The 136,283-nt window shown below is 40.3% G+C and overlaps 3 protein-coding genes across 18 annotated transcripts; 2 read left to right on the top strand and 1 right to left on the bottom strand.

Moving 5' to 3' along the window:
* The first annotated feature begins 17,953 nt into the window (after window positions 1-17,953).
* On the top strand, window positions 17,954-25,714 carry gtf2f1 (general transcription factor IIF, polypeptide 1). Of its 2 annotated transcripts, none has more exons than XM_063019103.1 (14): window positions 17,954-18,043; window positions 19,305-19,364; window positions 20,027-20,073; window positions 20,348-20,420; window positions 20,692-20,885; window positions 21,036-21,206; window positions 21,529-21,737; window positions 21,906-22,047; window positions 22,188-22,246; window positions 22,340-22,471; window positions 22,711-22,784; window positions 22,896-23,034; window positions 23,405-23,537; window positions 24,729-25,714. In XM_063019103.1, exons 2-14 carry the CDS (start codon window positions 19,353-19,355, stop codon window positions 24,931-24,933), a joined length of 1,590 nt encoding a protein of 529 aa, XP_062875173.1. In that variant the 5' UTR covers window positions 17,954-18,043; window positions 19,305-19,352; the 3' UTR covers window positions 24,934-25,714. The 2 variants fall into 2 exon arrangements, with proteins under 2 accessions (XP_062875173.1, XP_062875171.1); XM_063019101.1 differs by having other exon boundaries at window positions 17,955-18,043; window positions 22,893-23,034.
* A 1,609-nt stretch (window positions 25,715-27,323) lies between these two features.
* On the bottom strand, window positions 27,324-29,553 carry alkbh7 (alkB homolog 7). Its single transcript, XM_063018921.1, has 4 exons — window positions 29,159-29,553; window positions 28,077-28,250; window positions 27,852-27,976; window positions 27,324-27,513 (listed from the first exon to the last, which is right to left on the bottom strand). Exons 1-4 carry the CDS (start codon window positions 29,435-29,437, stop codon window positions 27,393-27,395), a joined length of 699 nt encoding a protein of 232 aa, XP_062874991.1. The 5' UTR covers window positions 29,438-29,553; the 3' UTR covers window positions 27,324-27,392.
* An 8,380-nt stretch (window positions 29,554-37,933) lies between these two features.
* Window positions 37,934-132,249, top strand: cacna1aa (calcium channel, voltage-dependent, P/Q type, alpha 1A subunit, a). Of its 15 annotated transcripts, none has more exons than XM_062984881.1 (50): window positions 37,934-39,279; window positions 53,877-53,982; window positions 54,242-54,381; window positions 62,631-62,722; window positions 64,151-64,303; window positions 64,514-64,701; window positions 68,926-69,029; window positions 69,671-69,786; window positions 70,185-70,241; window positions 70,571-70,651; window positions 71,688-71,894; window positions 72,131-72,243; window positions 72,404-72,516; window positions 73,351-73,482; window positions 74,344-74,416; window positions 74,502-74,619; window positions 75,297-75,364; window positions 78,183-78,289; window positions 79,377-79,427; window positions 80,656-80,788; window positions 81,088-81,584; window positions 81,698-82,041; window positions 82,536-82,674; window positions 83,543-83,672; window positions 84,712-84,771; window positions 84,851-84,957; window positions 86,757-86,780; window positions 91,620-91,713; window positions 91,973-92,133; window positions 92,222-92,362; window positions 93,051-93,252; window positions 93,380-93,544; window positions 93,670-93,780; window positions 94,435-94,518; window positions 98,729-98,845; window positions 99,348-99,413; window positions 99,577-99,680; window positions 100,016-100,178; window positions 100,869-100,996; window positions 102,258-102,354; window positions 106,150-106,255; window positions 108,502-108,609; window positions 112,418-112,518; window positions 115,372-115,481; window positions 116,064-116,199; window positions 117,005-117,118; window positions 119,902-119,946; window positions 123,210-123,408; window positions 123,572-123,810; window positions 125,153-132,249. In XM_062984881.1, the coding sequence occupies exons 1-50, from the start codon at window positions 38,975-38,977 to the stop codon at window positions 125,723-125,725; spliced, it is 7,122 nt and encodes a 2,373-aa protein (XP_062840951.1). In that variant the 5' UTR covers window positions 37,934-38,974; the 3' UTR covers window positions 125,726-132,249. The 15 variants fall into 15 exon arrangements, with proteins under 15 accessions (XP_062840951.1, XP_062840950.1, XP_062840949.1 ...); XM_062984880.1 differs by having other exon boundaries at window positions 112,415-112,518; XM_062984879.1 differs by having other exon boundaries at window positions 106,150-106,264.
* The last annotated feature ends 4,034 nt before the right edge of the window (window positions 132,250-136,283 follow it).

Below are 136,283 nucleotides of genomic sequence, written 5' to 3'. Positions count from 1 at the left end.
CCCTGGACGCCAATCAAAACCCCTCAGGCTGGTAGAACCGCTGGGGATTCGAACCCTAGATCCCAGCAGTAGTGGGTTAGCGTAATTTACCACTTCAGCAACCGAGCACTGTATATGTTACATATAAATTAATCAAGTTTTAGATGTTAGTGCTGCAAATATAAGCGACAGCATGTCCATACCATCCATACACCTTTTTGCACCTTATTTTATTAGAAATGAAGTCACATTAAGTACGTACATTTCATTAAACGAATGTGTTTTGGTTGACAGACATTTGCATAACTTGGAAAAACTGCTGAAGCTCTTGGTTCTTTCATCCCTGCAGAATAAATACGTGATTCTAATGAGGCGGATTGTGTAAATCCTGCTCCGTACATTTATTCACACTTCACAATTATAGGGGAATATTTTAAGATAAAAAATGCTGACTAACTTGTTTTTGCTTTTCGTGGACTTTAATGATCAAATGCTTTCGCCAAAATACAGTCATGTTAGTAGATTATTTCTACTTCAAAGATTTTTAGCTGCACATTTTCCCCAAGGAGTTATTAGGTGGAATTAGCTCTGATATATTCAGGTCTAAAAAGCAAGTATTTGTGAGTTAGAAGAACCCGAATACCTGGATTCTATCCTTACTTGTGCACACTGTCTGCTAGATGCTTCCTCTTCTATGTTCTTCTTATATCAGTTTGGGCTTCTTTTGGGTGTTGGCCTGCCATGAATGTGCACCCTGCCCTGCTCCTTATGTTTTTGTGGTGCTAGAAAATAGGGGCAGCACTGTCTGGGTCTTTTCTGTGGGGAGTTTGCATGTTCTCCCTGTGTCTAGGTGGGTTTCCTCCGGGAGCTCCGGTTTCCTCCCACAGTCCAAACACGTGCAAGTGAGGTTATTGTGAGGAATTGTCCCTGACTGTGTTTGATATTAAACTTGTGAACTGATTAATCTCGTGTAACCAGTAACTACCGTTTCTGTCATGTGGGGCAGTTAACTAGTGGTTAATGTACTGGACGAGTAATCAAAAGGTCACTGCCCCACTGCCAGGTTGCCACTGTTGGACCCTAAATACTAAAAATGTAAAATGTAAATGTAGAAAATGACCAGGATGAAGAGGCTAATGAAAGTATTTTTAAATAAAAATCAATGCAGCACATCAGCTGCTGAAGCTACCACGTTAACTGTAATTATTATGGTTTAGGTATGTGTAAATGTTCAGCTTGTTCGAAAGCAAAGGTTAACTCTACCGCTTCACCATTGTTATTCCCATCCACACATCCCAGGTCGAATGAAAAACAGGAAATAAAAACTAAAAGGCGTGTGAGAAATCACAAGTAGATTAAAAGGACAGAAGTGGTAATGAAAGGTGACGGCGTCCTCTTATTGACTTTCATTCTCACTCCTTCACATACATTATACACTCCTCTTTGCGGCTGTAATGCAGTGACGATGAAAAAGAGCAAAAGCATTTTAATAATCGTCATTAACATGAGAAGCTCTTTAGATAAAAGGTTTTGACTTTGTTACCACAGACCAATAAATATGCAGCATAATAACACAGGATTTTCTATTTTTAACTAGTCGATAATAATCATGAGTATTTTACTGCAATTCCCTTCAGGATCAATAAAGTGTTATCTTATCTTATCTTATTTTATCTTATCAGCTTTTACTGAAGTGGAAAATTAGGTTCACTTGAAGGAGAAGTCAAAATAATCTTACCTATATATATATATATATATATATATACTGTATATTGCACATAAACATATGAACACCTGACCATGAGCTTGTTAGACATCCCATTCCAAAACCATGGACACTGGCCATATAAAGTAACCCCCCAGGAGCCCTGAGATGAGAGTAATATCTGAAGTTTTAATTTGCATTTGCAAGTTATATACAGTAGACCCTTGACTTACGAAGTTAATTGGTTCTGAAGGGCTGTTCTTAAGTCAAAATGTTCGTTATTTAAACCTATTTTTCCCATAAGAAATCATGTAAATAGAATTAATCCATGCCAGACCTCCCAAACCCCCCTTACCTAACCTTTCTAATGCCTTAATGGTATTTTTTGTTATAAATACAAGTATATTTTCCCTTAAATCTTAAATTATAGAATAGACATTCCTGTAATAAAGAATAATACACAGTAGTACTGTACATAAAACACACATCACATTTCAGTACAGTACATGTGCTGTATCATACACCATAATAAATTTCCTTCTTTTTATATAAAATGTATCTACCAGAAACAACAATAACTCTCATATTTCTCTATTATTTCCTTCTTTATTTCAAGTGTTGTATTTTGTAGGTGTAATTGCACGAAAGAAATAATACTTTACTCAGCGAGTTCCTTCTTCTCTCTCACTCACTGTCCCCTCTGTCTGATACACAGTGACATCTACTGGCAGGAGTAATTATAGTAACAACAGATGTAATAGATTCTTTCATTTTCTCACCACTAAGCTTTCTCTGCAGCTTCTTTGGGGCCATTTTAATACAGAATTTTACAAAATATAAAGAAAACACCGGAAAAACGTCCGCTGTCCGAATGTTCGCTCACTGTATATATATATATATATACAGAGAAAGAGATGCTCGGAGTTAACTTGTTCGTGACGTCACGTGTTTCGTGAATTTCGGTTCATAATCTGAGTTGAAAAAGATCGCTCGTAACCCAAAATGTTTGTATGGTAAACCGTTCGTAACTCAAGTGTCTACTCTACTGAGATTTTCCACATTGATATTCCCACTGCAGACATTTCTGTAGACTTCTGCTGGTCCTGGAAGTGCCGGTCAGACATTTATGCATATCACTTATAGGAAAAAAGGTTTTTAAAACACAACTGAGCCTCCATTATTCAGTAATCAGACTTTAAATGTAGGATATTCATTTCCTAAGTGATATTCACATTAGCCACATGCAGTATTACGTCAAGCTCCAACGATCTGACATTTGATATTCTTTAATGTTTTTAAGCCTGGGTCGGTTCTCCTAAGTGGCACTTTGCTTTTCTTCTCGGTGTCAACCACCTCCTGTTTCAGCATTAAAGGTCCAAAATAGTTCTCTGGGTTTTAATTCTGTCGTGCATTTGTGGATCATATGGTGGGAGGGTTGATTTTGGACTCCAGTAACCGTCTTTGGGGAATGTACTGTATGTGTGTGTGTGTGTGTGTGTGTGTTTGTGTTTGTGTGTGTGTGTGTGTGTGTCCGTATTGGTTTCTTTCCACATTTATGAGTGGGTGGATAAGTGTTGTGAACTGAGACCCTGTCCAGGGTTTATTGTTTATTGAAAATTTTATCCTCAAAGTTGATGTTAGAAGCAGGAAAAATGGACGAGCGTGAGGATTTGAGCGAGTTTGACAAGGGCCACATTGTGATGGCTAGACGACCGGGTCAGAGCATCTCCAAAACTGCAGCTCTTGTGGGGTGTTCCCGGTCTGCAGTGGTCCAAGGAAGTGGTCCAAGGAAGGAACAGTGGTAAACCGGCGACAGGGTCATAGGCGGCCAGGGCTCATTGATGCACGTGGGGAGCGAAGACTGGTCCGTGTGGTCCGATCCAACAGACGAGTTGAAGAAGTTAATGCTGGTTCTGATAGAAAGGTGTCATAATACACAGAGCATCACAGTTGCAGCAAAAGGGGGACCAACACAATATTGATTAGGTGGTCATTATGATACATTATGTTTTGTTTAATGGTCTGAAGTCATTTAGTGGCAAATATGCAACAACAGAGGTACGTTAAAGGAGGGACTTTCTTTTATACCGCATGTAAAAGCAAGTATTAGTATAGTGCACATGCACTTCAAAACACATCACATCATCTAAGTAAGGCTTGATAATAATTACGGTAAATCAGATGTGATAGAGCTAAAAAACAAAAAAAAAAGCTCCCCAATGGAGAAGCAAAACAAATCCACTTCACACATGCTAAGTGACAAATTACAGATAATTCCATACGCCGTCGAGATGGCGCTCGCATGATCAGTGCGTCAGTGTGAATGGGGTGATAGTCAGACGTAGACAATATGTGGTAATTACAGCTTCGTCTATAAAGAACGGACTGATTACAGCTGCTGCCAGCCAGGCTCTGAATGGCTCATTAATCCGCACTCGGCGCGGATGAAGATGCTGCGTCGCGTGTACAGATTTCTACCTGTTCCAGTTGCTTTAATGTCACATGTTTAATTTATGCACATTGAAAAGCCTTTGTGAATATAAAAACAGGACGGAAGATGCCATTTCCTTCGTTTCAGCTTTTTTTTCTGTTGCTCTCGAGGGCCACTTCTGCCTCATTTAAGATGTTGAAGACGCAACCACAGAGGGGTCAAAGACACCCGGTAGAATAACATTTCCAACTGGCAGGAACTGTCCATCAAATGAAGTTTCAAGAATGCAGTCACCCTTTAGTGTCTCTGAATTATTAAAGTGTGTCTGAAAGTGCTTCTCGCTTTTGAGGCTGGATATAAATGTCGAATAAATGTTAGGAGCCCGACTCAGGACAAGCCCACATAAATAAGGTCTGCAACACCACACACACACACAACATAAAATGATTATATTTTTATGCATTTTACCCCCTTTTCTCCCAATTTCTAGCCAATCTGCTGTTGGGGACCCCAGCGACGTCCAAGGAGGGTGTATATTTATCCTACCAATCCCGTCTTATTCACCTATACGTCGGTGGATTTGTGCTCAAGGTCAGCTTCGTGTACAGAGAGCCACGCCCAGTCTCTGTGCTCCTCCACTTTCTGTACAGGCACCCTGGGCAATCAAGGTCCTCACACAGCATTGATAACTCCACCCCTTGGTCCAGTCTTTCCCACCCAGCAGACTGGGAATCCAATTTTGCCCACTAGGGGGCGCCCAGACAATTGGTAGCAGAGCTGAGATTCGAACCGGGTAGTTCAGTTCTCATTCTTAAACAAAGAAAGCATTTCCAATGTTTTTACTGACTGATTTGATTGTATTTTTTATGCATTTTCTCCCCATTTTCCTCCTGATTTAGCACACTCAATTTGTCTTCCGCTGCTGAGGGATACCCGATTGCATCCGAGTATCTGCTGCAGGCACTGCCAGTTGTGCCCGCCAGATGGCGCCCAGCCGGCCAGAGGCAACACAGAGTTTCGAATCAAGGAGTTCAGAGTTAATTGTATTCTGGTATTACAAACAATTTCTTTAATGTAATGCCTGCACCACACTTGGAAAAACTGGAGCATGGACAAAATAAGACTGAAAAATAAGACTGAGTCATGTAGGAGTCATTTTATACATCCAAAAAGCTCATAATCAGGTTTTAAAGTACATACTTTTGGCCGTATATATTATATGTTGTATTATATTTCTATTTGTGACAGTTCAGCCTGCATCATCTCAGATTTATGCTCATGTTATTGTATATGTAGGGCTCACTGCTGTCTTTTCCTTCCTCTATCTTATTCTGCAAAACAAAAATCTCTCACTAACATCATTTTACTCAGCCGGTGTTGTCCTGATTCACCCAGAAATCTTTATCATCCTGAAGAGAAAACCTGGCAGAGCGTGCATGGCGTGGATCCTCTGCTCCACATTCACGTCTATTCTGCTTCCTCTGCATTTTTCTGTAAAAATTGGTCAAATGTGAATTGCTTAACTTGATGTGCAGAAATCCTAATAGCCATTTTGATCTGATGCCACGTTTAGATTCTGATTTGCATCTAATGTGTTTGAAGGAAGCCGTATTTAGATAAACGATCTGCATTAGGATAAGAAAACTGCCAATCCTGATATCTGGCATAAATTACAGCTATTAAATTACATCACGGGCATCATCACGACATATTACAACCTATCACGTACTGGTAAACATGATCTATTACTGGTACCCTGTCATTGTAGCCGTCTTAATATTTGATGCTACAGCCTCTGATGTCACGTAATAGTTAATGTAGTAATAGTTCAATGTAGTTTAGCATTTTGTATGAAACATAAATGATTGCATTCAGGTGATGGACTGTTCACAGCACTGCAATGACTCCAGTATGGTAACAACATGGTTATTGTTGTGTGTTGTGCAAGCTGTGTTGTTGGGATTTTCAAACTGGGAAGAGAAAATATAATCCCAACAGCATCAAGTCTAAATTTACCTCTATAACCAGGGCCGACAGGGTATATGTGTGCATAATAAAGAGGCTGGTAAGTTTACAGTATTTAAAAATCTATATGATAGGTGCACCTTATAAAATAATACATGAATGTACTGTATGTACCAGATAGGAGAACTTAATAAAGTGACTGGTCAGTGTACATGCCAGTGAGTGTGTAAGGGCAGTTGTAGCCTACAAGGCCCTTAGCTCTCAATAGCTTGTGACACTACACTGCCTCCGTACTGTAAGTCGCTCTGGATAACAGCATCTGCTAAATGCTGAAAATAAAAATAAATAAATAAAATATGCTGAATCTAGAAGACGATTAAATAACCGCAGCTCTACAGTATGTGTGGCTTAATCAGGCACCTACAAAAAGCTCTTCGTATGAAACGTTTGGCTTGAATTGTGTTCGGAGTGAAGAAAAGAAAATGCATCTAATTTTATTACTACGCAGAGCAGTCAGTGCAAATGAAATGCTATTATTGTACATCGCTGGGAGGCAGAACAAATAGCGGCTATATTTAGAATCTGCCACTGTAGACAAAGGATTGCAAATAAAAAATCACATATTATTCTGATTTTATCTGCAGTTTTTCCTTTCTTTTCCTTTAAAGCTTTACTGAGTCTGCTTAAAAATGTGGCACAGTAGGTAGTGATGGTATTGCACAGATTAAGAGCCCTGGTTCAAACCTTGCTCATGCTTACTGTTTGGAGTTTGGCTGTTTTTCTTTGACCATGCAGGTAGCCTACTCTGGAGTATTCCTACTACCTTCCATAAACATGCTTTTAAACAACTTTACAGAATCCAGGACCAACAGACCAACAACACTGTTGAGCAAGCCGAAGGCGACAGTGGCAAAGAAAAACTCCCTTAAAAATACAGGAAGAAACCTTGAGAGGAACCAGACTTAACCTCAGGGGGGTAAAGAGGTTAGAACAGAAAATGTAGTTAAAATGTGAAGAGAGACTCCAGCACCACTAATTATTACAACTAAAAGGGAGAGAGAGCAGGTAACACAGTCATGAAGGCTTTCACCACCATCAAACCTAAGTGATCGGACAAGAGAGGCAGAACGACAGCAACCCAACATCCCTGACCACCACAAGTTTCTATGACCTAGAACCCACAAGCTCTGTGCTTTTGTCTATAGTCAAGGAGGGCAGCTCCGGTCCTAGGGGTCAGAAACCAGGCACAGCCAGAAGCCAACATGAGAGCACCAGGCGGCCCAGACCCCCAGGACCGGAGCCACACACTCCTAGTACGAAAAGACTAATCAAAAGCCTGAGTAAATAAATATGTTTTCAATCTAGACTTGAACTTTGAGACTGTGTCTGAATCCCGAACAGAGGCAGGGAGATTATTCCAAAGTTGTGGAGCCATGTAAGACTCCAAGTCATGACTGTGTTACCTGCTCGCTCTCCCTTTTAGTTATGCTGTAATAATTAGGGGTGCCGGAGTCTAAAGCTACTCTCTGCAGAACTGACATTTTACTCCTAATGAGTTCACATTTTAACTACATCTTCTGTTGTTTTACCCCGAGGTTAAAGACTGCACGTCGAGACTGCTGTGCAAACAATGCTGCTCCTGCTAGATGTGACGGGTACCTGGCGTGTTTGCACCAAAAATGTCAAACTCACTACGGACTTTATCACAAACAAATAATGAAGAACTCCAATTATTTTTTGCTAGTTATAACTTTTAGTTTAATTTAATTTTGTCAATGTATGATTTGTGTAAATCCTATTTATTTAAAGTTTCCTCCAGGCCACCCTGAGTCTGAGGCTGAGTCTGGTTCCTCTCAAGGTTTCTTGCTGTAATTTTAAGGGAGTTCTTCCTTGGCACTGTCGCCCTCGGCTTGCTCAACAGGGTTTTTTGGTCTGTAGGTCCTGGATTCTGTAAAGTTGCTTTGAGACAATGTTCATTGTAAAAAACGCTATATAAATACAATTGACTTGACTTAACATGTAAGAGCTGTGTAAGGTGCTTGGCAATGGACTGGCCCATGCACTGGAACCACCACAGTGAATCCAGGATAGGAGGGATCTAGTCTAGATTCAGATATACAGATCTGCAGATTCATAGCTATGCTACCTGATATGATTCACCTATTCTTTATCATGGTGTTCAAAATGTGTAAGTTAGTAATAAAATAAAAACTTTAGGGAACTAAGTTTGGCTGACTGAAGGAACTCTGTGACTGCTGATCTGTCTGACAGAGGCAGCCTATGCCTTACTATTCTGCTGGATCTCAAAAAACACAAACCAAATCCTAATTCTTTATGATTTTTGTTCCCTTGAGTTCCCTTGTGTGTTGAGGAAAAAACTACGAACTAAAAAACAAACATCCGAGCTCATACTGTATTCTGGAAGACGGATAATTCTGAACCCTCACCTTGATTTAATCTCCTCAGTGTCAGAGCATTTGCAGCATCAGTCACAAACCCTGTTTCATCATTCCATAGGGTCCTTTCTGTCCCAAAAAATAAAGAAATAAACATTAAAACAGAGTCTCTGGAGCTGACGGCCAAAAGAACCTGCTTTTTTGCTTGTTTGAAAGGAAGGATGAATCCTGTAAACAGGGTTTAAATTCTTCAATGTACATCAAGCGAGCAGTTTCTAAGGTCTTAGACAGCTATAACAAAAAGTGTGTGTGTGACAGTGTGACAGTCCCTATCTCAGTTTACCATGCTGCACTGGCCAGCAACACACAGATAAGTGGCCTAAAGCAAATGTCATTAATTTTTTTCTTACCTTCCTCAGTAGAAGTTAGAGTTTATTTATAGACTTTATCTACTGTAACCGACACCAGACCAAGTCTAATATTTCCAGCTATTTCAGAAGAGGAGTTTAAAGGTAGCCAAGGGAATTGGGAGGCCTTGTGGATTAAAAAAGCTTAGTTATTAAAACCACCTCCTTGTTTCTACACTCACTGTCCATTTTATCAGCTCCACTTACCATATAGAAGCACTTTGTAGTTCTACAATTACTGACTGTAGTCCATCTGTTTCTCTACATACTTTGGTAGCCCCCTTTCACCTTGTTCTTCAATGGTCAGGACTCTCCCAGGACCACCACAGAGCAGGTATTATTTAGGTGATGAATCATTCTCAGCACTGCACTGACACTGAATTGGTGGTGGTGTGTTAGTGTGTGTTGTGCTGGTATGAGTGGAGTTTTTAAATAACGTGTCCACTCACTGTCCACTCTATTAGACACTCCTACCTAGTTGGTCCACCTTGTAGATGTAAAGTCAGAGACGATCACTCATCTATTGCTGCTGTTTGAGTTGGTCATCTTCTAGACCTTCATCAGTGGGCACAGGACAGGGGGACAGGGCTGAATATTTTTGGTTGGTGGACTATTCTCAGTCCAGCAGTTATAGTGAAGTGTTTAAAAACTCCATCAGCATTTCTGTGTCTGATCCACTCATACCAGCACAACACACACTAACACACCACCACCATGTCAGTGTCACTGCAGTCTGAGAATGATCCACCACCTAAATAATACCTGCTCTGTGGTGGTCCTGTGGGGGTCCTGACCATTGAAGAACAGCATGAAAGGGGGCTAACAAAGCATGCAGAAAAACAGATGGACTACAGTCAGTAATTGTAGAACTACAAAGTGCTTCTATATGGTAAGTGGAGCTGATAAAATGGACAGTGTGTGTAGAAACATGGAGGTGGTTTTAATGTTATGGCTGATCAGTGTAAGTTCACCTACTTTTTTAAGGACACTTGAATAGTCGCGCACGGCTTCCTGTTTTACTCTGATATAAAATGAGGTGACACAGAGGCCGAATCCTCAAAGTCATTCATCAACCCTAAAAAGACGGAAGACAATGCAAATAAAATTGAAATGGGACAAAAGTGTGTTGACCTTTTTGAACGAGACAATGACATGTCTGAAAAGGCCAGCGTCCATCTCCAGTTAAATAATTAACAAGCTTAAAATAACCAGAGCAGCAATAAAGCTGCTTAAAACAGGACGCGAGTGTATTTAACGCAGCAAGAAGTGCTCCAGTGAATCACAGTTGCAGACGGTGATTAAACTCTAGTGTCTTTAAGCCTCTTTAATCCTCTCGTAAGCCTCCAAAACCAAATGTCGAGTCAATGCCAACAAATTATTGCAAGGTGTGCATGAAGAAAGCAGGTTCATTCATCTAAGCATAAACTCTGTGCACCCGGAGTTTGCTAAACGTTGTTATAAATTTAAGATGAAGAAATGTCCACATACTTTTGAGCATATTGTGTTTTATTGAATGTAAATCTTTTATATTGAAATCCAGTAGTATTGTATGTGAACTTTTATTATTGGACAGCGGTGGCCTAGTGGGTAGAGCTTTGGGCTATCAATTGAAAGATCAAAAGAGTTCGAATCCCAGCTCTGCCATGCAGCCACTGTTGGACTCCTGAGCAAGGCCCTTAATTCTCTCAGCTCCAGGAGCAGATATCCAATATACTGCCACTGTCAGACTTTATACAATTAAAATATGAATTTTGGCTTGGTGGGTAGCACAGTTGTGGGTAGCACAGTTGTGGGTAGCACTGTTGTGGGTAGCACAGTTGTGGGTAGCACTGTTGTGGGTAGCAAAGTTGTGGGTAGCACAGTTGTGGGTAGCACTGTTGTGGGTAGCACTGTTGTGGGTAGCACTGTTGTGGGTAGCACTGTTGTGGGTAGCACAGTTGTGGGTAGCACTGTTGCCTCACAGCATGAAGATGGAGCGGTCCAGGTCCTTACTTTGCAGTGTCAAAAGTGTTACGATGATTATAAAAAGGTTGTCAGACTTTCAGATCTGCATTTCTTGACTTTGTATCAGCGTGTGTGTGTGTGTGTGTGTGTGTGTGTGTGTAAGATGGCGCTCTATTCTGTCTCATTGTGCACATTGGCAGTGCCTATCTATCTATCTATCTATCTATCTATCTATCTATCTATCTATCTATCTATCTATCTATCTATCTATCTATATATATATATATATATATATATATATATATATATATATATATATATATATATATATACAGTATATAACTGTCTGTCTGTCTGTCTATCTACAGTCTGACCCCAGACACAAAGCTGTGTAATGCCTCTGTAATACACACACTGTAGATACACATGAAAAGCAGCTGAGACGGACTGTTTGTGTTCGTAATATCTGTGTGTTTTACAGAAGAGCATCGCTGCCACCTACAGAAACGATCCCATCTCCTGCGGTATGGAGAACCGCCCGCGTCCCTCTGGGCCTTATTAAAAACCGCCTGTTTTATTTCCATCTCTGAGAAAGCAGGTGAGTTGCTGTCTGGCTCATTAAGCTTTTGCTGATTTGTCCAAAATAGTAATAAAAGGAAGAAAGGAAGGAAGAAGGAAATGCAGGAAACCGCCTGTGAGTCTGTTGTAAGAGAGTTGTGAGATTTATTTTGCCTGGACGGCCGATATGTCGCCTGATATATCTCAGAAATAAAGAGTAAATTACAAAGAACTACATGTTGAGTGTGCACATGTGAAGTGCAGTGTATACGATTATCTAGAATACAGATACAGGTATGAGGTAGAGTTTATGTTGCTTTATAATTACTGATACAGGAAGCATCTCTTTTTTAAGGTAAACTTACACTGAAAGGAGCAGTGCTTCTGTCTTTTATTTGCTAATGTGCTGTATATCTCTTATTTTAGTGAATGAAGGAAATTATATAAAACCAAGAGCATCTACAAAAATCTGAGAAATAAAATGAAAAAAATCCTGAATACTTCACGTTACAGTGTGCTCAAAATCTTAGCAGCTTGGTAGCTAGACAGACAGACAGACAGACAGACAGACAGACAGACAGACAGATAGATAGACAGAGACAGATAGATTATAGCTTGAAAGATAGACAGACAGACAGACAGACAGACAGACAGACAGACAGACAGAAGGATATATATATATTTATATATAGCTAGACAGACAGATCAATAGATAGACAAATAGACAGACATACAGACAGATAGATAGACAAACTGACAGATAGACAGACAGACAGACAGACAGACAGAAGGATAAATAGATATATAAATAGATAGACAGACAGCTCGATAAATAGACAAATAGACAGATAAACTGACAGACAGATAGATAGATAGATAGATAGATAGATAGATAGATAGATAGATAGATAGATAGATAGATAGATAGACAGACAGACAGACAGACAGACAGACAGACAGACAGACAGAAAGTTAGATAGATAGACAGACAGATAGATAGACACACAGACAGACACACAGACAGATAGATATATAGATAGACAGACAGACTTTTTATGTTTGTTAGTGCAACCATACATTTAGGACATGTACAGTGTATCACAAAAGTGAGTACACCCCTCACATTTCTGCAGATATTTAAGTATATCTTTTCATGGGACAACACTGACAAATTGACACTTTGACACAATGAAAAGTAGTCTGTGTGCAGCTTATGTAACAGTGTAAATTTATTCTTCCCTCAAAATAACTCAATATACAGCCATTAATGTCTAAACCACCGGCAACAAAAGTGAGTACACCCCTAAGAGACTACACCCCTAAATGTCCAAATTGAGCACCGCTTGTCATTTTCCCTCCAAAATGTCATGTGACTCGTTAGTGTTACTAGGTCTCAGGTGTGCATAGGGAGCAGGTGTGTTCAATTTAGTAGTACAGCTCTCACACTCTCTCATACTGGTCACTGAAAGTTCCAACATGGCACCTCATGGCAAAGAACTCTCTGAGGATCTTAAAAGACGAATTGTTGCGCTACATGAAGATGGCCAAGGCTACAAGAAGATTGCCAACACCCTGAAACTGAGCTGCAGCACAGTGGCCAAGATCATCCAGCGTTTTAAAAGAGCAGGGTCCACTCAGAACAGACCTTGCGTTGGTCGTCCAAAGAAGCTGAGTGCACGTGCTCAGCGTCACATCCAACTGCTGTCTTTGAAAGATAGGCGCAGGAGTGCTGTCAGCATTGCTGCAGAGATTGAAAAGGTGGGGGGTCAGCCTGTCAGTGCTCAGACCATACGCCGCACACTACATCAAATTGGTCTGCATGGCTGTCACCCCAGAAGGAAGCCTCTTCTGAAGTCTCTACACAAGAAAGCCCGCAAACAGTTTGCTGAAGACATGTCAACAAAGGACATGGATTACTGGAACCATGTCCTATGGTCTGATGAGACCAAGATTAATTTGTTTGGTTCAGATGGTCTCAAGCATGTGTGGCGGCAATCAGGTGAGGAGTACAAAGATAAGTGTGTCATGCCTACAGTCAAGCATGGTGGTGGGAATGCCATGGTCTGGGGCTGCATGAGTGCAGCAGGTGTTGGGGAGTTACATTTCATTGAGGGACACATGAACTCCAATATGTACTGTGAAATACTGAAGCAGAGCATGATCCCCTCCCTCCGGAAACTGGGTCGCAGGGCAGTGTTCCAGCATGATAATGACCCCAAACACACCTCTAAGACGACCACTGCTTTATTGAAGAGGCTGAGGGTAAAGGTGATGGACTGGCCAAGCATGTCTCCAGACCTAAACCCAATAGAACATCTTTGGGGCATCCTCAAGCGGAAGGTGGAGGAGCGCAAAGTCTCGAATATCCGCCAGCTCCGTGATGTCGTCATGGAGGAGTGGAAAAGCATTCCAGTGGCAACCTGTGAAGCTCTGGTAAACTCCATGCCCAGGAGAGTTAAGGCAGTTCTGGGAAATAATGGTGGCCACACAAAATATTGACACTTCAGGAACTTTCACTAAGGGGTGTACTCACTTTTGTTGCCGGTGGTTTAGACATTAATGGCTGTATATTGAGTTATTTTGAGGGAAGAATAAATTTACACTGTTATATAAGCTGCACACAGACTACTTTTCATTGTGTCAAAGTGTCATTTTGTCAGTGTTGTCCCATGAAAAGATATACTTAAATATCTGAAGAAATGTGAGGGGTGTACTCACTTTTGTGATACACTGTATATATTTGCATATATTTGGAATAAGTTTAATTTCACATGTAGGTCACGGCAGTCTTGGGTTTTCTGCAGCAGTTTTGTGTAAATAATTGAAGCACTTCCTCATTCAATTCTTTATTTAGTTAAAATTGGATGATTTGGAGTTTTTTTCTAAGTTTATTGTGGATTTCCTAAAAATATATCAACTCAGCTCATCGATCATCATCGATCTGAACGCTCTGCATTCAGGTTAGAAAGCACACTGTCCAGTGGAAGTTATAAATACTGCAACAGCTTCAGTTTTCCTGAGGTTTTCTAACCTTTTTGTGATCCGTCTTCTGCTCGTGCTTGAAGAGGGTGAGTATAAATAAAAAAAGAAAGAGAAAGAAAGCATCAAGTGAACAGCTCTGAAGGCTGCATCCATAATTCAGGTCAGATAAAGAAGAGGAGGAATCCTAAGTGTCGATGTTGTGCAAGAGCTTGTATTTTTATGTAATTCACACAGACACATGCGATAATTGAGCTGTGTGTTTGGTCTCTATTGGCACAGTGAGGACCCGCTTTGCAGTTTGATGAATGATTTAGACAGATTTGGTAATAAATCCCCTCAGTGCGGCGCAGGTCCAGCTGAGCCGGGCTGCATCACATTAGTCTTTACTGTTTTTCCACCATGTTTAAACTCTGAAAGGTTTTATTTATAGACTCAACAAGAAGCTGGCATGTGTTACATGTACAGTTCATAATTTCTGTAACTGGGTTATTTCTGTATTTAGTGATTGTGAAAGATATATGTACATACAGCAAAAATATTATTTATTATTTATTATAATATTTATTTATTATATATTATTTGGTTACATTCATGACAGGACAGGATTACACAAGATTCATCAGTTCAAGTTCAATATCAAACACAGTCATGGACAATTTTGTGTCTGCAATTCACCTCAATTGCACGTCTTTGGACTGTGGGAGGAAACCGGAGCTCCCGGAGGAAACCCACGCAGACCCGGGGAGAACATGCAAACTCCACACAGAAAGGACTCGGGCCTCTTCACCTGGGAATTAAACCCAGGACCTTCTTGATGTGGGGCGACAGTGCTACCCACCAAGCTACCGTGGCGCCCCCTACAATGGACAGATAATCCCTATTGCTAGTAGTAAATGTAACATATGGTGGTAAAGTATAGCGTTTACATAGTTTATTCATATATAATGTTCATACGGGCGGCACGGTGGCTTAGTGGGTAGCACTGTCGCCTCACAACAAGAAGGTCCTGGGTTCAATCCCCAGGTGGGGTGGTCCGGGTCCTTTCTGTGCGGAGTTTGCATGTTCTCCCCGTGTCCGCGTGGGTTTCCTCCGGGTACTCCGGTTTCCTCCCACAGTCCAAAAAACATGCCACCAGGTTAATTGGAAACACTGAATTGTCCTATAGATACCTAGCCGCTAGATGCACTAGTGCATTGTAGTGCCGGTCCCAAGCCCGGATAAATTAGGGAGGGTTGTGTCAGGAAGGGCATCCGGCGTAAAAATTGTGCCAAATCAATGAGCGATCATGAGGATGACTCGCTGTGACGACCCCTGAAAAAGGGAAAAAGCCAAATGAAGAAGAAGAAGATTCATATATAATGTTCATACATTAATTTATTCATTGATTAATGGTTTTACCACCACTTTATCCTAATCAGAGTCACAATGGGTCTGATTCATTGGGTGAAAGGTAGGAAACACATCTGACAGGTCTTTATTCCATCACAGGGTCACCACATACACACACACACACACACACACACACACTTATGACAATTCCTAGTTGCTCCAATTAGTCTGTCTTTAGACTTGTGGGAAAGTCGGAAAAGGGGGATGACACAGGACACACACACAAGAACATGCCTCTGGGGTATCAAACCCAGGCCCTTCGTGCTGTGAGGTTTAAAGCAAGTTCAAGCACAAACATCATGATGAATTTGTGCACGTTAGGGTAACAATGCTGCCCCTCAGTGGCACATTTCAGTACTGCAGTGCAAAACTAAGAACAGCCTTTGTCTTAAATCTCAAATGTGCTTTGTAGCTTCTGTACAGGTTTGTGTGATACACCTTAAAACACTAATGACTCACTGCTAAATATATTAATAATAATAATTAATAAAAATAATTAATAATAATTAATAATTAATAATAATTATTAACACAGGCACATGCAAACCTCTGATACTATTGACGGATGAAATTGGTAGTAGTACTGGCTAGTGTTCAGGCAGTGGTGGCTCAGTGGTTTGGTACAGTATTATTAATCAGAAGGTCGCTAATTCAAGCCCCAGCACCACCACCACTGTTGTTGCTACTGTTGGGCCCTTGAGCAGAGCCCTTAACCTACAATAGCTTGCATTGTATTTGGTCACAATTGTAAGCTGCGATGGATAAAAGCATCTGCCACATGCTGTAAATAGATTTCCAAATACAATGGTTTTACATATGCGATTTAAGATAATGCAGGATTGTTTACTTGTTTCTTTATTTTTATTTCAACCTCCAATGTCAGAATTTGGAATTTATGACCTACAACGAGAAAAAACCCACAAATAAATGCCTCTTAATTCACCATTGCAACGGAAAATCCTAGCACAGTCTTCTCAACCTCAAGTTAAAGTTGAGTTAAATGTTGATCACAACTTATTCCTGTGTCCACTTTTTATGAACCTGTGGAGAAAAGTTGCAATTCTGTGTTTAGTGGGTTGTGGGAGCATAACTAACTGTGTGTATGTGACCACGTAGTTGTTTGCTGAGTTGGTGCTTGTACTGACCAAATTTAAAACACACTTCACTGAATGCATCTATGGTTTCCAAATTTATACATCGAAAAAACATTGATGAGTTTCCTAGTTGGAATTTCCAGTTGATACTAGCACCGTCTGTTCAATAAATACAGGTATTAGTTTAAAGCTTTTAATGTACAGATGTACAAAAATTATGGAAAGGGAATGAGGAATATAATATTATATTTTGGAATAATTATTACAAAGTCCAGAATGTATAGGCATTGTATATTATATTATATTATATTATATTAATTATATTATATTAATTATATTATATTATATTATATTATATTATATTATATTATATTATATTAATTATATTATATTAATTATATTATATTATATTATATTGTATTGTATTGTATTGTATTGTATTGTATTATATTATATTATATTATATTATATTATATTATATTATATTATATTATATTATATTTATTATATTACATTACATTACATTACATTACATTACATTACATTACATTACATTATATTATATTATATTATATTATATTATATTATATTATATTATATTATATCATATCATATCATATCATATCATATTAGAGTATGTATGCAGTAATAGCCCAGTGGTTAAGGTACTGGACTAGTAATCAGAAGGTTGCCGGTGTGGTGGATATAGTAGTTCAACTTATTAAAGTAAGTAAAGTAAATAAAGTTCTGACCTTAAGTCGAATTTATATGCAATTTGTTTTGATGGGAACTCCATCCCAGCTTTACCCGAACAGAATACACAAATCCATCAGTCCAGTTCTGCAGAAATGGGTATGAGCAAGCATCCTAAAACCCAATCTGATATGTCCCATACACCAGTAATACAGTTTTCTTGATCTCAAAAACTAATATAAATATATCTGAATATTCGACTTTATTCCGACTTTAAACCTCCCAATTGAAAATCAAACACATCATTACCGTGAACAACTCGCTCATCCAGCCCAGTAAGAGGCGCTAATGTGCCAACATGCGGTTTTACCTTCCATCAGAAAACAATGACGTGGAAGAGCTACACGCTGTGTTCTGTAACATTGTTGTAATTTAATCTTTATTTTCATTCCTTGTAGATTCAGCTTGTGTATCGGTGTTGCCTTTGCCTCCTAAATAAAGTAAGTTTTTACTGTTAAACAGTTTAATTTAGCTGATTATCAACATTGTTTATCGCAAAGCTAATTGCTAGTTTACTTCATTGTGCTAGAGGAGCGTCACTGTGTTCCGCACACCACCCTGTTTAATTTAGTATTAAATACTCATATTAAATTCTTCAGATAAACTGTTTAATTAAATTAATAAAAGTGTTAATCTTTGTGTTCACCTGTCCCATGTTGAGATATGCTTTGAAATTGTATTGCTTTCCTTATTTCATCTAAAACTAACGTTTAACGGTGTTCCGGACACGTTCTGTGTTCAGTACAGTTAACTTTAACATTAAATGTTGGCAGAATTTAATTTAAAGCATTTAACAACCTTAATAACAATAAAAAGCACTGCAAAACTGTATTTCTCTTGTTTGGGGTCAGTAAATGAAAGTCCACGTCTTTTGTATTCTGTGTAGTACCAGTTGACTATGGTCACAGTGTTCCGTACATGTTTGTACAGAATTAGAACACAGCATTTTTTGGAAGCACATGTTAGGTCCTAAACACAGGGTTAGGTCTTAACTCCTTTCAGGACCTGATTCAATTTACAGCCGTTTTGTACAGGTCAGAGTAGCAGTGGTTCCTTGGACGATCCATCTCAGGGCTTCACACATTCACACCTAGTGGCAATTTAGACCAGCCTGTCTATTTTCTGCAGGTTTTTGGAGGTGGAAGAGAAGCCAAGTACCCAGAGAAAACCACTGTCTACTCATCTGCACTCATTCTCCACAACCTAGATTTTTTTTTCTATAATGGTTGATGTGGAGCTGATTCTTCTTTCACCATTCCACAAGGTAGTTTGGCCTTGTGGAATGGTGAAGGAAGATGAGGTGGATAAAGGCCAAGAAATCAGCATAAGTTAATCCTTCTTCCACATGAGCATTTTGTTTCTCCCCTACTGCTGTTAATAAGTTCTGCTGCCAGTTCTGTGCAAGTTCTATGTGTATCTAGATGGAATCTGTTTAAAACTGAAATTAACCAACTGTATGGAACCAACTTGATTGATCGTTGATGTACTGAACACCGTGTCTATTCCTGTAGCTTTGTGGAACTTTTCAAGCAGTCCACCACTTTGTAAATAGGCAGTAATGTTGGATATAAAGCTTAAGTCTTCAATCGCATGATACATTTTGTGAGATGTATGTCCAAACAGTAGGAGCCGAGGCTTTCAGTCTACTTCAACTTAACATTTTCCTTGCTATGTATTAATGATTTAAACTTTACTCCTCAGGTTGGAAACATACTCTGCTATTGAGGAAAGGATCAAGGGGAGGCAGCCATGGCATCACTGGTAATGTGCATAAAAATTATATGGCTGTGAAGCATTACAACATTTACAAACTTAGTACTGAATGCTCGCTCCCTAATTAATTTTGTACTGATATTAAAGCTACCAAATCTTGTAGTAATTTTTGATACTAATCCAATACTGACTGAGTAACTCCAGTTACAGTGTTATAGATAGATAGATAGATAGATAGATAGATAGATAGATAGATAGATAGATAGATAGATAGATAGATACTTTATTGATCCTTTGCAGGAAATTTCTTTGTTACAGCAGCTCACGTCAGACAACAACTTCTTGCATACATACAACATTCATTAACAGTATAAAAACAAGCAATAAAAATAAAAACACTTTTATGGTGCATGTATATCATACACAATGTAGGTATTTATTAGGTATGTAAACATTGGTCTTATGGTGCATACCTAATAAATACCTACATTTTGTATAAATACCTACATTATGAAATGATGTTGATAACAGGCATGGTTGATTATGGTTTATTCAGGCTCATTATTTGCCACAGGAGCATGCTAACAAACAAAAGAAGACAGCGAGATAATCTTGATCTGAAAATAATCTATTTTGTAGTACTTGTGTCAATTCTTCTATTCGGAGTTGAATAAGTACATCACTGATTTGTGTCTGTGTTTGTGATCCAGGCGAACAGCAGCTCCCCTTCAACAGAGTACGTTGTCAGAGTGCCCAAGTAAGTTGAGTTGTAAATGTGTACAGTGATCTTTACCAAATCACCTTATTCAAGTAGCCATGTTTTGGTTTGGATGTAGAAATACGGTGATTATTTTAATGACAGTAAATTTAATTACTGCAGTTTTTCCACTGACGGGTAAAAAGAAGAGTCTGATGGCTTCAAATTGAACATGTCCATATTATAAAAACACACACACATGCAAAACAGGTTGATTAAAACTGCCATCGCAGTTTAATTCATTTAATTTCTCCCTCTTTTCCTTGTCTGACAGAAACACCAATAAGAGGTACAGCATTATGGCTTTCAATGCTGGAGACAAAGTCAACTGTTCCTCGTGGACTCAGGTAGGAAACCTTAACTCTTTCTGCAGGGACATGTAGTGATTCATCTTATACTTAACCTTTATTATTTATATTGACTGATGAATGATCCCTTTTGGGTGCTCCCATTAGGGGTCGCCACAGCTGATCTAGCAGTCCGTATTCTTATAGGCAGATATGTACTTGACACATCCAGTGTTGGCCTTGCTCCATGTCACTGATGCTTTTTGTTTCTAATCACATCTTTTCTGGGGGTTTTTTCTCTCTCTGTCCTTTATGTCCGTGACTTATTTAGGCACGCATGGAGCGAGACCTTAGTAACAAGCGGATGTACGGCGAGGAGGAGACACCAGAGGGAGCAGCCGGTAGTGAGTTCGGCAAAAAACAAAGAGAAGAGGCACGCAGGAAGAAGTTCGGAATAGTCAGCAGGGAGTTCAAAGTGGAAGATCAGCCGTGGATCCTTAAAGTTAATGGCAAAGCTGGAAAACGGTAAACAGGAGGGTAGAGAATGTGTCAATTTAACACCTTAATGGTTCCTGCTAGCTTCATAAGTAAACAATGAGCAAGAGCGTACAGTAGATTTTCCTTTAATAGACTATACAGAGAGTTGTTTAAACTTCGATCCTGGTTTGTGTTCAGGTTTAAGGGGCAGAAGAAAGGAGGAGTGACCGAGAACGCATCCTACTACATCTTTACTCAGTGTGCTGATGGGGCCTTCGAGGCCTTTCCTGTGCACGCCTGGTACAACTTCATGCCAGTGGCCAAACATCGAACCCTCACAGCAGAGGAGGCCGAGGAGGAGTGGGGCAGGTGTGATTTCTAGGATTTAGGATTTCTTAATCTTGACTATTGTTTTTTTAATGTATTTTTTTGTGCATGGAATATTTATATACAATTTCTATAACTGAAATGATCATATGACATTTTAATATTACATATGGATATATAGTTCAGATAAAACATTGACTTACAGTTTTGGCACCTTTTGTTAAATTTAAGTTTTTATTTATTTAGTGTTTGAACTTTAACTCTTTGCATGCAGCTGTTTTTATATATATTAGGTGATTTACAGGCTTTACACACGATCGTTATCCACTGCAGGCTAATGTTACTGTCTCTGTCACACACGCAGGAGAAACAAGGTGGTGAACCACTTCAGCATCATGCTTCAGCGCCGCCTGAAGGAGCAGGAGCACGGCGAGGTCGACGAGGACGAGGGTGAGAAAGGTGGGAAGAAGAAAAAGAAGAAGAAAGGTGGAAAGGGAGGCGACCTGCGCATTCATGACCTGGAGGACGATCTGGATCTGAGCAGCGACGACAGCGATAGCAGCGGAGGGGAGGGTAAGGGGCGCGGCATAGAGGAAACTTTACTGTTTAATGAATTGTAGAAAATCTTTGCATGTAAACACAGACATTTTAACGTTGATTATATGGTCAACTTTGTGCTCTTATATTTCTGATTCTATTATATCTAAATCAGTTTGATGAACAAACACGTTACTTGTGCAGATGGAGAATGCAAACCAAAGGCTAAAAAGGAGACCAACGCGAAGAAGAAGAAGAAGAAAGGCAGTGACCTGGAGGGTCGGGAGGACAGTGATGACGGTGACTTTGAGGGCCTTGAGGTGGACTACATGTCAGATGAGAGCAGGTACCAGACTGATTCTGAACATTGTGAGATCAGATGGCAGCCCATTCCGTTTTCGGAGGGAGTTGCAGTTTGTTTTATTAGCTGTTTTGATTTCATTAAGATAAGACTTTATTAATACGCTTGGGGAAATTAACCTGCAGTTCCGAGGAAGAAGAAATAGAAAAGACGAAGCCCAATAAAGCGGAAGATGGTCCTAAAGGTCAGAAATCAACTATAAGATTGACATTTAGATTCAAATAAAGTGTATACACATATTTATGTAGAATTTTGTTGAATCCTGGCACTATTGTAGGGATCGATGAGGCATCAGAGAGCGAGGAGGAAAGTGAGGAAGAGACCAAGAACGAGGACGAGCCCAAAGAAGAAGAGGAAGAGGACGACGGCAAGAAGACGCCCGTACAGGCGGAGAAAAAGAAGAAAAAAGGTGCCAGATTGTTCCTTTCCTTCACTTGTATTAAACATGGAATTGTAACTGACTGAGTCATAGAACTACACTATACAGCCAAAAGTATTTGGACACCTGATCATATTTCAAAATTGCTGCCACATAACTCACAATAAAAGTGTGTCTGGCTGTTTTAAATGTAAAAAATTGAGAAAATATCACAGTGCTTTGTTGATTTGGGCTGCACAGAGCTCACAGAGCTTGTTGCTGTATTACAGATAGCAGCGGAGAGTCGGACACCTCTGAGGAGAGCGACATCGAGGGAGAGACGGCCTCGGCACTGTTCATGGCGGTAACGAGACTTGAAATCATTTTTAATTTTAGTTTTTCAGGCCAACAGTGCAGTGGTATGTATGTAGGTTTGTCATGCCTTGCTTTTTTTTTTTTTTTTTTTTTAAAGCAGAAGAAGCGCACTCCGCCAAAACGAGGAGGTCGGGGGTCAACCGGAAGTTCCAGAGCAGGCAGTCGCCCCAGCACGCCTTCCATCGACAACGGCGCAACCTCCAGCACCCTGCGTGCTGCCGCCAACAAACTGGAGCAAGGTGTGTTTACACGTCCAGCATCATTATTTTTCCTGTTTATTATTACCAGTATAAAGAACTGGATACAAAATCCTGCCATGAAAGGGTGCAGAAATAAGCCTGAGAGAGATAGAGAGATAGATACTGTATTAATCCCGAAGGAAATTAAGGCCTCAGTAGCAAGTTACATAAATCAAAAGGTAAAAGTAATAGTACACACTACAGAGATTCACATTATACACACAAGTATCTATATAATCACAACAACACTCAGACAACACACAACAACAGGACCTGAGGGTTAATATGGAGGTGTTATTTCGGTTTACATCGTAAGGCTGGTATAGATTGTAAGTAACAGCTGTGGAAATCTGCCTGTTTTTACTCGTAGGTAAACGCCAGGCTGCAACGACCAGTTCGGACACTCCTGCTGCTAAGAGGCTGAAGATGGAACCGAGTTCTCAGAGCCCTTCAGGAAAGAGCACTCCACAGCCAGCATCAGGAAAATCCACACCTTGTTCCAGGTACTGCATTCCGATCACTGGACATTCATTTACATCCAAATGTCTGATCCTGTGTACATTTGTACAGTTCCCCTCACCAAGATAATACAGAAGTAGTTCTTTAATATAATATAACAGAAAAGATCCACAGTGGAACCTCGATTTAACAGCCTGAAAGAGGGGACCACTGGTCTGTACAGTGTGACTGTCCGAAACAGCGAGGTTTATTTCTGAAGGGGGTGTGAAAATATATGAAAACACAGCACTAAGGTCCACAAAAGTGCTAAACATGCACATAAACAAGTAAAATAAACAATGTAAATACAGTAGAGATGTAAATATGTCATGTAATACCTGTAAATAAATATTAAAATTGGTGTACTGCACTTCTGGGGAGAAATTTCATTTACCTTCTGCTGTGATCGTATAGTGCGGACTATTATTCTGAGTCTGAAGCTCTGCTGGTGGCCACTGGAGCAGTACTGGTGCAGGACTAAGTACTAGAAATTTAAAATTAAGCATAAAACACAGAAAAGGCGAGAACAAAGTGAGCCCCCCATGAAAATAAAGGCTCTCACTCATGTAAACAGAGAGACGTGCGCCAGCTAGTGGCAGTTACTGAACTACCGTTTCTTTTTAATAATCAGACCGGACATTCGGCTTCCAGATTTTGTCCATTAAATCCTAAAACCATTAAATCGAGGTTCCACTGTGTGTATATATAACACAAGACCTATAAAACTACCAGTGCAGTGAATATCACAAATGTCATAACCATGGCATTATAAAAACAAACCAATAATGTACAGTTTTCATTTTGACATCTGCTGACCATGTATAGCATCTTACAACTAATTAGGGATAAAATGTAACAAAAAATACCACTGGGCACAAACACTGAGTGTAAGGCGTAGCTGTGCAACACACAACAAACTAGGGGGCAATTTAGAATAGCCAGTTCCCTTTATGTTTGAGATACAGGGAACAAACCAGTACCTTGAGGAAACGTGGTTCTTTCTTACTATGCCCTTGTGCCACCTTATTCCAGTATAATGCACTTTTAACACACACCTTACACTAAATGTGTAGTTCTGGTACTCATCAGTACACACCTCAGTACTCTTATAGAACTCTCTTAGTACTATATTCAATCTAATTAATTTATTATTTTTATTTATTTATTTATGTATTTATTTAACTTTTCACTCCCAGTGACGTGCAGCTGACCGAGGAGGCCGTGCGCCGCTATCTCATCAGGAAGCCGATGACCACCAAGGACCTGCTGAAGAAGTTCCAGACCAAGCGCACGGGTCTGAGCAGCGAGCAGACGGTCAACGTGCTCGCACAGATCCTCAAGAAACTCAACCCAGAGAGGAAGAACATCAACGACAAGATGCACTTCTACCTCACCGAGTGAAGAGGAGGGAGAGTAACCAGGTCCTCAGATTTGTGGCTGGATGAGTGATGTGAATGTTCTTTCTGATCGATCTCGGGGATTTTCGAGAGCCGAATATGTGAAAACAAAAAAAGCAAAGTAATAAGTCGAGTTCTTTATGATCCCACTTTCTCTCTGGGCTCTCATACACTGGATGTTTAGGTCTCAGCCTCTCTTATACATCCTGATCTCATTAAAAGGAGGGGGAGGGGGGGGGGGAGTACATTAGCAGATGAGCTGGGTGAGTAGTGGAAGAGCATGAGCAGACTAGATGTGTATAAATCTGTTTACACCTGCTGTTTCATCTATTTTGTGTCCTGCTAAGATTTTATTCATATATTTCATTTTGTTTGGTCAGAATAAGATCTGATTGCTGCTGACCACATTTTTGCGTGTATTTAGGTGTAGGTAGACCAGATGTGAACAGATTTATTGTAGAATACTACAGCTCAAACACAGAGTAACGGTGATCTCTGAGCTGGAGTGTGAACAGGGACTGAACACAGTGGCTGAACTGATTTTTATAGGATGTATTTTTATTACATTTTGGGTTTGTTTTATTTTTTTTGCAGTTGAAATAATGGCCTCAACATGCTGTTATGAGACCGTAATAAAAGATGATTCATACTCAGTAAAATATCAGCTGAGCTTCTGTCGTATATGATGTTGAATAGCAGTTTGACAGTATTTTGTTTGTAATTGTCATCTTCCAGTAATTTGTGAACTATGTGAAATTTGCTCTGAATTAAAAGCATCTAATTTTTTTGGAAGTTACTCCAGTATTCGCCTGTCACACCTACACCTGTGCATGGTTTCTCACCATTTACAGCAGACATTTTTACTGACACATGATGGCTGTAAATGCTATATAAGATACTAGACACTATCACAAACTTGAGAATAATAAAATTGACCTTTTTAGCTGAATGAATCTGAATGCAAAAAACTAATAAATGAACACTTCACTTATTTGCTTTCTTTTATAGCCACACCCCAACAGTCATGTAGTCAGTTATGACGGACAAGTAGAACCCTTCATTGTGCTGATAGTTCAAACACTGTCATGCATGTGGTTCTTCCAAAACTGCAGCTTAATTCCAGGTCACAGCCACGAGTGGCTTACAGCAGGGTATTTCAAAGTTTTTTTCAAGCAAGCCACATTTTGTCCATGATTTTTTATGCAGGAAGGTCCTGGGTTCGATTCCCAGGTTGAGTGGTCTGGGTCCTTTCTGTGTGGAGTTTGCATGTTCTCTCTGTGTCTGCAAATGAGGTGAATTGGAGATACAAAATTGTCCACTGCCGAATATTGTGTAACAAGTAACTACCTGTCCTGTCATGAATGTAACCAAAGTGTGTAAAACATGACATTAAAATCCTAATAAATAGATTAGGGCTGTCAAACGATTAAAATTTTTAATCGCGATTAATCTCAGAATTTCATATAGTTAATCGCGATTAATCGCACAAAAAAAAATCTGTGTAAATGTTATAGAAAACAAGGATTTTTAAGTGAAATGTTACAATTAAAATGGTGAACACATTTTATGCTAAATGTACTTATGTTAAAAACTGCTGGGACAAGAGAAAACTGTAAGGGAGTTTATTCACTCACATACTAGGCAGTAAATGTCAGATTGTAGGTTAGAATTTCTCCATCAGCAAACATTGTAGATCAGCGGTGCTTTAGGTGGGATAAGGCGTAGTTATTGTATCGGACTTGTCTGTGGTTGTATCGTGACGATGGTTTGATGGACGTTTCTACACGAAGTGAGTGTGTTTTGACCCTTTGGGGCTTCCATAGTTCATGAACTAACGTGCTCGACTCAGCTTTCCGGTATTCGGTACAGAAGAAGAAGTTAATTAAGTGTAATAAAGTGTTCTGCTCCCGACAACTTGTGAATATAGCGTGTATTTATTTCTTTATTATGCAAGTGCATCACTACCACGATCGGTTACATTATGTTAACAAACCACAAATGAAAAACGGTGGCAAGTCCGACATTAAAATGTTTGTTCTACCAGTCAAGTGTCAACATGAACTAGAATTTGCGTTAATGGCACTAATTGTTTTAATCGCGTTAAATTGAGGTCGCGTTAATGCGTTATTATCGCGTTAACTTCGACAGCCCTAAAATAAATAAATAAATACTCTCTATACAAGATGAAATATAAAGCCTCCAGAAGGGGGCGTTCGTGTACAAGTTTATTAAATTATTATTCTTTTTCTCTGAAACCATGGCTTATAGCATCACCATGGCTCGAACCAAACAAGACAAATGCATTTTTCTGGCTTCACTTAGAATCCTGAAGAACCTTGTGTCCCACCTGTTTTACTATGTTGAAATAACATGAAAAGAACATTTACAGTGTAATTATGTTCTTCTACAGGCTTTATTGTTCATTAGCATAAACAAGCTTTACAAAAGCATGAACTCCTTTATCTAAGGGGGAAGGTTTCGGCAGATCACAGAAATGCGTCTATGCCGAGGCACCCTCTGTCCTGAAAAAAAGGAGTCCTCATCCTTTAGGATCTCATGGGTAAATCTGAACCGGGCGTCATCCCTGCAACAATAAACACAATCGGTGCTAAAATTAACGTTTCAGTGTGTTTAGTGACTAGTTTATCTTAATTAGGGTCAGGGTGAGTCTGGAGCCTTTCCGAAATTGCCCTGGATGGGTGGTATTTCATTGCAGAGCATTACATGCATTCACTTATAACTGGGGGAAATTGTCTCCAAGTATGTGGTATTTTCCCAGCTTTCAAAACATACAAACAAAGCATGCTGGTCTATATGGATTGGTGCTCCATCCAAGGTGTGTTTCTGATTAGCTCCAGACCTCACCCTGTGAATGGAAATGAAGCAATTACTAAAGATAAATGATTTGCTGGTCATTCATACCTTACTATGTACAGGGAACGTCGACTTAGCAGCAAGTCCACCCAATTTGCAGAGTTGTCTACCTGGACCAGGCGCATAACACTTCCAGATAACAGGCTGAGGCCAGCAATAGTGCTGCCACAAAACTGAAACGACAGATAAAAGAACACAGATCATGTCTTAACTGTCTCTTTCAAACAGAAGAGCTTCTGTAAATGATCAATAGCCGTGGCAATGAAAACAGACCTTTTCACTATCAACATGAGGTTTGATGTAGCCAGCCTTGTCCAGGTCCAGAACGTGGACCGGCCCAAGAAGTTCACTGCCTCTCGCAAAAGCAACTGCTCTGACCCGATCCAACACTTCTGTGCAGGTGCTTTCCCAGCGCAGTCGCTCGGTCTCTCTGTAGCCATGAATGGCCTGGAAGGAAATTTAATTATGTAATGATGTAAAACTGTAATAACACGTGTAATCTCTGTTTTCATGCTGGGTGCATTATTATCAAATCTTAGCTGATAATTTCCTATTGATTAACAAATGTATCATTTTCTACTAATATTATTTTCATATAGTATAGTCGCAAATACATATACATTTCATAAATAACAGCTATTAATCAATATAACTAATTTGTAAGTAGCATTATTGAAAACTCTTTTCTTACAAATGCTGCTGCCAACTGTGGGTATACAATTCCTTACACTGATTAGTGGTGGAATTTGACATTTATATACAAACACACACAAAGGAACATGCTATAAGTCTTAATTAGACACGGTGATTTGCATTTACTGTGTCAGTTGAGCACCCAACCAGGCTGGTGTGGTGGTGCTGCTGAGATTCAAACTTGGGTCTCCGAGGTTGTGAGTATTTAAAACTTTAAATAAGTTTTTATCATAATTTACATTTTCATTTACATTTAGCAGACGCCCTTATCCAGAGCGACTTACAGTAGTGTGACAGTATACAGTCTGAGCAACTAAGGATTAAGGGCCTCGATTAGGGGCCCAACAGCAGCAACCTAGCAGGGGTTGGGCTTGAACCAGTGACCTCTTGGTCACTTTTTTGTCTTTTTTATATGTAATACATTTACTTTTGATAAGTGTAAAGTCACATTGATGTATTTTACTGATTCTGCACGTTCTTTGCAACTATGCATTTCATGTTTTCAGATTTTAGCCTGGTTTCTAGGTTTCTTGCATTATTGCTTTCCAAAGTGATGTATTTCAGCAATCTTCCTCTCAATCTAACTCTTCCAAGAAGAATAAAATCCACAAATAAACTGGCATGCATTAAAAATAAACCAGTAAAGGTCTGGTCCATCATACATCGTCCCAGTGGTCGAATTCATATCTCTTTTTCTTCAGTGCTGGTTCCAGTTCTGTGAGTAGAGCTTGCTCCTCTTCCTCAGTGATGAAGTCGTGCTGAACCTCGACATGTCCATGTACAGCTTCTAACACTGCTGCAGAGGAGCTACATATCCACGTCCCATTCCCACTAACTACACTGCGCACACAAGATCTGTCCGATACACTGACTGAAGTACTGACACTGGCCAGTCGTGTTTTACCCAACAGTTTACTTAACACTCCCACAGGTAATCTCATTATTCTATTAACATTCAGATGAACCTGGTGTAATTTAGTTAAATTAGTTCTAAATAAAGTCCGAGTGCATTCTCTGTGCTGTCACGTAGGTTATTACAGGACCTGTTTTGAATCGCCATCTTTGAATCGCTAGGAATTGTGGGAAGTGTAGTTCGAGCGACTACAACTCGCCATCACGTTTGTAGTTCCGTCATTTTTAAGTCTTTCTAATTTATTTACAGTTTGATTATGTTGCAAACACGCTCAATTAATGCTCTAATTCTAATTCTGATGCTCTAAATCTCCGCGTCAGTCTTTCTTTTGATTGATTAATTGGCACTTGTTTATGTTCACGGTCGCTGTGTGTCCAGTGCCACGTTCAGAGGTAGAGAGAGTCTCGGTGCATTTGCCTTCATTCACATCAGCACAAAAGGATGGGTCGCCCATATTCAAGTTTATAGTAGTGGCAACAAGTTTGACATTTAGTACACTGCTCCACAACCAGATTCACAGAACGTCAATGTTTTTGTAGCCCATATCCTAAATCAATTGAAGTAAGTGCTAGTTGACTTTTTTATTAAAATATATTGTGGAACAACTTGCTTTTTTTCAGTTCTGGTGCTGACAATATCTATTCATTCATCCACCTGTGTGCCCACTCGCCCACCTCTGTATGCTTAAAGCCCTGACTGTTATCACATTTTGTTGGGTGTGTTCACCTGAGCTACTTTGCAAAATAGATGTACTGCAGCATAAAATAAAGAAGTTAAAGAGAGAGAACACCTGTCTGAGGCAGTGCATTAGTGCAGGTGAAGGTAAGTCATGTTTTTCAGCAATAAATATTTTGTGCACCAAAAAAATTAATGCTGAGATCACAAAAGTTTATATATCTCTTGCAATATACTGACCACCCAAACAACAGATTATCTTTTAAAAAATAACATTATCTTTGAAAATAACGATACTCTGTCCCTTTAACTCCGGCTTAGGCTCAATCAATGTGACCATAAAAGTATTTCTTTTCTTTTTAAAGATCTTTTTTCAGTTGCTGCTTTTATTATAAAAAAAAAAACATTCATAGAGTTCAATACCATATTGCAGCCAAGAGAGTTGTACCAAGAGACTGTAAGAAAAGTGCTCTTCCCAAGTGAAAGATTTAATCTCACCAGTCAAACCAGCTGCTGACTCACAATCAGAGCCATAACAGGTAAGTTTATAGCCTCACATTAGAATGTTTAAGCAATATGGCACAAGTGAGAGTGGTGATACATTTTTAATAATATGGGTGAGCAAGAACAACATCTGGTTATATGGACTGTACTGTACTGTGCTAGATGTGAACATTTAAATGGAACAGTACTGGGGCTGCGAATGATGACGTTTCTCAAGTCCATAAGAATGCAAGTACAGAGAAGAGCACAGACTGAGGAAGCAACCAATAGCTGATCTGTTGCTGCACAGTTTGTTAGTCATCGTCTAGTCTTTCATCAGTGCAAAAACAGATTTTTATTCATAACTTCAATAGCATTTAAAGTTTTCAGCATATTAATAACTTCAATAGCTTTTAAAATATTCATCAAATTGCTCCAAAACAAGTTGTATTTTATCAAGTGTAACCCACATTACATACTACAACTCTTATACTGACACTTTTACCCTTCATTACATTATAAAAGGCAGATTTTTAAAGGGTAAAGATGGCATTCAAAACTCATCTTAAGGTAGTAAAAGTAAAAATTCACACTTTTACTACTTTTAAAAGTGTCTAGACATTTAATTGGAGTAGCTCATTAAGCTTAACAAAACAAATACGTTTGAAAACAGCAAACGTTTTAGTCATGACCCACTGCGACCTTGACCGGGATAAATGAATGAATGTTTGGAGGGCGTCTTTAATTAAGTAGCTGCAGTTACACAACCGTCCAGTAGGTGGCGGGATGCAACAACTGTGCTTGTATTTATTAAAGTACGGTATTAGGAGGCAGCCATGTCTTCCAGAAATCTTGCCCTAATTAAAAGGTCACTGGTTCAAGCCCCACCACTGCCAGATTTCCACTGTTGGGTCCTTGGGCAAGGCCCTTAACCTTCAAATGCTTAGACAGTATACTGTCACAGTACTGTAAGACCCTTCGGATAGAAGCATCTGCTTAAATGCCGAAAATGTAAATGTAATGATGACATTAAAACACTATTAATAACACAGAATCTATGATTGCACATAGCAGGTTGTTCAAAACAGCCTTGTAGCATTGTTGTTGTGGTACAGTATCACTGCAGTACACTCAGACATACACTTTAAGTGCTTCACTTGAATTGTTAGTGAACACACAGACTGATTCACTAACACCATCCACACTGGCAGCTTTTTCTCATCAATTAAGCTGATTGGCTGTGATGACTGTAATTGTTGTTAATTGTAACAGTCGAACAGGGCTGTTCATAGCCGTACGAGGGCATTAGGTAGCGTGTAAGTCCGGAAGATTTACAGGCAGTGCCAGGGTGAATGCTGACGCGGTGCAAGGCGCTAACAGAGAGTGCTATATATTTAGCCTGCACTGTAAGGATTTATGGATTACTAGGTAGGCAAAGCAAGTAGGTACCGATACATTTCCAAGTAGGAACAATAACTTCATCAACTCATTATTTATGTATAGTAGATATTCTTTAATTAAATGTACACAGTTCTGTATGTATCAGATTTGGGTTTTATTTATATCAACAGTAAAACCAGACCAGCTGGTCTATAGGATACAGAAAATCGTTGGAGTCTCCAAGACTGAGTGTGCTTGTCAGGTGATTATGTACTACTCTATTGATTGCTATATAAATATAGAGCTTAGCCACACTGGGCTATTAAAGCCCTTATGCTATTTATAGGGCATAATAACCTGTATTAAACTAGTAATAAATATTAGATCAGTGCAAATAACACAGAACCTTATACGCTTGACAATAATTTAAGTAATATTAAAATCTAAATGTGTCATTGCTAGATGAGTGGGTGAGAACTGGTAGTAACTAAAACATGAGGAAATGGTGAAAGCTTGGTGCCTGCCTGACTGTTTGTTTTTTTCTGCTCAGTGCTTGTATAGTATTTCGCCTTACTTGTCATTTGTTTTGGACAGAAGCATCTGCCAGATGAATGGATGCAGAAGATTGTGTATTTGACAGGGCTTATTGAGAAAACAAGGCAAATAAAGGCAGATAAAATGAGGCTGAGGGGGTTTGAATGGGTTTTCTAGGAAACATTAGCCTGCGCTTGGGCTTCGACCATTCTGTGCTTTAAAAAGCATTGTGCTCTGTGGCTGTGTGCAAACTAATCTCTTCTCCAAATAACGTGCACGAAACGAGAGACGTTCCGGTCGAATTATTACCAGACTGTACTGCCATGATGATTAATCTACCTTCCGACATGTCAATACTATTATTCAGCACATTTTACATCTGCATTTTTAAATCATATTTAATGTAAAGTTAAATATATGATTATAATGCTTTTATGTAAGTACAACGTTGTAATGGACACTGCTGTAAATTGCACTGACCAGCTACCACTGGGTTCTTGAGTTTGAATCCCCAGCTGTGCTGTTGGAATTGTTGTTGGGATTTTTAAACACCTTACTGTTTATGTTGGCTGGAGTATAGTGCTCTAACCAGAAATATAAAGCCAGAAAGTATACAATAAATACACACATACACAGATCAGGCATAACATTATGACCACCTTCCTAATGTTGGTCCCCCTTTTGCTGCCAAAACAGCCCTGCAACTGTGATGCTCTGTGTATTCTGACACCTTTCTATCAGAACCAGCGTTAACTTCTTCAGCAATTGAGCTACAGTAGCTTGTCTGTTGGATCGGACCACACGGGCCAGCCTTCGCTCCCCACGTGCATCAGTGAGCCATGACCCTGTCGCCGGTTTACCACTGTTCCTTCCTTGAACCACTTTTCATAGATACTGACCACTGCAGACCGGGAACACCCCACAAGAGCTGCAATTTTGGAGATGCTCTGACCCAGTCGTCTAGCCATCACAATGTGGCCCTCGTCAAACTCGCTCAGATCCTCATGCTCGCCCATTTTTTCTGCTTCTAACATCAACTTTGAGGATAAAATGTTCACTTGCTGCCTAATATACCCCCCCACTAACAGGTGCCGTGATGAAGAGATAATCAGTGTTGTTCACTTCACCTGTCAGTGGTCATAATGTTATGCCTAGTTGGTGTACATCCATAGTGCATGTTAACAACATTACTGCACTTGCTATACACAATACAATGCACAGTGCTACATCACTACCATGTCAGTGTCACTGCAGTGTTTATTTCATCTGCAGGCATGACAAGTAGTGCTGCCATAAATATGAACACATACTTATTTTGTGCATCTTTTTAGACTATTTCCTAATAAAAATAAACACATATAATATAAAATTAAACGATAACAGAATGTTCAGGTTAATAAATTGTCTCTTCTTTAAAAGCGTGTGATATTCACTTAAATCCTATAGAGTGGGTTAATGCAGTATTTAGTGTGTTTGTTGACTATAAATTATTTATCTTCACGATTCATTGAGTTTAGCTGCTGCAGAACAACAGGGCAGTGAAATGCTATGTGTATGTTCTTCAACAAAAGTACTTTGTATGTTTGTATGTTATTGCTTTTGTGCAGCTTTATTAATAGAGTTAATTAATTTCATAGCGATGTGATCATTAAGAGTGAAAGATCAGGTCCTTCTCACTGTAAAGTGCATGCTGTGTGCTTCTGGTGTTAGATTAGTGTGGCTGGCTTTAATGATGTGCTGATGGAGGGGGGGTTGAGATCTGCAGCAACAGAGAGGATCTGGCATCCTGGAGTGACTGCCTGCTGGGATCCAGTTGTGTGACAAGGTTCAACACACAACAGAACAGAGAGCTTGAGTGTGCTACCTACTTTAGATGATGCACCCTGTGCTTCTGGGACAGAAATTGTGACCTTAGTTCTATTAAACATTTATATACGGACATAATTGGTAGCACCATTTTTGTATGCCTGTAACTCACATAACAATTCAAATAATTAGCTATTAAACTCACTTTATTGCCTAATACAAGTATAAGGATGGCACGGTGGCTCAGTGGGTAGCACTGTCGCCTCACAGCAAGAAGGTCCTGAGTTCCATTCCCAGGTGGGGCGGTCCCTTCTTTGTGGAGTTTGCATGTTCTCCCCATGTCCGGGTTTCCTCCGGGAGCTCCGGTTTCCTCCCACAGTCCATTTTTTTTCCTCCCACCATACCAGATTGCATCCGAGGAGAGCACACCACTGTACACGCCTCTTCTGACATGTGCACAGCCCTCCTCTTCTCGGCCCTGCATTCTGCACAGGCATCTCAAATCCTCCAAAAGTAGAAACACCTTGGAACATCTTGGTGGTACAATGATTGTACTCATTGTTGTTTCCTTCAATTAGCACGACTGGTCCAGTGTTATTTGTCAATCTGTAAACAACTTGTTATATTAACGATTGTTCGGCTTTTGTACAGGCCGCCTAAAGCCACGTTCCTTAATTAAAATATCTGACTTTGGAGGAGTCATTAGTCTGAAGGTTCACATTTTTTAGCCTGTAGTGTTCATGTTCAATCATCGTGTTCCATGGCAAGAAGATTAAAATAGTTGGAATGTTATTATATCAGGGCAGAAGGGTTGGCAGAGTGTGGATGCAGAGTGTCATAGTGCCGGGCGGGTATCTTTGCAATCTGGATTTGAACATCAGCTCCAGTAAATGTGTGTCTGGAATTTTTCACATGTGCAGCATGTGTGTGTGTGTGTGTGTGTGTTTACACTTGTTACTGTGGTTTGCAGAAGGTGAATTAGCTGCTATAAACTGCCCACAGTCGTGATACAGGAGGTGTAGCTTATAAAGTAATTATAATTAATAAATAAATGTACAGTCCAGATAGATGTACCTAATAAAGTGCTTTTACAGTGAAAATCTGAGTGTGTACGTGTGTTTTCGTTGCGTGACTCGTCCCTCGTCCACAGGGGTTTGATTAATGAATTTAGGCCACTGTATGGAACTCCAGTCCGCTCCTGCTCAAGCTTTTTCATTTGCAAGGGCAGGAGATAATTTCACAGATCATCACACTTCAGCATGCCTGCACACCACACCCTTCCAAACTCTCTCTCACACACACACACATGCACTTACATGCACATATTCAGACACACCCTACCCCAATATAGCCCTTATACTCAGACAGTTAGAAAATCTAATACTGATTAAAATATAGAAATGAAATCCAGCACTAGATTTGATTATCATTCCTACGACTTACAGTACTGTGACAGTGTGCTGTCTGAGCAATCGATGGTTAAGGGCCATGCTCAAGGGCCCAACAGTGACAACCTGGCAGTAGTGGGGCTTGAACCAGCGACCTTTCGATTACTAGTCCAGTACCTTAACCACTAGGCCACAACTGTCCCCTGCAAATGTGCTCTTTACATCTCTCCCATAGACAAGAAGAATTTAAATACACTCCTAACAAGGAAATGTAGAAAGTGTTTATTTATAAATGTTTATTTATTTAGTGAGAGAGTGTCCTTATACTTTTTGCATTTATAGTGTAGCTGTATTTATGCTGCTACTGGAGAAGTGTTTAGACAAAGCTTCCAGTATAATGGAAAATTACATAAGATACGGGTTTTTTTCAGGAATTGTGTTTTATGATGGATCGCCCCATATGGTGGGACACTGGGGATGCAGCTACTGATTTTTTTAGAGGAAGCTTTAATTACTCTGTGCTCTACCTTCCAGTCTGTCAGTTTCACCACATGAATAATGACAGCCAGTATCCAAAAAATCTATGCTGACTGAAACCCTGTTTTTGCTAAATGTGTCCACATTTCATTACAGCCAGTAATTTAATAATGAATACCTATAGGTGCCGGAAATGCCTTCTATAGGACTGTGCTGAAAAACTGAGTGACTGTTTGCAAACCTTCCACAAAATGTAAACTTTTAGGATTTTGTGTCAGTGTGTGTGTGTGTGTGTGTGTGTGTGTGTGTGTGTGTGTGTATTCCAAAACTTTATTTAAAGCTCTAACTAAATGATATAAACCTGGCAGTTATATACATTAATGAGTATATTTACATAATTCATTCATTGTCTGTTTTACCAACATTCGTTTTATCCTGTGGGTTTGACTCACTGGTCAAAGGGTAGGAAACACCCCAGACAGGTCACCAGTCCACCACAGGGCAAACACACACACACACACACACCAAGGACAATTTTAGTAGCTCCAGTTTACCTGACTTCTTGTCTTTGGACATGGGAATTAAACCCAGGGTCACCGAGCCATCGTGCTGCCCGTAATTATATTATAGTTTATAAAATAGTAAAAACACTTGAATATTAACCAGTGTTATTAACCAGTGAATATTTGCCCTGTGGTCTTTAATTCTAATGGCTATTGATAAAATTAAATATGATTAAATATGCCACATTAACATGAATTTAAAAGTCACAGAATGTGATATATTTAAATGGTTTATGTACTGTATGTATGAATGATCTAGACATTTAAATGAAAAACTGTGAAACTAAACATGTTTATATAGAGAATTTTAATTTGCAAATAAAAAAAGCTATGTATTTTTGCATTGGATTATATATCAACACATAATATTTGTCTTGTATGTGTGTGCATGCATATATAAGGGCAGTTGTAGCTTAGCGGTTAAGGTACTGGACTAGTAATCAGAAGGTCGCTGGTTCAAGCCCCACCACTGCCAGGCTGCTGCTGTTGGACCCTTGAGCAAGGTCCTGAACTAACAGTACTGTAAGTCGCTTTTGATAAAGACGTCTGCTAAATGCCAAAAATGTAAATGTACATGTATATATACAGTGCTTTTACCAAATATGCCAGCTTATTTGGCAGCTGGGGTGAGAGTGTCTGAAGCCAAGAGTGCCTTGCTTAAGAGCTCAACAGTGGCTGTAAGGCATAGATGGGAATCGAGTCCACAACCTTTTAGTTGGTAACTCACTATTGTACCACTGTTGCACGAACTGTACCTAAAGAAATCAGTCGTGACCGATGGAGGGGACGGGAGCTGTCCGGTGCTGAAGGAAAATATCCAAAATATCTGTGGTGCTTAAAAATAGTTTGTCGATTCTCTTCTGACCAGAGACAGAAACTAAAATCACTATTCCAAGAAGCTGAGACCTGCTGTATGTTCACGAGATGAGCTGCAGGTGGACCGTGTGCACTATAATGTGCACAGACCTGCAGTTTGCTGGGAGCCACAGCAGTACCGCGGGTTAAACAGAAGGCGGAGACGCGCTGCAGTGTGGACGCGCACTGATTTGGGCAGGTGCGCGCATCTCGTCCTGCGATAAATCGATCACTTTCTCGTTATAGCTGATCGAAGTCGATATATCGTGCTGGGTCCTTTTTTTCTTTTCTTTCTTTTTTTTCCCAGATCGAGAACGCGAACCCAACCCGCCCCCACCTTCCTCTTAAACCGTCACCTCCTCCCACTCCCCTTTTTTTTTCCTACCGGAGAGGATCGAGGGTTGGAGGAGAAGAGAGAGCCCGAGACGAGCTGAAGGACGCGCGGCGCTCCGGTGAGCGGAGACAGGGGGGGAAATCATGTGCACGTCCTTCGGCCGAGCGGACCGTGAGACACTCCGGGCGGCCGGTCGCCGTCGTCCTAAAATCACCGAGTTTCTTTCCATTCGTTGGATTTTATAACACCCGTGGCACGGCAGAGCAAGAGTACGGCTTGCGCGTCAAGGATGACACCTTATCTGTGAGAAAACCAATCGAATAATCGATTATTTGCTTTTGTCTTTCGTCAAGCTTTGCGAAAATTGCCAGTTTATTGCTGGAGGCCCGAAGGACTGCTCGTCTGCAGAGCGAGAAGGCAAAATGAGCATCGCTACACAGTACAGAATATTGCGGATGTTTCGAAATAAATAAATAAATCGATTTTTTTTTCCACCAAGAAAAAAAAACAGCGCACTGGATTGGATTTGGGCAAAATGCACAGATGAGAAAACAGGAACGCAAAGCCAGTGACTGTAATTTTTTTATTTATTTATTTTATTTTATCTTATTTTATTCTTCAGATTTTCTGAATTTGTTCCAAAATGCTTTGACGAGTCTATGACACATTTTCACTGACTGGAAAGGAAAAGCGCACAGGGGGTAAGTTTTGGACATTCTGGAGAATCGTTGCAATGGAAACACAGCATATATGAAGGATCGATTAGGAGGAATGCGTTTCGAGATGCTGGGCCGCAAAGAATGAGGTGAGGACTGACCATTTCTGAATCGACGAGTGTGAACGAACATTACCCGTCTTTATTTTTTTGGACGCTTGAAGATATAGAGTCATATCAGAGCGCACGGATTCCTTTTTTTTTATCTTTAATTTTTTACTCCACACATAACCCCGCATGCGTAACTCTGTGCGCCTCGGTGATGTGATGTGTGGGATGTAATGTGGTGTGGTGGTCGCGCTAAGCCTTCGCCCCCTTCTTCCCTCCCGCTTGGCGAAGACTGGCGTGCAGCAGAATGGCTCGGTTTACAGACGAGGCGCCGTCCAGGTACGGTGGTGGTGGCGGCGGCGGCGGTGGAGGTAGCGTTTCAGCGGCGCATGCGCACGGGCAGGGTGGCGCGGTGCGCGGCGCCAGCAGGCAGGGCGGCCCGCCGGGCGCGCAGCGCGTGTACAAGCAGTCCATGGCCCAGCGAGCGCGCACGATGGCTCTTTACAACCCCATCCCGGTGCGACAGAACTGCTTCACCGTCAACCGGTCCCTGTTCATCTTTAGCGAGGACAACTTTGTGAGAAAATACGCCAAAAAGATCACCGAGTGGCCATATCCTTTAAAATCCACCCCACACACCTAAATCACGATGTCCGGCTCCCAGCTGAAAGCATCATCATGCCTACCTGGGTAGGAAATTGCTGAGGTCACCAACAGATATGATTCATATAGCAGTAGATGCCAACAACCAGTATGCTGCACCCAGTTCTGACTGGATCTATAGAATAGCCTAAAATGAATTTGCCAGAAATTGTTCTTTATGCCAATGCTACAGAAAATGCTTCTTGTTTCCCTAAAGAATATTTTCTTAAATGACCTTAAAAGGCCTTAAATAGTTTTTGATGGTGCCACAAAGAATGAGTGAATCATGTCCCTTTATAAGCGATTTTTATATATTAAAGTTCTGTGTGCTGTGAAAATAAGGGTGTCCAATCTAATTCACAAAGGGTCTGTTCATATCATCTACATAGGGCAGTGGTATTTCTGGTGACAATTCTGGTCTTATCAGTTAACCAGGTCACTGGTTTAATTCCCACCACTGCCAGTTTGCCCTGTTGGACCCCTTAGTAAGACCCTTGATCCTCAATTGCTTGCATTGTATTCGGTTGCAATTGTAAGCCGCCTTGGATGCAAGAATTTGCTAAAATGCTGTAAAAATATCAACCATGCACAAGCATGTCCGATTTAATGTGTTTAAGAAGTGCTTGGTCACTGTTTTTGGTCTCTATTTTCCCAAAAATAGAATGACATTTGATTGGTTTGAAAACCTCCACAAGATCTCACACCCTTACTGAAGGAAGAAAACACTGTGTTCCCTAAACTTCCTCTCTCTAAGTGTGTTTCTTCAGCTACAAAGAACTGAATGATTATTTCTTTATATAATTGCTTTATTGGGGATATTTCAAGCACTGTATGAAGTCACATGGGCACAAGCTGGCACAGTGAGGGCCACAGTGCAACATAAATGTTTCTGTGATGGTTACTGTCTGGGAAATTTGGCATCTTTCAGTGCTAGCATGGAGAAGGTGGATTAGCTATTTTAATTGCTCATAATTAAATGGATTTGCAAAGTGCCCTGTGATTGGTTGACTATATTTTATTATACCTTGATTCTTAATTAGTATAAACTGTGAGTTTTTTGGCAAACCAACACAGTGATTCTGTGGCAGAAGATCAGCCACACTGGGTAAAGAGTAAAGCACTTCAGAATGCACATCCAGAATGAATAAAACCTAATGGAACGATTCCACTGAAAACCATTAGTGTTCTTGGTTTTCATTTGCCACCGTGTCTCAATTATGTTTGGAAAAATTGGTAATTCATTGTGCCAACAACATGATGGTTTAAAATGTTTTGCAGAAATCAAAACACTGTTACAGTGGATGTTTAAGGCTTGTTTAAACTTTGCCTCCAGCCACTATATGTAAGAAGTTTTGCACATTTTGTTTATGTCTGCATGGTTTCCAGTCAAAAACATCAATGACAATTGATTGCAATTGTAGCATCACTCTTCTGAACCTTTGTGGCACCATTACAGTGTAGTTAATTTGGATTAACCTGTATCAGTTATATAGTAAATCAGCTACTGCATATCCAAAAATGAATAGAACTGGGTGCAAGAAACTGGCCTTTAAGTTAGCATGGTTTCCAGTCAGTTTTATACTGGGTTTATTACTAGATAAATTGTGCTTGTATGTGTGTTGGTGTATGTACTTGTGCCATCCCACCCCAGACATCTTCTAGGTCCTGGCTTTGGTGGTTTGCACTCAGCCAACTTGGGCACACATTTGTATTAACAGTTTCTTATACATATAAAGGAACTCCTAATGGCTAAACATTAGCTTATGGGCTTGTACATAGTTGTGCATACATGTGTCTGTGTGTTTTGTACCCAGTGTGTGTGTGTGTGTGTTAACGTGCGCACTGAAGCGAGCAGCTCTGGTGGCGAGAGGCACTGTGGCTTGTGCTGCCTTGCTGATGTCAGCATGTGCAATCTGTTACTCAGGTCGGCCTCACTCGAAAGAAAGAGGGAGGAGGGGAAACTGCAGCCACCATTTCCTTTCCCTTTCTTTTATCCAAGGGCTTCAGGAGGAATAGGAACATAATGTGTGTGTGAGTGTGTGTGGGGACGATGTTTCTGAAGGAGAGTCAGGTTATCCTAATGCTGTGTTTGATTTATTTTCTAACATGCTTGCCCATATCTAGATTTTCATCTTTTCATTTAATTTGTGAACTTGCTGATCGATATATCGATATATGCTATAATATATAATAAGTGATGGGTGGATCATTTAAAATTTATTTTCTAAATTGAGTGCAAGTAAAGACAACTTTAAACAGCCTCCCAGCTAGTCCAGTGCTCCCACTGCTGCTTTGGCTTATAGCACAGATGTGTGTGTACCTGCATGGAAAACATTTACATTTTCGGCATTTAGCAGACGCCTTTTATCCAATGCGACTTACATTACAATTACAATATACAGTCTGAGCAATTGAGGGTTAAGAGCCTTGCTCAAGGGCCCAACAGTGGCAACCTGGCAGTGGTGGGGCTTGAACCAGTGATCTTCTGATTACTAGGCCACTACCTTAACCGCTGAGCTACCACTGCCCAATATTTAGCAGACACCTTTTATCCAAAGCGACTTACATTACAACTACAGTATACAGTCTGAGTAATTGATGGTTAAGGGCCTTGCTCAAGGGCCCAAGAGTGGCAACCTGGCAGTGCTGGGGCTTGAACCAGCGACCTTTTGATTACTAGTCCAGTACCTCAACCACTAGGCTAAAACTGCCCTATAATGAAAGGTGTTTGCACATTACATCTCATTTACAGCATTTAGCTATGATGCTTTTATTTAAAGCGTCTTACAGTTGAGCTGAATACAATCAAAGCTCAAGGGCCCAACAGTGGCAGCTTGGCAGATGTGTGTCTTGAACCAGCAACCTTCCAATAACTAGTCCAGTACCTTTACTGCTGGACTACCACTGCCCTTTTAACAAAAGTAATCAAACAGAGCTAGAGACTAAATGTAATATGTAAGATGTGATAGGTGGATCATTTTAAATTTCTTTCTCAAACTTATTGTCTAGGGCAAGTAATGACAACCTTAAACAGCCTCCCAGTTAGTCCAGTGTAGCATCATGTCCATTCATCCCCATCAAGGTACCACTCCTGCTGTAGCTTATAGCATAGGTTTTAGAAAATCTCAACCCAGCATTTCTGGGATGTTGTAGGAACAGTCCCAGTCAAAAGTGGCAGCTGACATCCCCAGACCTCCCTCGTGATGACGATGTCGTTCAATGAGAATCATTTCCAATCTATGGCTTTTATTTAATCATTAAAAACAATTCTGACGATGCCAAATATCTGTAACGGAGTTGATTTCACTCTAATCTGATAAACCGTACCATCATCCCTGTCCTCATTCAGACAGCAGAGTAAATTATATTACCTTCATGATGTTTAGGTTTGCAGTAAAAATCCGCTTCTTTATCAAATAGACAAGAACAGCGAGACGTTGCAAGTTGCATAAACTGGAACTGAATGAGAGATTTTGCCAAATGTGGTACTCCTATCTAATCTGTTTGTCTAGAAGTAATCAAATAACTACAAATATAAAAATGTCATTCGAAACGCAAGTACTGATATCTGAGTTATGTTGGTTTGACTAATCAGATTTACAATGTTGGCAAAACTGTTTCTCCATGAGCTCCAATAATTCAGAATACAGTATTTTTTTTTACACTGGGTGGTTTGTTTAGAGGTGGCGTATTTCATCTTTCTTATGATAGCGTCTGGTTGTCACTGTGGCTTGGTGAGTAGCACCGTCACCTCATAGCTAGAAGGTCCTGGGTTCAATTTCCAGGTGAAGCGGGCACCTGGGATTGGGTCCTTTCTGTGTGGAGTTTGTATGCTCTTCCTGTGTCTGTCTGGGTTTCCGCCGGGTGCTCCGGATTCTTGTTGGGTCTATATATAATGCAGTTCATGATCAGTCAGCTCAGTCTGTCTGGTCAGAATGACACATATGTATAAATGGATGAATTAATATTTGTGTTGGTGCATTATTAACACTTGTTGTGGCATCGTTTTAAAAGACAAAGCAGTTTGATTACTGCCTATGGTGAGCAGTTTGATGCAGAATTGACAGGTGGGTATAAGTGTGGGTATGAGTGTGGGTTCGAGTGTGGGTATGAGTGGTGGGTGAGTGGGTGGGAATCACAACACTTGGGCACTGTTGTGAATGACGGACAGGTCTGATTCATGTTTCAACATGTACTAGATGCTGAATAGATTGTAGCTGGTAGTCTGGTGGGTATTTTATGGGGTAGGTAGGCAGATTGGTAGGCACTGAAATACAGATGATAAGATGTGGCTTGCATTCGTAGTTCTTCCTCTGGACTTCTTTATAGTTCTAGAGAACATTTCCCATAATGCAATATGTTTTCCATAGAAATCCACAGTAATATCTTATAACTGAGTGAGATGTGAGTAATGGGCGTGTTTTATAAAATGTGGTCTGTGTGATCTTTTGAGGCTTGTCATTCAAGTGGAAAAGCCAAGTGGGTTTCTTTGAGTGGTTAGAGATGGCCAGTTCACTTTAAAAAATATCCCAGTGGGGTGTGTGCATGTGCTTGTGTGTGTGTGTGTGTGTGTGTGTGTGTGTGTGGCAGGCATTCAACATAATCAATAATCTACAAAGAGCTTTAATAGACTATTAACTTTGGTTATGGGTTAACTCGCAGGTCTTTCATTTGCATTATAACAGACGCATCTGATGTTAAAGGTCCAAAAATAATGATTTAATTTCAATAAACATTTTATCCTCAAAGTTGATGTTAGAAGCAGGAAAAATGGGCGAGCGTGAGGATCTGAGCGAGTTTGATGAGGGCCAAATTGTGATGGATAGACGAGTGGGTCAGAGCATCTCCAAAACTGCAGCTCTTGTGGGGTGTTATCGGTCTGCAGTGGTCAGTATCTATCAAAAGTGATCCAAGGAAGGAACAGTGGCAAACCAGTGACAGGGTCATGGGTTAAGACTGGTATGGTTCAGAACTTTGGTACAAGCAACCCCTGAATCTTTGGTTTGTGCATCGTGGCTGAGTGCACTGATGTTCACGTCTTTCTTTAAACTCAGTGACAAATTAAGGCAGCACAAAATCCATAAATATAGCTGAGCAGAAAGATTTTTATTCACTAGTAAAGCATGTTGAATGATGATTTTTCTACCGAGGAAACTTACATGTTCATGTCAGATGTGCTTTGTATAATGATTCATTGCAATGACTTTATTTATTTCAGTTATGTTGGTGGTAACGAAGCTGCTCCGTGCTTTTATTGAGTTTTACTAGTCAGGTTTACAATGTTGGCAAAACTGTTTCTCTATAAGCTTCAATAATTCTGAAGACAGTATGTTTTTACACTGGGTGGTTTGTTTGGAGGTGGCGTCTGGATGGCACCTCACAGCTAGAAGGTCCTGGGTTCGGTTTCCAGGTGAAGCAGGTGGGAACGGGTCCTTTCTGTGTAGAGTTTGCATGTTCTCCCTGTGTAGGTGTGGGTTTTCTCTGGTTGCTTCGGTTTCCGCCCACAGTCCAAAGACACACAGTCCGGTAAATTGGAGATACTAAAAGTCCTCCTAGATAAGTGTGTGTGTGTGTGTGTGTGTTTGCCCTGTAAAGAACTGGCAACCTTTCCAGGGTATTTCTTGACTTTTGCCCAGTGAATCAGACCCAACACAACCCCGAATTGGACACAGCAGTGGTAAAACAGACAATGAATGAATGAATGAATGATAGCATCCACCAATCCCTATAAAATTTCACTGTTCTGCCCTCTCTAACATGTCTTGTATGATGTAAAGATAAGATATGATATGATATCTTTATTGTCACCATACAATGAGATGAGCCTGATGCTTAAATAGGTAAATTATATAAAGGCAAAACAAACTGCACTTACGCACTTATGCTTAATTAAGGTAAAATATATCAAAAGTACAACACTTACACTTCAAAATATAGTTAAATATGAATAAAAAACTACAAATAAAGTGTCCATTACAGTAATAAAGCGTCTGGTGCCGGAATCAATTCAGAAACCTTCTTTGTAAACCAGAGTTGTTCTTTAAACAAAACACTTTTATGAGCGTTCATTAATTGCAGGACCTCAGATGTGCCTCTGTAGGCTTTTTGATGTGACGTCCAGAAACCACTTGGTTAATCATCCCATCTGCACATCAGAGAAAAGCTTCAGCCAAACAGACCACAGACCGATGTGCGCTGAATATAGTCGTTTAGTAAGCGCTGTGAGGAAAGAACAAAGCCGGTGAAAGAAAAAAAAATAGACAAAAATTAGAAAACGATCAGAGAAATCTAAAGAAAATGTGAACACCAGAGGGAGACGAGAGACGCTCGGGAGGCTTTGTAGTGTATATTCGTCTACGAAAAAGTCGTGAGCTACATTTATCTGCATTTTAATTATTTAATTATTCCTTCTGGTTCCTCTTCTCCCTCTTTCTTTGGCGCTTTGAGTGACTCTGGCTTCCTTGGATATGTTAGATGTTTGGTGTGTGTTCTCTGCATGACTGCTGTATGTGAAACGTGATCAGACCTGCATGACCGAGGAGAAAGTTTAGAACATTGTTGGACGTCTTGCATGAACGGCTTCTTCAGGCCATTCTAAAACCTCTCAGCTTAAATACAGTCCAGATAAAACACACATTTGTATCTTTTAAAGCCATTTTTGTGTTGACTGATGTGTGTGGGGTTTTAGGGGGCGTGTTTCACTTGTATTTATACTAATATTCTATGAAGCTTAGTATTATGAGCTGGTACACTCACATCCACCTTTAAAATCGCTTGATGAAATGTTGAATATACTGTATTGTTTCCTAAATGATTAAAATGGGCTTTAAACACCCCAGGCTCTAAGCAGCCCCAAGCCTTGATGCTTCCTGCGCCATGCTTTGCAGCATGAATAAAGATTTGGTATTGATAGTTACTTTGGGAGCACTCACGTGGCACAGCCTTAAAGTATGCTAGTCTTCTAACGCTGGGATCAGCAGTGCTACTGGTCAGTTAGGCGTCAGCATGGACATGACTGGCTAATGTCCAGGGAGGGGTGGGACATTAACCATTGGGTCAGTGCGTTCTCAGTGCCAGTCACAAGCCCGGATACAAACAGGAGGGTTGTGTCAGGAAGGGCATCCAGCGTAAAAAAAACTGCTGTGCCAAGTCTGGTATGTGGACCAAATCCACTGCAGTGACCCCAATATATACACACATATATTATATATATCCCACATTTAGTTTTTGCAGATTTTATGCCCAAAATGTTCTGGAGGATCCACGTGGTCTTTTGCAAATCTAAAATGTGCATCAGTGTTTTTGGGAAGATGTGGTTTTATTTTATAATGTCTCTTTTTGTAGTGACACACAAACATCTACTTTTGTAGGTTATAGAGATTTCTGTAGGTATTTTTCTTTGGATTATTTGGCTTTTTTGTTTGTTTAGCATTACAGCTTGTGCACATGGTGTTATCTTTGCAGGGTACTAACTCCTAAAGAGGGTGGCAACAATGCTGAATTTTCTCCATTTCACTGTCTGTCATATTCTTTACTGAACAAGGTGTAGGTGTTTAGGGTGTTGCTACAATTATTCCATGACAGTCTTTTCTTATTTGTTTTGATCAGCACACAGTCTATGCATATGAGCCTTTGTTGATCTTATTTAATGAGACTCTACACTGAGATCCTACACTTTACACCCCAAATAAAGCTTCTATAAATGGCCTGTTTGGCTGAACTATTGTTGAAACCTTGAGTAATATTGTGTAAAAGTTCCACACTGTTATATGAAGCACAGACTCATTTACTTTGTATGATAAACTGCATGTTTTTCCTGAAACCAAGTTTGATGATATTGGCTTGCAAAGTCAAAGTCAAGTGGAGCATAATGTTTAACCCACTAGCTTGATTGTAGTTGTGCTTTATGGCTAGGTTATTCAAAACAGACAATGGACTTATAGTTCTCTGTACCATGAACCACAACAGGTGTATTGTTCCTCTGTAAATAGTGCGTACACAAATATGTGTCCTTCTATCACTGATGCATTGTCGACTATGAAAAAGCCAGGGGGGGCAGGAACAAGTAGAAATGTTTAGGCAAGGCGGAGTGGTATTACTGCACCTTTACTCAAATTGATGGTTTGAGTTTGGACTAGAAAGCTGTGTAGATCCAGAAAACCTTCTATCTGCCGCACTCCAATCACCTGACTACCTTTTTGGCTAACTTTGCAGTTGTTCATTCATTCACTCATTTTCTTATCCGCTTATCCAGTTAGGGTCACGGGGGGTGCTGGAGCCTATCCCAGCTTTTTCAATGGGCGCAAGGCACACAGTAACACCCTGGACGGGACCCCAGTCCATCGCAGGGCAGACACACACACACACATTCTCTTATAGGGCAATTCAGTGTCTCCAATTAACCTGACTGCATGTTTTTGGACTGTGGGAGGAAATCCTCCCTGTGGGGAGAACATGCAAACTCCGCACAGAAAGGATCCAGACCACCTCACTTGGGGATCGATCCCAGGACCTTCTTGCTGTGAGGCGACAGTGCTACCCACTGAGCCACCGTGCCGCCCACTTTGCAGTTGTACTGTATATTATTATTATTATTATTATTATTATTATTATTATTATTATTATTATTATTATTATTATTATTATTATTATTGTTATTGTTATTATTATTGCGTTGCGGCTTACAGATAAATGACATGTTTACTAGACAGAAAATTTACTTGGCATCAAATTTATTCACTTGTAATTGCTCACCATCCTCTCAGATTACATTTCTTTTATGTGTGTATATACAGTATAACCTTAGCCTGTGTGTGGAAAAGCAAACTAACAGAGCTCGGCCCCTAGAAACCCAGGTATCCGAATGCAGCCAGCAAGACAGCTTACTAGTCAGATCGTGTTAGGTCATCAAGCTAAATTTAACTGTTGGCTCGATTGACTGTTTTAGCCGATTATACGTCGTACAGCAGAATATTGGCACGTGCCCGGTTCTGACTCCCCATCCTTCTACTGCTTCCGTTCCAGTCCGATCTCCTGTACTGGAGTTCTATTTATGAGCCTAAAAATAACATTGAAATGATTGAGCATCTTCTCGACGGCATCTTCTTCTCTTAGCGTCATATTCTAATGCAGCACAGTGCAGCGGGCAGTTAAAAAGAACTATCCAGGCAATAATAATAACAGTAATAATAATTATAACCCAACAGTAAGTGTTGGTGCTGCCCTGCTCCAGTGATTTGTGTTTCACTTCCACTCAGAGTTTCGTTCTTAATGTGTTTTGTCATGAGGGACTAAATAAATGTGTGATAATGTTTTAAAATGGCTTCAAACGTTTTTAGAACTATTCCTGAGCCCATGAGGTTATTATTATTAAAGAAGCTTCCTAATATTTGTTGCAGTGCTGTCTAAGGGGTCACAGGAATTCAATACTGGTTTTCGAGGTCGCCCTTTATGCGGAGTAATGCACCAGTAATGTAAATTAAGACCTGGTGCTAATTGCTTTAACGGGCAGCACAGTGGCTCAGTGGGTAGCACTGTCACCTCACAGCAAGAAGGTCCTGGGTTTGATTCCCAGGTGGGGCGGTCAGGGTCCTTTCAGTGTGGAGTTTGCATGTTCCCCCCGTGTCTGTGTGGGTTTCCTCCCGGAGCTCCGGTTTCCTCCCACAGTCCAAAGACATGCAGTCAGGTTCATTTGAGATACAAAATTGTCCATGACAACGTGTGAAATGATGAATCTTGTGTAATGAGTAGCTACCTGTTCTGTCATGAATGTAACCAAAGAGTAAAACATGACAGTAAAATCCTAATAAATAAATAATTGCTTTAACATTTTTCCTATATTGCAGCAGGCATGCAAAACCTCATGAAGAATCTATACATCTTTCAGGTCATGTGCATTATGTATGACTTATTTTGTTTTCAGTATATGTGTGATGTTATACTGTTCACCTGCATGCTTGTAGATGCAGATCAGAACTGTAGAAACGCATTAGCGCGCTGCACATACGTTAGATTGGGGTGATGAACCCACGACTGGTTAGTAAACATGCAGTACGATGTAGAGGAGAAGAAACAGGAGGCGGATGTAAACCGGTGACCCCCGGGAGCTTTACTCCACTGGGTGACGAGAAGCGCCAGCTGAGCTCACATAGTCAGCCGAGCTGACTAACAGCAGACAGATAATAGAAACACACACACACACACACACACACACACACACACAAATAATCTGTGTGAAAACACGATGAAGGCAGAAGTGTGAAATAGGTCACATTTACGGGACAGGGTGTTGAAGGAGCAGTACGAAATCTGATCATGATTGTGACCTGGAGGTGGCCATTAAGGTTGTATCCATGAATTGAATATTGGGGTGGCACCAAATCAACTGGGGGTAGGGGTGGGTGGTCCTTCCTTACACACTGATGGATCTGAACATTACGCAAAGCTATTTTTTAGATCAGAATTTGAAGGGGGGGGTCTCTAAGTATATCTGAATATTAGGGGGGGCGAGTACTCTCCCCCTCCGATTGTGATTACAGCCTAGGTCTGGTTTGGTTCTTCTTCGTGTTAGGCTTGAACAAATCAAAAAAGCCAAAAGTATGCAGACACCTGACTATGAGTTTGTTGGACAACACTTTCCAAAACTATGGACATTGATATAGAGTTGCATTTACCCCCCACCCCTTGCAGCAGTAACAGACTCCACTCTTCAGGAAAGGTGAGGTAGAAGTACTGCAGACTGAGCATCAAGGGTAGCACAGCTTAGTGTGTGTGTGTGTGTGTGTGTCAACCCATGTATTCAAACAATCCGGAGAGTGTGTATTAAATAAAATGCTGTTTAATTCTTTCTCACTTTTCCTTCATCTGTTTCTCTTCACATTTTCATATTTTTTCGTCTCTCTCTGCCCTGCGCTCTTGTGAATTATTTAGCTCTTGTGGATGTCTCGAGTGTGTGTGTGTGTGTGTGTGTGTTTGCGATCCTGACATAGGAGAGGGCTATTTTTAGGAAGTAGTGCTGGAGACTGTTATGAACTGATTTTTCAGGCTCGTGTTCCTAAAGTCACATGCCGCTGGTTCTACCGCTGCCGGATCTTTATCTGCTGCCCCTCGTGCGCCCTCGCACTGCTGAGTTTCGTGTGTTTGCACCGCTGCAGTAATTAAAGATGTTTGGTGGTTAAATCTGGCACAAGGGAACGAAATCTACTGCTGGACTGAGTGACTGACGATCATGTTAAAAAGAACAGCAACATATCATGTGTATATTGTAGTTTATTCACGTCTCGTAATGTTTTTTTTTTTCAAAAAATTTTAAGCTAATCTCCCTGATGAGCCATGTGTCATATTTTCCTAATGCTCAGCTTTTCCGTGTTAGTCATAATTACAGCTGAAATAATAGCAGGTAATGATTTTAGCCAGAATTCTAGTCCATTCTTCATTACAGGATTCTTACATGCTAAAGATTCATATTGAGATAGTATATAAAGATTGTATCTTTATTATATTTAACTTTTTTACATACACACTATATGGCCAAAAGTATTTGGACACCTGACCATGAGCTTGGGAGGGGGGGGGGGGGGGGGGGGGGTTGGTACTCTCCCCCTCCAACATATATTGTGATTACAGCCTTGGTCTGGTCTGGTTCTTCTTTTTGTTAGGCTTGAACAAACCATATGACCAAGGTCAGTGTATGTGGACACCTGACTATGAGTTTTTTGGACAACACTTTCCAAAACCATGAGCATTGATATGGAGTTGCGTTTACCCCACCTTTTTGCAGCAGTAACAGACTGCACTCTTCTGGGAAGGCTTTTCACAAGATTTTGCTGCTGATTTTAGTCAGAATTTCAGAATTTCCATTCTTCATTACTGGATTCTCACATGCAAGATTCTTATTGAGATATTAAGTATATTAAGATTGTATCTTCATTATATTTGACTTTCTTACATACACACCATATGGTCAAAAGTATTTGGACACCTGACTATGAGCTTTTTGGACATTCTAATTAAAAAACTAATGGTATTAAAACAGAGTGACCTCTTTGCGATCTTTTCGGCTATAGCAACAGCCGTTCTTCCGATAAGGCTTCTGTTTCATGTATAAAGTAAATTATATGCTATCAACTTTGCTGTAACAGTTTAGGAAAGGCCCTTTCCTGTTCTAGAAAGCTCTAATCTATAAAGACATGAAGAAAAGCTTGTTTCAAAGAAATTCCAGTGACCTGCACGGAGTCCAGACCTCAGCCCCACTGAACAGCTTTGGAATGAACTGGAACATCAACTGAGTGCCCAGCCATACAAATGCTCATAGAATAGCTGAAAAGATCTCACAAAGGTCATTCTGTTGTAATAGCATTTGTATTTGAAATAGGATGTCCGACAAGCTCATGGTCAGGTGTCCAAATACTTTTAGCTGTTTAGTATATTTGCCCTGACCAATCGTTAGGTAGACGCCTAAATTTATTAAGACATTTAGATTTTCATTTATCCGACTTATATTCGACTTACAGTTGTGACAGTGTATTATCTAAGGACCCAACAGTGGCAACCTGGAAGTGTTTAGGCTTGAACCAGCAACCTTCTGATTGGACCAGTACCTTAACCACTAGGCTACAGACAAAATACTAAATGGAGAAGCGTCATTAGCAATACTCAACGCACAATTAAAACAAGGAAATGGAAAAAGTAAGGAGTGTGTATTATTATTAGATCGCGCAGTGTGTTGAAAGCACAGGGCCTGTATGTTGAATTCATTAATAATGCAGCTTGCTGCTTCAGAACGGTGGTGATGGAATTAGAACGGCAAACGTCTTGGGACTTCAAAGCAAGACGAGGAAATCAATCCATATTTACATTTCAGTGAAAGGGCTTCGCAGGTCAGCCACTTTCTGAATCACTCAGCATGGATTTGGGTGAAACTAGCTCATGAAGTCTGTTAAATAAAACTAATTCGACTTCTTTTGAATGATGAAAGATTTAAGCAGACGTATTACGTAGTATGGTGGCGAAGTGTGTAGCAGTGTGGCCTCATAGAAAGAAGGGTCTGGGTTCAATTCCTTGGCCGGCCAGCCAGGGTCCTTTCTGTGTAGAGTTTGTATGTTCTCCATGTGTCCACGTAGGTTTCCTCTTATAAGTCCAAAGACATGCAGTCAGGTCAATGGGAGCAACCAAATTGTCCTGTGTGTGTCTGTGTGTGTTGTGTGTGCCCTGCGAATGACTGGCAACTTGTCCGGGGTGGTTCCCGCTTTTCGCCCAATGAATCGGACCCACAGTGACCCTGATGAGGATATTTTATTTATTTATTAGGATTTTAATGTCATGTTTGACACACTTTGGTGCCATTCATGACAGGACAGGTAGTTACTACTTACACAAGATTCATCAGTTCAATTTTTTTTTATGTCAAACACAGTCATGGACAATTTTGTATCTCCAGTTCACCTCACTTGGACGTCTTTGGACTGTGGGAGGAAACCGGAGCACCCGGAGGAAACCCACACAGACACGGGGAGAACATGCAAACTCCACAGAGAAAGGACTCGGACCTTTCCACCTGGGAATGGAACCAGCCTCAAACACCTAAATAATTCTAACTGTTCTCCTCAACCTTTAATTCTTTGTTATTTTTTAATTTCTAGTTCTGGACCAGCCTCTGGGCAGCTACTGTATTGGTGTGTGTGTGTGTGTGTGTGTGTATGTTTGCAAACAGTGTCTCAGCAAAGTATCTGTAGCTCTTGATATGCACAGCAAATTCACCCCCAAGTCTTTGTGTGTATGGAGCCAAAGCTGCATGTCACTTTCAATCACACATAGAGGCTAGTCTGGGCTGAATCCACACACACACACACACACAGTTTCAGTAGCAATCAGATGCATGTAATCATGGCTGGGTCTAGATATTTGTTTATACATTCATTTAACATCATGCCAGAAATGTAATTTTAGTTAAGAGAAAAGCACTTCTTGGAGTCACTCTGGATAAGATCTGCTACATGCAGTTAATGTATATTGAATAATCTGAGATAAAGGCTATGGGATTGGTTTGCTGAGGGGATTCGTTGGCGCAGTGCAATCTGGGGCATTAAGGGAAGCTTAACTGAAACTATCATGTCATTGTTTATTTTTTTAATATATGAATGAATGTATGAACGATTCTTCCCTCCATGAATGAGATGATGATAACATGGTACACACATGGACAGTCACCCTGCTGCATGCCCACATCAATGTGTGTGTGCGTGTGTAGTACAGTTTGCTCTTCATTAATTTAGTTCAGTGGATTTAATGACTTAATTGCTTCTTTCTATCTTCCATAACTGTAAACACTTAGTTAAACAGTGATTTCTTTTCGTATACACTTTAAATTTTGCAATATTGTACATAAATTGGACATTAGGTTTGCTCTTGAACACTGGTTGTATGATTCACCTGCATGTGATCTTTTTATATTATTATTATTATTTTTTAATTCAAGCATGTCTTCATGATCTTAAAACCTGTTCTGACTAATATTCATGCCTCTCTGTAGTTTGTAAATGGTTTTCTCCTTGACCTGTGTTCCTCACTCCGTTTGAGTACATGATCTTGGCCACCATCATTGCCAACTGCATCGTCCTGGCACTAGAGCAGCATCTACCCGATGGGGACAAGACGCCGATGTCAGAGCGCCTGGTAAGTCCTGTGTGTGTGTGTGTGTGTGTGTGTGTGTGTGTGTGTGTGTGTGTGTGTGTGTGTGTGTGTGTGTGTGTGTGTGTGTGTGTGTGTGAATGTGCTGAGAATGTCGTTTTATTCATTGGTGGCATTTAAGGCTGTCTAGTATTAAAGTCTAGTATTAAATACCAAACAATACTGCCCAGTTTCCCTGCTGGATACGTCATCATTACTAACAGTACGGTCAACATTTGTTCACTTTTCATTCTTTCTTTTTCAGGATGACACTGAACCTTATTTTATTGGCATCTTCTGTTTCGAGTCTGGCATTAAGATTCTGGCTCTGGGTTTCGCCTTTCATAAGGGCTCCTATCTCCGCAACGGCTGGAACGTCATGGACTTTGTAGTAGTGCTGACTGGGTGAGTCCAACAAAGATTTCTGGTCATTTATTTGGTTTAATGTTTTAAATGAAATCATGAAATATGAATATGCAGCCGAAATCAATAGTTTTTACTCACAACTTAAGGATAAAGGTGACAGATTAGGTGCAGGCTGTACTGTACCGTACTTTACTGAAACTGAAGGTCATAAATGACATAAATGATTTTTTACCAAGTGCAATCAGGGCCTCGGTACGAGTTTACGAGGGTTGGACAAATTGATAGCCTGGGTTGTGTCCCAAACCGCACTTTAGGTACTCAATATTGTGCAGTTATGCCATTGGTACTTTACTTACCATAAAGATAAGTGCTTTACTGTGGGTTTCAGGATGCCAGCACATTTGATTTTGCTTTTTAATTTTAAATTAAGGTTAGTCCCCACCTAATAATAAGAACTTTAAGAGTTTATACATATTTTCTCACGTGTATTTTGGGACTACTAGACCGCCAAACAATTAAGAATTAAAAACAACAAGATTTCAACACCTAAAAGATCTTCTTAAATATGATTATGGTTATAAAACACAAGCCTTGTCACCTACTCATCTTTTTGGAAGTGGTTCTGAACATATGAGAGTAAAATATAATGGTGAATAAATATAACTGTGGTGCAGTGGGTAGTGCTGTCGCCTCACAGCAAGAAGGGCATGGGTTTGATTCCCAGCAGCCAGGGTCTTTACTGTGTGGAGTTTGCATGTTCTCCCTGTGTCCCTGTGTGTTTCCTCTGTGTGTGTGTGTGATTGAGAGCTGCATTATGAGCAGTGCTCCTATAATGAGATGGTAAGCCAGGATCAGAGCAGCGCTGAGGTATTGAGCAGCTGAGAGATGGTACAAATGTCACCACACACACACACACACACACACACACATGAGAGGTGGCATGGGGTGCCATGTACAGTCCTGCCAGAGACATGTAGTGCACAGACGTCCTGCAGGGCTTTGGGAAAATAAAATAAACTGAAGTGATCAAAAAAACAACTATTTTATTAATGTAATAAAAAAGCTAGATTAATAATAGATCTTAGGATCCCACCAGTTTCATAAAAACTTTTTTTTCAATGACTGGAACATAAATCTATTAGGTTATTTCCTTAAAATATGACAACATCTATTAGATCTACACATAGAGTAAGTTACATTATTTATTAGGTGGTGTAGAAAGTCTATATTAAAAAATTTAAACAAATCCGACAGTCCGGATGATTTTTTTTCTCAGCATGGGTGACAAATTGGATTTTCTTCTTTGGACCTGGAAACAAAGGAAAGGTGAACTGGTAACACTAAATTAATATAAAATATCTATCATAGTAGTAAACAATGATAGATATTTTATATTAATTTAGTGTTACCAGTTCACCTGCTTATTGTGTAATGTTTGAACCAGTCTAAGTATAAACTATAAACTCTTATTTTACTCTTATTTTGCCTGTCCGAACTATTTTTGAAGTGTCTTGCAGCTAGGCATCAAAATCAAAGTTGGTGTATCCTCACAATTTATATTTTTGTTTATTACATTGGTCAGTTAGTTAATAAAGGTTCAAGAGAATAAACAAATCAGATTCTTGTTTTTATTTCAGTTTACAAAATGTCTTGTTTTTTTAGAACTTTATTAGGATTTAGTAATTACTGGTTACACAAGATCCATCAGTTCACAAGTTTAATGTCAAACACAATCATGGACATTTTTGTATCTCCATCTTACCTTCTAAACAAACCTGACTGCATGTCTTTGGACTGTGGGAGGAAACCCACACAGACAAGGGGAGAACATGCAAACTCCACACAGAAAGGACCCGAACAGCCCCAAATAGGGACTGAACCCAGGACCTTCTTGCTGTGAGGCGACAGTGCTACCCACCGAGCCACCGTGCCACCTTTTTCAGAACAGGGGTTTGAACATCTGTACAAGCTCAAATTAAAAGCCAACTGTACTCCTATGCTCTGAGGAAGTTTGTTTAGAAGGTTAGATGTAGTTTGAGAACTATTACAGAGCAAGAACATGGGTGGCACCATCCACAGTCAAGTACGGTTTAGATAGCAATCGGTTAGAATAGAATAGAATGCCTTTATTTGTCATATATACAGTACATATACACGTGTACAGTACAATGAAATTCTTTCTTCGCACATCCCAGCTTGTTTGGAAGCTGCGGTCAGAGCACAGGGTCAACCATCGTACGGCTCCCCTGGAGCAGAGAGGGTTTTGTTCATGAGCTGGGATTCGAACTCTCAGCCTTTCAGTTAATAGCCCAAAGCCTTACCCACTAGGCTACCACTGCCTTTACCACTGGCTAAGGCTGCCATGGAAGAAAAACACTTCTGCTCTTGCTTTTTCTTCCTCCATGTGAACAACAAGAAGCTTTTGCCAAGCTTTGAGTGCCAGTTTTGCCCATGGCATTCTAAACTTTGTGGGCTTTGGTGGGCATTAATCCCGCAGTTTGTTATTCATGAGTCCTTTTAATAAATTGCTTTAATAAAATACATTAATGAAAGCATTTAAGACAACGTATTTAGTGTTGTGCCATGTCATAAATACGGGTGGCACGGTGGCTCAGTGGGTCTCACTGTCGCCTCACAGCAAGAAGGTCCTGGGTCCGATCCCCAGGTGGGGTGGTTTGCATGTTCTCACCATGTCTGTGTGGATTCCCTCCCATAGTCCTAAGATGTCCAAGTGAGGTGAACTGGAGATACTAAATTGTCCATGACATTAATGTCATTGAGTTGACATGAACTGATGAATCTTGTGTAGTGAGTAACTACCGTTTCTGTCATAAGTGTAACCAAAAGTGTAAAACATGACATTAAAATCCTAATAAATAAATAAATGTCATAAATACTGTAGTATAGATTTTGATATGTAGCCAATGACTGAATGGCTGTTTTTGTAAACAGAGGCTTGAGGAAACTTATATGGTTTAATCGTGGGGTGTGTGTGGTGCATGGTGCATAGGTGTACTTACCGCTCAGGCTGTGTGTGTAAGGCGTGTGTAAGTAGGTCAGGTTGTGTGTGTGTGTGTGTGTGTGTGTGTGTGTGTGTGTGTGTGTGTGAGACAGCTGCAGAGAAGGAACGGAGCGCTGCCTCTGCAGGTCTGCCTCGGCTGCTGCAGCCATTTTCTCGGTGTTAATGTGTCATTGTGCCAGTCGAGCTGAGCGTGGTGGGATGCCTGATCTGAAATGCTTCGTTTGTGTGATTTGAAGGCACATAAGCACACCGGCGTCAGCGCACTGTGTGATGTGCATGATATCATGGCTGTATAGGAGGACAGCTTGAACACAGACCTGGAGGATGTACGTAGGTATAAAGATATAGTAGGCTGAGCTGGAAATGACAAGTAGTGCTAATAGAAAGACGAGTGGGGAGAAAAGGCACGGAGAGGGAGGCAACCGATGCAACTGGAGAAGTAATAGGTTGGGAAAAATGGTGGCAAGAGAGAGAGAGAGAGAGAGAGGACGAGCAAGCGAATGAGTGTGCAGGAGCTGCTGCAGTAACCTGTTTTTTTACTGCTGCAGATGATCGATCATCCAGTGCAGCCTTGAAACAGAGCTGGTGAATCTCTCTCGCACTCGCGCTCTCTCTTTCTCTTGCACACACTCTCTCACTCTCGCTCGTGCCTACATGCACCTTGTACCATACGCATCTCTCTCTCTCTCTCTCTCTCTCGCTCAGCCCTTCTCTGTGCCCCTCTCTTTGGTGTGTGGAGGTAAATGGCGGATGTTCCTTTCAGCTTTGGAGCTTTTTGAAGATGAAATGATTTGGGCCCCCTCTCAGCACCTCTGCCCTGGTGCTTTGATAGAACACACAACACACACATGCAGACACATGGACACACACCCACACATACACGGCATCTTTTTTAATATTTAAATATTAACATGCAGTATGTATGTAGATATACAGTAATTATACAGAGATTATGTAACATCGATGGTATTCTATGGATGTCTGTTTCATAATCTATTAGACCACAGATACTGAGCAGATTTTGATCGCGCACTGAAACGCCTGCTTCATTTAGACTGCAACAAAATGCTGGCGCTGCAAAAAAAGCTTTTAAAGGAACATGCAGTTTTGTTCAAGTGACTTAAAATGAAATAAATAATTGTTAGTTTTACTCACAGTTCTTCACAGATTTATCCAGTCAAGGGTTCAACAGTGGCAGCTTAGTGGGGCTTGAACTCTTAACCCTCCAGTAAACACCATTCATTCATTGTCTGTTTTACAACCACTTTATCCTGGTCAGGATCGCAGTGGGTGTGATGCCTTAGGCAAAAGAATGCATAAGGAACACCAGGGTCAGGTCACCAGTCCATTAAAGGGCATATATACACACACACATTTGCAATTTGCAGTAGCTCCAATTAGCCTGACTTCATGTCTTTGGAAACCCACACAGACACGTAGAGAACATGCAAACTCTACACAGAAAGGACCCTGGCCACCCAAACAGGGAATCAAATCCAAGGTCTTCTTGCTGTGAGGCGACAAGGCTACCCACTATACCAACCTTATTTATATATTTAAGTTTAATTCATTATATTTATTTTTATTATTTGCTTTTTTCAACTCTGGTTTGTGGTATTTAGTGCCAGTCTATCACTGAGCACCACACACTCACACATTCACTTACTCAGCTTACACACAGAAGCAGTTTTCTTTGCTAAGTATACATATTCTGTCCCTACAAAATAAAAATATGGGGGTGTAATATAAAAGGAAAGAAACACCACACGAACACAGGGACTAAGGACCTGTGTAGCACTCAGTTTATTTATAATCTGTGCCACCATTCCAGCCCTTAAGTAAATATGTCTAAATGCGGGTGCAGATAAAATAGAACAACACCTAAAAAGACGTAGAATGAGTAATTTAACGTACAGCACGATAAAAAGCAGGTACACAAACTAAATCCTCACAAACCATCACAGCATGTTTACTTAAATGACTTTTATTGACGTTCTTATGTCTACTTGTGGCAATCAGCACTGCGGTGTTTATTAAAGTGATACATAAATTCTCTGATCTGTCGAAATATTTGTGTGTGTGTGTGTGTGTGTGTGTGTGTGTGTGTTGCATTGTAAATGTACCAGTCTGATTTAGATTTCGGAACTCAAAAGGCTCTGTGACAAAGAATCAATCAATAAAGCAAACTCCTCCTCCGGCCCTGTTAGTGCAGCAACGCTGCCGTTCTATCAATGGCGGAAGAAGGTTGTCGTCATGGCAACTGTTATGAATGAGAACAGGGCCAGTAACCGTAGAAACGGTGTGAATGAGAAATCACTGGTTGCCATAGAAATGCAGGAGGTAGTGCACCAGCCTGGAAGACTCTCGCATCAGTTCCTGAACCGAGGGATCATTTAGGTTTATGTTTCTGATCGTTTTATTACGTCATTTTGTATATAATTATGTTTTATTATTATTATTATTAAAATAAATACCTGTAGTTGAATTTGTGTGGAATGAAATAAACCTAAAATGAAATAAAAGAAATAATAATTAATAATAATAATTAATAATCATGTAATTATAAATGTAAAACAAAACTGACTAAAACAAATAAACTATTAAATGTAATTTAATTTAAATATTTATTAGTGGTAAATGTAGATATAGAATGATAAACTAAGAAATAAAAATATTAAACCATGAAATAAGAAACCACTACATTATTATTATTGTATATAATTATGTGTTATTACTCACTCACTGGAGCCTATCTTAGCTTTCAATGGGCGCAAGGCACACAGTAACACCCTGGACGGGTCGCCAGTCCATTGCAGGGCAGACACACACACACACACACACACATACATAGGGCAACCTGACTGCATGTTTTTGGACTGTCTGAGGAAACCGGCGCTCCCGGAGGAAACCCACACAGACACGAGGAGAACATGCAAACTCCACACAGAAAGGACCCGGACCGCCCCACCTGGGGATCGAACCCAGGACCCTCTTGCTGTGAGGTGACAGTGCTACCCACCAAGCCACCGTCCTGCCCCATGTGTTATTATTATTATTATTATTAATAAAATAAACACCTGTATTTGAATTTGTATGGATTAAAAATTTAACTAAATAAAGCTCAAATTAAATAAAAAAAATAAACATTCTGTTTAATAATAATAATTAATAATCATGTAATTATAAATGTGAACAAAACAAACTAAAACAAATGAAATAAAACTACAATATTTTTAATTTAAATATTGTCAGTGGTTTTCAGATATAGATATAGAATGATAAACCAAAATAAAAATATTAAAGCATGAAATAAGAAACAACTACACTACTACTACTACTACTACTACTACTGTTATTATTATTATTATTATTATTTATTATTATATGCAAGGAATTTATTAATAATCAAATTATTATGCATAAATACAGGGTGGCATGGTGGTACAGTAGAGCATTGTCATCTCACAGCACAAAGGGTCTGAGTTCACTTCCCCGACCGGGTGGCCAGGGTTCTTTCTGTGTGGAGTTTGCATGTTCTCCCTGTATCTGTGTGGGTTTCCTCCGGGTGCTCCGGCTTCCTCCAACAAGTCCAAGCACTCAGATGTATCGGTGTTGGCATATAGCATTATTATTATTTACAGTATAACACAAGACAGTAAACATTTTCCACAAATACAGTAATGCAAAGTGTGTGTGTGTGTGTGTGTGTGTGTGTGTGTGTGTGTTGGAGTGCATTTGTAGCTGCGTTTCCTGCTGATCGATGCAGTGTTTCTGTTTATAACTCCTGCCTTCTCTCTGCCACTGACTTATTCCTAAACTGCCATTCATGCTGCTCACTCCTCTCATTATTCCCTTTAGTGTGTGTGTGTGTGTGTGTGTGTGTGAGAGAGAGAGAGAGAGAGAGAGAGAGAGAGAGAGAGAGAGAGAGAGAGAGAGTGGGTAAGAGACCTGCATAAATCAGGTAGAGCCGACAGAGGTGTTGGCACCTAAACTGCATCTCTAAAAATAGAAAACGAGGAAGGTGGGGATAAAGTGTGCCTCGTCAGCGCTTCTGCATGGTCCCATTCAGCTTCACCCCTCTCTGTTCATATCTCACTTCCTGCCTTCATCTCACTTCTCCAAAATTTCCCCTTCCGTCCTACCCACTGCACCAAGGTGTCCGGCTGCAGCTCTTTCCTGCTCTGTCCTTTTACTCTAGGCTGTTATCTGGATCGTCTGTGCTCACATTTCTGATTGATTTATTGATATTAATTAAAACAACGGTGTGTGTTTGGTTTGAGCTCTGTGTGTGGACCGTGCTCTCGTGTATGGCATCGTACAGAACGTGCTGTTCTGTAATTATTGCTCCTTCTGCCAACAACATCCACCGTCAGTATTGAATATCACTGTATATCACAGTGCAAAAACATCAGTCTATTATTGCATATCTTTTCATTCCACCTCATATAGAAATAAATAAATAAATACACATTTAAAGGTCAGTCATTTATGCTTCTGTTGACTGAATTATTGCACATGCTCTCTTACACAGACTATCATGTGATGGCGCCACACACCCTACCTTGTGCTCTAAGTGTCCAGTAGACTGTAATTTGATATTCAGCCCCAGAAAAGCATGTCTGTTACTGACTGTAGTCATTACACAGCTTTTTATTGAGAAATATCAAACATTATTTAAACATTTGTACATATAAGTTGACAGAAATTCAGTCTGCTTTATCCTGATCAGGGTCTAAGGGCAAGAAACACCCCGGACAGGTCGCCAGTCCTTCACAGTGCAGACACACACACTCACACTTTCAATTTCAAGTAGCTCCAATTAGCATGACCGCATATTTTTGGACTTGTACAAGGAAACCCACATGAACAAAGGGAGAACATGCGAACTCCAGACAGAACGGGAATCAAACCATGGCCCTTCGTGCTACCCATTTTTGTAGTTGTTTTCCAGGTTTTCCAGGCTGGTGCTTTCCTGATTTGAACATTATCCAAATGAAATCACATAAACACATTTTAATTATGACAAACTGTAACTTGCTTGATATAAAATGCAAAAGTTATTTTCTTAATCTTGGAGGCTGGTTTTCTCTATGTTTCATACTGGTACCCTTGACTCAGCTAACAAACTCACTGTCTCTTGTACTTGCTTAATAAAAGCTTTTTAAATACAAGCGACAGCTCACAGTGTAACTAAAATATGTTACAGGTACATTTAGGGTTCACATTTACCCTGCAGATGTTTAGTTTCTTTCTCTTTCCTCTCCAGAATTCTCTCTACAGTGGGCTCGGACTTTGACTTGAGGACCCTGCGTGCTGTAAGAGTGTTGCGACCTCTTAAGCTGGTATCAGGGATTCCCAGTAAGTATCACGACTGGGTGGATGTAGGGAGCTGGAAAGTGAAAGCAGTACCTGCCCTTCTGTCACTTCCTTCTGTTATTGTCAGTAAATAATGTCAGAACACAGTTCATTACAGTTCATTCATACACTTATCAATTTTGTTTGTAATGCATGGACAAGTTGTTTCTGCATTACTGGGTTTTAAAGGCCCAACTTTAGCTATAGTCTTTAAATCATAGAATTCAACCTTAGTACCATTTTAAAAATAAAGCAGAGATGTGAGTCTACAGTTATACACAGGTTCTGTACTTTAGATCAGTGGTCCCCAACCACCAGGCCGTGGACCGGTACCAGTCCGTGGACTAATTATTACCGGGCCGCACAGAAAGAATGAATAATTAGAGATCGCTAGAAAAGCAGTTTTCACCGCTTCTATTTCGGGTGTTATTGTCATCCCTAGGTGGGAGCAGCGTCTCGTTGCAGTAAAAAAAGCTAATTTTACGTAATTTGTGGGCAATATTATTAAATTGCCCCCCTTCCCCGCCCGTCCATGAAATGATATCTTATATGAAACCTGTCCATGGTGCAAAAAGGTTGAGAAATCCTGCTTTAGATTAAACATATGGTGCATGAGGACCTTATTTCTGACTGATCAGTTTTTGATGGAATTTAGTACCATGCATCAGGATGAGCATGGTACTATTGTTTAAGATGCAAACAATTTACAGACTCAGACTCAGCTTTATTGTCATTCAACCACGTACATGATAGAACGAAATACAGTTACCCAGGCCTCGGTGTGTGCGACATAAATGAAATAAGAATAAACTAAGATAAGTATAAAAGTAGAATAAATAATTAAGTGAAAAGTATTTACATTTTACAGTATTGCACAAGAACTGCAGCAGCTTATGTTGATCTAAAGTGCATAATTGCAAAAAGTATAGCAGCAAAACTAAGCAGCAACAAATCACAAGATCCATAGGTACAGTGGTAGCTCAGTGATTAAAGTACCACACAAGTAAACTGAAGGTTGCCAGTTCAAGCCCCGCTATTGCCAAGCCGCTGCTTAACCCTCAATTGCTCAGCCCTCAATTCAGTCATAATTGTATGTCACTTTGAATAAAAAATATCTGCTTAATGCTGCAAACGTAAATATCTACATAAAAGACACACAGTCTTTTTGAAACCCAAAATGAAAGTGTGCATATGTTTTGTTTCTAAGGGATTTAGTCTCGTAAATCACTTAAACTTTAAAATTGTATTACAAAATCCTAGAAAACTGCAAGGAAACTTACTTCACATTAGTACACAGGTGAGCTTTTGGTTCGAGATTCAAATTTGAATGGTTTAATGATTCAGATCCAGAACAATCCTATTAAGATTAAGATCTAAGCATTTAGGGTTTTTTAGGATTTTTGTACTTACTTACGCGTGTTTGTGCTCCAGGCCTGCAGGTGGTGCTCAAGTCCATCATGAAGGCCATGATCCCTCTGCTACAAATTGGTTTGCTGCTCTTCTTTGCCATTCTCATGTTTGCTATCATCGGCCTTGAGTTCTACATTGGCAAATTTCACACTACCTGCTTCGATGACATCACTAGTGAGTCCCTTTGCTTGTGGTACATACTGTATAGTATATGTATAACTTATATATGATATAATTTATACATTATATAACTTTATAATACAGTATATTTTACAATTAATGGAAAGTATTGGGATATAATTATAGAATGATTAATATAGTATAATTTTTTATTCTGACTTTATATGTGATCTGATGACGTGTGTGTATCTCTGTTTCTGGTAGATGAAATTCGGGAAGAGTTTCCATGTGGAACCGAGCTCCCCTCTCGCCTCTGTCCGAATGGCACAACCTGTACAAGATACTGGCTCGGACCAAACTACGGCATCACACAGTTCGACAACATCCTGTTCGCCGTGCTCACCGTCTTCCAGTGCATCACCATGGAGGGTTGGACTGATCTCCTCTACTATGTAAGACAACAGCATTATTGTTCATCCATAGATAAATATTAATAATAAAAAAAGGGTAAAATTGCAATTTTTCTTACAAACTTTTCCCACTGACATGGTCATTTTAGTTCCCAAACATCTTTAGTGTCAATAAGGCCACAGCCCTGTGCAACATCTTCAGAAATACAACATAAAGCACATGCTGGTGAGGTGGTAAACCCTTAATCTGCATTCTGTGGATATCTGCAAATATACAGTCAGCAAAATCTGCAGCTCTTTTCCTCCCCAAATAAAAAACGAAGGTGCATCAGCACCAGCAGCGCTCGTGCTCTTATCTCTGAGGACCAGCCTGTCCATTCAGGGCGGTTTATGACTAACACTGCCCTGGTTTTCTTGTTACTACTTAACAGCAGCTGGGTTGCAGCTTAGTGCTAATAAGATATGAAGGGAATGTGACAGGATTAATTCTTATTTTCATTTTATTTTCATCAACTGCTTTATCCTGTTTGGGGTTTGGGTGGGTCCTGTTCCATTGGGAAACACTAGGTGCAAGGCTTCTCGTCCATCTTTACTTCAGACATAGCCAATCATGGCTAAATGGATGGCTAAATGGATGGATGGATGGATGGATGGATGGATGGATGGATGGATGGATGGATGGATGGATGGATGGATGGATGGATAGATGGATAGATAGATAGATAGATAGATAGATAGATAGATAGATAGATAGATAGATAGATAGATAGATAGATAGATAGATAGATAGATACTTTATTAATCCCGAAGGAAATTAAGGACATAGCACTGCTGAGATTCAAACCTGTATCTGGACAGGTGGTGGGCTGGCGAGCTACACTGGAATTTAAAATTAGATGCTTGTATTTATATACCTTTTACATAGTTCAAATACAACCATACATTCATTCATTCACTGTCTGTTTAACTACCTGTTTATCCTGGTCAGGGTCATGGTGGGTCATTGGGTGAAAGGCTGGAAACGTTCTGAACAGGTCGCCTGTCCATCACAGCGCAACACACACATTTACACACACTCCCACACGTTGAGCAGTTTCTTGTATCTTCAGTTGGCCTGGCTGCATGTCCTTGTACTGTGGGACGAAACCCACACAGAAAGGACCCTGGCTACCAGTCCGAAGAATCGAACGCACACGTCTCTTAATGATGTTGCCGTGACTATTTTTATAATGATTAAAAATGGTTGAAAAAGTCTGAGAACAGATTTAAAACACTTAGTTATGCTCTGCAGTAAACTGATGTTCTGTCTGGGGTCTGTTCCTGCCTTCCATTATGGCCTAATAAATAATTAAACAACGATTTTAATTAAACAACATAATTTTGTTTATAAAATAATGTGGTCTTAACACATCTTCTAAATCAAATACAGATTGCCTGCAGAGGGAGGTATCACACAAAAAATTGCTTGACTTTGAGTACTCAGTGCTAAATAACACAAACCTGCACCAGTAACCCGGACGCATAAACCACTATAAAATCTAGCACGTTTGCCCATAACAATTACAATAATATGCTCCCAGATCCTGGTAAAGTGGGACTGATAAATGCAGACAATAATAACTTTAGTATTGTCCCACGTCATTTTCAGCCCGTCCCCAATCTTCCTACATTATATTATTTTATCTTTTTATTATAATTCACTTCCCCTGTTTCCTCTACATTTCTCTCTTTCCTCTGTGTTCATCTCTGTCAGACCTCATGAACCAGACTCTATTTTTATCTGTGGTCCGTGTTCGGCTGCTGCTATTCTTACAGCTGCTGACGAAGAAGACAATGAAAATTTAATAGTCAGAAATGCTGCAGTACATACGAATGCTTTCAGAAATCCCAGACATGGAGCTGAAAAGTGTGACAGAGATGCACGACCAGCTATTGCCAAAAAAGGAAGGGAATAGAAGGGGGACATTTACTTTTAATGGACCTGGGGGTGGATGAAAATAGAGAAGGACTCAGGATATGAACTGTCTGTATTTTTATATTTTTCATGTTAATTCATTCATCTGTTCATTGTCTGCACCACCACTTTATCCTGGTCAGGATCACGGTGGGTCATTGGGTGAAAGGCAGGAATTATTCTGGACAGGTTGCTAGTCCATCACAGGTCAACACACACACACACACACACACACACACACACATTTACACACACTCCCACACGTTGAGAAATTTCTATTAGCCCATTTGAACCCAGCTGCTTCTGGGTGCCCACTAGGCCACCAATCCAAAATCCCAGTAGTAACTGGGAGTTACGGGAAGATAATCCACATGGACACAGGGAGAACATGCAAACCATACACAGAAAGGACCCTTGCTACCACTCCAGGGAATTGAACCCAGCCACTTCTTGCTGTGAGGCGACAGCGGTGCCCACTGTGCCACCAATCTAAAATCTAAAAATGGGAGTTATGGGAAGATAATCCACATGGACACAGGGAGAACATGCAAACTCCTAATTCCTTGGGTGAAAACACCACAAACAGGTTGCTAGTCAAATTAGGGTAATTTTAGTAGCTCTAATTGGTTTGACTGCATGTTTTTGGACTTGTGGGAGGAAACCGGAGCATCCGGAAGAAACCCACAGGGACACAGGGAGAACATGCAAATTCAACACAGAATTGGCCCTGGTCGTCCAGCTGAGGAATCAAACTCAGGCTCTGTTTTTTGAGTATGAAGAACCGGGTGAATGGTGCCCACACCTAGTTCTTAAGTAGTAAATTCTGGACACTGAGACTGGCCAGTAAAAAGACCTCAAACCAGTTAAAATTTTCTGGGATTATTGGGAGCACCATATAGAGTAGAACCATAAAAAGCCAGCGACATTTCTGATCCTATTAAAAACTGGCCGATGGTTCCAGTTTTTTTAGTGCCACTATATTTTTAAGCCGAGTCCATCTTCTACCTTTTGCCTCTCAGGAGGTATCCAGTGAAGCAGTACTACACAAGATGGCAGCCAGTTTCCCACAGTGATGCCCAGTCTTTTGTGCCATCTGCAGCTCATTGAATCTGCCAAAAGCTGTAGATGTAAGGTGGGCATGCTCTAGTCCACTGACTGGGCCTCACGTGACCCTTATATCATGTCTGGACACACGACAGAATAGAATACAGTCGAATGCAGGAAGATGAGATTTATGTGAAAACAGGTTCTGTCGGTCAGTTAAAAATAGGAAACATTTTATTACTCGATTTTGGTCATTTTTTAAATGTTAACAATGAAATACAGAATTGCAGAGGAGCATATGGCATGACAGGGGGGATTAACACACCATCCGCTATGCAGCTTAATCTGGTCAGTAAAAGTGGGCTGCCAGTGAAAAAGGAATAAAAAGCTGCATGTTTCTTGTACCTACAGATCCAGTTTAAAATAATATAAATATTAATACAACCCAGTTATATTATAAATGCTATCTGATCTAACACAAGACCATCAGATGTCTGTTAAGCTCTGATTCTTCAAAGCAAGCTTCACAACCTTATACATGACATAAACTGGTCAGTAGTCCACATCGTTTTTGACAGACCAGTACCCAGTACCAGACTTCCTGTGGTAGGGAACCCATACTGTTCTTTATTACTTTAAAGGTGCAGTATTTTGGATCTTTGAGATTTGGAGACCTCTCTGGTAGCTTGAGCTAGGTAGATAGCTAACATTAGATTGGGGTTTATTCTAATCTTATTTGCTAATAGCCAGTCAGGTGCCTACACAGGTTGTAATGATTTGCTCGTCTGAGAGTGGAAGGGCCGTAGGGATTCCTCATATCTTCTGCAATTACGATCTCTACTGGCTGACTGATGGTACCTGCAGATTGAGACAAAGGATAAAGGGGATCGGTGCGCATCTCTCTCTGCGTGCGATATATATGAACATATGAACCTGCTTAGTGCAGGTGAAAAGAAGTGGTTGGCTGCAGCACTCATTGTGTTAGGGACCTCCTCTGTCAGGAGTGAAGGTGCAGCAGTAGAGCTGGAAATACAAATCGGGTAATTGGATATGGTTAATTAATTATGGTTAATTTATTAAAAATGAATATGATGCCCATGATTTCCTTCTTGTGTTTAACTAGCTATTTAATTCTTAACTTTCTTCTATTTTTTTAAATCAAGTGCTGTACATCCACTATATTTTGTAATAATTGCAATAATTATTTCACCGTTCTCGTGCAGTCTGAGATGAAGCGCGCGACTTTGTGTCTTTGTGTGTTTTCTCAGAGTAACGATGCTTCTGGGAGCGCATGGAACTGGATGTACTTTGTTCCCCTCATCATTATCGGCTCCTTTTTCATGCTCAACCTGGTACTGGGTGTACTGTCTGGGTAAGAGCTTTAGCTCCACTGTGTGTGTTTGTATGTGTGTGTGTGTGTGTATTACCTCACAACATTGACATAACCATGCTGTAGACACGTCATGGCAGATGTTTTATGCTGTCATGAGTTGTTAAGACCTTGTAAGTTGACTGATAGAAGTTTAGTTAAGTTGCCTTAGTTTAGGGCTTTACATTTACATCTTTGGCTGTACTTACAGTAAAGTTACGGTATACAGTCTGATAAATACAGGGTTAAGGGTCTTGCTTAAGGGTCCAACAGCAGCAACCTGACAGTTGTGGGGCTTGCGACCTTCTAATTACTAGCCCAGTACCTTAACCACTAGGCTTCAAGTTTTATATAATGAATAGTTGTAGTATAATAAACAGGCCTGATGCCCCTCTTTGTGCAACCCTTCCGTTTATCCAGGCTTAGGACCAGCACCAAGGGTGCACTGACATGTGTCCCTCCATAGTCTAGGTTCATAATCTGTAAGCCTTCTGTATTTGGATTCTAACCCATGGAACTCAGGCGCTGCAGCTCTTAGCATTACACCACACAAGCTCATTATCAGTAAATCTTACTAAAGGTTCTATATTCAGCGTAACCTTGCTTTGTATTTCACATTCACATTCGCTGTGTGCGCCTCACAGTGAGTTTGCTAAAGAGAGAGAGCGGGTGGAGAACAGAAGCGAGTTTCTGAAGCTGAGGCGACAGCAGCAGATCGAGAGAGAGCTGAATGGATATCTGGAGTGGATCTGTAAAGCAGGTGCGCAATTACCTACATTTAATTAAAACGTACAGCTTATAAGCACAGCTCATCAAATTTTAATGTGAGGTTGGGTCATTTATTCACTTCACAAAAACCAGGAACAGTTTGGTATCGGAACTCTATTATTACTATTGTTTTTAACAGCAAACAGCAAACATTGTCCAGCACTGACCAGATGAAATGACACACAGGGGCCAGGCAGGCATCACTGTTCAGTTCAGAATATTAATGCTGTACAATAAAAATCAGACGTGCAATCCTGCAGCAGTTTCAGAGACGTGTTACTGTCCACATTATTGTTTTAGGCTGTGAAAAACACACTAAAGACCTTAGATACTAATGAAATAAATCGTGTGCAATGTTTTTATTGGATTTTGTTGATTTAATCTGTTTAGAGGAAGTGATCCTGGCTGATGAGGACAACGACGGTGATGACCGGATGCCCTTTGACGGTACGTGTCTGAAAGCAATGCCTTCCTCCCTCTGTTATTCCCTCTTCTCTTTACAGGTCTGTACTTCCGCACATGTGAAGGTGAACGGATTTCTGTAGCATGTTGGCTTTGCTGAGGAAGTGATATTTTATCTTCTACCGTGCGACTAGTTTGACCTAATGCAAAGACACTTGATCTGTTTACTCCTTCATATGACTTTACTATTAATACATGCCATGGATAAATGATTATGATTGCAGGCTTATACAGTATTGTGCCCACACTGGTGTCATTTATAAAGAATAAAATCCTGAGTTTTTGATCTGTGTTTGAACTGTGTTACCTTGTAGGATCAAGGAGAAGACCTACTCTCAAGAAGAGCAAGAATGATCTGCTTAACCCGGAAGAGGGAGACGGGGACCTTGCTTTAGGTCAGAATCTCTCACAAATGCAGGACACCTATAGTATATACAGTGTAGTTAATATAGCATGTATACTTTGTAAAAACAGATGTGCCATTGTTATTAGAAGTAACCACATATTACAAAAAGGATAAAAATAGTCCTGAAAACTTACACCAATAATTAAATATTATGTATGCTTAATAAAAATAGAACACATGTATTTATGTATAATGCACTGTGTGCAAATTTTTCACCAGTACTTCATTATTCTGAATCTTTGGCTATCATATAGTCATAATAAAGTCATTGCAGAACGACTGTAATATATATAGCTCATATAGTACAGTATATATACTTTATACAGACACATTTAGCAAAATGCTGGTTAAACAGTATGCAAAGTTATATTAAGCTTTTTGTGGAGTCTTAAAGATGCATGAATACATACGCTGGACGTGTTGTTTGTTTTTATATTTTTCTGGATGTCCTATTACTACCTATGGACTCTTTGGACCTCCAAGCTTTTCCCCAGTGCAGCTTAGAGCTCATGATGTTTTGCATGATGCTTTTTATAGACATTTAATGAAATTTTGATACTTATAATATTATATGTAATGAAGAGCACTGTATTACCATAAAAAAACTAAGCGCTCAAGTAGCGCAGACAGCCCACCACTGAGGGTGGTCAGACATCTACGCAGACATGAATGTCAATGGCAGGGCCACCAGAATAAGTGATGATGAAGTAGAAGACAAGTATGTTGCTTCTAATTATGGCTAATTGTTGTACAAAAACCAGAGACAAATGTCAGAACAGAAGTCTGGTGTGGAAAAGCTTTGCAGCTATCATGTTTTGATGGAGTGGAATTGCACAGCATTAAATGAATATCAGTGAGTGTGAATTGTAAATAAAAGACTAAGCCACGTCTTAGTTAACACACAACTGTCTGCGATGCTTAAATTCAGCGATACGTCAGCAGTTTATTTACCAACATACACGATTTAATTATTAATTCCTCACTATGTACACATTAGTAATTTTTGGCTTCTCTCTCCTTCTCAGGGTCTCCATTTGCCCGTGCCAGTCTCAAAAGCTCCAAGCTGGAGGGCTCGTCCTTTCGGAAAAAGGAACGACGACTGCGCTTCTTCATCCGGCATGTTGTAAAGACGCAGGCCTTCTACTGGACTGTGTTATGCTTGGTGGGCCTGAACACACTGTGTGTGGCTGTGGTGCATTACGACCAGCCCGATTTGCTCTCCGATTTTCTTTGTAAGTGGCACCGATGCACAAGCGTGTTCATGTTATTATTTTTATACAGTTTTTTTTAACAAATTATAAATATGCCTAATGAATTATTAAAGCACTCCAAAAGGCTGTTATTATTTACCAATTTTTCACCGGATCAAGCCCGGCATCACAGTTGACAGTTTTCTCATTATATAAAGGTCGTGATTAATGCATTTTAACTCGATCTCTCTCTTTCTTCTTGTTTTGCACCTATTTAGATTATGCAGAGTTTATTTTCCTTGGCATTTTCATGTCAGAGATGTGCATTAAGATGTACGGACTGGGGACCAGGCCCTACTTTCACTCCTCATTTAACTGCTTCGACTGCATTGTAAGTCCTGCTCTTTATTTAATAAGATTTTATTTATTTATACATTTATTTGACCTGCCTATATTGCAGTGAGAGGAAAATAAAGGTCTTTCCTGTAATTTAGGACATTTGCTGTTGCTGCTTGCTGTTATTAATGTGTGTGTGTGTGTGTGTGTGACAGGTTATATGTGGCAGCATTTTTGAGGTGCTCTGGGCGTTGATCCAGCCAGGGACCTCATTTGGGATCAGTGTGTTGCGAGCTCTCAGGTTATTGAGGATCTTCAAAGTCACCAAGTGAGTCTTGCGTCCCTCCTGTCCCCCCTGTCCGAGTCTTTAACTGTTTTAAATGCATCCTCAGGTTCTTTGACACTTATTTAAAGTACTTAATAGTATACACTCATTATATATCATTAATCACATTATTAGGTACAAATATCTGGTATGTACATTCATTTATTATTGTCTAAGCTCCTCCCACAATACATATAAACATTATGGGTATACACTTACTGACTGTAGCCAATCCGTTGCTCTGTAAATTTTGTCATCCCTTTCAGTTTGGGACCTATAGGCATCCCATTTGAATGATAAATGTTGTACCCACAGATCTCATCTGTATTGTAGGTGTAGCTTATAAAAACACCTAATAAGTTGACCTAATAAAGTGTTCAGTTAGAGTATATGCACACTATAAAGTATGTGGACACCTGAACATGAGCTTGTTGAGTCCTACTGTAGCTATAACAGGCTCCAATCACACCTAGGGCAGTTTCAGCTCCAATTGGCCTGACTGCTTATCTTTGGACTTGTGAGACAAAAACCAATGGTCACAGGGAGAACATGCAAACTCCACACAGAAAGGACCTCTTTCCACAAAGAGAATTGAACACAGGCCCTTCTTGCTGTAAGGCGACAATGCTACACAATGTGCCACTGAGCCGCCGCTTTATTATTACACTGACATAAAATGTCATAAACCTGTCATAACAACTGCTGAGTGGTCTTAACTGTTGTTGTCAGGAATTTTAAGTGCAGTGTCTGCAGTGATGGTCATTTCTATAAAAAAGCTAAAAGCTGTTATAAATGTAAAACTAATATTAAATATTCCTTTTTATTTTTCTCATTCAGGTACTGGGCGTCCTTAAGGAACCTGGTGGTGTCTTTGCTGAACTCTATGAAATCCATCATAAGCTTACTCTTTCTTCTCTTCCTCTTCATCGTGGTGTTTGCTCTGCTTGGTATGCAGTTGTTCGGAGGACAGTAAGTAGCTCAATTTATTCATCTCATCATCCCCGACCACACCAGCTCATCAGTTCTCAAACAATCCTTCATTCTTTGTTCCTATTGTGCACATATTTACTCAAGGTAGAACAGTGCTGTGACTAAAAGGCCACAAATAAAGAAATGGATGAATTAATATAAAAGAAGTAAGAAATAAAAACCCCACAGAAATAATGATGCCACGTCATGACAAGCTGCCCCAGCCGTCTATGACAAGTCCGTCCTAAAAAATAGACAGACAGGGAACCCTAAGTGGTGTGCCCACCGACTGGTGCAGCCATGCCCGCCGTGGCTCCATTAATAGTTTCCTCCACCCCTTCACAGCTATCTCAGCCTCCACCCTTCTGGAAAGGTTTCTTTTTACCAACATTTTTACCATGTCTTTGGGAATTTGTGCCCATTCAGTAAAAACAGCTTGCAATCACCGGTCCAGTTAATTTCAAGGCTAATTAATTAGGTTTTATGCCGGAACAGGAATACACCTGCCCAAAAACTGATTCCACAAAGTTTAAAGCATGAAGATAATGTTAAATCATTGAGTTTATATACCTCGTACCAGTGGGTGTGGCCATAACACCTAAACACAATAATTAAGAGAGGTGTCCACATACAATTGGCTATATAGTGTATCTGATAATGCAGTATCCCTAAGTTTAGTTGCCGGAAATCAAGAACATTCATTCATTTACCTTCATCCTGGTCAGGGTCACGCTGGGTCCCTGATTTCATTGGGTTAAAGGCAGAAAACGTATTTAATAATGCGGTTTCTGTTGTAACTATGTAGGTCGTGCACTTTTTTAATGTTATTATTAATATTTTGCAAAATCTTTCCTTCTTTAGGTTTAATTTTGAATCCGGGACCCCACCGACAAATTTTGATACGTTTCCCGCAGCAATAATGACCGTGTTCCAGGTACATCCAAATAAATAAAAACACATAATAACATGAACCAAATGTAAACGATTCACAGCTGCTGAACTTTAATTTTGTGCATCAGATCCTGACTGGTGAGGACTGGAACATGGTGATGTATGATGGGATCGAATCTCAGGGAGGAGTCAACAAGGGCATGGTCTTCTCCATCTTCTTCATCGTGCTGACCCTTTTTGGCAACTGTATCCAAATTTCTGTGGACTGTGCACAGATACAGACGAGAAGAATGCTGTGTTCCAAATGTGTCTTATTTTACTGAAAGTATAAACAGTTAGTAGCTTAAATCACTTAATACGTACTTCATATGATGTTTAGATCAGTCACTGCATCTATGATGTTCAGATTCGTACCTAAGCTTCAGTCTGATTATTATACACACTCTTATTAGTATAAATGACTTTAAGGTAAGGGTAGAGCTTTGGTCTGTTGAATGGAAGTTGTGGGTTTGAATCCCATCTCTGCAGCCACTGCTGGCTGAGCAAGGCCCAAACTCTCTAAAGATGATATACAATGGCTGCTCTTGTGATCTGACCCCAGCTTCCAAATTATTCTGGGTTATGTGGAAGAAGCATTTAATTGCACTGTACACCTGTATACACATTCAACACATATATAACAAAGCCATTCCATCTGCCCTTATTGTTATTAAAAGATCATCCATTTGCATTAACTTCACCCCCACTGACTCCAGTAGGTTTTTACTAACACCTTTAAGTAAATCAGAGCCAAAATATGAGATGAAATTTGCTAGAATTTTTTTAGCCCACAGTCTGTATGGTTTGAAGCGTAGGATGAGCTGTGCAACGTCGTATTTCCATGGATGCAAGTGCTTTATGTTGCCTTAATCATACGTGTTCAGACACACTGCTGAATGTATTCTTGGCCATCGCTGTGGACAATCTGGCCAATGCACAGGAGCTGACCAAGGTAATGAAAATGCACACCCACACATGCACTCACACACTTAGTACTGGTGTTAATCCAGATCTCCTCCAACGGCTTTTTCCAACAGCATATAAGTACTTGTATTAATAATAATAGACTTCTGTGTGGGTTGTATGGCAAAGACTTGGGTTGAGCATGAGTTATGTAATCAACTGATGGACTAGGAGTATATCAATATTTATAAATAGATTTTCTCTGACTTCTAATATATATATATATACAGTGTATCACAAAAGTGAGTACACCCCTCACATTTCTGCAAATATTTTATTATATCTTTTCATGGGACAACACTATAGAAATAAAACTTGGATATAACTTAGAGTAGTCAGTGTACAACTTGTATAGCAGTGTAGATTTACTGTCTTCTGAAAATAACTCAACACACAGCCATTAATGTCTAAATGGCTGGCAACATAAGTGAGTACACCCCACAGTGAACATGTCCAAATTGTGCCCAAAGTGTCAATATTTTGTGTGACCACCATTATTATCCAGCACTGCCTTAACCCTCCTGGGCATGGAATTCACCAGAGCTGCACAGGTTGCTACTGGAATCCTCTTCCACTCCTCCATGATGACATCACGGAGCTGGTGGATGTTAGACACCTTGAACTCCTCCACCTTCCACTTGAGGATGCGCCACAGGTGCTCAATTGGGTTTAGTCCATCACCTTTACCTTCAGCTTCCTCAGCAAGGCGGTTGTCATCTTGGAGGTTGTGTTTGGGGTCGTTATCCTGTTGGAAAACTGCCATGAGGCCCAGTTTTCGAAGGGAGGGGATCATGCTCTGTTTCAGAATGTCACAGTACATGTTGGAATTCATGTTTCCCTCAATGAACTGCAGCTCCCCAGTGCCAGCAACACTCATGCAGCCCAAAACCATGATGCTACCACCACCATGCTTGACTGTAGGCAAGATACAGTTGTCTTGGTACTTCTCACCAGGGCGCCGCCACACATGCTGGACACCATCTGAGCCAAACAAGTTTATCTTGGTTTCGTCAGACCACAGGGCATTCCAGTAATCCATGTTCTTGGACTGCTTGTCTTCAGCAAACTGTTTGCTGGCTTTCTTGTGCGTCAGCTTCCTTCTGGGATGACGACCATGCAGACCGAGTTGATGCAGTGTGCGGCGTATGGTCTGAGCACTGACAGGCTGACCTCCCACGTCTTCAACCTCTGCAGCAATGCTGGCAGCACTCATGTGTCTATTTTTTAAAGCCAACCTCTGGATATGACGCCGAACACGTGGACTCAACTTCTTTGGTCGACCCTGGCGAAGCCTGTTCCGAGTGGAACCTGTCCTGGAAAACCGCTGTATGACCTTGGCCACCATGCTGTAGCTCAGTTTCAGGGTTTTAGCAATCTTCTTATAGCCCAGGCCATCTTTGTGGAGAGCAACAATTCTATTTCTCACATCCTCAGAGAGTTCTTTGCCATGAGGTGCCATGTTGAATATCCAGTGGCCAGTATGAGAGAATTGTACCCAAAACACCAAATTTTACAGCCCTGCTCCCCATTTACACCTGGGACCTTGACACATGGCACCAGGGAGGGACAACAACACATTTGGGCACAATTTGGACATGTTCACTGTGGGGTGTACTCACTTATGTTGCCAGCCATTTAGACATTAATGGCTGTGTGTTGAGTTATTTTCAGAAGACAGTAAATCTACACTGCTATACAAGCTGTACACTGACTACTCTAAGTTATATCCAAGTTTCATGTCTATAGTGTTGTCCCATGAAAAGATATAATGAAATATTTGCAGAAATGTGAGGGGTGTACTCACTTTTGTGATACACTGTATATGATGTGTTCCAATAAGAGGGAATCTTCCCTTTAAACTAATATGATGGACCTTTCCCATCCTACCCTGATAATGGTCTCCCATTATGACAATGCCCTTATTCAGAGGACAAAAGGAGTACAAAAATGATTTACAAATGCTGCAAAGGGCACTCGGGTGAGTGGTCTAATGCGGGGGGTTTCAACCTTATTGGACATGCCCCCCCTTCTGTGTGCCGACCTTAAACTTGTGACCCCCCCCCTCAACATTAACCCTTGCCCAGAAACCATTGCAAAAGCTCCTAACAAGCTAAAATAATATAATTAACAATGTGCACATCATACATACGATGCAGTTTTGCTGATTGAAATATAATACATCCCTACCTTACTCAATGCCTGAGCATGTTTGTGTGAGCACATAATAGAAATTCGTGGTTCAATATCAGTTACAGCTGGTAAATCATAAGCAGTACTTGCTTTTGATGTAGGTGAGGGCAAGAACGTTGCTTTACAAAGTCAAGTAGAGGCAAAAATAACACCAATTGCTAAATTCGGCAGTTCAGGATACTCTGCTTTGACTGACAGCCAAAACTCTTGATGTAGACATCAGTGCTATCGGAATGGATGGCCTCGCTAGTGGAATCCTGGGCTGAAACAATGCAGTCATTGTTTTTGTCAACGATTTATCTTTACTGTGAGCCCTATTTTTAAGTTTGGCTAGCCAACGGTCCATTTTTCAGACTGAGCTGAATAACATTAGATGAATAGTGTGCATGGTCAACGAGACTAATCAAATATGCCTCTTATGCTTCAGTTTTAGATGTAAAAAAATCTCCTAATGTCACGCCCCCCCTGGACAGGTACTCGCACCCTAATGCACTAGTCCACCACCACTTTAAAGTCTTGTGAGAAGCCTCCACAGAGGAGTGGCTTTGTTTGTTTTTGGAACGGGATGTCCAAATACTTTTCCCTGATCTCTAACTGAGTATTTGTTCTATGAATAGGATGAGCAGGAGGAAGAGGAGGCAGCAAATCAGAAAATGGCTCTTCAGAAGGCTAAGGAGGTCGCTGAAGTGAGTCCTCTGTCTGCAGCAAACCTGTCCATCGCAGCGTGAGTATCCCTCAAGCTCTCGTACCTTTTTTATCCCGCCCTCCTCCTCTGTTACACAGCAGCCATCTTTGATCTCTGGCATTTGTCCCCCTTTTGTAGGGACTAGTGTCCTTTGATCTGTCTTCTTCTTATCCAAAGGGCAACTACTTGCATTTTAGACTATCAGGATTCACACAAAGCTTTATTGTCATCATTTAAGGTTGTTTATGTGTTCGTTTTCTTAGCTGCTACTATTCTGTTGTTATAAAATGTAAAGATTTCTGTTTTATATTTAATGTGGCTGCAGTTCTGTTATAAAACTGTATACTTACTGTATATACATGGTACAAATACCGTATGTACGAAGACACATAAGCTGAACGTGATTAAACGTGATGTTGGATTTGCTGGGAATTTGGTGTCAGATGTAAAAATCAAAGAAAAGAAGTCAAGAAAATGTAACTCCTAAACAATTAGACAGTAATTATTTTGGTGACTGTACTGAGTTTGGAGTGTGTGCAGGCCAGTGTGTGTGTTTTTGTGTGTATGAGTGTGCGTATGTTTGAGCAAATGTGTGTGTGCATGTAGGTGCATAAGTGTGTGCATGTGTGTGGGTGATCATGATTGGTTGTGTGGATGTGTGCATGAGTGTGCAAATGAGTAAATGTGTGCATGTGTAAGTGTGTACAAATGAGTGTGTGTGTATAAGTTTGCAAATGTTTGTTTATTAGGATTTTAACGTCATGTTTTACACTGTGGTTACATTCATGACAGACACAGTAGTTACTCATTACACAAGATTCATCAGTTCACAAGTTTATATCAAACACAGTCATGGACAATTTAGTGTCTCCAGTTCACCTCACTTGCATGTCTTTGGACTGTGGGAGGAAACCGGAGCTCCCGGAGAAAACCCATGTGTGTGTGTGTGTGTACAAATGAGTGTGTCTTAGTGTGAGTGAGTGCATATATGAGTGCAAATGAGTGTGCATGTGTAGGCAGGTGTGTGTGTGTACAGGTGCTTGTGTATGTATGTGTGTGTGTGTGTGTGTGTGTGTGTGTGTGTGTATGGATGAATCAGACTCTCACTTGCTGTTTCCTTTCTCAGCGTAACTGTTCACTCTGAGCATCTCAACACTTCTGAATCTTTTGCGGACTGGTATTTATTTATTTCTTCTCTTTATGTTCTGGTTTTGCTCGTCCCTCTTTTTTGGCGCTTTTGGATTGTGTGTAGATCTATTATTCTTCTTTAAAACTTCCTTCTGGTTCTCTTTTCACATCCTGCTTATATAGTTTCTCTTATTTTCTTATTTCATTTGTCAGGAAAGTAACCCGAACCCCTCTGAAACCTCATTAAAAACAAATCCTACTTTTCTTTTAAAGACCCTGATTTACTAAGCTTTGTACTTTTACTTTATCTAACGTCTCTAATATTGGTATTTTTAAATCTGGTCTTTTACTGGACTAGTAATAAGCAGGTCGATGGTTCATGCCCCACTCTTAACCCTCAATAGTTTGACGGTAACTGGCGACAACTGTATTTAAGTGGTGCAGCGGTAAAGTGCCTTAGCCCAAATCACTACTGCTTAGATTTGTGGATGCACGGTTTAAATCTCAGCTGTGTTACTGGCCAGTCTGATGGTGGGGTGGCCGAAACAGCCCAGCCATCGAGAGGTGTCGGTGCACTCTCAGTGACGGTCCCAGGCCCGGATAAAAACGGTGCCGAGGCTGGTATATGGACCAGATCCGCTGTAGTGACCCCTAAATATGTAAGCAGCAGGTTCCCAACAGGTTAACAGGACAGATATTAGAATGCGTTGCTTAACCACATTTCTGTCAGAATGTCCCACAACATGTGGGGAACTGACGTGTGGGATATATCCACATCTCAAACGTCAGTTATCATTTACATGGCTTGTTTTTTGTTTTTCTTTTGTTTACCTGAGATAATGCTGAACAATCTAAATAGCTGAAGATCATATTATTTAAAATCACCCACCAGACGCTCTCTAACCACATGCACTATTTACTCCCGCACACTAATCAGTTTGTTTGTTTGTAATTTAAGTAAATCGGGGTCGCTGATAGCTTTTCCCAAACTAACACCCTTGTGGTGTCACTAGCCGTGAACGAGCATCGAACCTTTTCACCTTCCTCTCCGTAAGAGCCGCACCTTTCCAAAACCTGTAAAACTCTGTGCACTGAGCTCCTCACACTTTCTCTTGTTGTGTGCTCTATTAATGAGTGTGTGTGTGTGTTTGTGTGAGTGTGTGTTGCAGTAGCTTTGTGATTTAACTAGGCTACTCGGTGGTGCTAACCCTTCCTGTATGCATTAGCCATAATGTTTACGTTACTTAACGTATCGTTCGTCTCTTTCACCTCTTCAGTAAAGAGCAGCAGAAGAACCATAAGGGCGCGAAGTCAGTGTGGGAGCAGCGCACCTGTGAGCTCCGCCGCCAGACCCTGATGACCAGCAGGGAGGCGCTCTATAACGAGCTGGAACCTGAGGATCGCTGGAAGGTATTAAAAAATAAACCTTTGTGTCCTTACAAGCCTCTGATGACACCAAGAGAGAATCGAACTCCAAAGCTAAGCATAGCATAGTGTTTAACCCTTGCTTATCCTGGTCAGGGTCACAGGGGAGGGTCTGCAGTCTAACCCAGAATTCATTGAGCGTAGGTAGAATACACTCTGAACAGGATGCCAGTCCATCGTTGCATATTAGTTACATATACGCACCACCCCAAACTTCACATTGAAAACCACACCCGGATGAATCCAGTTGATCCTAATGACTTGAAATCTGTCCGTCCCTTTAGGTATCTTATTCCCGCCATATCCGTCCTGACATGAAAACCCACCTGGACCGTCCGCTCGTGGTGGATCCGCAAGAAAACCGAAACAACAACACAAACAAGACCCGACCGGGAGAGGAACTCCTACAAAAACGGCCTCCGTACCAACCGACGAGCCGGCCGCTGGGAAGAGGAGAACCTGCCGAGTCAAGGCGAGGCCTTAAGGATCTGGAGAGCCAGAGCCATACTGGCACGGAGGGCACAGAGACTGTCGTGAAGGAGCCGCATCGGAAGCGAGAGCATCGTGGACAGAACGGACGCTCTCGGCAACACCGCAAGGCGCTGGACGAGGAGGCTGAGGGTGGCGAAAGAACCAGGAGGCACAGGAGCAAGTGCACGGAGGGAGGAGGAGACGGCGAGAACGTGGATGGAACCGAGCGCAGGCAGCGGTGCCATCGACATGGGGACAAAGAGGGAAAAAGGGAACGAGGAGACGGGGAGAGGCGGCATCGTAGCAGGAAGTAAGTTCGTCCGAAAATATTAATCTCTGGATTATACTATTATTCGATTTTTCCTGTATTTTGTTCCCTTGTACCTGCACCCCTTAATGATTCTCTTTCACTCTCATATTTAGGGAGGGCCCCACTTTATCCACCACTCGCCCCATTCAGAAAGCTCTGTCCAGGCAGAACAGTCAGTACAGTGAAGACCTGGACAACGTCATGAACAGCAAGCTCGCCACCCAGCCTCTGGTGCCCTCCGTCCCCCACAGCACCCGCTCTACGCCCCACGCCAGCCTTCTCAGCCTGGTCAGCGGCGGACACAGCACCCGCCTGGCACCCACGGGGACGGAAAGCAGCCTGATCCTCACCAACCCCACCTCCACCATCGTTAACCTGGCTAATCTGGAGAACAAGACCGATTACACGGCCATAGACATGCCGCCCATGTTTCCTTCAGCCAACGCCATTCTGCAAGGTGAGAAACGGAGGGGAATAAAGGGGAATAAAATATGGTCAAAATACACACCTTTTGATGAGTTTATATTATATGTAATATTAGCCACACCTATTGCTAAACGGTATATAAATACATTCTATCAAATGAGTGGCAACATATTCGGAAAGGGCAGTTGCCCAGCCTAGCGGTTAAGGTACTTGACTAGTAATTAAAAGGTTGTCACTGTTGGGCCCCTGAGCAAGGCTCTTAACCCTCTAATGCTTATACAATATACTCTCACAGTACTGTAAGTCCCTTTGGCAACTCCAGAAGCCTCCAACTCAATCCCATGAACACACTGGGACAAATTCGAAAGCAGATTGAGAGCCAACATTACTTGCTGGACCCACGAATGACTGAACAAGCAAAAATTCTCACAGACACACTTCTAAATGTTGTAAATAAACAATACAGAATATGTGTTTTTAACAGTTTTTATACAGATAAGCTTCTTTCTGAACTTTATTCTACAGTCAATAAGAACGCCAACACAGAACCACTGCCAAAGAAGGAAGATACGAAAGGTGACGACGACGATGATGATAAAGACGATGGGGGACCTAAACCCATGCCCCCTTACAGCTCCATGTTCATCCTGTCCACGACAAACCCGTAAGCTCAAGCTGATCGTACATAACATTTAAAATCCACTACGAGTACGTGGTCGCCGTCTCTGATAATAAACGTCTGCACCAACTGCCCGAGTACGAAGCTGTTAAACTTTATTACTTTATTCATTCTGAAGTGTTACAAAAGTACTATAAATCTTAAACTAATTACCAGTTTATCCACCTAAACATTTTACTGTTGATGCTACTGAAAAAAGGCTGCGTCCTGAACTCCCACCGTCCACTTTTATAGGTGTGTAATGGTACTAATGTAAGATATTATTCTGGATGGTGATACACAATTTGGGATGCAAATTTTTATTTGAAATTCTACATAGACAGACAGACAGACAGATAGATATATAGACAGATAGATATATAGACAGATAGATAGACAGACAGACAGATAGATGATAGATAGACAGACAGATAAATATATAGACAGATAGATAGATAGATAGATAGATGGATGGATGGACGGACGGACGGACGGATAGATAGACAGACAGGCAGATAGACAGATAGATAGACAGCCACTGATAGTAACAATAAAATATAATAATAAATAAATAACACAAGATCTTTCAGATCAACGAGCCTAATCAATCTGCCTTATTACCAGTATTTAGAAATGGTGTATAACACTATAACTAGGCTTTATCTGTGTATAATTGTCAGGCTAATGATCACACCATAGTGTCCACTGGCTGGTAACGTCTAAGAGTTAAATAAAATAAAGCATTGTCAATAGACAACAGTTAGGTGCAGTGAGAGCACTTTAGGTTCAACACTTAGAGGTTTTAATCTTCGTTTAAAACTGTTTTCACATTGTATAGCGTTTATTTGCATGTTTCTGTGTGTGTTGTGTGCAGGTTTCGGAGGCTGTGTCATTACGTGGTGACTCTGAGGTACTTCGAGATGTGTATCCTGCTGGTCATTGCGATGAGCAGTATCGCTCTGGCTGCTGAAGACCCAGTTTGGCCTGAATCCCCCCGAAACAATGTAAGAATCTTTTTTTGTCTGTATTGTATTGTAATGTATCTGGATTTGACAGGTAGTTTTATTCATCTAGGGATCCGTTAATGCATCCATTCATTCTAGCTTTTATCCATCATCCTTTTTCTCTGGCAATCGCTGCTTTGGACCATTTATCAAACCGGCCATTTGTCTGTTTATTAATTATGCATAAAACAACTATCCATTCATCCATATGTACAGACATATATCTGTATTTGCTGTGTGTTTAAATGTCTTATAATTCTGACTGTTTATTCATCCATCCATCCAGCCATTTCTTCATTTTATGCATTTAGCAGACGCTTCTTATCCAAAGCGACTTACAGTCGTGACAGTATACAATCTAAACAACAAGTGAGGGTTAGGGGCCTGTCTCAAGGGCTGAACAGTAGCAACATGGCAGAAGTTGCCCTTGCCATCAACTGCCATCAATCAACCTCTCTCATCCCATCCACTGTCCATAAACTTATGGTCTTTCTCTTCTGACCTCTGTGTTCATGTCAGCAGCAGCTCACCACAGCGGCTGTTTCACCAGGTTTTGTTGCCCCTCCGAATGTTAACAACCCCAACACCCTTAACCGTTAACAGGGTTCTGGGCTGTGCTGTTTGTGCTCTACCATTAAAATTTCACTGAGCTTAGCCATACGCTCACATCCTCACGTACACATCAGCTATATACGCTCAATTCCTACTACAGTACAATGGAAGCTCAATCTGATTCCTCCCAGTGTGCACTTGGTTGCAGGACTTCTTCTCTCAGACTTAGCAAATAGAAGATCTGAGCAGCAAGAGTTCTTTGAGATGTCTTGATGTTCCATTCAGTTTCCATCCATTTCATTCATTAAACATCCATCCATCTCCATATTTCACTCTTACCATTCAACTGTCTGTCCATCCAGCCATTATCCATCAACCCAACCATCTATTCATCTATCCATCAATCAAACCACCCACCCATCCACTCCACTCGCTCTTATTGCCTCTGTGCTGTACTTAATTCCTGTGATCCTTGTTCTTTCTGCAGGTGCTACGCTACTTTGACTATGTATTTACAGGCGTGTTCACCTTTGAGATGCTTATAAAGGTAAGCACCTTCGCAAAATAGGTCATACCGAACTTAACCACAACCTTCCCTAACTTAATCTTAACCTTTCTTTATCTAGATGGTGGACCTCGGTTTGGTGCTTCATCAAGGATCATATTTCCGTGACCTGTGGAACATCCTGGACTTTATAGTGGTTAGTGGTGCCCTGGTAGCTTTCGCCTTCACGTAAGTGCCCTCAGAGACCCCTCGTCCGCGTCCTGCTGTGCCATTGTGCTCTTGTGCCCTCGGTGTCTCTCTTTTCTTCCTATGCCTGCTGCCTAGCCCATAGTCTGCCCTCTCTGTCTTCTCCTGACCAAATGCCACAATGCAGCCAACGTGCCCCACAGGCACCCTTGAGCGCCAGCATTCATTTTTTTCTCATAGACATTATCTATCAGTAAATAATTCATTTCTCAGATTATTTTCATTTGTTTTGTTTTGTTTTGTTTTGATCATTTATTTTGTGCATTTGGCATATCCTGTTCCCTTTCCTTTCCTGTATCCTGTCCTTACCCCATTCTAAAACACCCACAACCCCTTTGACCTGCAACCCTAGGTGTAGGTGTGGGTGTGGGTAAGCCAAGAGCACATTCTTCTAGTGATGAAGATCCTGGGCACCGGTAACTTATAGCGAGAAGATCCTGGGTCCTTTTTGTGTGAAGTTTGCATGTTCTCCCCATGTCTATGTGGGTTTCCTTTCAGAGATCCAGTTTCCTCCCACAGTACAAAGACATATAAGTGAGGTGAATTGGTGAAAAGAAAAGAAACAATGAATCATGGGTAACCTGTAACTATTTGTGCTGTCATGAATGCAACCAAACTGTAAAACATGACCTTAAAATCCTAATAAATGAATAAATAACCTATCAATTTTGGGGAAGGGTGTGTAATTACGGCCCTGACATCATAACACAAGCTATGCCATAAAGCCAGCACCACGCCTCTTTCAAAGTTTTCAGTCCAAATGGCTTTTTCCAAGTATTCTGCTTAATAACTATTTTGCTCATTGATTTTAATAGATTGTATCCATAAGTTGTTGCAGTCCTGCCCCCCGCTTTCCAAAATGTGACCTATGGTTCTTCTTCTTCTTGGCTAATCGTCTAGACCAGGGATTTTCAAACCCTTGGGTGGGTCGCGAGCCAAAAAAATGGGTCTCTGAAAAAGATAAGAAGAAATAAGCTAGGTGCATAAACACAAAATGAATTGTACAGGAACACGCCCTTGTGGAGGCTATGTTTCGTCTCGTAAACCACAGTGGGACCAGATAGCCACCGTTTTTATTAATGAAGTATATTTCATTTCTGTTCCGTTTTGATGCGTTGTTTGTGTTGCCTGGGTCATGGTAAAAATCACGGACAAAATGTGGGTCGCCTAAAAAACCTGCTGTAGACTGAAAGCTTGTCGTGAAGGAGTTTGCTACAGTATGTGGACGGGTTTGTCATAATACCTGATCATACCTGAGGAACAGTATCACCACCTCCTCCTTCATTTCTTTTCTCTTATAATCACTCTGTTTTTCATCTTTCATCTTTCCCCAAACCTTCGTCTTCTTTTTATTGTTTTAACCTTCCTTTACTTTCTTCCATCTAAGACACGTTTCCTTGAATCACAAGCGCTCTGGGATGTCACTGGCGCCCTCTGGCTGTAGGAGTGGTAATTTCTATGTTACGTGTTCGGCTCAGTGGTCACTTTGTGGAACTTTGTGTGTATTTCTTTATTACTCTGTGTGTTACAGTGTTTGCACTAGATTAGGTGTCCACATATCAGACAACATAGGAACGACGCCATAAATTTCCTGTGAAATCTGTCTCTCATGTTGATGTTCTTTTTCCTCCTCCTTCATACTTCTGTTTCAGTCTCTCTTTCTCTCTGTGCTTTCTGTGCCCTGTGTTGGTGTGTGTGTGTGCGTGTGTGTGTGTGTATTTTTCTGTGTGTATTGCCGGGCTCTCTCTGGTCGTCTCTGATCCTCTCTGGTCTGCACTCAGTGGAGGAGGTGATGGAGAAGAGGGGTAATGTCTCTTTCTCTCTGTCTATCTCTCTCTGTTTGCTTCTAATGCCTGCCCTTCCTGTCACACGGCTGACTTCTCCTCCTTTTCGACTGAAGTCCATTTCTTCCATCCATCATGCCAAGCTGTTTCACACATAGAACACAAAACCAGGGGCACGGCCGGCTCGTGCTGCTCGGTAGCACTAGCCGAAGCCACGCCAAGCAGTTTTTGTTTTCTCTGCTATGTTGATAGCTCCTAATTAAGCTGATAAACTCTTGGTACAGCCTGCAGTATGTGGACACCTAAATGTGTTAACATACGTACTTGTGTCTATGTGTTTATGCGTGCGTGCTTTGTTTGAAATGAATTTGTAAGAATGAATCGTGTGCCATGCGAGGTATAAATGTGCTCCCTGTAGAAATAAGGGTGATCGAGGTTACTCACATCACACCACAGCAAGAGACTAGCGATGGGCATTTGAACCACTTTGGTTATATTGATTGTTGCATTTTTCTACTTATAGTTTTTAACTGTTTATAAGATTTCAGGACCAAAAACACAGAAGCTTCAGCATTTGTTATTATGTGCAGCCCTAACATTAATGAAACTATCACAACCTAAACCTAAAGTACTACCATCCTGAAGTAGGAACCATTTATTTAAGTATTTAGCTTAAATTTGGGTGGATTTGTGCTTTCTCTTAATTTAAGCTGTGTCATTTCCATATTATTTTATTTGCCTGCATCTTAATTGCCATTACTTTGGGCACATATTGCAAAATAGACGTTCTACACAGGATTATACAGTAATTTACCCTCAGTGAATGATGTTTGGGATTTAGCAATACTGTGTATGTTACACAAATTGCATTGAAGAAAGCTGATTACATATTCTCAAGTCACACTCAATCAAGTATTCTATTAAGGCAATATGTAAAAGCTTTAACAAGACAATATAGACTAACTAGTGCACATTTGTCAATCTTTACATATTATATCATGTGTCCTGAAGTAAATTCCCAGCAGAGTAGACGTAGCTTGTGACCTGAGCTACTATGAGATGTTTATAAAGTGGGTTTAATGTTTTCTACAATGGTTCATGGGATGAGTCCTGTGGCGAGTGAGTGATGTTAATCTGATAAAAAATGTTGCTTTGATTGAAACGAGTTCTCAGTGTGTGTGTGTTTGTGTGTGTGAGAGAGAGTGGGTATGTTTAGGTGTGTATCATATGCCTGCTCCAGCACCCCTGATTAAGCTGCTCTGATGGCATGTAGGGTCGGGTGGCACAGTCCATGTGTTACTGATGACACACTGGCACTGTGGTGCACCTGAGAATGCCATAAACTGGGAAAGGAGGATTAGAGAGCATGTACTGCTTACCCTCTTGCCTTGTAGATAAGTGTGTGTGTGTGTCTGTGTGTGTATGCATATGTGTGATTGAATGTGTGTGTTTGTGTATGTATTTGTGTGTTTGTGTGCATTTGAGTGTGTTTGTGTGAATTTGAGTGTGTTTCTGTGTGTTTGTTCATGGAAAGTGATTAGATTGATTTGTCTTTACAGTAGATGATGATGATGATGATGAAGGTTTTTTTTTTTATTTAATTACATTTGTAAGATCAGATTAAATAGAACTGATGAGTGTTTGAGTGATGTTAAAGTTTATTTATTTCAAAATGCATTCATTATAACTGATATTTATTTCTGTATTAATTTCTTCCATCTGTTACTGTGTGTGGGAAGATTGGTATGTTCTCTCAGTGGACATTTCTCTGCATACTATAGTTTTCTTTCACCAAGAACATTCTAAAAGTGAACTGGGTGCTCAGAATGGTCTTAGGATGTTGGTTAATAGGTAGATGTGATGTTCTGGGGTAGATCTGGTCACTAAACAAATCAACAAATAATGTATTACCTGTATATTATATATTTTTTTTTATATATGGGGGTCTTGTATAACAATATTTTTATTATAGTTTCTAAAAACACTTTTTTTGTTTTCATTCAGTTTTATTTGTGACAGTAAGAATACAAAATGATATGGGTGGGGGTATGGACCACACTTGTATATGTGTGTGTGTGTGTTGTGTGTGTGTATGTGGTCTGTGCATGACAGGTCTGATTAAATGCAGCCCTGCATCTGATTTTTCTCTTTCTGCTGTGTGTTACATATTGATGTTTTTCCTCTTTTAAAGCCTCCTCTTTTCTCTTCTGTGTATTTGTGTATATAAATGTGTGTGTGTGTGTGTGTGTGTGTGCGTGTGCGTGTGGGTGTGTGTGCGCGTGTGTGTGTACGCTTGTGTGTGTATTTATACACTCAACAACCACTTAATTATATTTACCAGCCTTTGTACTTACATTCATTAACCATTTAATGAGCTACAGCTTCCATATAGATAAAAACTGTTGGTATACAATTACTGACTGTAGGCCTTTTGTTACTTGTGCACTTTTTCACCCCCCTCTAGCCCATCATTAGATGTTAGTAGTGGCACTCGGTGACACTAACATAGTAATAACATATGGTGGTAAGATGGTTCTGTTCTAGTATGAGTGTAGCAGGTACAGCAATGTTGTTGGGATTTTACCTCTTTATTTGGAACACTCTGCTAGCATTGGTACTGGTGTACAGTTAGATATAAGAGTTTTTATATGTTTTTATCCTGCACAATATGTGTTAATCAGCTTCTAGTCGTTAATAAGTAGACAGGTTCTGCGTGTTGAATGCTATTGGTTATATGTATGACCAAAAGTATGTGGACACAAGAGCACTGTTTGCTTCCAAACATTGATAATGAGGAGGTGTTTTAAAACTCTGTTACACCTGATTCTGTCATACAAGTACAACATAAACACCTATGTCATGACCACGCAGTGCTCAGAATGGTCCACCAAATAATATCCGGTCAGTGGCGGTCACTTTCATTTATTGATGGGACAGAGTGGAGCGACAGATGAACAGGTGACATGTGGGCGACAGTACGTGTGTATACCCACAGTGCATTGAACAATAATCAATGAGTGTATGTATAAGATATTAAACCTAATAAAGTGGCTGGTGTGTGTGTGTGTGTGTGTGTGTGTGTGTGTGTGTGTGTGTGTGTGTGTGGTTGCATGGATGAGTGTATATTTGTGTTTCTGGCTCTCTCTTGCTTTCTCTGACTCTCTGTCCTCTCTCCAACCGGCTCCACCTCCAGAAGCGGCAGTGGGTAATGTCTCTCTCTCTCTCTCTCTCTCTCTCTCTCTCTCTTTCTCTCTCTCTCTCTATCTCGCTCTCTCTGCTGTTTGCTTTGTAGTGCTTGTCGTGCCGGTTACACAGCTTTCCTCTCTTTCTTTTTTAAATCTGTCCGTCTGTTTGCTCGTCCATCTGCTAGTCGCCATCTCTTTCCCTCTTGCACTGACTCTTTTCTGTCTGCTTATCAGCTAGCACTGAACGATTCTGAATCACCACGCAGGCCTTCAGCTGAAACGTGTGGTGGTTCAAAAATAAAAAACAATAATAATAAAATAAATGTGATTGTTCCAAACCGTGTATATACAGACATTAAAGGGGATGAGATGCAACATAAACCTAATAAGCATCTTCTGGAGGTCAGTTATCACACATTCATAGTAGCACTATGGATCCAAAAGTCTGATTCCACTACTAAAAACTGTCATTGAATTACCCATCAAAACAAACTAAAGAAATGAAGTTTTTAAACCTGTGTTAGTTTTCCACTAGTGAAAGGGTTTAAACCCTGGCCATGCCACAGGGATTTGTGGTAAGGAGGCCCGGAAAGCATAATTATTATGTCTTATCTTACATTAATTTATACAGCACGGTATTTTTCCTAATCGGAACTTATCTCTCTTGCTGTGGAGAGGCCTTTACGCTCCCTCTTCTGCCACAAATGCAGCTGACCTCTTCTTTTCCCCTGCCAGAGGCGTGGTCTCACAGAGCGCAGTACCACATGTGGACAGCCACGCACTACCGTACATGATCAGCCTTGAATGGCAAGCAGAAGTCGCACTTACACAGGCGACAAAGTACCCCGTTTCAGCCATTGTCCCTCCCCTATAGACACACATTATAGACACAGTTTGTCTGTGTAAGCACCCGGTCGGCTGATAGCAGATCTGATTCAAGCTTGAGATGTCAGGCACTGCACCACCCGAGCGCCCCCAGCAGCACAGGATCAGTTTTAAAGCCGATGTTATTAATGAACAGTCAAAGAAAATGCTTGAAGTACTACGAGGAAGCATAAAATGCCTGAACTGTAGATGCTGGACTTGTTAAATGACCACAAACCATTTGTGTAATATATATTCACTGTGTCTAACGGATATAAAAAAAGAACATGATTTAAAAAAAGAAAAAGAGGCTTGGCTTGGCATTCTCACATGCGGGGAATGCCTGACACTGCAGATGTGCCCGGATTCAGATCTCATACTGCTGCTGTGGCGCTGCTACACAAACCAGCAGGGCTCGATGGGTAAAAAAGGAATCCGTAACAAGTACAGCATGGATTTAAACTAAGCAGTAGACGCCAAATCAACACAGCATGTGCTACGTGTGAGTGGGTAAAAGAGTGATGGGTGATTGACCGTATGGATGTGAGAGAGAAGCGTGTACATGTATTCTACAAGACGAGCTACATGTGATATGAGCTCTGGAGATGCAGTGCATCCTATGTAAATGGACTGTGAACCAATGCATAGCAGGCATGTCTAGTTTCTGGCTGAGCTACTAACCTGAATTAGCACCCGTCTGTTACGCCAGCCATGGGTTCTCATATCTATGAGGTCACCCATGTTGGAAGCTGGCACCCACTATGTTCTGCTGGGTTTTTGTTCTAACTGTGTGTGTGTGTGTTATCTACAGAGGTAAGGGGAAGGACCTCAGCACCATTAAGTCGCTGCGAGTGTTGAGAGTGCTGCGCCCACTGAAGACCATCAAGCGCCTTCCCAAGCTCAAGGTATTAATAACAATAATAGCAACCTGCTAGGATATGCATTGGTTTTTTTTAATCATGTACACCTATGATTTACAATCTCTGACCACTTGATTAGGTACACCCATATGGTACGTACATTCCTTTATTTTTATGAGATACACCTACCATAAAAGCGTAAAATAGTTTCCTTGGGTGTGCTGTAGGTTCCTTGTACACCTCTAAAGTTCTATACAGACCCAGATTTCTGATGGTTGTCCGTTCTCTTTCCGTGTTTCCTCAGGCCGTGTTCGACTGCGTGGTAAACTCCCTGAAGAACGTGCTGAACATCCTGATCGTCTACATGCTCTTCATGTTCATCTTCGCTGTGGTGGCCGTGCAGCTCTTCAAGGGCAAATTCTTCTACTGCACCGACGAGTCCAAGGAGTTCGCTCGTGACTGCAGGTCAGACTTCACACACACTCTGAGTGTCAGACACAGTGCTAAAGCTAATCAGAGAGTGTCTGAGACTGACGGCTGCTTGGGTTTTTAGGGGTGAATACCTGGTGTATGAGCGGGATAACGAAGTGAAGGCGCAGAAGCGGGAATGGAGGAAGTACGATTTCCATTATGACAACGTTCTTTGGGCTCTGCTCACACTGTTTACGGTATCCACTGGAGAGGGATGGCCACAGTGAGTACCACGTCATAACCCCATACATTTATCTCACACTGCTATAAGGTGTTTTTAGTATTTTCAGTATAGGCTCTGGACCAGGGGTTCTTAACTTTACAACAACACACTTTAATGCCTTAAGCTCTATATTATTACATCTTCGTAGCTTATGGCTTTTCACCACCGTTGCAGCCCAGCTGATCATAAGGTTGCAGACTTTATATAAAGTTGTTCTAAATCCACCTCGACTCACAAGGATGAAATTGCAACTGGAGAATAATTAATATTACCTGCTAATGCTGCTGCTTAATGAGCTAACGTGCCATATTTCAATATGGTAATATTATTCACCAATAGCACTGGCTAACCAACTGGCTTCTAACAAGATTTCTGAGTGAATTTTAACCCACATTTCAAAACCCTCATTTTATTTATATTTATCACTGCTAATGCCAGCCAGCTTGCTAAGAAGAGATAATCAGACATAATAAAATATTAGGATATTTAAGATATTAGGAATATTATGTTCATCTTCATTATGGCCAGTGCCAGCTAGATGGCTAACATAAATGAACCTAACCAGATTTCCAAGTTTTTACAGCGATAATCATACATGTTTTAATCAACACTGGCCTACCTTAATGAAATATGAAATAATGAAACCATTCCTTAAAGATGTGCAAATAAAAATGTATTTCTCTTCTAGGGTCCTGAAACACTCAGTAGACGCAACCTATGAGAACCAGGGTCCAAGTCCTGGATACAGAATGGAGATGTCCATCTTTTACGTGGTCTACTTTGTGGTTTTCCCTTTCTTCTTTGTCAACATCTTTGTTGCCTTGATCATCATCACCTTTCAGGAGCAAGGAGACAAGATGATGGAGGACTACAGTCTGGAAAAAAATGAAGTGAGAAAAACTATGAATGCAACTACAATGCATATATGTGTTTTGTGGATGTATGCCTGGAAATAAATGTTACAGAGGGACGTATGTAATGGGTATGTATTTCCTTACTTGTGTTGTGTATTTACAGAGAGCCTGTATAGACTTTGCTATCAATGCAAAGCCGTTAACACGCCACATGCCGCAGAATAAGCAGACGTTCCAGTACCGGATGTGGGAGTTTGTGGTGTCACCACCATTCGAGTACACCATCATGGCCATGATAGCACTCAACACCATTGTACTCATGATGAAGGTGGGGATATAAATGTTATACAACAATAAAACATTGGTAACATTTATGTATGTATCAGTGTAAAACCAAACCTTTTACTAAACCTAGTCAAGTGTGTTTGTGTTGGTTTTTTTTGTGTGTTTTAGTATGATGAAGCTTCAGATATGTATGAGAAAATGCTCGCCAACCTGAACATTGTTTTCACGTCACTGTTCTCCTTGGAGTGTGTGCTGAAGATCATTGCCTTTGGTGCACTGGTGAGTGAGCATTTCCAAATTATGTGTCTATGTGTGTGTGTGTAGCGTTATGGATTATTTAATTACATTGTGAGCAGACTCTGTCAGTAATTCTTAGGTCAACACTAAGATTAAATGGGGTCATTAAGAAGGGACAGTAAATGAGAAGGATGTGTAGACTGGAAGCGGGAGGAAGACCGTGAGTTCTGTATAAGATGACAGATATTATGATGTGTTTTCCCCATTGTGCGCCCAGTGTTCCCATTATAGGATCCACTGATGAAGTAAAATGCAAATACAGTGGAACCTCGGTTCTCGGACTTAATTTGTTCCAGAAGGAACGTTTTCCACAGGAATCAATGTAAATGTGATTAATCTGTCTTATTTAATAAGAATATGTACAGAAAATGCCCCCGAAACCCGAAAAAACTTTGTGCTGACCAAGAGACACACGCAAACTGACCAATCAAAACTGGCAGAGAACCAGAGACATTTTTTTCCCAAAAATATGTTTGAGAACCGAATTGGTCAATATGGGAGACATTCGAGAACTGAGGTTCCACTATTTAGAAACTGACGAGAGAAAACAGAGAGAACCCACAGTTGTGTGGATGCACATGGGTGTCTGTCCACTCAGCACAACTGACCAAAATATTTTCTCTCATCTGACCACAGAACTACTTCAAAGATGCCTGGAACATTTTTGACTGTGTGACTGTGCTTGGAAGCATCACCGATATTTTAGTCACTGAGCTAGGGGTAAGTGTTTCTTACAGGGGTTACTCTGTGTGTGTGTGTGTGTGTGTGTGTGTGTGTGTGTGTGTGTGTGTGTGTGTGTGTGTTTGCTTTATCAGCAAGGTGAAAGGCTCTTCTCACTGTCTTATGTAATTGAGCCAGTTAGAGTGTGGGTCAAGTGGGATGCCTCACATCACAGTAGATTTCCACTAAAGTCACACACACACACACACACACACACACACACTACAGTTTGTTTCTGTATAATGCTGTGCACATAATATAGATTATCGACTCATTTTCGACTGATCACTTACAAAAATAAAGATCAGTATGATCTATTTTAAGTGCATTTCCACCTAAGTTTCCTCTCTATTTAGTCGTATCCAATGACCCAATCGTATTTCACCTCTACAGCTGATGAAATGGTGAAATGAGATCTCTAACAAGCTCAAGTGTCCAGATACTTTTGGCCATGTAGTGTATGTCCTGAAGAGCTGCTGTCTGTCAGCTAAACAGCAGCATCTTGTGGCTGATCGATTTTTAAACACCTCATAGCATTTGATTACTCAGAAAACTTAGAAAACCTAAACTCAAAACGGGTGGAGTTTATAATGCACCCACATTAGTACCGTACCCGTTTTGCATCATTTTATTATCGCAACCTTTTAAATGTAATATGACGTTTTCTTTCTAATATTTAAGTGAAAGACCTGATACACATGAAAAACGACCAAAAGTACACAAACCATGTAACTGCATGTTTGTTTACCCGAACTTCTTATGTTGTTGCTTTGCTATGCTAATCAAGTGCCACAATACATTTAGCACATGTTGTTAATGTGATAATACATGTTACCACTTATTCCTAATGTAATAATACATTTAGCACAGATTCTTTATGTAATAATACATTTTAGCGTTTATTTTATTGTCATAATACATCTGATCTAGTACAGATTCTTAATGTATTTTAACTTATTTCTGATGTGATAATACATTTAGCACATAATCTTCATGTAATAATACATTTTAGCACATATTCTTTATGTAATAATACATTTAGCACAGATTCTTTATGTAATAATACATTTTAGCACATATTCTTGATGTAATAATACATTTAGCACAGATTCTTTATGTAATAATACATTTAGCACATAATCTTCATGTAATAATACATTTTAGCACATATTCTTTATGTAATAATACATTTAGCACAGATTCTTTATGTAATAATACATTTTAGCACATATTCTTGATGTAATAATACATTTAGCACAGATTCTTTATGTAATAATACATTTAGCACAGATTCTTTATGTAATAATACATTTTAGCGTTTATTTTAGTAGAATAATACATCTGATCTAGCACAGATTCTTAATGTATTTTAACTTATTTCTGATGTGATATTACGTTTTAGTTCATATTCTTAATGTGATAATACATTTAGCACATATTCTTTATGTAATAATACATTTTAGCACATATTCTTGATGTAATAATACATTTGAGCACATATTCTTGATGTGATAATACATTTAGCACATATTCCTGATGTGATAATACATTTTAGCACATATTCTCAATGTGATAATACATTTAGCACATATTCTTGATGTAATAATACATTTTAGCACATATTGTTAATGTGATAATACATTTTAGCACATATTCTTAATGTAATAATATATTTTTGCACATATTCTCAATGTGATAAAGCATTTTAGCACATAGTCTTGATGTAATAATACATTTTAGCACATATTCTCAATGTGATAAAGCATTTTAGCACATATTTTGATGTGATATGGGATTGTATGTTCTTGGAAAATGTGTTTTTATTTATATTACTGGTAAAAAAAAAAAATCCAGGTAAATTTCCAGGTAAATGTGATATTTGAAAGTGGCTGGAGATCTGAAAATGTTGTCTCTGTTTCTTCTTTTGAATAGAACATAATTTTATAAAGATTTTACTATAAAGCAGAAAAAGTGTTCTCAGGATTGTTCAGCACTTCAGTGTTTTATTGGTTTTGTTAACTGTCACTAATATGCTTATAAGCTGATGATTGAATGTTTTCTGCAGCTTGTACCTGATGTTTTTGGAGTGAAATGTATGCAGAATGATTATTCATTACTTGTTTTATCTTTTTTTTACATGCTTTCTTTAATCTCTGCTATAATGGCAACTACGCCCACTGATGAATTCATCCAATCAAAATGCACTATGAAACTCATGTGTCCGTCTGTGACCTGGCCCGGCCTGGCCTGGCCAATCACACTGGTTGTTTATATCAACCTCCAAAAATGCTGCTATAAACCATGCATCTGCAACATCTCCATTGTAGATGGTTTGTAATTTTTTTGGAAATCTGAATGCATCTATTTATGGCTGATGATGGTGATGATGATGCATGTGCTTGAGTATAATCAACTTTGACTGCTGTTCTCTTTCACACTAAGGGATTTGACCTCATTCCTTACACCCCCTACACACACTCAAACACAGAGCTCTAGATCCAATCTGCAGTATTAATTCTTGATAATTAAAAGTGAGAACTGTTACGTAGGGACTGAAGAAACAGATCAAACAGCTTGACAGACGACTGCATGCTGCCCTTTGTTGTCCTGATCTTCCCTTTATAAATATTATAGGCTTAATACAACAGAATAAATATTGCTGGAAGCCACAACAAAGACCCTTCAACAATCTCCCTCTCAAGGCCACTGATAAGTTTGTTGCATGGTGGAGGAGGAGTAGACCTCGTGTATGGAATAATCCTGCAGCGCTGTCGGTGGAAAGAAGACTTGCATGCACACACTGCATAGTTCATGATCTCACATATCTGTCCCCTGTTCTTTTTCTGTGGTGAGGTGCTGGGTTTAAGGACATTTACAGAAATATCTAAATAAAATTTTTACAGCCGTAAAATCTGAGTGTACTACAAAGCCTAACAAAAGCAACTAGAAGCAATGCAGAGTTCACCAGCTTACAAACTTCTATTATTATAAATTAATATACATATAACAATCGTAAATATATTAATTCTAAATGAATATACAAGAGCTCACAAAGGCAGTTTTAGGTGTTATTAATATTTAGAGCTGTTTGCATGCACTAATTGGATGCTACAGTGTATCTGGTCTGCATACCAGACTTGGCACAGTTTGTACACCCAATGCCTTTATTTGTAACTAGGCTTGGAACTTGCACTGAGAGCGCACTGACACCCCCCAGGTGCCTGACCGGCCGATAGCACCTTTGAGATTCAAACCCCAGATCCCCAGATCTCAGCGGTATCGGGCTAGCTTACTTAGCTGGCGTACTTGGGCTTTTTAATATAGAACAAAAAATATAGAATGTTAATTAAAGGTATTATTAATTATATGAGGTAACACCATCCCAAAACATTAAATTCTACACTGTGGTTTATGTCTTTCTTTGCTCTTGATGTTATAGTCCTACTTTTGAAAAATACCAAACAGTGATAACTTTTCAGTTTAAAGAAATAAAATAGTAAACACTAAAATTTACTGTTATTATTTTTATTATTATATTTTCTGTTAGCCTATAGCACATCAGAAACAAGTATGTTCTCCTTCATGACTTAAACAGAAAGATAATCTAAATTAGAAATGCTAGGGGGCGCTGTTCTTGGTAGTGGACTCAGATTTTTGTGGTATACATTTTTGTGGAACATGTCTTAACATGTTTTTAGACCTTCTGTGTTTAATCTTATTGTACTTCAGCCCAGAACCTTTGACTCTTGTCCTGTCCGGGACCTGGTGTGAGTCGCTCTTAGCTGTGAACTGTTGGTGTGTGAGTTGGCATGCCGTGGCCTAGCTGTGACTGGTGAGCCTCGACCTTCTGGGTCAGTGCATTTGGTTGATGGACGCTTGAAATTAGGGGGTTTTGCATCACCTTTCCCTTTTCAAATGGATGAGGGTATTCGGGTTCCATCCCTTGTTTGAGTTGCACTCCTTTCTCTCTTGTTTTAATACCTGTTCTGATTTTATTTTCCCCCCTCTGATATGCTGGGCCTGCTCGGTCTTGCTAGTTCTGGTTTAATTTTCTAACATCTCTGTACCTTCCTTGGTTTGCCAAGTCTGTTTGGTTTGCATACTAATAAAAAAACGGTAAATGAGGATGAAATAAGCAAAATGACTTTTTATCTATCTATTTATCTACCCACCTACTTGTCCACCTACCTACTCTATCTTCTCTCTGTAGAATAACTTCATCAATTTGAGTTTTTTGAGACTCTTCAGGGCTGCACGTCTTATAAAGCTCCTCCGACAGGGTGAAACCATCCGCATTCTGCTCTGGACTTTTGTTCAGTCTTTTAAGGTAAAAACACACAAACATGATCTGTCTGCTGTTAAACCTTGCTAGAGTTTAGAGCTAGAATTATTTTTGTAGCAGTGTTACTAATTAAGCTCCACACTTATAAACGAAGTTTACTAAAAATTAGCTTGCCATCAAATTTCTGGTAGGCTAATTTCTACTGAACGTGCATAATTTAGCCATCGGATGTGGTTGGTTTATTATGCAGGTCTCAGGAAACTCAAGACTCAGGGCGGTGTGGTAATGACACCTACGTACATACTGTGTACTATACAATGTCTCTTACAATGTTATTAGCATTAAGTCAACATACTATTTACAAAAGTACAGTACAGTATTCAGACCTGTTTTATCATTTGTCTTTGGCATCAAAAACCCTCACTGGTACAAAATGAATGCAGCAGATGTATTATAATCTCTAGGATGACTTTTCTTATAGGTCTTGTATCACACTGTCTATAGAAGCGACTAATTACGGACACTATCGTTTTGCGTTTGTTTGCAGGCTTTGCCGTACGTGTGCCTGCTCATTGCTATGCTGTTCTTCATCTACGCCATCATAGGCATGCAGGTGAGGTCCACGTTGCTGCCACGCTTTAGTAATTCTTAACACAGCAGACAAGAGCTGAGCTGCCTTTTTACAAACCAGAATAATGCCAATGTTACAGATATTTCAATGCTATTCTAATGCCATGTTCTCTTAGACTATTAACGTAACATTGTGTATCTCACAGCTGTTCGGGAACATTGAAATCAATGAGGAGGAGGACGGGGACAGCTCCATCAATCAGCACAACAACTTCCGAACCTTTTTCCAGGCCCTTATCCTGCTCTTCAGGTGCGTGATCTGTTTCAGTGAAACACCCGCTGCTAGGTAGACTGAGCTGGTTGTGTTTTTCAGGCTCAGTTTGGTTGCAAACTAATCAGTGAAAGATGCAAAATGGGTTTGTACTTGGTTCTTTTGACAGTGGTGCTTTTTGGGGGTTAGAATGAGCACTTCAACTATGACTATGTAGCCTCGTACACAGAGGCCACTCTTCTAAATCTTGGCTATTTTTTTCAAGCAAGGCAGAATCTGTGTGATTAATAACTGCTTTTCCTTTGTTTACATCCTTGTCAAACACCCTGATTCTGTCTGATTTACTTTATTCTTATGTGAACATGTGTGTTTAGGAGTGCAACAGGAGAGGCGTGGCATGATATCATGCTTTCTTGTCTGGGGGGAAAGAATTGTGACCCCCAGTCCGTAAACGAAGCCGATGATTCGAAGCCGAAGTGTGGAAGCGAGTTTGCCTACCTTTACTTTGTTTCGTTCATCTTCCTCTGCTCTTTCCTGGTAAGAACGTCCCCCTTCCATCTTCTTTTTCTTATAGTTTTTTGTATGTACTGTGTATATTGTGTCGCATCCTGGTCCTGGAGGAACGTTGATTCGTTTTAGTTTGTACTTGTATACAGCTGACATGACAGTAAAGCCTCTTGAACTTGAAAGTTTTAGACTAAAAAAGGGACTTTTATCTTTGAAAACCAAGGGGTTTAAATAGAATTCTGTATGTAGACAAGTTCATTTTAACTTCGTAAGGTAACTTATATGCGCACCAACAGTCTGATCATAAATAGACTAAATTAAAGTAAGTGGTCATCGTCATAATCAGCTTCGGTTGTTAAGTGAGCATGGTCATTCTCTGATTTTGAGAAATCTGATTAAGGAATCAGATTATTTAGTGCACATAGCACTGATTTTTGAGCTTTCTGACTGAGCTTGTGTGATGAAACACGACTGTCTGGTTTTGAATAGGGAACAGTATTTGACATGTCAGATTTGGAAATACAGCGTGATATCTGACATCTATTTATCTATCAGATCATAAATACTTATATACTAGAAAAACATATAAAAACTGTTTTGGTGACCCTAATACATACACTAAAACTAAGCAAATTTAATTGGTATTCTAATACTGAACACATCTAGGTGTAAATAGTGGTTGTGCATGTGGAAGTGACTCTCTTGTGTATGCATGTGTAGATGCTGAATCTCTTTGTGGCTGTCATCATGGATAATTTTGAGTACCTGACACGTGACTCCTCAATTCTGGGTCCTCATCACCTGGATGAATATGTGAGGATTTGGGCCGAATATGACCCTGCAGCCTGGTGAGTCTCGGAAATTGTACACAAACTCTCTTTTTTAACACGTACTTACAAAATTAATAGCCAGTACGTTCCACTAAGTAGCACTAAGAAACTCTGTTGACATTTTACATGTACACGCTAATTTTAATCATTTTAATACTGTACTTACCATCAATAGTCTGTCTAAGCTAATGTTTCTAATGCTGCAAATGATTGCTGAGTATATGTTCTTAAATACCGCCATAGTGGTTACAGAAGGAGTTTCCCTGTCTTTTTCACTGTCACACACACACACACCAAACACTGATGCTGCTGCACATTTAAACATGTTTGATACGACATCCTCAGTAATACCTAACTGCCCATCATTTGTGTGTTCCGGCGGACACAGTGTGTTTGCCACTGGCATGGAGCTGGGCCATGTCCTCCAAAGAGGAGCTGCTCCAAATCAAGTGCACCCCTGTCACTGAGGCAACAATGGCCCTTAGGAGAAAGGGGATCATGGATTGTTATCATCCATCCATCCCCTTCTCATACCCCTGTAAACCAGTTGCTTTTCCTACACACCCCTCCAACCCTGACTCTGGAATACGGCATACTTGGTACCAAACTTAATGAGCCATCCTCCCTTCTTAGTTTCTCATAGAGAACATGCTAAGTTTCTGGGTATCTGCATTCCAGTACCTGTTTCCCACCTGTTGATTCCCAATACTGGGAATATGATCTACATTCCAGTGCTTGTCACCCACCTGCTACTGGGAATAATGAGGTCCACTAGAATTGAGCGCAGAAAGAATCAGGTGAAAAGGGAGAAAGAAAGAGATGAGACATTTGTGTCACACTGTAAGGAAGGGGTTTATGGGTAGGTGTAGACAAGACGGTACACGCAAATCACAACCACATGCCAGCGTAGTGGGCCAGCGTAGTAGGCCAGCGTAATTTACCGCTGCACCACCCAAATTTTAGATCAAATGGCAAAGTAGGACTACAGATCATCAATGTTGAAACAGTTAAAATAGATAAAGAAGTAAAAATCAGCTTTCAGCAAAGAGTCTAAGCAGGAAAGCTATAAAGCTAGAAAAACTAATAAGTAAAAAAAAATTAAAAGCAACCACTCCCACCAGCAGCTCCAGTGGGTGATGAGCAAACCAGTTAATGTATGTTAGTGTGTGTAATCCTGTTCTCTGTAATCCTGTGTCTAACGTTGTGCTCTTTTCTTCTTCTTCCTACGACTGTCTCTGTTCTGCGTTTGTGCTCTAACTTCCCTGTATTCTTCTTGCAGCGGGCGCATTCATTATAAGGATATGTACAGTTTATTGCGAGTAATCGACCCCCCTCTGGGCTTAGGAAAGAAATGTCCTCATAGGGTGGCCTGCAAGGTTTGATTTCCACTAAAAACTAATAGCACCTGCTAGCATCCAGAATGGAATGACTGTCGCTTAAGTATTTCTTTTGATTTTTGATTTTTTTTTGGTTCCCTTTTGACAACATTTCACCATTTCGACTTGCATTCTGATATGAACGAAAGAGAATGTGCAGGACAATGCAGACACTCTCAGAAGCATGAAGTGAATGAAAATAGCAATAGAACAAAAAATATTCTAAGAAAATTAAAAAATAAGCCATCTTTTTGTTTGTTTCGCTTGCCAGGCTTAGCTCACATGGTAGCGTGCATTGTTCTGGGGGGAGGGGGACAGAAACTGCATTGACAAAACAAAAGTGCCATGATAGCTAGCTGTCTGCAGCGGGACTTTGTGCCCGTTCTATGACTTTTCACATAGAACGCTTCTTCTAGAGTTAAGACAGGCAGCCCTCCCTTCTTCCTCTCGTCCACCTTTGTTAGACCAATCATGAGTATCAGAGACTACAAATCCTTTGTCCTTCAACAGCCCAAACCAATAACCTTGTTTTTTTTTTTGTTCTGTTCTCCTCTCCCCCATCCCACCTTCTTCTCTTTCCTTTGGATTTCCCCTTCTCTTTCCTCCATGCACCTGGTACACCTGGATTGTGCTGGGTTTTTATTTTTTGTTCAATTTTCGGTTGCCCCCCAGTGGCAGGATCAGTTACAGGGATATGTATGACATGCTCAGGCAAATGTCTCCGCCGTTAGGCCTGGGGAAGAACTGCCCGGCACGGGTTGCCTACAAGGTAGAGCGAACTGACTCCGGGCGACCAGAAGCTGTGTGTTGTACCTGTCGGTGTTTCCTCCTCTTTTACTTTCGACTCCCTCTGTTTATTTTGCCCTTCTTCGTTCTCTGATGTGAGGCAACTGCTGTTGTGATTTTGTTCTGGGTGATGGGCGGCGGTCGTTGAGTGTTAGCTAGGCCGATCCACAGGAAAGCGGGAACGGACGGGCCTTCTCAGCACTTTTGCACCGCATAAATACACACTCAGATACACACACACGCTGGCACACACTGACACATATGTTATGCATGTGCTCATGTCGATGATTGAGATTTTTTTGTTAGGAAAGACCACAAAATTTCATCATTCCATTTTCAACAAGTCTGTTTTTGTTTACATTTAATACATATTATTGTATATTTTAATACATTAAAGCAAACGGCAGTGCTTTAATGTAACCAGGTAGCACTATTGTTTATTAAAATATATATAAATGTGCATAACACACACCACACGTACAGCAGGCACATTCAGACATGCTCATACGTGCGTGTGCAGCAGCGCTGGGAAGGCCTAAAGGACTTCAGTCCTCCGAATCCCTCAGTCCTGTGGATGGCATCATCTGAAACCTCCTTTGTGGACCAGCTCTCTGTCTCTCACCTTTCTTTTTGCAGACACACACACGTAACACAGAACAGAAGTGGTAAGTCATAGGTCACATATATAGCGACGGCGAACACCTTAAACTTAATCAAAGATAATAAAAAATAAATAAATCAGCTCCCTGAATTTTGTTCTGATTTTTTTTTTATTCTAGAGGGCATTATATTTGTGGCAAAAGTCCAACAGGAACCTTAATAAGGCGACGCTTTCCACTTTACTTCCTCTGTCAATGCAGTTCTTATCTGTTTCTGGCCCCTCCTCTTGGCATTCTGTCTCGCCCTCTGCATGGCCCACCACCTGGGACACTGCCATCCCCCTTTGCCCTCCGTTTTTCACCCCCACACACTCCCAAAAATGGACACGTCTCACCCATGGCACCTTTACACGAGGTGTTACCTTTCTCTCTCTCTCTTTCTCTCACTGCATTTTCCTCTACCGCTAATACCAGCCCCATAAAATCAAAATTGCTTCAGGTTCAGCATATCTCACACACTCATACAAGCTGAGATTTTCACTCAGACGAGAACAAGCTGAACCTTTAAGCCTCACTTAATTCTTCATTTTCCTTAAATCCTTTTCCACCTGCTCTTATCACTTCCCCAAGCATCTTTAAGAACAACGGCGCTGCCTATCCTAAGATTATTCATTATTCTCATCTCTTGTGCTTCATTTTCACTCCGCTCTATATCTCCATGTCTTCTCCGTCTTCTTTTTTGGTTTCAATTTGTCTCAACGATTCTCCTTCCTGAAATTGTTCATCATTACTCTTCACCTCTTTGCCCTGCACACATTTTGCCCTCTATAGGCTCCGATCCGTGTCCTACCAAAAGCAAGCTTCAGTTCTCCACTTCAAATGGAACTAGCTGGATCCTCAGTTTCAGTTTCAGCTCATCTTTCTCACGAAACGACCCATGCACTGTTTCTTCTTCTTCTTTTTCTTCTTTTCTTCTTCTTTTGTACTATTTTGAATTGAAGAATGCTGCTCTGACCTAACCCAACAGCCTACACCCATTTTTATTTTTTGCACTGAGAGACCAGAGAATCTGGATCGAGCTCTTGTTTTATCCAGTAGAACATTAAATTCTCAAAGCATCATTGACGACAAACCACTATTATTATTAAGCAGAGAAAAATTAAAACTAGATTGAACCAAACAAGCAATGCTTTGTGTGTTGGGCTGCACTGCTGCTTGTTGTAATGCATGTGGGCGCACCGCACGTTGCATGCCGGGACGGAGGGGAAGAGGGTGGTGCATGTGTGTGTTTAGGGTGGGACGGGTCACAAACCGCTGCATGCCGAACACCGCAACTCGGTACCGTCACGCCGCCTGATTTTTCCTACTAATGCCGTCGTGACGTGTGCGAGTTTCCCCCGGACCAGAGCCGGATGAAGTGGACACTGAAACAGCTGGAAATTCCTCACTGTTTTGAACTGCTGATTCATCCATGGCTCCGAGTGGATTTGGTGGAACTCGTTTAGGGAGTGCTCTTTGACCGATAGCCAAATAATCAGGTCTGTGAGGGAATATCCAGGCTACATTTGACATTAATAATGTCAGCTGCTTTACAATATTTCTACACACTGGAATGTTAATTAATTAAGGCTTTAAAAATACCTAAAATGGTTAATGTAAACAAGTTCATCTCAATATTTAGACAGTGTGCAGACTGTTTTATAGATCTCAGCCCTCACAGACATGTCAATAACTAAGAACTCTCCAATTTGGCGTTTGGGTGGCACAGCGGCCTAATGCAAAGACCTTTGGTGGTGCCACACTTCGCAGTGCCATGGTCCTGACAGGCGCCCTATAGACAGAATTGGTCATATCTGAGAAAAGGGAAGGCCAGATAGGAAGTTAAATGTTGTTTTAAACTACCCCTGAAAACAGAATTTAATTGTGTATATATTAAAATGTAATATCTAGCTATTTTTAATAACACTCATGGTTTATGTTACAGAAAATCACCATATATTACAGATTCCACCAATTCATGAATTCATTAATACATTTTGACTGAATCAAATTAATTCCTGATCATTTGTACAGTGTAAATAAAGAATCAGGCTCTGAAATTACACTCCAATCGACCTGTGATGAATGAAAGCTAACAATATCAATACATATCTCTTGTTTTTGAATTGGTATGAGTTATGAGATGAGATTTAGGTTTTCAGGGGTATTTTAAATGACTAGAGAGCATACTCGGGTTTTGATCGTTTTTCTGAACGTCACTGAGCTCACCCTGCCTGAAATTCACTTCAACTTCCCTCCACTTCCAATCTGACATCTCACTCTTACACACATATAAATGTAAACACTCCTCCCAGAGGTTCGGTGCACACACACTCCCGAAAGCTAACCTGTCCTGATTGGCTTTCCACAGAGGCTGCTGAGAATGGACCTGCCGGTGGCGGACGACAACACGGTGCACTTCAACTCCACCCTTATGGCCTTAATCCGCACGGCTCTGGACATCAAGATCGCCAAGGGTGGGGAAGGTTTGGTGTCCCCTTTTCCCCTCCTTCTCTTTTCCTATCTCTGTCTCGTCTGTGTTTACAGTCCGCACTAACTTTGATCTATTCCTGATCCATTCAAACTAATCAGGGTGGTACTCAGGTTCACTGATTATTGTATTTCACTGTGTGTGTGTGTCTATATACAAATAGCTTTTATAGCCTGTTTCACACTTAATACTGGAGGCATTTCTGGTATTAATTCTTTTAATCCTTTTCAGATGGTGAGTTAATACCACTGTTATTTACCAGGATGCACCAGATGACCCAACGTTTTTACACACATTTCAGAGGGTTTACCTTGGACATTTAGACTACCTTTTAGACTTAGGTGCTCTGTGACTTTTAATAAAACGTTAGCTGAACGACAGTACATTAGAAATTATTTGGATGTGTAATATGCGCAGGTACTCATGCATTTATAAAATTGAAATTTTAATTTAGACACCTCAACTTGCCCATATAGTCCTCTTGCTATTTATAAAACATTTATTTGCGTCTTCTATCTATTTTCTTTGGAGTTTGATGTCTGCTAGGCTAATAAGTGAGCATAGACTTTTATATTTTTTAAATCTTCTGGATTAAAAGAATCCATTTATTTTGGATCCTTTAAAGACTGGATTGCTTAACGCTAGAAAAGAAAGACCACAGCAAACAACGTGCTACGTGTATTTTAAGGAAGGATATAACATGCAGTCCTGATTAAGCTTAGAAATGTTAAAATGCTCATTATTAGCATCACAAACTTCCTAAACAAGAAGGAGAGCAAAGGTGGCAAATGCAGGTGGTAAAGAATGAAATCAACTTGTTTTTCTTTGTTTAAAATGCACAGGGAGGTACTAACTGAGACATTGCAGTTAAGATGACTGAAATTAAAGACATCTTCATGGTAGACAAATTGTTTACCATGCCGCTCAGATGGTGCAGCGGTAAAACACTCTTGCACACCAGAGCTGACATTTCAAACTCATCGGTTTAAAAGCCGGATGGCAGAGCTGGGCAGCTACATGAACAACGTTTGGCTGTTGTTCATACAGGGTGGGGAGCCGGATAGGAACCTTATATCTGATTCAATTACGACCTCTTCTGGCTGGTTGATGGAGCCTGCACAGAGTCGAGGGATAATGGGATCAGGGTGTGGCTCTCCGTACACAAAGCTGATCCGCGTATGAACTCGTCTCATGCAGGTGAAAAGATGCAGTCGGTTGCTGCACACATGTCAGAGGGGGCATGTGTCAGTCTTGCTCACCTCAATCAGAATTAGGGATCAGCATCAGTACAAAGGAAGCGTAATGCAATCTGGTAATTGGATACGACTAGATAAGGAGACAAACTTGGTAAAATGCAGTCTTGACTTGACTTTAATACCCTCCTGTTGTCTCGGTTGATGTTCTAACACAAGCCAACCTGGTAATTATCAGCTAATTATTTACACAGTTAAGAATTTGAACTTTGGCTTATGTTAACCTCTACCTCATCCTGGTAAATTAGCAGACAGGAGTGCATACAAGTGTGAAATGGGCTTAAGTCTGTTTTTGTTTACATTTGCAAAAAAAGGTTTGTGAACTTGGACAGGACTGCTGAATTATAAAGCAAGTGAAAGGTGCTTACATTGCAATAGGGATTTTTTCAGTGGGAAGAACAGGACGTAAGGGTGCTTGGGTGGCCCAGTGGAACAACATGCTGACCAACCATTGTGATCATGTTCTGTCCGAACATCTGAGTCTCTTGCTGTCTTTAAAAAATGATTAAAAACCCACCTTTTACTAAGCACTTGAGCTGACTTGTACTTATTTACTAACATTTTTCCATTTCCAGAAAAAAAAAAAAAAAAACCACTTTGGTTCTAACAGGTTTTAGCAGATTTGTGTTCTTCGACTGTTGTTTACTTAAACTTGAGAAATGAAATGTTTACTATGGAAGCACTTCTGTAAGTCGCTCTGGATAAGAGCGTCTGCTAAATGCAGAAAATGTAAATGTAAATCTCAAACTCTCAAGTTTAAATCTTAGCTTTTGCTATCGGCTGTCCGGGAACCTACACAGACATGTTTCAAAGTCTGGCCAGAATACTATAAATACTTCAAAAGGTTCACAAACTTTTTCTTGTAAGCGTCATAATATATGACTACATTTGTGTATTGTGGCACATGTACCATGATCATCTGAACCCACGCATGGTTGTAAATGAATAGCTTTTGGTTTCCGCTGCTGTGCGTCTCTAGGAGGGGTCGATAAGCACCAAATGGATGCTGAGCTGAGGAAGGAGATGATGGCGATTTGGCCCAATCTTTCCCAAAAGACTCTAGACCTCCTGGTCACACCACACAAGGGTAAGTTACCCAGAGGTTTGTGTGTCCGGGTTTTCTGTCACCCTCGCCCCCAGAGGACAGCTTCTTCTCAACCCCGCCCTGTTCACTGCTCTGCACCCTCTGATGAGCCAATCCCTCTGGCATGGCCTTTTCCCCTCGATCCCCTCCTCGGAATAGCTGCATATGTTCTGCACTGACAAACTTTTAATACACCTGAAGATACAATATAGAATACAGTCTGAAAATAAGGCGGTAGCCCAGTTCTTCTATAATAGGTTCAAAGTTCAGGAGTTTACTGCCATCTAGTGTGCGGATCTTTCAGACAGTAAGCAAAAACACTTTCTCCAGGGCAGCTTAATATTTTACTTTAGTATCACATTGCGTTCATTTTAATACATTAATCAATCAAATAAAATTAACAATCCATTTGCTAAATGCACAGCCACCACACACACACACTCACACACATTCAAACACCTTAAATGAAGTGTAAGTGTGCCAACAACTTGTACCAACATACATCTGTATGTAAAAAGGTCAATTATAACATAAATATACACTATATGGACAAATGTATTGGGACACCCCACAGCCACAACAATTGATAACAGGTGTAATAAATCATACAAAGGAACTTATATGCTTCCAACTTTGCAGCAACAGTTTAGGGAAGGCCCTGTGCACAAAACAAGCTTTGAAAAGACATTAAGAAACTCCAGTGTCCTGCACAGAGCCCTGACCTCAGCCCCACAGCCCAGCCGTACAAATGCCATTTTGATTGAATGGGCACAAATTCCCACAGACATACATCAAAGTCTGGTGAGGAGCCTCCTCAGAGTGGCTGCTGTTATAGCTGAACGGATTACAGGGGTCACTCTGGTTTAATGTTAATTATTTTTTTAAATGGGGTGTCCTACAAACTTAAGGTCAGGTGTCCAAATACTTTTGACCATATAGTGTACATGGGGCAAATACAAGGCCAATAGTAAACCCACTATAAAGAAGACACTATATATGACCATACGACAATGACAGACCAGTTTCTCGACCCATAATGTATATTCTTACCCTTAACATTATATTCTTTATCATTCCTACCCAAATACATTTTGTGTACACACAATCACAAATGCACTTCTCAAAAAATGTGGGTACCCACTAAACTCACATAAAAAATCCCAGTACACACTCACGTAAACCACCACGTCCACAACGTCCACACTCAGATCCTCTGCTGGCTCTTATCAGAGGGTGTCTGACTATAGATCAAACCTCTATAGACGTCTTTTCACTCCAGGGTTTGGTTAGCTAACCGGTTCTGAACACACGCAGGCGACAATATCAGCAGATTTATCAGCGAATGAAAGAACATATGATATAAACGCTTGTGCAAACCAAATTTTCTGAAAAGCATGATTTCTGGCTTTGCTGTCGTGCACGAGGCTAACGGTCCTACAGCAAAGTCGTTAGCGATCAGTTAGATGGATGATTAGAGGAAGTTTGCACAGAAGCATGATAGAGAGCAGATAGCGCAGCTGAATGCATGGTGCCAGGGCACCTCAGGCATGTGGATTTATGATACTAGAAATAAAAGCATGATTATGATGCACAAATTTGTCCTCCACCAATAGTGGTGCAGAGGATTATAATTTGTGGCGATAAGAGAGTTTTTATTAACACGTGAACATGCCTTAACCTCTGCATGTATAAGTCTTTTAAGGTGAAGCTGGCCTTTGAGGACTCTTGGACATTTCACAATGGAGACCTGATACTACCAGCTCGACCTACATGGGCTTATTTCACGCCTTTTCACATTCTGATGTTGTTAAAAAATAAGTTTAGGATTCTGTGAGTGTCTGTTGTTTGTTTCAGAAATGTGAGTCTGGCAAAACAAATCAACCAACATGTATTTTATTATTCTCAGTTGTTTATTTATTTATGCTAATCCATCATGGGGCACCAGACCTTGCCAATCACCTGTATGTGGATGCCTGACATCGCTGTGGAATTGAACTCGGAATCCCAGCAGTAGAGAGCTAACACAATCTCTCTCTGTGCCACTCTTGTGCCCTAATAATAATAATACTTATTATTATTATTGTTATTTTATTTTCATGTTGTACTATCACTTTATCCTGGTCAGGGTCACAATCTGTCTGTTTTTCCTGGAATCACTGGACACAATGCAGTAACACAACCCATACAGGACACCAGTCCATCACAGGGCCTCGGCCACCATCCCCAGACATAGCCAATTATCTGTATGTGTATGCCTGACCAGCCAGTAACATTGCTGAGGATTCGAACTCGGAATCCCAGTAATAGAGAGCTAGCACAACTTACCTCTGTGCCACTCTTGTGCCCTAATTATTAATCTTTTATTTTCATGTTGTACTATTGCTTTATTCTGGTCAAGGTCACAATGGGTCTGTTTTCCCTGAAATCACTGGACACAATGCAGTAACACATCCCATACAGGACACCAGTCCATCACAAGGCCTCGGCCACCACCCCCAGATACAGCCAATCATTTGTATGTGGACACCTGACCGGCTGATAACACCACTGTGGAATCAAACCCTAAATCCCAGCAGTAGAGAGCTAGCACAAGTTACCTCTGTGCCACTCATGTGCCCTAATAATAATAATAATAATTATTATTATTAATCTTTCATTTTCATATTTAACTACTGCTTTGTCCTGGTCAAAGCCACAATGGGTCTGTTTTCCCTGGAATCACTGGGCTCAATGCAGTAACACAACCCATACTGGACACTAGTCCATCACAGGGCCTTGGCCACCATCCCCAGACACAGCCAATCATCTGTATGTGTATGCCTGACCGCCCGATAACCCCGCTGTGGAATCAAACCCTGAATCTCAGCAATAGAGAGCTAGCACAACTTACCTCTGTGCCACTCTTGTGCCCTAATATCCCTGGAATCACTGGGGGACAAAGCAGTAACCCAACCTATACAGGACACCAGTCCATCACAGGGCCTCGGCCACCACCCCCAGACATAGCCAATCATTACAAACCCTAAATCCTAGTGGCTGAGGGCTGGGCATTTACCACTGAGCCACCCAAGTGCCCTAAATAATAATAATAATAATAATAATAACTATCATAATAAGCTCTCTATTTATTAAGATCCCTGATTGTTCTGAATGCTCCTTTGATAGTCCTAGCAAAGATAAGGACTGTTAACCCTCATTCAGCAAACTGAGCGAGTTGGAAATGAGTATTAGATCGAATCAGAATGACCCACTATGGCGACCCCTAAATACATGAGCAACCGAAAGAGTGACTGAAACTAGGCTTACAATTTTAAGGGGTATGAATACTTGGTTGGGGTTTTTTTGATACAGTGGACATGACACTCAGTGAGGTGGGATGATTACGTTTAGCATCAGAATGTCAAATGGCAGCAAAAAAAGGTCGGTCTGATTTGAGTTTATTTTCTTGGTGTATCTGGTCCTCATTCAGAAATGGCCTTCAGTCTGGTCACAGGTTTTAATCAAAACTTTAAACAGTGTTACACGACGGAGAAATAAAGGTACGAACAGAAATAAAAATGCTAAGTACATGTAATAGTAGAGTAAAATGTATAATGATAATGATAGCATATAGTGGATTATAGCTTTAAAATGTTTAAACAGTCTGTTTGTGAAAAGACTATTTGCTGTGTGTGTGAGAATGAGTGTATTGTGTGTAAATGTACGTATGTACGTATGAGAGTCAAATCCCATGCATTCCCCCTCCCTCCCACGCTCAGGGTCCACCTCCCCGTGTCTAATCGTGCAGGGTAACTTTTACATTTCTCAGCAGCCACAGACCTGACAGTTGGCAAGATTTATGCTGCCATGATGATCATGGAGTACTACAGGCAAAGCAAGGCCAAGCGCACCCAGGCTCTCCGGGATGAACAGGTACAATTACTACAACTTTATTTTTACCTGTTTACGTCTACCTCTCACTCTCACGCTCTCTCTGCTTGTTTGCTTTGCTCTGTTCCTGGTCTGCTTTCAGCTTTAGGACTGTTGTGTCATTCTTGTAGGAGCCACAGCTACAACTACAGTAGAGTCCGAAACTTAAAGTGGTTTGCTTTCAGTCAATAGATAATAGGAATTTTGTCTCCATATTTGTCCTACATACTGTAAGTGCTTGATGTCTTTCATAAAGCTAAAGTTCTAGGCAATTCATTTAGAACTACTATAATGCATTTTACACCTACAAGGTTGCCAGGTTTCTCCCAAGTAGAACACTCAAGTTTATAATTTATCAAACAAAACTGATACACTACATTGACTAAATATTTGACGACAGTGGTAGCCTAGTGGGTAGAGCTTTCGACTATCAATTGAAAGGTTGAGAGTTCAAATCCCAGTGCTGCCTTGCAGCCACTGTTGGGCTCTTGAGCAAGACCCTTAACCCTCTCGGCTCCAGGGGCGCTGACCCTGCACTCTGACCCCAGCTTCCAAACATGCCGGGATATGCGAAGTAAGAATTTTACTGCACTGTACACCTGTATATGTATATAAGACAAATAAATGCATTCCATTATTAATTAAGTTCAGGTTTAAGGCTTTAGGGTTTAAGGTCCAAACTGGGCACAAATTCCCACAAACATGATTCAAAATCCTTCTCAGAAATTAGAGGATGTTATAGCCCCAAGGAGGGGAGGGCTGTCCACTGTTGTGAATTGTGATGTCCATGTCCAGTGTCCAGTGAACTAATGGTCAGGTGTCCACATACTTTTGGTCATATAAAGTATGTTGGATCTTAGTAGAAATGCAGTACTGTTTTGGTATGATGCACATGGTTGATAACTGTAATATTTGTAGTAGTTGGTGAATCATTGTACCATACCACATGTTTACCCCATATTAGTCAGTAGCACTTGACTTAATTCTGTTTAATGCTTGAGTATACCGAATATTGTGCAAATGTATATCGTGAATAATGGAGAGAACCTTATGCTTAGCATTGCCACAGGGTTCCTTAAAGGCTTAGAATGTGCTTCATCAGTATCTTTAAACTCATCGACTGCGCATTTACCTAAAAATCAGAGGCGTCCATCGATCTGAGAATTATTCTCCCCAAAACTAATGAAATTACACATAATTCAAGTCAACACAGTGCACTGGAATGTTCTACCTCAGCTCTAAAGGCTCAGATTTAGTACAAACTCTTTAGTAAGAAAATTCAATCACAGTAGATTGTGTCTGTTGTAAGTGGGCGTGTTGCAGGTTATTTACTAAGAATAATTGTAGCAACATGTAAATTATTAGGTTGTCCATGTTTCAATCATCAGATCCAATAGAGACGTGGCTATGATGCAGACCAAACAGAGCAAATTCTTTTTCTTGTACTTTCTTATAAATTCTGTATGATTCAATGTATGAACATTGGTTTGTTTAAACGTGAACACACTGTATTTTTTCCTTTTTTGCAGTTTAAAAAAAAATATTTTACATAGTAAGACTTTTAGTAAATCAGGGCTAAATGGTTTGAAGATCTTTACTGTACATTAATTCATCAGATCCCTCCAGAAGCAAAACATTCCCTCTTTTTTGCTTCCAATTATCCATAAACCTTTCACCTCCAAATCTAACAGCTTGAACTACCCGTGAGATCTGTGTGTTGAGATCTGTATGTTGAGATCTGTATGTTGAGATCTGTATGTTCTGATTGTATGCTTTGCTTGCATAAATCCATTTACTCCTTTGCAACTGAAAATGTTCTCAGGGTTTCATTTCCGATCTATTAAACCAGTTAGTTGCTTTTTAAAGTTTGTGTGTGTAGTAGCTCATACTGGGTGACTTACTGGGTTTACTGCAGAGTTATTTAGACGGAATATAAAACCTGGATCTAGATTTAAGCTCAAACCCCTTTTTCTAATGATTACTCAATCTAAATATTGATCGTTCTGAATAAACATAAGACACTATTGACTTCAGAAATTTCTTGTTTATTTATGTTTTGAACCTATTAAAGCTTTAAAATTTAAGATACACAACCCAACACTGGTAGGTGAAAAGAAGTGGCAGATTGGACATATGTCAGCTCTTCTTAATCAGATAATCGGGAATTGGAAATAACTCGACTGGGAGATAAAGGGTGAAAAAAATAGCTGCGTCTTGGATGTGAGGGCGGGATTCTTGGTTATCAAACTGAAAAACGTGATTCTGAAAGTTAAATAGTGGCTTCTAAAGTTAGATAACTACCATAGTTATCTATATAACTGCAATTATTATGTTTGCATTAGAAGCAGTTTGGTAAGACTTAAACTTCATCCTGTACAAAAATATTAAAGTTTTATATATATGATGAGATTCTGGTGTCTGGTTGGTTTGCTGAATGATGATGCTGACAGAGTCTACATGACTATAGTGCAACATGCACCAGCACCCAATCTGAGTGACTACAAAAATTACAAAAAGAGGAAACAAATCTCAACTATACCTATACTATAGTTTTGCACCCAACTGGTTACCAGTGCCATTCATTTATTGGCTTGACCGGTAAATGAATTTTCCGCATGGCACCATTGACATTCCTTGATAGCTTTGCTCAGAGAATCACCTCATTGATTCACCAAACTCCAAATCCCAGAATGCCTCCTATCTTACCAGTCTGAGTGCCTCCAGCCGCCCGTGGATGCCCTCCCATTTGTGCCTGGGATGCCCTGTATCCCATCTCTCTTTCCCACCCCCCATTTTTTCCCATTTTCCCATCTGCTTGCCTGATACCAGCTGTAGGCCATGTTGTATCTTACACAGAATCGAACGCCATTAATGTTTCAGCGCTTGGAGCCACCTTCACCAACCCAGGACGCTGGGCACGGACTCAACGGCCTCCCCGAAGCACAACTGGACCCTACTAACACACTGTAAGTGTATTTTGGAAGCTTCATTGTTTCTGCTTTTGCAAGTACAGTTTAAAAGTGTACTTCTCTGGAAAGAAAAACGATCCAGTCTACATTGGAAAGATCTTCGGATGCAGGATTTCTGTTTTTTATTGATTTAGTTCAGAAAACCCATTTATTCTGACTGTATATTAATAAATATACAATACGTATATGTAAGTATAGTGTGCACACAAAGCCTGACCTCTATTGGTTTTTGCTTTTTGGTCAGTTTATCACAGCCAGAACATAGCCAGGCTTTAATGTATCCTAGACAATAGCAATAAAACAATATGAAGTACTTTGAACATTGTGACAAATTCAGAAAGATCCTCTGTTAAATTAAGTAAATATGTAAGTAAACGTTTGACTTGACAGTTCTGGTATATCTGGTATATCATCTCTCTAAATTTACCTCTCCTGAGATTTAAAATGATGTAAGACTTACTGTAAATAAACTCGTGTAACCCCCACCCAACCCTGCACACTGGAGTAGTGGCCAGTGACCAACTCAGGCTTCCACAAAGTCTTTACAGAATTGGTTTGTATTAATTTGTGTATGATTAGGGCGTTAGATGGAGGCATCCCAGAGAGCCAGTCATGGGTAACAGCAAGGGCACAGGAGATGTCTCAGAAAGCTGGCAGCTGGAGCCCAGAGGGCCAACCAACAGAGGACATAAACGAGAACCACCCCACCTCACAGGTATCCCGCATATGCATTCAGAATACACACCAAGCACACTCAGGACACCGAAAATACCCTCCTGCTCACGGAAATACTCTGATGCATTTATTTATCTATTGAATCCTATTATACAGGTTTATCCTATGATTCTAGTTTTATCTTGCATGTAAAATGGACAAACACTGACCAAATGGAAGCACCAACATATTTTTAAAACAGTAATATTAAGGTAATACACCTTTTGGATCATGTGACTGCTTATTTGAAACACGACACGATGGCCTTCGCTGATATTATGATGTCATTTTATAGTGTTTTATTGTGAACTTATATATACTCTATATACTTACACATCAGAGATTCGGGTGATTCTGTGGCTCATCCTGAACACATTTCTCATCATTGGTGACTCCTCTTGGTGTATCTTCTGTTCTTCTTCTAGTTTCTCTTTGTCTGATAGTAAAACTCATCCCATCTCATGTGCTCGTTCATGCTCAGATGTCTGAGAGAGCTGTTTCAACCTCCAAATATTCCAGCACATTTGTTGATTTGTCACGACAGCTCATGTAGTGTTTACATTTCTGATAACAGCATGTCATAAAGAAGGATTTTCTTGATAATTTTACATACATGGCATTGCTTCACCTCTATAACCTTGACATGAACATCAGGACTAAGCCTATTTGTGATGAGAACGGAGAGTATAAGTTAGTATCTGAGGCGTGACTGGTTCATGACAAATGCACACATCTACTCAGAAAGGTGTCCTTCTGTCTGCGGGGGTCACGCGTACTCTCTCTCTCTCTCGCTCTGTTTTTCACAGACGGTAGAGATGAGAGAGATGGGGCGGGACGGGTTCTCGGACACTGAGCCCTTCCTGCCGATGGAAGGCCACAGCAGGGCAGCTTCCATGCCTCGACTCCCGGCAGACAACCAAGTGAGCACTTGTCAGCCTCTCGCTTTTTACTCTTCATCCTTTCCTGTCTTCTTTTCACTGTCTGTTAGCTGCTTTTCTTCATTCAGCCAATCACCTTTCACCTTTCTGAATGACAGAAATCATCCTCTGTTTACAGCTAAGAAATAAACAAGCCAAAAAGATCACTTATGCTGTTTGCGCTTGGCTGAAACTAGCACTGCTTATACAGTTTAGCCCCTCACCAACCTTACCACAGAAAACAATGAAGTATGCGTGAAATACTGTAGGTGCGTCTTTGGCCAGACGTCCACATTTTCCACCTGTATGGATGGGAGGAGAGTCACATGGAGCCTAGCATGGCTCTCTGTATGTGATGCGGCTCTGAGTGGGAACCCAACACTGGCAGGTGAAAAGAAATGGCTGCAGATTGGACACGTGTTAGCTTTTCTTGATCAAATTGGGTATTGTGTTGTCAGCTTATTCGCAATCGGGAATTGGAAGTGACTAGACTGTCAGTAATGGTTAGCATAAACTGATAGTATTTACACAGTATAATATTTTTATATTATAGTTTAATAAGGTACTGGGCAAGTAATCATAAATTGCTGTTTCAAGCCCCACCACTGCCAGGTTTCTGCTTCTGGGCCCTTGAGCAAGGCCCTTAACCTTCAATCGCTCAGACTGTATACTGTACCTGTAATGTAAGTTGCTTTGTATAAAGGCATCTGCTAAATGCCAAAAACAACAGTCTTGGATCAAATGTATTGAAAAATACAATTTGCATTCGAACACTAACTCCAAAATACCATCAGAACTGAATGCATATTGCGGGCAGGTATGGGATACATCCCAGATTGTTCCTCTTAACTCTGTACCTCCTTTTTCATTCCATTTCACACCATTCTCACTAGTGTCATGTGCTCCAGTGTTGTGTTTGCTCACTCAGAACGTGTGCACGTGCTGAATAAAGCACAGAAATTATACACAGCTGTTTCAGTCAGGTCCTTCTTCTTTTGTTTGTTGCCTTTTTAAGGTTTAATTAATCGTGCCACATGCTGAAGATTTTTTGTGGCTCATATATCAATTCAAACTATATGACAATCACTTCTTTGTGAAAGTTATTTGTATCCAGAGTCATGCTGTGCTGGCACGTTCATTTTAATTTCAGGGTGTATGGTAACCTTTTCGGTGGGTCTGTTCATGTTACAGAAATGACCTACGTGCTGATCACAGCTTAGAGGTTACCAGGTTTCTCATGAATAGAGCTCTCAGTGCACATGTCCAGGTTTCTCTTTTTATAAGACAAAAAATCAGGTCTTAATAAACAATAACCTCTTTAGCAGATCATATTAGAATTTAAAATATGCTGCATATATAATAAAAGTGCATAAATTAATATGATTATTTACTTTACATATTAGTCAAATATATGTCAAAATTAAGGTTCTGACAATTGAATTCTGTTTTTTATCTTCGTCTTGCAGTGTAGCCTAACATTTATAGCTGATCACTTCACAAGCAAGTGTTATTGTTAAATTCTATATCAGAGGGTTTGTTCTTCTTTTTTTTTTTTTTGGTTATAGACACTAGCTGAATTAAAGCCCTGTGTGGTAGAGCTTTATATCTACAGTAGTTGTGCTGTACTTTAAATCAGCTTTGCCAGCACCAATAACAACATTTCAGGTTTGAATTACAGATACATTTAATGTACAATAATAAAAGCTACAGGTTTATTTAAGTTTGCTGAAATATTTAGTGGATTTGTATGACAGTCTTTGAAAGGGAGCATAAGATAAGATATGATAAGATAAAATAAAATAAGATGAGATATCTTTATCTGACAGGGGGAAATGTTACAGCAGCTTTCAAAAATATAAAGATATAAAAGTGTTTACACATATATAAAAAATAGAAATGTAAGGATATATAAAAGATAAGAGGTTGAAAACTTTAATAATCTAGTAAATAAGTTAAAATACAGTAAAAACAAAAAAAGCATGCATAGAAGATGAGCTGCTGTAACTGGCTGCCACTTAAACATAATAGTTAAGTTACAGTATATACATACAGCAAAAATATAATAACAAATTGACCTGGATGGCTTGGACAAATAATAAACAAACCATCTGGGAAAATCCTGCGAAGTCCAGCACCTAAGTTCATAAATACATTATATGCCCAAAGGTATGTGGACACTTTGTGTTTCTCTAGTATATATGAAAGTATAGGCAGAAATCAGCCGTACACAGGGTAGTGTGTAGTGAAATCTGTGTGTATGCATGCTAAAAGCTGCTGAGGTTCCAGGTGTGTCTATGTGAACGTGTTTTATACAGATGTTGTGTTATAGTGTGTCTTGGGTACTCGTGATAGCGTTTGTGTGATTGTAGTGAAGGTGAGGATGGTGTGGTGCCACGCTTACTGTACATGTCTGCAGAGTATAGTGTAGTATTCATTTCTATCCTGTATCCACCCCACCGAACCATGCTGATGGTGTTACCATGCTGTTCTAACACTGCTGTGTGTTTATGTGTGTGTTACTGTGTTAAGTGTCTTTCCCCTTTATGACTGATTCTGTTTCTAACCGGAATCTCTCTCTCTTTTTTTTCCTTGCCCTCTTCCTCTGTTACTCCCTGTTTCCTGGTCTCCCTATTTTCTTTTTTGTATTTTTACTCTCGTATCCTTATCCTGGTGGCTTTGTGTGTGTGTGTGTGTGTGTGTGTGTGTGTGTGTGTGTGTGTGTGTGTTTTGTGTCATTTCTCTGTGTGTGTTATTTGCAATGTGGCTCTGTGTGCTTATGGCTTTAGCAGCAGCCAAGGAGGAGAGGAAGGCATCGGGGGAATAACCTCTGCGTATGTTCCAATTTTCCATCTGTTGATCTGCTATTACACCACTAGAAAGTCCTACTCTTTCTTCAAGTACCCCTGAACAGTTTTATTTAACCAGTTAAAAAAAATTAAATAATGAATAATAATCTTTCATTGGTGTTTTTCCTATTAATTCAAGTATGAATAATTCTATATTGCCCTGTAATGAACTGCCGACCTGTCCGGGGTGTTTCCTGCCTTTCGCTTAATGATTCAGACCCACAGCAGCCCTGAACAGGATAAAAACATACAAGTAATGAATAAATGAATTATTAATCATGAATATTCCAATTGAAGTGTTAGTTCTTTTCTGGATACCTTTAAAATGTATAGGCAGACTCACATATTCTGAAGCACTTACAGAAATCAAAACATTACTGTGGCTGTATCCCAAATCACATATAACCCTAACCCTAGTACCCTACTATTATTTCTAATTAGTACACTATGAATGGTGTGGTTGCTATTTTGACACCCCCCTATGGTACAATGTGTACATACATGCGCAAGTACTGTTTTAGTATCACTTGTATTCTTAGGGATTTATCTTATAGTTAATTAACATTTATACGTGGATAACAGTAGTGCATAGCCAGAGTCAGCCACTTAATGTTGGATGTAGCACGTCCTGATATTGCAGAGTAAGATGTGGCCCTGGGTCAACAGCAGAGGTGCTTAAATTAAAATTGTTTAACCAATCACAAACTAACTGCTATGACATCACCACATTTGCTGGGCCTTTCTATTTTTTTTTATTTTTAACCTCAACCAGAGAAGCTCCGTGCCACGCACTGAATCCCCTGCAGAAGGTCAGATATTTCTTTTAGAAGTTTCTTGGTATACATGCTTTTAACATGTGTAGTACTGGTTTTGCTTACACAGAATAATATTTTAGATATTGTACTCAATACACATCATCTATGTGGTTCCAGGAACATCATCTATGTGGTCCCAGGAACATCATCTATCATCTTCCTGGGACCACATAGATGATGTTCCTGGGACCACATAGATGATGTTCCTGGGACCACATAGATGATGTTCCTGGAACCACATACGTAGATGATGTTCCTGGGACCACATAGATGATGTTCCTGGAACCACATAGATGAGACCACATAGATAATGTTCCTGGAACCACGTAGATGATGTTCCTGGGACCACATAGATGATGTTCCTGGAACCACATAGATGATGTTCCTGGGACCACATAATATGCTAACTAGCTTACTGTTTCATTAAAACTAAACTGTCAGTTCCAGAACTTTGCTGCTAAGTTAATATAAAATGGACTGCTTCTGGGTTAACACAGCGATCCTATATGATGTCTTTAAGTAAATATTAGGCATGATTTTCCTAAAACTGCATAGGTCGGCTAACTATGCTAGCTATCTAGCTAGGTAATGGGTACGCTAAAAGATCCAGCAACTGTGTTACTTTCAGTATTTGTTGGAAATCATTGTTCCAAGCAAAATTTTAACAGTGTGAAAGCATTTCATAGATTTCTCAGATTTACCATTAGGTTAGCCAGCTAGCTTAACTAGCTAGCATAGCAAAAGCTATGAGAGATTAGCCAAGCCAAGGCTACAGTATCTAAAATATTATTCTGTGTAAGCAAAACCAGTACTACTACATGTTAAAAGCATGTATAACAAGAAACTTCTAAAAGAAATATCTTACCTTTTGCAGGGGATTCAGTGCGTGGCACGGAGCTTCTCTGGTTGAGGTTAAAAATAAAAAAAAAATAGAAAAGCCCAGCAAATGTGGTGATGTCATAGCAGTTAGTTTGTGATTGGTTGAACAATTGTAATTTAAGCACCTCCGCTGTTGACCCAGGGCCACATCTTACTCTGCAATATCAGGATGTGCGTTGGATGTAAGATGTATGTAAGATGTAAACACAGGTCTTAATTACAATAATTATACTGCATTTCCAGTGATTACGAGTAGGCAGACACAGTAAACCACAACAATAATGCTACAGTTTACTCACAGTAAGATAAGATAAGATAAGATAAGATTCCTTTATTGATGCCCATGGGGGAAATTCGAGTGTTACAGCAGCTCCAGTACAGTGTAAATAAAATAGAGCAGAATAAAATAAAATAAGAAAATTATAAAAGTTATTTAAGTAGTTTTAGTACAGTCAAGCTTTTCGTTCAGGGTACTTTAACACAGAGGAAAGGAAAAAATACATCCTCCTTTTCTGCATCGCATTTAGACATGTCCGTGTCTCACGTGTTCTCACCGTTGTCTTGTCTGTTTTTTTTTGTCCAACAATGCCTGTATTGCACTGTCAGGCTCATTGCTGCATGTGCAGATATGTTTCTTCCAACGAGGCATGTTCTGGTAACTAGATATATGATGTACAACCATTTTCAACTTGCAGTATTGGATTAGTGGGGACTGTACAATACCAGTGTTTACTCTGGTACTTCCATTTAGAGCTCAGCTGTAAAAGCGAAGTAATTAGAGGCTGGCAAAGATGTAAAAACTAATGCCAGCTATTTAAGACCAGAGGCCTGCTGGTTAGGATAAAGTGAGACCTATACCTATACTTTTTTTGAGAGGGGGGGGGCAAAAAAACTTGTGCTGAAGTCATTTAATCAAAGGAAAAAATGGTTGCAGAATTATTTAAAATCCTAAGACGGCCGTTGCCAGTGTATGTAAACTTTGACTTCCTTTAAAAAGACATTACATATATTTATATAATGTAGTGCAATCATGAACGCTTGGGGAGGTGAAAAGGTAAAAGCTCGATAACTCCTACATTTTATATATATAACCTTTATTTTCTTGGAGAGTTTTGGAGAAGTATCCCAGGTTTAATATATATAAATAAACCAGGGTGGCACAGCAGGTAGTGTTGACAGTGATACAGAATGGTAAATGATGTGCCAGGGTGCCACTGTAATGCATGGCATGAGCTGTTTTCTCTCTTGCCGCTTTTTCTTTTTGTTTTTCTTTGACATTTTTCTTTGCCCATAAGCGTGCTGGAGATGGCATGATGGATGTGTATGCGTGGCTGCGTCCAAGTGTATGTGTGTGTGTGTGTACGCCAAACACACAGAAACCGGCAGACAGCTGGGCAGTATCTTGTATACACACACATGCACACACACACATCAACGCTTTAGATCTTCAGCTCCTGTCTCAGCTTCTCCGGGTGCGTTTCTCATTAATCATTAACCACCTTCTCTCTTCCTTCACTGTCTGTTTGTCCTCTTCCTTCCTGCTTTCTCTTACAGACCATAACAGACAACAGCCCGATGAAGCGCTCAGCCTCGTCGCTCGGTCACGGGCGCATGGGGCGAGGACCGCGGGGCGAGGACTACGCCATGGAGCGGGTGATGCCGGAGGAAGGCCAGAGGCACGGGCACCGGCGCAGAGATCGCAGCCACCGCGCGTCTGAGAGATCGCTCAGCCGCTACACAGATGCCGACACAGGTCAGAGAAAAGACTTAATATTTTGATAAATATTTAGTAAAATAAACAAATCACAGATTAATTTTTTTGTTTTTATTGCTTTTTACAAAAATGTTCCAACTTTTTTTAAAGAATGAGGTTTGTATCATGTGAATATAATCGTAACCCAGCAATTACATGGCAGGTCTTGGCACGGATCTGAGCACCACCACACAGTCAGGAGACATGCCACCCAAGGAGAAGGAACGCGAGCGGGGCCGAGCCAAGGAGCGGCGCCACCACCACCACCACCATCACCACCACCACAGCTCTGTAGAAAAGGAGCGCTACACTCCTGAGAGAGATCGAGGAGACTACGGGCAACGGCAACGCCGTTGGTCCCGCTCGCCCAGCGAGGGCAGGGAGTGCCTCACTCACCGGCAGGTGGGCTTGGACACACTGGCATGAGAAATACACACACGCTCCTTCCTCGCTCCACTGTGAATCCATCGGCACTGATGGATTTTAAAGTTCCCTTTGCACTGCACTGTGTTTTCCCCCAACTGTCCACTGGAACAAGTGTTTGTAGTGGAGGATTGATTTATTATTATGGTTTAAATTAGAATTTTCTTTTTACAGAATCGTACAGTTTACCATAAATGTAAACTTATATTGAGTTGATCATGTCTGACAGAATTTACCTTAGAGCTCGCTGTTAATTATAGATTATAGATCTCACAGAATTGATCTTAGATTCTACAGAGTTGATCATAGATCTCAGAGTTGATCATATATCTCTCAGAGTTTACCTTATACCTTACAGAATTGATCATAGATCTCACAGAGTTGATCAAAGATCGCACAGAATTGATCAAAGATCTCACAGATTTTACCTTATATTTTATAGTTTTGATTATAGATCTCACAGACTTTTCCTTATATCCCACAGTTATTTATAGATCTCACATAGTAGATCATGGATCTCAACGAGTTGATCAAAGATCTTACAGAGTTGATCAAGTATCGCACAGAATTGATCTTAGATCTTACAGAGTTCATTATAACAGCATAGTTACATAGTTGATTATCAATCTTACAGACTTTACCTTAGATCTCACTTATAGATCTCAGAGAGTTGATCATAGATCTCACAGAATTGATCATAGATTTCACAGAGTTGAATATAAAGCTTATAGAGTTTATCTAATATCTCAAAGTTTATCCTAGATCTCACATACAGTTGATCGTAGATCTCATAGATTGATTATAGATCTCACATATAGTTGATCATAGATCTCACAGAATTGATCATAGAACTTACAAAGTTGATATTAGATCTTACAGAATTGATCTTAGATCTTACAAAGTTGATGATATATCTTAAAGAGTTAATTATAGATCTCAGAGTTGATTATATATCTTAGAGAGCTTATCTAATATTACAAAGTTGATCGTAGATCTCATAGTTTGCAGTTTGTTTATGATAGCTGACATAATGATTAGGTCTTTTTCACTGTTCCAATGGAATTCAATTCCTCTTCATTTGTTTTCTCCCATTTCTGGTCTTTTGTTTGTGTCCTCTTTATGTGACATGTTGCTTTTCAACGTTGGATTGTTTCATTCTTTAATCTTTTTTGCATTCGCTCACGTCACTCTGCCACTTCTTGGTGTCTTTTGTTATTTTTTCTCTTGTCGTTGTTGTCTCTCTTGCTCTTTGTCTGTCGTTTTGTGGATAAATTTTGTCGTTCTTTTTTTGTTTTATTTGCCTTGTCCCATTTTCATGTAGGGCAGTAGTTCGGTGAGCGGCAGCCCCGTGCCCTCGACGTCTGGGACGAGCACGCCTCGGCGAGGGCGCCGCCAGCTGCCCCAGACACCCGCCACTCCACGCCCACACGTCACCTATTCACCCGTGGTCCGTAAACCAGTCGGCACACCCCCTTCAGGCCCACAAAGCCGTCTGCCCACCCCTACCCAGCGCCGCTTCTCTCCGCCCGGCTCCGAACCTCCAGTACCCCCTCATCACGGCTCCAGCCGAAGAGGCCGCTGGTGCCCGGGTTCCTCAGAAAGTGGGGCAGGCGATGGCTTCTACGAGTTTGAAAGGCGAGAGCCACCTGCTTACGAACCTAGCCCAGGTCAGGGCAACCCGCACCCACACAACCCACCTCCACACCCACGCTCACCCAGGACTGCACGTCCTTCCGGTGCCCGACGTGTGCCCAATGGGTACCGCTCATCCTCACCCTCACCTCAGCGCCATGCACCTCCTCATGGTGCGCCTCACAAGCCCCCACATCCCAGAGGGCCCAGGAAAGGGCTGCATGAACCCTACAGTGAGACAGATGAGGATGACTGGTGCTAGCCTCTGGGAGAGTGGAGGGCAGGGGAGGAACCAAGGATGCAGAAAAGGGGGATGTTACCACGGGCGATCTGCTCTTGCAGGGAACAAAGCCTCACAATCTGCATGCTCCAGGGTAAGAGAGTAAAGAATTAAGGGATCACTGGAATGAGACTCTGCCGGAAGCAAGACAATCTCTCAGCAGAGACAGCGATGTCTCTATGCTTTGGGTAAGCACCAAAAATCAGTTGGTGCCAGATTTGACAGGGAAAGAGGTGGGAAACAAAGCTGAAACAGGATGCAACCCCCAAGTCTGCATGCTCCAGAGGTGTGTACTGGGTTCCTCTGGGGGAAATCAAGGCATGCTTTCTTATTTTTCTTTCCACTTCTTTTCCTAGCTGCCTAAAGTTTCCCTGCAGAGGGCGTAGACATAAAGTGACTGACAAGGGGTGTGAAACGGGTGGGGTGGGTGAGAAAAAACGAGCTCAGAGTTGGAGGTAAAATTGATAATGGACTCGGGAAAAATTCCAATATTTCAACAGGAGGAACGTCCGCGCTCTTTCTGGACACGCCGCGTTTCTTCTGCAGACAAATCAGCGAGCCACATCACAGCGACGAGAAACGGAACTCGAAAAAGTCTCAACGAGGAGAATTGCGGCCTGACTGGAGCTCTATCTATTGCAAAAATCCACCCACATGTTGGGTAATATTGATGAGTTTTATCATCTGTGTTTACTGTTAATAATTATTTCCGTGAGCGTGAGGCTATCGGCCGTGTGTGTGAGCGTGTACGGGTGCGTGTATGTGTGTGTGTGGGTGGGTTTTGCTTAGGGTCGGGCATGGGCACACAGACACCCTGACTCTATTGGAAATCCAAACCCCCTCATAGCTACACAGCTACTGACCAACCACACCCCCCAACCTAAAAAAAGAGAGAAAAGAAACACAAATGAGGGGAAAAAAACTAACCAGTCTTAACTCTTATACGGCTTTTCTTCTTCTACTTCTTGTTGGAAACATTGACGCTTGATTCTTCTGTTGCACTGCTAAGCTTTGTTTGAACTAGATAAAAAAAATCCCTTAAAACTCCTGCATGATCGAAACAAAAGAAAAAAATGATCAGAGAAACTGAATGAATCGAGGGGAGGGTACGTTTCTTGGTCGATTTTTTGTTATGTGTGTGAAGTTCTCTCTCTCCTGCCCCCAGCCCCGCCTTTTTTCCCACTCCTCTCTGAAACCGTCCCTCGTCCTCGTTAGGGATGGCACAAAGGGGACAAGAGGCCAACACTTTTTGTGCGCTACTTTTATTAAACTGATTTATTGGAACAATTTTATAATCAGTTCTCAGCCTGGCTGCGAAAAGGCAGTGTCTCTACCACACACACAAAAAAATGAGTAGAAGGGTACTGACTCGATAGCACAATTATTTTTGGAGATAGAGCTTTTATAACATCATGCATTAATCTTGCATAGTATTGTAGTTTGCTTACTCGCACAAAGACATGCAAGCACACAGACCCTGCCATCGACACACTCATAAGCACACACATCGATCCCCCAAACACCCCCCCCACACACACACATACAGAAAGTAGAATACTGTATATATATATACACACACACACACACACACACACACGTTACGTGGACTCTTTTCCCCTTCCTCCAGTCTTCCAGGGTGTGATGGAGTGAGGAGGAAGCAGGGAAGGCGAGAAGAGAGAGAACCTCTTCATCGTTTGATTTGATTTGTTTTGATGATGTTTACATCTTCGGATGATAAGGATGTCAAAGATGATGATGATGATGATGTTTGTGATTTGATTTTGTATCTCGTTTCGGTTTTGATTCAGCACTGTTCTCTGTATTGCCATATTTGTTTTATTGTGGTTCTGTTCGTGTGGTATGTGGAGCTCTGTGGCAGTGATGCATTCTGGGCCATGGTAGTCTCACTTTTAGTCCCTACTGGTATTTTACAAACACATGTCCAGGGTGTCTGCAGGTCCTCTCATTTAACTACAAAAATTTATTCGACATTTAATCAAGTCTTTAGTTTCAAGTTCACATAAATGATTACAGAATTAAGGTGGTACAAGCATATTCTATTGCTTTACCAATGGCTTACATGGTAATTTATTCATCTAGTGACAATAGCTGTTAAAGCAGTGATACTGCATTACATGGTATAAATGACCAAACTGTACCACTGTAAATGAAGAAACATGATGGTCAATACTGTTCAACTTCTATATTTATTTTAAGAGCACCATTGCATTAGTCAAAACAACCAGAAGGTGGAACATATCCCTCAAGTATCTTTTTGTATTATATTATTAATATGCTGTGTGATGCAGGCCAGCTGTGGTATACACTTACACTTACACATACATTCAACAATACAGAATAATGTTAATTCAACCAAAAGTGGCCGATAACCAGCAGAATCGTGTCCCTAACTTTAAAACTCACTGCAAACTTTCCAATAATATATAGTAAGTATTAAGGGTACCTGCAGACATCCCACATGTCTGTTACTGATTAAAAGTAGAAAAACATTTTATATTAGATGTAAACACAGCGAGATACAAATTTATAAAAAAAAATAAGGTATAACAAGGTATGATGAATGATGAGTATAATTAATTATATGTGTATATTAATTGTGAACTGATGCAGTTGTACATAATTAAGATATAACCTACCTAAATCAACATATTTTTATGATAAAAACAATTATTATTATTATTATAACTATTATTAGAGCTGATATTGTATTAAGCCCCTTTGTGTGCTTATTTTAAGTGGACAGGAACCCGTTTACCATTTTTCACTGACCTTGTGCCTCTGTGCCAGTGCCAGAACTGGTGCTTGTTTAGGAAAGCAGCGAACCTTATTTAGGAACTGGCCAACGTTTCTACTGGTTAAAGAGCTGGGCTTTTACAAGTCTTACCTCTGGCATTATAATCATACATCAGAAACAGATTACATACATGCAGGTTATAACACATACCTTTACTGTGAATGTGTAATTGTGCAAAGAAGGTTTTAGCAAGACTATTGGAGTCACTTTGACTATTTCATTCAAATAAATCCTACTTGTAATTTGTTCTGAGCTCAAAGGACTACTGCTGCTTTCCATATTACATATTACAATCTACTAGATAGTGTGTCAGATGTTAGTTGTAGTATGTAGCCTCTTCATTGCAGTTTCATGGTTGATGATTTTGTGTATAATTCACTATTTACTTAAACACCTTAAAATCCAGCACTTTCTCTGAATTGTACTGGATGTTTATGTTCTGCCCCATAGTAACCACTAGGCTATTACGTGGCAGCTGTAGCCTAGTGGTTAAGGTCCTGGACTAGTATTCAGAAGGTTGCTGGTTCAATCCCCACCTCTGCCAGATTACCACTGTTGGGCCCCTGAGCAAGGCCCTTAACCCTCAGTTGCTTAGGTTATATATTGCTACAAATGTAAATGTGCCTAAAGAAAGTATAGGTCCTGTTTTGTTTGATGCTATTTCAATTTAAAGCACGGTTGTGTAAGCAGACTGAGTATTGATCATTCTTATAGCTACAAATTAGCACAGCCTCAGAGCTCGCAGGGTCAATGTCTTGGATTAAGTACCAGCTCTGAAACCAGCACCAGCACAAGCACAATGCCAGTGGCAAAATGGTAAATACTTTATATACAATCAAAGTTTAGCGGTTCTGTTCAGTAAACCCAGTTGTAAAAAAAAGAAAGAAAATAAAGGAAGGAAAAGAAACTATTTCAGTGCAATTGTTCCAGTTAGGAACGCGTTGTAATGTTAGAGTAGTCTGAATGAATTGTGTATCTGTAAAGAGAACAGAGCTCCACTACCTCTAACAGACCGATAGATGGCGCTGTGTCTAACACAGTACCAGGCCTGTGGTTATGACTGGCTTTGTGTCACACGTTTTCTGTTCCATGTTTCTGTCTGTAACACTGGGATGTAAGACTTTTCTAGTGCACCCTTCTTGCTCTGTGTTCAGGACATGTAACACAGCCGGTCAAACTGCACAGGAACATGTAGCACAGCTGACCGAAGTGCATGGGTTGAAAAAAAATAATGACCGGAGCGTTTTATTTGTTCTTGTGTCCTGCTAATCTTTGTGTCCCAAAGGCCAGAATATGTTCTCCTTATTTACAACGATTCTGTCCACTCAGATACACTGCCAAACAACATTGTTGGGAAGGACACAGCCATCATTCTGTATGTAGCATTCAGTTTTAACATGCATACCCACTCGTGGGAACATTTCACACAAAAACATGCCTGTAATTACCAGTACGAGTGATTGCGTCTGAACGTGAGAAAGAGAAAGCAAGCATTTATTTTTACACAAAGTCTATATAAGTTATAGTCACTGGTAACACGATAACTTTAACATTTGAGAGAGATAAAGGCTCCCCTTGCAGGTTTAGTGTTAGCGTTAGCATGTGTGGAATGTAACACTGACTTAATTGTTCAGTGCCTTATTCATCCATCCATCCGTCTATCCATCTTTGTCTCTCTACCTGTCCATCGTTTGTTTGTTTATCTGTCTGTTTGTCTGATTGTCTGCCTGTGTATTTGGAATAGCCAAAATTAAGCAAAAGAACTATAAAGTAAGCCACTTGAAATTGTGACAGCGTATTCTTTAGTTAACTAAACTTGATATGATTTAAATATTAAAAAAGATATGAACTTTAACTTACATAACATCAAATTGGGATCTCAAATTATTTTAAAACATGTAGCATTAACTCCTAATTTAGTTACTGCTATTTCTTACTTCAAGTTCCCAATATCACTGGACAGCAAACAGTCCGTGATGGTGGCGGCTAACACATGCTTCCTCCAAAAAATATAAAGCCAGTCACATTGGGCAAATCAGAGGAGCTCACAGATGACTATAATGTCCAGTCTCCTTTTGTTTCATGGGGGACGGAAAGGCATCATGAACACTTAAAGCTCTTGACCATCAATACATAATCAAGGATTGATCTTACAATGTATTAGCAATGGAGACGCTCAGGTGGCACAGTGGTAAATTGCGCTAACCCACTACTGCTAGGATCCAGGGTTTGAATGATTCCCTATGTTTATGATGATGGTCATGTTTAGCAAATCTTCTTTGTGATGTATATTTATGTTCTTCTATGTTATGGGACCTTCACATTTTTGAAGTAAACAATGTTTGGTTACTTTTCTTTTAAATCATGTTTGTATAAGCCATAAGTTATAACAATTATATGTCTGTATGATATGATTTTGCTTGGTTTATGCTTTTGTTTATGCTTGTAATAAGTTTCATTCATTAATGTTCAAATCATCTTTGTTAGCTGCTTTGTTCTTGTCAGGTTTGCAGTGTACAGTGTACACCATACCTTAAACACCCGTAATATACCCGGCAGTGTTGGTGCCACACAGTCAAATTTTGGCATGTTCTACCCCTGTGTTTTTGTCTTCCTCCCAGCTCTAGAACATGCCAGGAGGTGACTATAGTAAAAACATATTTCACTCCTAGGTGAAGGGAGGTGCAAGGTGGGTGTGAGGATCCATCAGGGATGGAAAAGGGCAGTAATGGGTAAAATATATAGACATATTTATGAATTAATCATTTTTATAGTGCATAGTAAATAAGATTATTTATAGAAAGTGTCACCAAAGCATAAAAAGTGCAATGACTCCCTTCCTCCAAACAAGGTCTGGTAACAGTAAGACTTATTTCAATAACGAATAATAAATAATGAATATGCTTGTTCCAACATCATGACTTAATACACAACGTGATGTGGAAAGAACTTATTATTTTATCTGCTCAGTATATTGTGCATAAGGTTATAATGCAAGTGGGAGCCAGAAACTGTAGCAAGCAGGAGTGTGTGTGAGAGAGAGCAAGCTTATAAATCAGATGTTATTTTATTTGCATGCGAGAGTTTATTCTTTTGTCGATACACTGAACTCATTCACCATTGGAGGGTGTTTGTGGCTGTGGGTATGTGTGTGTGCATGTGTGGGCATGCGCTGCACCAGTCCAGACATGCATTTTTCTTTTACACCCTCATACAGCACCGCTACTAACAACGTCACCCCCCTACTTTCATCAGGCAAAATACTTACACAAAGGTAACCAGCAATGTAGGAGCCACCATGGAAAAAGAAAGAAAAGTACAAAAACCTGAAAAAAAGAAGAAAAAAAGTTTTCAGAACTAAAAACGTGAAAGTATTTAACTTCCAGAACTGCATGTGCTATGTGCATGCCACACCGTGGAACTTCATCTTCAGGAATTAAAAAAAAAGAATAGTATTATTGAAAGATGAGTATAGATAAATGTTTTTAAAAGCATCATGTTCCTTTTCCTTCTATTTTTTAAAACAAAATAAAAATAAAAAATGACCAAAAAAAATCTTGAGTCAAACGAATTTTGGTGAAAACTGAAATTGGTTTGTTTCTGTTTCTTTTTTTTTCTGCAAACTTGAAAGTAAAGACACTTCAACACTATGTTCAGGACACATCAGAAAAAAAATAATAAAAAATGATTTGAAAACAAAGGTTGTACGTTGAACCGGGACGTCTCTTTTTACCCATGTATAAGTGATTATGGTCCTTCTTTTCTTTCTCTCCTCTCTCCTTTTTTCCTTCCTTTTAAATAATTCTGCTTATGCATGTTTACTTCTTGTTTTGTCTTTATATAATGATTAATACAGTTAGATTCTGGCTGAAGATCTATTTCAAACAATATAGTATCTGTAATTTAACAAAAAACAGCAGTTTAAAAAAAACTAATACTTTGCTTGCCATAGGTAGGCTATTAGCTGGCTGCTTAGGTATGTGACTTATTGTGTCAAAATTGTTGAAACATTAGCTGGTTGCTGGTCTAAGCTAATGTGTAATGATGAATTTTATTCTTAATGTGTATTATGTATTGATGGTATTTCTATGTTAGATTATCTGGTTAGGGTGGCTCGGTGGGTAGCACTGTCGCCTCACAGCAAGAAGGTCCTGGGTTTGATCCCTACGCGGGGCGGTCTGGGTCCTTTTTGTAAGGAGTTTGCATGTTCTCCCCGTATCAGTGTGGGTTTCCTCCAGGAGCTCCGGTGTCCTCCCACAGTCCAAAAACGTGCAGTCAGGTTAATTGGAGACACTGAATTGTCCTATAGGTAAATGGGTGTGTGTGTGTGTCTGTAAGTGTGTCTGCCCTGCGATGGACTGGTGCCCCATCCAGGGTGTTACTGTGTGCCTTGCGCCCATTGAAAAGCTGGGATAGGCTCCAGCACCCACCCACCCCCAATCCGCAACCCTAATTGGATAAGCGGTTAAGAAAGTGAGTGAGTGAGTATCTGGTTAGGCCACCAACATGCTGGTCACCACCAACACCAGCTTCTATATGCTACAGTTTTTTCAGTGGTTTTAGCTATAAGTAAAACTGTACTATTATTGTAGGTGTTTACACTTCCCTAGCATGTTTGCTATAGTGTTTTAAAACTAACTTTTATCTTTACTCAAAGCCAGGCAGCACTACCCAGTTATAACCTGCAATAAACCAGTTCTTGGAAGCAGCTAAGACCAGTTAACAGCTACAGCTCGTGTTGATTCTCAGAAGGGTAATTTCCCGAGTGACAGTAACTAACTACAGAGGAAAATGGATACACATTATTTAGAGACTTAGAGCTGAATTGAATTATAGTAGCATCTGTAGTTTTATGTTCAAGGGTGATTTATGTTTAACCCTCAATGAACAACTAACTTTTATACAGGTTTTTCTTTTGTTGAAGTGTGTATACATTTTTGCCCCCCTCTGTTTGTAATTTAAGGTTTTTATGATGCCCAGACAGGACTCGCAAAAAGTCACTGTATCTTTTCACACAAAACAGTACAAATATCCCTGGACAGATTATACTTTAGAGTATTTTTATTTTGTAAAACATTAAGAACAGTTTGTAGTGGACATTTTATCATTATAATCGTCCTATAATTGTCCCATTTACTGGAGTAATTGAGTCTCCTGTATCACATATATAAGCTGGTAGAGAAAAGAATAACGTTTCCTCAGAGACACTCGGAGCCACCGCCCCTTTAGCCTTCCTGTGTCTTTCTGTCACAGCTTCCATGGCAGGATATTAGACTTAGTGCTAAGGCTCCCCCACCACATCAACATAGGTGTGAAAAAGAAAAAAGATTGATTAAATATTGTCTAACTAACCAGACATGAGGACCCAAGCAAAGATGACTCGGCTTGTGGCTGACACCAATCAGATCATAAACCAGTGCAGCACTATGAAGGCCTCACGGTGAGTTTCGGACATAGTTGTCTATTACTGATTTGCAAAATAATGTTATTGCTTTTGCTCCCTACTTTTGCACAGATAAAGTGGAACAGCAGTTAAAATGGTCCTTGATTCAGAGTGTGAGTACATGATGCCCTGCATTGGACAGATGGAGTCATTAAATTCTTGAAATAATTAACACATATTTTTACAGTTCTGTTGCCATCCAAGCACATTTTTCTCCACTGTTCATATAAGAGATTATTTTTGAGACATGACATATGATATACTGGGAATATTTAAGCAATGAGGCTCAGATTTCATCAGAAGAAAGGAATGCCATTACAAACTAACTGATTAGCCACATTTATACCCTCCTTCCTGCAGTCTGCTGGCCAGATGTGCAGAAGTGTGAAGGCTGATACTGCCCTTCTTCTTGTCCAGAAAAAAATAGCAGTGCATTCCGCCCTTTCCCTATAGAGGAAATAGAGGACAATTAGCAGGAAGTGCCTCTCCTTCTCTATACACTCTCTATACACAAAACTTGCAGGGTTTAGGGTTTGTTGGGTTAAGTAGTTGGACTAACATAGTCTAGATTAGATTTAACTGCTAATCCAGTGCAAATTTAGAATGGAACAGACCATTTTTTATTTATTTATTTTAGTAATTCTTGCTGAAAGCCGTAACATATACATATATTTTTGTAAAGCTCTTCAATATTAGTATATTGTTACTGGTTTCCAGTATTTTTTCTATTCCCTGTATATTTGTAGCCTGGTGGTTCAGGTATTGGACTAGTAATTAGAAGGTTGCTGGTTCAAGCCCCACCACTGCCAGGTTGCCACTGTTGGGTCCTTGAGCAAGGCCCTTAACCCTCAATTCCTCAGACAGTGTACTGTCACAGTACTGTAAGTGGCTTGGGATAAAAGCATCCGCCAAATGCCGAAAATGTAAATACAAACCAGATAATACATTGACTATCGTTTCTATTATATAGTATAGCTAACCCTAACCCTGAATAAAGACTTCCCACATGAAAATACATCAGATTACCAGGGTATTTTTATTATATGTGTCCTGCCAATGTCTTGGGTTTAATTATCTTGACTGCTTGTGTTTTATAAATTGAACGTTTCAGATTTTGGTGAGTAGGTGATATGTAGGTATGTGGGTACTGGGTTAAAGTGAAAAATACCCTCAATTATTTAGTAAACTTCCACTGGTAAAACACAATGGTGTCCCTAAAATCGTTTTTTGTTAAATGTAACCAATTTGGAGCTCTTAAACACAGTAAAGTAACATTTTTAGATGAGCTAAAACAATTCATACTAAATCAGTACATATTGTATGCAGCAGTTTTATTTTTTGCTAATGTATGCATTTAAATGGTCAAACTAGGTTATTTATAGGTCAGTATTATTAGTCTGTGTATTTTGTATTAATGGTGTATTTATTAAAGGCTTTCCCTCCGTGTAATAGTGAATAATCAAGTGCTTTAAGATTTATGATAGTGTCATGTAGATGTTGTGCAGCTGTGCTGATCCTGCTTCATAAAACTGTGGATGTAGTCATGAGGTGTAAGTAATGCCAGTGGAATTTAGGAAATTGCCTTTTTATGTGAGCTGAGTGGCTGAGAGGCCGGTAATGAGCTGTAAATGGCGCTGGGGTGATCAGCTATTGTTGTGTAGTGTTTGAATAGAGCTCTTCACTTCCTGCCTTCCGCTCAACACGACTCAAATTAATCCGCCTCTTCCTACAGTCACATGCCTGTCTCAGTCTGGTTGCCAGATTATTAGACTCCTTCAATGAAATACTAATACTGTATAAATAACATGTAATATTGTACACCGAAAATATATCTTCTCCATCATGACCATCCTGATCAGGGCTGCGGTGGGTTTGGTTGGGGGTTGGGGTGGGGTTGGTCTTAGCACTTAATCAAAGATTTAAAGAATGTAATTGTCTGTTTTGATCAAAGTGTTTAATTACATAGGTGTAAATTACAGTATAATTAATAGTTTATGAAGGTAAGACTGAAGAATGGTTTTACAAGTACACTTTGAATGCAGGAAGTTTTAAATACAATCCACAGGGCACTTGTAGCCTAATGGTAAAGGTACTTGACTAGTAATCGAAAGGTCACTGGGTCAAGCCCCACCACTCCCAGGTTGCCACTGTTGGGCCCTTGAGCAACCCTTAATTGCTCAGACAATATACTGTCACAGTATTGTTTGGATAAAAGCATCTGCTAAATGCTGAAAATGTAAATGTAAAAACTAAAAATTTGCTTTATAAATTTTCTGTTCATC

The sequence above is a fragment of the Trichomycterus rosablanca genome, chromosome 22 (genome assembly GCF_030014385.1).
Source record: "Trichomycterus rosablanca isolate fTriRos1 chromosome 22, fTriRos1.hap1, whole genome shotgun sequence".
NCBI classification, from domain to species: domain Eukaryota; kingdom Metazoa; phylum Chordata; class Actinopteri; order Siluriformes; family Trichomycteridae; genus Trichomycterus; species Trichomycterus rosablanca.
Note: the sequence above shows the minus strand (reverse complement) of the source record. Positions and strands in the feature narration are given on the sequence as shown.

Bases quoted from the DNA above. Each gene is read 5' to 3' on its own strand.
- alkbh7 (XM_063018921.1), bottom strand. From the start codon at position 29,437: ATGAGATTACCTGTGGGAGTGTTAAGTAAACTGTTGGGTAAAACACGA. The intron at 28,251-29,158 runs GTATGATGGACC...ATTTCCTTCCAG, and splicing joins AATTCGACCACTGGGACGAT to GCCATTCATGGCTACAGAGA. The intron at 27,514-27,851 runs GTATGAATGACC...TTATTGTTGCAG, and splicing joins CGTTCCCTGTACATAGTAAG to GGATGACGCCCGGTTCAGAT.
- gtf2f1 (XM_063019101.1), top strand. The intron at 20,886-21,035 runs GTAAACAGGAGG...GTTTGTGTTCAG, and splicing joins AATGGCAAAGCTGGAAAACG to GTTTAAGGGGCAGAAGAAAG. The intron at 23,538-24,728 runs GTACTGCATTCC...TTTCACTCCCAG, and splicing joins AAATCCACACCTTGTTCCAG to TGACGTGCAGCTGACCGAGG.
- cacna1aa (XM_062984878.1), top strand. From the start codon at position 38,975: ATGGCTCGGTTTACAGACGAGGCGCCGTCCAGGTACGGTGGTGGTGGC. The intron at 53,983-54,241 runs GTAAGTCCTGTG...TTTCTTTTTCAG, and splicing joins CGCCGATGTCAGAGCGCCTG to GATGACACTGAACCTTATTT. The intron at 72,517-73,350 runs GTGAGTCTTGCG...TTTCTCATTCAG, and splicing joins AGGATCTTCAAAGTCACCAA to GTACTGGGCGTCCTTAAGGA.